Genomic DNA, 134,831 nt, shown 5'->3' with positions numbered 1-134,831 from the left:
AACAGCAAGCTCGAGTACATCATCAAAATAACATATTTTTAATAGCAGCTTTTTGATATTAAACATGCTTCTCATGGACAGAGGTAATGCACATAGTACAGTAACTTATACCTGTATGAGACGGACAGCCAAGGGTGACAATGTACCAATACAGACGGGCCAGCCCATGTGGGCCCATGGCAATAATTGTACCATGATAGACGAGTGGGCCGAGGGTGGTGTGTACCTGATGCAACTGGGTGGGCCGGTGGTATATAGTATAGATGGTAGTATAGTAATGTACTATATAATAGATTATGAATGTCAGTGTGTGATGGAGATGAGTGGGCTGGTAAATGACATGCAATGTAAACGAGTGGGCCAGGGAAATGGGGTATGATGGAGATGAGTGGGCCAAGGAATGGGGTGCAATGGACAAGTGGGCCACATTATATGCAGTACATGCAGGATATACCATCCGGTAAATTGACATGCCATCCGGTAGATGCAGGACACCATCAGGTTTATGGACATATATATCTATTTACCGGATGGTATATTCAAAATCAAGGGGACTTTTACCCTTTTGTTCTACTCGAGATTTCTCTCATCGGCCGGACGATTCCTCTGTTTCAGCCGGATGGATTCCCTTTATGTCAGCCGGACTAATCCTCTTTACATCGGCCGGACAAATACTCTGATTCGGCCGGACGAACCCTCCTTACGTCAGCCGGACTAATCCTCTTTACGTCGGCCGGACTAACTCTCTGATCGGCCGGACAAATCCTCTGATTCAATCGGACGAATTCTGTTAAGGTCGTGCTCAAGGGAGAGGTTACTCAAAGGGCTTCGGCTTCAGCTTGTGCACTGCGCCCCTTACCCAAGTACGTGCCCTTTAATTTCCAGGGGACAGAGGGGAAGTCTGACGGAAGTCCGGGGAGTTCTGGAGGACTTAGTGTTGGTGGAGTTCGGTGGAACTCCGGAAGGTTTATACTGGGACAGAGTGAGGCTACTACGGAAGTCCAGAGTAGAAACTGAACAGAGGTTAGACTACCCTAAGGTAGAGCCAGAGAAGTAGTCCTAAGGTTTAACCCCTAAGACTCGGAGGTGGACAAGAGATGAGACTCAAGTCTGGAGATTTGCAGGAATGAGCAGAACTAAGATGATATTCAAACTGAGGAGTTCCGGAGTATTACAGGGGTTTATATACTGTAGGTAACATGTAAGTAAATCAGTCAGCAAAGGTAAGGGCTATGTACAAAGCATGTGGAAAGTCTATTAGTAAGTGTAGCGGATCAAAGCAGTGAAGTCGGAAATGAAGTAGGAATGGATGGATCAATAAGCATAGCAGAAAGAACATAACCGGTAACTGGAGCAATAGCTAATCTAAAAGGAGTTAGGGGTGAGTGCGGAGATGAAGGTGGAGCGCTGGGCGGAATAGTAAGATGGAGGACGGACTTCAATGAAGTAGATCCGGAATTCCGGATCCGGAGGTACGGGATATGACAGATTTGTTGAGTACAGCATCCAGTGCGATTTCAGCAAACTCAAAATCGCTGTGTGAAATGAAAGGATGCCAAGGCTCTTCGTTAATGGGAAGCTGTTCTTCAGGATGGGCAGTTAATGCCAAATTCATCGAATACTTGATGGAGAGGCTCGCGATCAGCAGAAGGGTGGTATTCTGTTCTGAATTCCAGGGGCTGTTGAGCAGATATTGCAGGCAGAGGTTTGACAGAGCCTAATCGGCTATTAACTATGCAGAAAAATAAATCAGTTAACATAAATAAATCAATACCATGCTGACCTGGGCTGCTGTCAATGGCACCCTCGAAGTTGATGTTGTCCAAAGTTTCGAAATCAAGTGGAGGGTCTGAATCGACTACGATAATTGGTGTTAGATTCAGAGATGCATGGGAACAAAAGTCAAAAGTCAGAAACACACCTGGAGGAACGATCAGTTCCTGATCTCCACTTGTGGAGGGAACATTAATATTGTTGATCGATTGAGACGGCAGGCTGGCACTGGGATGCCTGATACCCATATATGCCTGCCAGCGAGCTATTAGAACCTCTAGTTGTCAGTGAAAATCAAAATCAAGTAGGAGAGAACTCACCTCTCCTTTGATCTTGCTCGTGTTCAAGAGCGAAGGCCTCTTGTTCCTTCTCAATGTCCATGTGCTTCTTGCAGCTGGTTTTATGCTTTTTGAAGCCCTGTATCTTGAAAATTTTGTTGCAGTGTGGGCATTGATGCTGCCATGTCAGAGTTTGTACTGAGTGATTGTACTTTGACCTAGAAGTGCAAGAGGGCCCCATAATGATGTGATGGTACGATTCAAATCAATAAGATTGCGAGCAGCATTATATTATGTATATAAAGTAGAGTTTATCATTACATAGGCATTACTCATGATCACAAGACCTACTATGACAGACTATGACCCTTGAAAGGCACTTTTAAGGTACCTTACAAGTCATGTGACCAATCTTGTAAACCGGCGGCATTATAATGGCCCTTTATCTTTTTCCGACAACTGAGTAACAGAGTAACTGTGATATTGTCAAATTGAGCAAACATATAGGACAAAAACTTTTGAAAAAAAATTATGAAAGTGTGACATCGTGCAACATAGTATTGACAATAGCTTCAGCATGCTCCTTGGGAATCTTAGCAAGCTCCTGCAATTTCATAACCCATTTCTTAGTAAGGTACTGTTTCTGAATTGAAGTACAGATAGAATGAAACACATCTGGATACCCTAGCTCTTCCAGAGCTGCTTCAGTCTTCTTCCCAAATGGGACAAGTGTTGATATGCGAGAGGTTTGCGGTTCAGATATGGAGTAGGTGATGAGTGAGGGAGGAGGCACAAATGATACAGCCCTCTTCACTGAATGAGTTGATGTAGGGGTTACAGGAGGATATTGTTGTGGAGAGTTGAAAACATTGATGTCGTTGTTGTTGTCACTGTCTGAAGTCTTGTAGAATGTGACCGGGGCGTGAAGGGACTTGGCAGGTTTGTTGACATGTAACACAAGTTTTTGGGTCTCCTGCAGGTAAGTTAGATTGGTGCTCTACTTGGATATAATTGCACTCACAGTTCCTGCGCTGCTCGGTTCAACACAAAATGAACGAGAAGGACACAAAATGGAAGGAGGTAAACTGGAAGGATGCGAAATGGAAGGATGCAAGCTGGAAGGATGCGAACTAGATGGCACACTAGCACTGCCCCCACTGTTGTTGTAATCAGTGCAGGCATGCCTGATTTGTACCTGAGTCGGCTCCCATATAACATTGCCATCATACAAAGGCGCATAAGATAAGATATGGGAGGATGAGTTGAGGAGACTTTCTAAAGAACCAGCTGGACAGTCCATGAAAGACAAAGTGCGCAGAGTTTGAAGATACTGGCAAGGGAACTAGAGGCAGGATGGTATCAATCTTTTCCTTGCCCTTGGAAGGAGTTGCTTTGCCTTTTGAAGGTGTTTGTTGAGCGTTTGATTTACCCCACTTGCGACTGCAAGTCTCAGCAAAGGCATGTGCCAATGGAGCACATAGTCGGCAATGAAGGTCTGTGTAATCTGTGCAAGTACTGGGTGGAGCTCTTGATGCTCGGCAAGGACCCTGGGGTTGATGTACACCTCAGCTTTGAGGGATTCTGGTACAACATCTGCATTCGGTGATGTTGCACCTGGATGGTGCAATATGATAGTTGAGCCACCCGTTAACCTGTCGAGAATAGTGCACTATTAACCACATAGTTAGTAGATTGAATGATACAAAGACAAGGAAATGCACAAGATCAAAGATGCAGTTTAAGATGTTGTTGGTGTGAGTGATATGAGAACACCAATTATTCAATCTGTTGTCCTGAGTAGCTTTCTGGACTTTGGAAAACCCTGTACTATAATGCAAGTCAGTAAAAGTGTGAAAGCCGTTGTTGGTCTCCAGGTGCCCGCCATCATTGTGGGATCCATGTGCTTGCAAAGATAAGAGGGCAGACATCCAATGAGGTTCTGATCCAGTGATCCTGGTGAGCTCTTGAGGGCAAGCAATTAGAGTGTTGAGTTCTTTCATGCCATCCACAGTGGGAGGTCTGTTAAACTGAGAGGATTTCCAATCTGTGGGATGCGCCATGGTGAAGTGAATAATGGAGGGAGCAAGGTTGTTACGAAGTTGGCAAAGTCACACATGAGCCGAAACACATGCATCGTATTATGTACAATTGAGTCCATGCAACAAGTTCAAGTTATCAATTATCATGTGCTCAACAACATCACAATGGTGTTCATCAATATACTTCAATTTAGATATTCAGTTTGCATTACTGGTACATTGTACACTAGTTACAAGCAACTTTAAGTTATCAATTATGCACTCAACAGCATCACAACAGTGTTCATCAATATACTGCGTGCACACTGCAACTTTAACTTATCGAAACAGCATCACAACAGCAGTGCATCAACAAACTTCAATTTCGTTATTCAGTCAGCATTACCAAGTACATCATACAGTAGTCGTGAAGCTCATTTACACCAGATACTTATAGTAAACCTGCATTGGATGAGATACAAGAGATACATTCACACTACCAACAATTACACCTATTCTAAGTCTACGCGATGGTGATCAAGTCCCTTGAAGTAAGTATGCACATCTTCCAACTGCCTGAATGCTTCCTCATCTGCGTCACCTTCGCCTATGTCATCCTGATCTTGTGGTAATTGATGTGGAGGAGGCAGTGATGCTACCTCAGTCTGACCTTTGCGAGTGCCGGGTCCCACTGGCCCATTATACCCTGGTAACTCCATGATCCGCTTGATGCGCCACAGGTGACGTGTATTTACTGACCGCAGATGCATCCAGCATCATTGCAGTTCAGCTGCAAAGGGTGGGTTATCAGACTGCAGCCGTACAATTGCTTGAGGGTAATCAATGCCGTCATCCTGGACTTTTGGGGGCAAGCATCCAACTTTGACATTGAGCCTGCAGATTTCTTCATTAGTGTGGTGCTGCTCAATGAATTGGGTGGAGGCATGACAGTAAGATGGGTTTGCACAGCGCTTGGACTGCATCTCACCATTGGTTTCACATAGTAGGTCAAACTCGGCAAGAAATGAGTACTCAACTATTTGTTCCCATTGTAATGCAGGGCGAGGAGGGTTGAGCTGAGCGGCATATTTATTGTAGCAATTAAGTGCATTTAAAATGGCATTGGCATGACTTTTCAGGGCATTGGAGATCTGGGTGCAAAGTTTATAACCTGTAAGCATGAGTGTTAAAGACTACATTTCAAAAGGTATTCGAGCTCTACCTAGACCACCCATTTGTAACTTTGTCAACTCCAGCAGTCGCATGACGACAAGATGTTCGACGTCATCCACTGCCTTGTGGAAAAGACGATGAGTAATGCACAACTGTGCTTTGATGCACTCAGGGTGGTTTACGTCCCATCTCGACGATAGTGCCATTTGATGTTCGCAATCAACTACAACCTCGAGCTTCTGATCACATTTGACCATGGCATGGGTATGATGGCGTTGAATATTCCCAGCATCCATAGAAGAATAATTTGATCGTAGGTCAAGCTTCGCAAACTCCACTCACACTGATTCATATGCAAGCCTGATATAATGTAATGTCGGTACCAGCATAGCCGAAAAACAAATACTAACTGTGCCTCATCATAGTCATTCAATGCCTTGATGTAATCAACTTCGATGGTAGATTCATCCTTCTTGTGTGCGAGCCATTGTAGAAAAAGATGTTCATCACCAATATCAGCCTGAAAATTAATGTCGGTGGTAGGGTTTGATGCAGCAAAGTTCATGAGAAAAATGCTCGTGGTTGATATTGATGTCAGTGCTTGGATGTAATTGTTATAGATGAAGTCAGCTATGTCAATGGTTAACCTAGAGTCGAAGAAACAAAGAGGGACTTACATAGCGCAGCATACCTGTCCATGTCAGCGAGAGAGAAATGTTCATCCAAGGCTTGGTGGCAGTGGAAGTTAGTGGCATTTCGAATCTTGCAAGCAAGTGCATTTGACTCAGAGAAAACATGTTCACATGTCTCAAAGTCTTCTTTGCCAGCACCGACTTTGTGCTTTGAATGATGCTTGAGTTGGCAAAGATGATTGTGCGCATGCCTGTGAAAAGCGGGCACAACGTCCTGCAGGTTAAGTCTCTTCACATCATCTGCAAGCGAGCTGTGAAGGAGAATCTTCTCGAATGCACATTTGATGTCATAACCAAAAAGGATGTTGCTGCCAAAAATGTCCATCAGCTTCTTCACGCTAGCGATTGGGTATTTCATCCTGCCAACAAGTAAGTGTTATATAGAAAAAGCTCGAATTAAAATACGTACAGTTCACCACTTCAGACCATGTCACATATCATAAGCAAAAACCCGTGTTGACAGACAAAGACAAAAATTCCGGACTGCTTGAATATAGCAAACATTTTTTTGCATGACTCGGGAGCCGGATTGCGCCAATGGTCCATGCAGACACTGGGTGCACATACTACAGTGACCTAACTCCGTATTATACAAGTGAACTGACGTACACAATATCCCGTATAAGACGGGCCAGCGGACCATGGGCCGATGTTATGAATATCCTTGAAGATGATGGATGGGCTGGGAGTGATATTATTCCCGATGGAGGTGGGTGGGCCCATGTCAGGAATAAGTAAGGTAGATGAGTGGGCCAATGTACATGAGTATTATATAGACGGATGGGCCGAGGTAGTTGGATATTACAGTGGCTCAAAAAACTGTCCGCATGTTTTCACATTTTTCACTATCTATGATATTTTATGAGAATGTACAAACACATCAAGGACATGCTGGTACCATATTGGAGTACTACTTCAGGGCTTCCAATTGAGCCCTATGGCGTGGGAATCAGCCGAGATATGGTGGACATATGAGGCTTACAAAATGATGACTCATGCGGACAGTTTTTTGACTCAAATATTTTACAGTGATAATCAGGTATTCTAGTACATTGTATGACCTCCCTTGGCTTTAATTACTGCCTCTATCCTTCTAGGCATACTCTTAAAACTATATCTAACTATATAAACCAGAATGTCTTATGTGTCATAGTCATAATCACTATGAAAGCCATCTCCTCTGCTCGAAGGGATAATATCCTCTCTTTGTCCTATGCTGGCCTCTCTGCTCATCAAATTTTCTCTAGAACTGAAGTATGCAAGTCTACTGTGGCCAAGTGTATCAAAGAAAGCCATCTGGACAAGGAAAACTCTTGTGGAGGACGTCCACCTCTGCTAATAAGAGGGCTATCATCCAACATATCACTACAGGAAAGGCTAATGATGCCGTCCAAGCCACCCATTATATCAATTCCACCATCACCACCACTGTCTCTTCACAAACTGTGAGGAATGTTCTCAAGGCAGTTCATCTCAAGGCAGTAACAAAGAAGAAATGCCTCTTCTCTCTATCAAACATAGACAGAGAAGACTACCTTTGGCTTGGCCCATCAAAACTGGACTGTAGAGGACTGGAAGCATGTTATATGGTCAGATGAGACCAAAATCGATAGGATTGGGTCAGATGGGAAGGTATATGTGTGGAAAAAGAAGAGGGATTTTCTAACAGACAGAGAGGTTAGTGAGACTGTCAAATTTGGAGAAGGTTCTCTAATTGTATGGGGCTGTATGGGATGGAATGGTGTGGATATACTTGCTGAAGTTGAGGGGAGGATGGATGCTGAGCAGTATGTGGACATTCTAAATGACCACTTGCTGTCTAGCATAGCTGAATTAGGGATTGATGAAAAAGACATCATTTCCCAACAGGATAATGATCCCCAGCACACATCTAGAAGAGCCAGACAATGGTTTAAAGAACATAATATCAATGTTCTTGACTGACCAGCACAGTCCCCTGATGTCAATGTCATTGAACATCTCTGGGGAACACTCAAGAAGAAGCTTCAAGCCTATGAAACCCCCCCTAAAGTAGTATAGGAGCTATGGGAGAGAGTAGCAGTGGAATGAGCAAGGATTACAGCAGAATATTTCCAGAAATTGATTGAGAGTATGCCTAGAAGGATAGAAGCAGTAATTAAAGCCAAGGGAGGTCACACAATGTACTAGAATACCTGATTATCACTGTAAAATATTTGAGTCAAAAAACTGTCCGCATGAGTCATCATTTTGTAAGCCTCATATGTCCACCATATCTTGGCCGATTCCCACGCCATATGGCTCGATTGGAAGCCCTGAAGTAGTACTCCAATATGGTACCAGCATGTCCTTGATGTGTTTGTACATTCTCACACAATATCATAGACAGTGAAAAATGCGAAAACATGTGGACAGTTTTTTGAGCCACTGTATGTAGATGCATATACCAAGGTAGATGGGTATCACTTAGACGGGTAGGGCCAAGGGTAATTGTTATCATATACACGGGTGGGCCCAGACACATATCATGTTGATGGGTGGGCTGAGCCGAGGGTGTTGTATGATATACACGGGTGGGCCCAGATGTATATGATGTTGACAAGTGGGCTGAGGTTGTTATATGATATAGACAGGTGGGACTATCAAGTGCCGTGCCAAGCTCCGAACTACCGAAATTTGAATGAACCAAGCATCATGTACCGAGTTCCGGGACCCGGGTCTCAACACTGGAATATTTGATATCTAGCACCCTTCCAATTATCTGGTATTTCATTGACATACTAACATTGTAATGAATGATAATCCATCTTAGAAAGCTGAGTTTCAACTACCGAAATTTGACTGAACCAAGCATCATGTACCGAGTTCTGGGACCCGGGTCTCAACACTGGAATATTTGATATCTAGCACCCTTCCAATGATCTGGTATTTCATTGACATACTAACATTGCAATGAATGATAATCCATCTTTGAAAGCTGAGTTCCAACTACCGAAATTTGAATGAACCGAGCATCATGTACCGAGTTCTGGGACCTGGGTCTTGACACTCAAATATTTGATATCTAGCCCCCTTCCAATTGTCTGGTATTTCATTGACATTAGTATAGCAATGAAATGATAATCCATCTTTGAAAGCTAAAATCAAGGTTCCCTATCTGATCCACCCTATCTCCACCACCTTTAAAGTCTGTGGACATCTGGCATTGACCATCTGATTTCCCAAGATCAACACCATGAATGTGTCTTCCACCTCCGATATTGAAATAACCTTCTGGTGCACTTGGGCCTTGACTGTCACTCATGAGGCATGTGAATATACCAAACAGAAATTCATTGCCAAGAAAACAGGAGGAGACCCAGTCATACCTTCTCCTAAGCTAGACACCAATCTGGTGATGGCTTGCGATCAATTGGTGGATTGCCTCATAAAGGCATATAACAATCCCAGTGGGTCTTCCCACAGATTTGGACAATCCATTTGATCATTCAAATTGCTTCACAGTTCGGATGCAGATTGATATTGCGAGATACAGCAAAATGATCTCCCCGAAGGACACTGGACATAATGAAGAAAGAGAGGCGAAGTTGCTTGAGAGGTGTCCTCCTGGCCATGAAGGTACAAAGTTGGTTGACATACCCGCCACAGTTCTCGATGCTACCGGCGCCATCATTGTGTGGTACCTCCTGGATGCCCTGACGGAAACCACCCAGGTGGGTAATATATTTTGTTACTCAATGGATATGGAATATGAAATGGGAACTCCAGAAGGAAATTCTGGCAGCCTCCGATTTGCTCAGTCCAAGCCTTGCAAAAAGTGTAAAGGTTGATGGGAGTTGGCGAACTAATCAGTATTGGTTCAAACCAAGCTCAGAAAATGATGGCATATCTCCTGGATGCATCAATCTATCTCCGGCTTGGTTTCAACAGGGGCACAAGGTGGGATCTCATGAGATGGTGATTTCCGATAGTTACACTGACCAATCCAGTAGAATCTGTCAGACCCGGCGGTATCTGCCTCATTGAAGGGACCATTCTCTGAGAATATTCTCAAAGCCATTGCCAGGCCGGCAGCCATCGCATCAGCCGCACTCAGGGTGATGCATCCTGAGCAGTACTGGGCAGGGATACGAGCCTTTTTAAGCCTCGGACAATCAGCTAAAGCAAGAATCTTCCAAGGATGTCAGAGACCCTCCAGTACTGGGCATCCGTGTTTAATACCCTCACCGTCATTTCCAATTGGCAAACCCCCAATCATCGAGACCACATATCCATTCCTGAATGCTTTGATATTCTCACCACTGTGGGTAATTATTTGAATGCTTGCATGAGTATGCCAAGTCTTCAGCTGGAGTTCATGTACGAGCCTGGCTGTATTATCGCATTTTCAGGAAGGATTGTAAGACATGGGGTTCATGAAGTAGAAGGGGATCGAATTGCTTGGGCATGGTACATGAGGGATTCTGTTCATATTTATGCCGGGGTTCCCTCATGTGGATGGGCTAGGATGGATCGCATACATACTCCATCCTGGCAAGGATAGAACAGGCAAATAGCTTAGTACCCATGTGATAGTACCTACTGTCAAATACCCATTACCAATGTTTGAGTGCCAATAATCAAGCATCAAACAGACAAATGTTCGACATTTGATAGCCAGAACTCGGTACTCCACTCCCGGAACTCGGCACTCCATTCCTGGAACTCGGCATTCGGCACTAAACACCCGGATGTCGGTAATTGGTATACAGTGTTTGGTACTCGGCACCCTGAGCTCAGCATTCGGTACTCAGTATGGTGATTGGTCCAATTTACAAAATGTGGATTCTGGGTTTCAGTACTCGGCACTCGGTACCCGATACCCGGAGGTCAATACTCGGCATTTGGTATTCGGTGTTCAGTACTCGACACCTGGACCTTGATACCTGGAACTCAATACTCGTTACTCGGAAGTCAACACTTGATCCCCGGAAGTCGAAACTCGATACCCTGAGGTTGATACTCGGCATTCGGTATTCAGTATTTGGTATTCGGCGTTCAGTACTTGATACCCGGAACTCGGTACTCGATACCCGGAGGTCAATACTCAGCATTCAGTATTCGGTGTTCAGTACTCGACACCCAGACCTCGATACACAGAACTCAATACTCGATACCCAGAACTCAATGCTCGATACTCAATACTCAGTATTTGGTATTTGGTACTCCATGGTATTTGGTACTCCATGCTCGGTACCTGGAACTTGATACCTGGAACTAGATACCTGGAACTCGACATTGAGTCAACTTATTATTCATGCTCTCCAAAGTTAAAGATCTGTACAACATACATCTAAGGGTATAAACCTTTGATACACTAACATTTAATAAGGATCATCCCCTCTGGCTCTCTTCAACCAGGCTAGGGTGTCAGTGTACATATCAATCTCCACTATCTTATCATGGATGCCCTCCTGATGGTCCTGAATCAACGACACCAGGTGTTCCCTAATCCACTTCAGTCCCACCAGTGATGGAGCTGGGGTGCTGTCCAGCTGCTCTGGAAGGATGAGACCATTGTCCTCAACACCACTCTAGATTGGATTAGTGATCTATCAAGGAAGTTGGGTATAATGCTTACTAGCCAATGCTGGTAGTGAAAGTGACAGGAATATATTACCTGATCCCATTGCCATGGTTCGTTAAGGATTGTAGTGTCCCCCATCCACCATGGAGTATCATAGGAAGATACCATCCGGGAGGGTTGTCCATGATCTCAGACCAGACAAAACTTGGATAGGTGGGATGAAAAGATGTGGTCTGGAACCGTGTTCCATGTGAGCTGAGGAAACAAGTGAAGAATATGAGTGATCGGGGGTGGCATAACCGAAATTATGTTCCTTGCAGCTGAGTACTGCAGAATCGGTGTCACAAAAGTCTGTTTGCAATCTCAGCATATTCCCAACCACAGTCATCTGTCTGATGGCTTACAATGATCACCCATTGGATACCAGCTTTAAAGTAGATTATCCGAGCCGAAGGAACATCGTTCTCAGCAGCCTCCGTCTGATATTGACTGATACAGGCTTGAACGCGCAATGCAGCCATTGCCAATGTAACTGCAATATTTGCAAGACTCATTGTGGGGGGTTTATATTCATTGCCGGAATCCTCAGTGGCAGAAGTGGATGCAGGAGGTGAATTTAATTCAGACATGGGCAATGCAGGAGTAGGACGCTACCAAAGATAATGACAGTTTTTTCAGATGGGAGCCACTGATGGATTGATAAGGAATTCAAACTCTGACATGGGCTGACCCGGCCCCTGGCTGAGACTCAATTGTTGGGATCGAATCATATATCAGCAGAAAATATTCATAATTCATTCATCTTGGGCATCTATTAACATGCTCTGCAGGTCTTGAAACGCTGCCTGAGCATCCTGTGCCAGTGATGAATACATTTGGGATTGCCTTCCGGAGTAGCAAGCATGACCCAGAAGGCGTTTCACCAATGATTCCCTCATCTGGTCGCCCCATTGCGTTGATTTCCACAAGAAGAAATTACATGTCCAATCCATCTCCAATTCCACCAATATCAGTTCTTCCTTCCATTGATCCCGTAGTGCCTTTGCCCAAAGCCAATGAACGTGGTAAACTTCACGCGGGTCCGGTCAGATCACAGGCATTTGTCAAGCAAGCCGGAACTCACATTTCTCATTCTACGAGTGATTCGGACCCCCCAAATCTACTTCAATATCCCAGAACCAAGCGAGAGACTCATTTCACTGACCTCAGACATTAAGATCGCCGACGGCCGTGCTGACCTTGAGCTGCTCCTGAAGCAGGGGTTTATATTTTTGTAGCTGGTCTTGGCCCGGCTCAAGTTTTATCATTTGCTTCCTGGTCTTGGTATATATGCTGGCATGGAGGGACACCGCCTGGTGCACTGACGTCACCTGGGACCAAGCTCGGGTTTTCAATGCTTGAGATTTGGCTTGCCTAACTGTTGTTTGGAAGAGTATTGCCTTGTTGCACAAGTGAATTCAGAGGTTGTGAAGGGCATCATTGGCCTGTCCTTCACAAAGCAACAACTCCAGCGGAATCAGATCCTCTGCCATACAACATTTGCATCAATCTACCCCGAGGTTTGATGGCAATGGGATGACAGTGAGCTCGGGGGAGTTTGTCCATGTATCAGATGTCCCGATGAAATCCTCCAGGTCATCATCAAGATCATCGAGAATGTCTATATTCAAATCATCAGGATCATTTTCTGCATCATATCCCTCTCCCAGATGCATCAGAGCAGTCTGAGTGAATGCATCTATGTGGCCTTGTAGACGATTGCATTGCTGGGAAATGTCTAATCTCTGAGTCTTGGTAGTTCTTTTTCCTATTCTTTGGACCTCAATGAGCAATGCAATTTGAGCCTCTTCAATTGCCAGGCCCATTGATATCCATGTTGCCACAGATCTGCGAGAAGGTGCTGCATGATGGGCATTACCCTCCTGCAGCAGTCTAAGCTCTATCTCCTTTTTGCTCAGTGCTGGGTTCAAAATGAATTCAGACTTCGATCGAGACAGAGTGATCTTACCCTTCTCAATATTAATCTCATATATATCCATCACAGCTGGATCTTGGATTCTGTTGGACTGAGCGATCCTCTCACTTGCTAACCAGTCTGTCTTTAAGTTGGCTGGTGCGGCTTTGTCGAGTCTGTCAAAAGCCTTTCCACTTTTGGCAATGCCATTCTTCGCCTGCTTGTATTTCTGGCAAAGGGTCCTCTTCATGCAGATCATCTTGCAAAAGTTGGAATCGTTCATCTGGAAAGCAAGACATTCCTTCCAATGCAGGGAAGACATTCCCTGAGCAGCAGGAGAAATCAGGTTGAGACATGCCCATAGGGTCTCCATTATCTCTCCATCAATGCAACCAATGCCTTCAATGAAATTTGATACATATCTGACATACCAGCTATCCTGATGTCCATGGATATGCCACAGCCCGATTCTGGGAATGACGGTCAATTCTGGAACCATTGTCAGAAATTGGTTTTGATCCACCCGAACATGCAAGTGCTTGTTGTATTGACAGTTGATGTCATAGAAGGTGACAGCCCTTGTAATCCCATCCATGTTGTGCTGGGCAGCCTCACAAAGTGCGTAGTCCATGTTCATTTGTCTGCAAATGATGCATGGTCAACTTGGGAATGTTGAACGGCATGTCTGGCTTGCCTTTCACCTTTCTGAAAATCTATCATTGAGTGAGGAACAAAGCAACTGTGTCAGGCACAGGCTACTCCCCCGATACTGGTGGACTCCAGCTTGTGCCAAGCTGCATTTGCTTGATTAACAGCCCAATGATTGTTGCAGCTTGATTTTTCCAGTGTCAGCAGCCTCTTCAAGATGCTTTTGATACCTTTCCTTTCTCACCATAAATCCCAACCCATCGGAGAGCCAAACTTCATCATATAGCTTGATGGGATGCAGGTGTTCGGCTTTGAAATTTCCATCCATCACAAATGACCAGCTGTATTTCCAGCTTGGAGTTTTTAATATCGCTGATGTAGATTTGGTAATGAATGGGACTCACTCATCAAGTGATTCATCCCCTGACAAGGATATGTTAATCCCAGGCTGAGGACATGCCAGGCAAAATAATGCAAGATCTCTGGCATTCGGGTTGTCAGAACGATGGCCAAAGCCATGCCATTTCATAGACTTTAACTGCCTCCACTGTCGAGCGACTCTCATAAGCTCTCTGTATCGGTCCTTGCAAAGTGCTTTGTCAATATAATGTGCTTCAGATGATGTAGATATGGGATTACCAGAACAAGGTGTGGAAACACGCTTGAGGTCATTTGCTGAAGCTTGCTGTAATAGTTCATTGCTGAGGTGCTGCATTCGAGGTTGTCCAACAGAAAATCATCTAGCACTCTGAAGGTGAACACGGTCTTCAGCTTGTTAAATGATGCAGGGAAAAAGCCATGTCAAAACATTTGAATGTCTGGACTCATGGCATTGGGACAGTCACAACATCGAACCTGGAGGTGATGGACTCCTGACTTGTCAACAATGACCATTGTATTTTCCTTGGGCTGGAACTTGGGTCCCGACACAGAAGGTAGATCTTCAGGTTCAAAGTGGTCTTCTTGTTCATCTTCGTCAAACAAATCCCACCTATCCATGACTACCGGACATTGCTTGCCATCATGACCAAGGTATATGATGAGTCCAACATGAGCCAGACAACTTTTCTCGAAGAATTGACCATTCCATTGACTGATCCAGTGGAAAGGATTGCAATGATATTGACTCCAGGCAACAGCCTGTGCAATAGAGTGGCTCCCCAAGACAATCTTGACATTTATAGACCCCATCCTGATTGCAGATGATGCATCTCCTATCTTCTGGTGGAGCTTCTCGATCCAGGAGGTGATGGAGATATGATTCCTACCTTGGCAGCCATTGCCTGAGGTAGTCATTCTGACTCTGTATTTTTTAATACTTAGCTATCATTTGAACGACATTCCAACATTTTACATGAACTTGCCATTGTTTTTGGGAGTTGCAAGGGCTCAAATGCCCCTTGGTCTTGCTCATACAGTGGCTCAAAAAACTGTCCGCATGTTTGTGCTATTTTCACCATTTACATTATTGTATATGAATGGACAGGTAAACCAAGGATATGCCAGTGGGGTACTCTGTAGTACTCCTTTGGGGCATGAATGTGAGCCCTTGCCTGTGGGAATCCATGGTAATGTGGTGGCACTATAGGCCTTACAAAATGATGACTCATGTGGACAGTTTTTTGACCCTAGATTAAAATTATATAAATCATTAGTTATGACACCATAAAGTCATGCCACTATCAAATAAATTATAAAGTGGTGTCATTATGACATTATTAAACTTATCTCTAAGTATATAATGAAGTGTGTCCCACATATCATAGTCATAATCACCATGAAAACCATCTCCTCTGCTCAAAGGGATAATATCCTTTCTCTGTCTACTGCTGGCCTCTCTACTCGTCAAATAGCCTCTAGAACTGGTGTATGCAAGTCTACTGTAGCTAAGCTCATCAAAGAATGTCACCCAGACAAGGAAAACTCCAGTGGAGGTCGTCCATCCAAACTCACCTCTACTGATAGGAGGGTCATTATCCAACATATTACCACAGGAAAGGCTGATAATGCTGTCCAAGTCACTCATCATATCAATTCCATCATCCCTACTCCAGTTTCTTCACAAACAGTGAGGAATGTCCTCAAGGAAGCCAATCTTAGGGCTATAACAAAGAAGAAAAAGCCTCTTCTTTCCATCACTCATAGGAAGAGAAGACTAGCCTTTGCCCTAGCCCATCAAAACTGGACTGTAGAGGACTGGAAGCGGGTCATATGGTCAGATGAGACCAAAATCAATAGAATTGGGTCAGATGGGAAGGTATATGTGTGGAAAAAGAAGGGGGGCCCTCTTACAGATAGAGAGATCAATGGAACTCTCAAGTTTGGAGGAGGTTCTCTAATGGTATGGGGATGTATGGGGTGGAATGGTGTGGGAATGCTTGCAGAAGTTGAGGGGAGGATGGATGCTGAGCAGTATGTGGACATCCTCAACCACCACTTGCTGCCTAGCATGGCAGAATCAGGAATTGATGAAGAAGACATTATTTTCCAACAGGATAATGATCCCAAGCATACATCCAGAAGAGCCAGAGAATGGTTTGAAGAGCACAATATTCACCTCCTTGACTGGCCAGCACAATCCCCTGATGTTAATGTCATTGAACATCTCTGGGGAGTACTCAAGAAGAAGCTTTTAGCCTATGAACACCCTCCTAAAGGAGTATGGGAGTTATGGGAGAGAGTCACAGTGGAGTGGGGAAAGATTACAGCAGAGGATTGTCAGAAGTTGATTGAAAGTATGCCTAGAAGAATAGAGGCAGTAATTAAGGCCAAGGGAAGTCACACAAAATACTAGAACACCTAATTATCTGTGTAAAATACTTGGGTCAAAAAACTGTCCACATGAGTCATCATTTTGTAAGGCCTATAGCGCCACCGCATTACCATGGATTCCCACGGGCAAGGGCTCAAATTCATGCCCCAAAGGAGTACTACAGAGTACCCCACTGGCATATCCTTGGTTTACCTGTCCATTCATATACAATAATGTAAATGGTGAAAATAGCACAAACATGTGGACAGTTTTTTGAGCCACTGTAAGTATTGTCAGGAAAGTCTTCCCAAGGAGGTGGGGCCTGAACAGGTTCAAGTGTTGGTGATTCCAGGGGAGAGTTAGGCATGGACCTGTAGGCATGTTGTCTCGTGCTGGCAAGTGGGACCTTGACCCATGTCTTCCTACCTTTGCTGCCCCTTGCTTCTACCCTGTGGGATTTCTGCAATGGGGTGCAATGACCTATCTTCATTTTATTTTTCAATGTTGCAAGGAAAGCATTAGCTCAGGAAGGTCAAACGAATTGTCATTCCATCATCGTATTATGCAGTTTGGTTGGCTCATTACCAATTCATTTCCATGAATGGCATTGCATCTGTTATAGGTAGATTAACCAACTGTTAGGCTTTGCTCAAAGTTGAACTCACGACCATTATTACTTCCACTTTGCTTATCCTCAGCCCATTCTGCAATCTTATTCACCATGGAAAGATCAGGTCATTCCACTCAGTTGAATTCTGGAAGACAGAGAACACATCAACCACAGTCACAGAAGCTCACGGAAAATGAAATTTCAGAGCTGAAGAACTACCTTCCTGAGTGGACTTCTGCATAAAGGAGCGAGAAATAGGGAGTTTTCAATGCCATAGCTTGAGTGGCCAGGTTATTTGCTCCTAAGGTCAACCAAGGACGATGGAAAAAGAGGAAGCAGGTGATACATCCTTGTGGTGTTGAAAAACTCGATTTTTCATGTCTGATTCTTCCATTGCCTCTTAGATGTATAAGACTTGGTTGTTCAACAACAACAAAAAGAAGGAAAGGAAGGACATGATTAAGTATGGGAGGAAATGGGCGCCTGGGCAGGTGATCTACCAGCAGAACTGAGAGGAAGTGCTAAAGAGGATTGAGGATGAGTTTGGGGCAAAGCCAGGAGGTCAAAACATGTTCAAGCATTATTAAGCTGTGGTGAAGAAGGTCATGGCCGAATTGTCCGAGGATGAGTTGGAGAAGGTGAAAGAAACCACTGAAGAATGGTCCAACAACTTTCCTCCTCCTTAGATACAGGCGCAAGTCACCCATAAGAAGGGACCTGTATATATGCAGCACTTTTTGAACAAGATGTGGAGACAATGCGGGATGAGAGTGTTTGTGTTGTCGGCTTGGAAGAATGAACACGGAGAGGTGCTGTTTGGGATTTCAGTGAATTTTATCTGTCATTGCAGATATTTGGTCTCAACTTATTTCACATAGGCATGATGATAATGAGGCATTATGGGATGGGGACAGCTTCATGAAGATGAAGGACTGGGAGGACATAGAGCTGGTTTGGCAGGAGTACATGCAGGAACAGTTCGGTGAGTGTTCCCACTGTGGAGACGAGAATGATTTCATTGATTGTTGGGATGATAGGTGCCGAGGCATGGGATGGAGGATGACAGGTGAAGGGAGGGTGAAAAAGAATGAAGAAACCAGTGTTCAATCTGGAAATGAATGGGGATGGGATGCCGTTGCTTCTGGACATCACAGAAACAAAACTTGAGGAGAAGAAGGCCATAGTGAAGGCTTTTCTTACAAAGCACTATCGTGCCATGGAGTGCCATCATACAAAGTCAGGATGACTTTGTGGCCAGAAAGTATCTTCTGGTGGATGTAGACTTGAAGGAGCCTTCCAAGTTGCAAAATTGGGATACCACCACCTTGCTCAATTTCTGTTGGCAGGAGACAGGTGAAGGTCCAATGTTCCTGTTCAAAGCATGGAGGAACAAAGAAGGCAACATGGTAGATTCCATTGTATCTGAGAAATCACCTCCTCATTGGAAGCATAAGAGGGTGATGATCTGGAGACCTCGGGATTCATCAACCGAATGCAAGAGTGATGCCGAGGGCAATACTCATCCAGACGATGAAGCTGATGTTGATTCAGCTGATGGTAGATCCCCGCAAAGGAGATCCAGAAGAGCTGTGGGTCCCGCATCAGCACGTGAAGGAACCGTAGTCCCACGTTCAATTTCCAAGCCTTGCCTGGTCAAGCCTGCAAAATCTGGTGCCCTCCTGACATCACAAATGGGTGACCTCCTGGCTGGCTTAAATGCTGGAGACACTGGCAATGTTGAAAATGAAGTTCCACTGCCAGCCCCGAAGAGTATCCGGGGGAAGAATGATGTGAATGAGGCACCGGTGAGAACAACTCAGAGTAAGTCAGTGCAACAACCATCTGACAGAGTTACTAGAGCAAGGGGCAAAAAGTAATGTACTTGTACCATTGTCTCATATGTCCCTATCAATGTTATTCAATCGGTATTCAATTTACATGTGATGTTAATATGTTGTCAAAGATTCGGTGGTTTATAAAGTAATTTGAACAAATCACCAAGTACCAGAGTTCTGGGTATCGATTACCAAGGTCCGGGCATCGAGCACCAAAACACAAAACTAAATTACAACTTTTCATAAATTGAAACAAGTACCAAGTACCAAGTACCGAGTTCCAGGCATCGAGTACCAAGTGCCTGAGTTCCGAGTTCCAGGTAACAAATACCGAGTTCTGGGAATCAAGTACCAAGTGCCGAAACCCAGCACTTGGCAATCGGTACTTGGTGATTTGTTCAATTTATTTACATGTGATATGACTATGTTATTGAAGATTTGGTACTTTACTGAGTTGGTACTTTACATGTGATGGTATCAAAATTCAGAAGTTTAGTTTTGGTTTTGTTCTTCACACTGACAAATCATGGAATCTACCACCTTGAGCATTTCAATGCTTGCCTGTTCAGCTCTTCTCAGCCTCTGTAGCTCAGCATCTGCGCTCTGGAGCTTGTCAGATGTATCCACCCAAGACATTCAAAATGGTTGCTCAGCCTTGATGAGTAGTGGTATGGAAGGCACTGGAAGACCTCCATTCTCTTGTTTGTAGCTGCTGAGTCTATCTTGAAGGGATTGCACTGAAATGAAAATAAGAAAAATGATAGATATAGTAGTATACCAGATACTCACATCTGGAGTGTTCAAATGACCCTATTGGCCGGAAATCACGAACCATTGCATACAAATCTTCATTGGTGACCTCCGGATGTGCCAGATCATGTTCGGTGGGTCTCTCATTTGCTCGTGAGATAAATTAAGTGTCGATCGAAAAATGTGTTGAATTTACTTACATGACATGTGTCATATCCTGTACCTCCAGATCTGGAATTCCAGATCTACTTCATTAAAGTCCGATCCTCCGTCTTACTATTCCACCCGGCACTCTGCCTTCATCTCCGCACTCACCCCTAACTCCTTTTAGATTAGCTAGTACTCCGGTTACCAGTTATGTCCTATTCCGCTATGCTTACTGATCTGTCCATTCTTACTTCATTTCCAACTTGACTGCTTTGATCTGTTATACTTAGTAATAGACTTTCCACATGCTTTGTACATAGCTCTTACCTTTGCTGACTGATTTACTTACATGATACCTGCAGTATATAAACCCCTGTAATACTCCGGAACTCCTCAGTTTGAATATCATCTTAGTTCTGCTCATTCCTGCAATCTCCGGACTTGAGTCTCACCTCTTGTCCACCTCTGAGTCTTAGGGGTTAAACCTTAGGACTAATTCTCTGGCTCTACCGTAGGGTAGTCTAACCTCTGTTCTGCTTCTACTCCGGACTTCCGTAGTAGCCTTACTCCATCCCCATATAGTCTTCCGGAGTTCCACCGAACTCCACCGACTTTTGTCCTCCGGAACTCCCCGGACTTCCATCGGACTTCCCCTCTGTCCCCTGGAAATTAAAGGGCACATACTCAGGTAAGGGGCACAGTGCACGAGCTGAAGCTGAAGCCCTTTGAGTAACCTCTCCCTTGAGCACGACCTTAACAACATGGAAACTTCAGATGCAACCAGAGACTCACTACATGCATAGACAGACCCCAGCTCATCATCACAATCAATCAGATCCTCATCAGGCCCAAGGTACAAGTCTGGGTCGATGTACTGAACTGGTTGATCAGATTGAGCTGGAGGTAATTGATCTGTAAGAGTTTAGTGAACATGCATGATAATATTCAAGTGATAAATGTACCCAGGATTGCAGCCAACACATATGGACCACTGGATGACACAGAATCATCTTCTATGTCATCATTCGGCCCAAGGTATAAATCATCTAAGGCATGTAAGATAAATACATAGATAAGGCATAGTACAAATAGATCTTACCTGTTGATGTCTGGGACTGTGTTGAATCATCTACATCCATTGAATAATACTCGGTTGCCGGAGGATCGTTAAATCTGACTGTTGGATGTGAATTCATGTTGTTTGAGGGACGGATGTACTGATAATTGATTGTGTACTTGAAGTTCAACTGAAGTCCAGCAACTTCCGAAAGTTGAACCATTGCCAAACAAAGCCAAACAAATCAACTAAGTTTTACATGGTCGTTCAACTGCCTGTTTTCTCTCTGAAACTTCATCATTTTCACATCTGATTCAAATATTTACAAATATTTCTCATCATTCAACATGTCCACTGCAGCTGAAACCTCTTTTGCCAAACTTAAGGCAATCACTAGGCAGATTGTTGACATTGTCTGCGAAGCTCAGCAGCTCCCACCCTGCAACAGCCACCTTGCTCTGAAAACACAAGTCACTGAACTGGTGGTATGTGGTTTTTCCTTTTTTTCTTTTTGTTTTCTCTAATGTCCGGGCAGGCTAAGGCCGTCCAGGACCATGAGGATGCACCTTGCATTCCAGGCATAGTCTTGTCCTGCTTCAAGGAGTTACTTCACATTCGGCACATGTCCCCCCAGGTTTGGTCCAACTGGCACAGCATCAGTCATGATGATCCTCGCCTCCAGAAGCACAGCTGGCGCCACAAGGTCTTTGCTTGGGAGGCTTTAGGCGACCGGAAGTTCGATCTTTCCCTCAAGGCCCCCAAATCCCTTGACACTGTCGCCATTGACCTTCCCTCCCCACCTGTCGTCGCTGGCAGCATTGCCGGCCCATCCTCCGGCACTATCACCGAGTCCTGGGAGAAGTGTAAGGATAAGGGTAAGGGTAAGGTGTTAGATGCTGACCTGGAACCTGAGGCGGATGGGAGTAGGAAGAGGAAATCACCCCTGATTTTGGGACTCTCCTCCTAACTGCTGAAATCTGTGATGAAGAGTCACAAGAGGGCAAAGTCAGCTCACATTGTGAAGTCGTCCAAGTTTGTGGAGTTCGAGGATGAAGATGAAGACAAGGTATGTCATTCCATTTTTTTCGTTCTCACTCATTATTTTGCAGCTGGCTGCCCAAGGAGGGCCAGTTGTCTTCCTTCATCGTCTCACCTCAGTCTCGCCCCAGGTCCCCAAGAAGGCACCTTTTGGCCCTGTGAAGGTATTCTAATTTATGCCTGCATCACTCCCCGTCATCTGTACCTTCATCAGGTAATTGCCGGAAGACGTCTGAAGGTCATCGAGCACATGGACTTGACGTCCAACACCCCCGTGGTCACCCCAGTGGTGGCTCAGGTAATTGCTGGAAGACATCTGGAGGTTGTCGAGCACATGGACTTGACATCCAACACCCCCATGGTCACCCTGGTGGTGGCGCCAACTATCATCGATACAGATGACATTCTCATTCCTGGACCCATGAGTACTTTGAAAATTCATTGGGCGTCCTTCAACTAACTGAACAAACAGAACAACCCATGCTGGGCTTGCAACAACATGGAGTTGCCCTGCATGACCTGTTTCAACAAGAGGACTGGGAATGGCCTTCTCTCCTGTGTTTTCTGCAACACAAAGAAGGTAAAGTGCTTTTCTGTCACCCTCAGAAGTCCATCAAAACGGTCGTGGGGTAAGGCAACCACCTGGAAGGCCAGGTCTCAGACACCTTCCAAAGGTCCGTCCACCTCCCAACCAAAGGCCTGGACCTGCAGCCAATCTTGTGGCACAGCTGGAACTACCAGTGCCAGTGCTGCTGGATCTGCCAGTGCATCTGCTGTGACCACGCCTAAGATGTGCAGTCGCAGCAAGACAATAACTGCTGTCAAGGCACCTGCCCCACCACCTACACCCTCACCTGCACCAGCTCGTAAGTCTTTCAAATTTATCATCATCATCTTATCTTATTCTTTTGTAGCAATTGTGTCTTCGAGTGCCCATGTGCCTCATGCAGCTCTCGATGTCCCCATGCCGGACCTCCATTCCATGGCAATGACTATTTGCGATAGTGCCGGACGCATCAACGCTCTCAAGGATCATGTTGCCGAGCAGGGGAGACTTATTGATACCCTCACCAGGCTCCATGAGAGCCTTCAATGCGGAACCATGGAACACCATCCCTCATTTCCCCTTCCCATTACTCCGGCAATTGCAACGTCTTTGTTGCTTGATCAATCTGTCACTGGAACAACATCACCCTCCAAATCTGCACTCCCTCCTCTCATTGATCTTTCGATGGCAGGGATGGAGCCCACACCCTCGACAATTGAGGATCCCTCTGCCATCAAGGGTCTCATATTTGAGCTGAGCCAAGTTCAACTAGCCCTGGACCCATCACCTACTCCCCCAACTGCCGGAGACATTGTGGTGCTGGATGATCCATGCAACCTTTTCCTGGAATACAATTCTGCTGATGACATGGATGTTGAGGTCAAGGTTGAAGTTGAAGGTGGTGATGAGGGTCATCTGGGTGAGGTTGAAATGTCTACATAATTTGGTAGTGTTAGATTTCTGTAAATGTTGTTGAAATGCATTGTACCTCCGGCATACCCAAAGAATGAAATCATCGAGTTCTGGGTAACATCTATCGACATCCAGGTAACTAATATCGAGTTCCAGGTATTTCGTAAATTGAACAAATCACCAAGTACCGAGTACTGAGTTCCGGGCATTGAGCACCAAAACATGAAACTAAAATAAAACATTTCATAAATTGAACAAATCACCAAGTACTGAGTGCTGAGTGCCGGGTTTCGGCACTTGGTACTTGATGCCTGGAACTCGGTGCCTGGAACTCAGTACTTGGTCCTTGGTTATTTGTTCAATTTATGAAATACCCGGAACTCAATTGATGTTACCCGGAACTTGGTACTTGGTACTAGGTACTTGGTGATTCATCTAATTTATGAAATGTTGTATTCAGGGCTTCGTGTTTCTCATTTCAGTGGTTGATGATAGGTGTATGCACTCATACAGTGGGTATGTACTGGTGCCTACATCAGCACACTGATTAGTATGTTATCCAACTATCTCAGCCCACTGGTGTTTATAACACTCATTCTTCTGTGCCCACCTGTTAAGGTCGTGCTCAAGGGAAAGACTACTCAAAGGGCTTCGGCTTCAGCTCGTGCGCTGTGCCCCTTACCTGAGTACGTGCCCTTAATTTCCAGTGGGCAGAGGGGAAGTCTGATGGAAGTCTGGGGGAGTTTCGGAGGACAAACATCGGTAGAGTTTGGCGGAACTCCGGAAGACTATGTGGGAACGGAGTAAGGCTACTATGGAAGTCTGGAGTAGAAATAGAACAGAGGTTAGACTACCCTAAGGTAGAGGTGGAGAATTAGTCCTAAGGTTTAACCCCTAAGACTTGGAGGTGGACAAGAGATGAGACTCAAGTCTGGAGATTGTAGGAATGAGCAGAACTAAGATGATATTCAAACTGAGGAGTTCCGGAGTATTACAGGGGTTTATATACTGTAGGTATCATGTAAGTAAATAAGTCAGTAAAGGTAAAGGCTATGTATGAAGCATATGGAAAGTCTATTAGTAAGTGTAACAGATCAAAGCAGTGAAGTCAGAAATGAAGTAAGAATGGACAGATCAGTAAGCATAGCGGAAAGGACCTAACTGGTAACCAGAGCAATAGCTATTCTAAAAGGAGATAGGGGTGAGTCCAGAGATGAGAGTGGAGTGCTGGGCAAAATAACAGGACAGAGGACTGGACTTTAGTGGCGGGGTTCCGGAATTCCGGATCTGGAGGTATGGGATATGACACCACCCATGTGAATGATATCAACCATCTCGGCCCACCCGTCTATATAATATACTACTACCTCGGCCCATACGTCTATATAATATACTACCACCTTGGCCCATACATCTATATGATACGTATCTGGGCCCACCCATATATGTGATATCCAACTACCTCAGCCCACCTGTCTATATAATATCTAATAAATCGCTCTCTTGGCCTACCCGTTTATATGATAACAATTACCTCAGCCCACCCATCTACATAATATGCCCCCTAAGTTGGCCCCCTACCTCGGCCCACCCGTCTATGTAATATACCCTATGTCGGCCCACCCATCTACACAATATACTACTACCTCGGCCCACCCATCTATATGATATATAATAAACTGCTCCTCCGGCCCACCCGTCTAGATAATAATACCACTACATCAGCCCACCTGTATTCATCGGTAATAATATCCCTCCTGGCCCATCCATTAACATCGAGGATATCTTCATCATCGGCCCATGGTCCGCTCGCCCGTGTTATATGGGATATTATGCACATCAGTTGCCTCATATAATACAGAGTTTGTTACTGAAGGGGCTCCACCTGTCGTATAACAGCGGGTGGTCTCGCCAATCACTTTAAGGACAAGGTCTGTAAGATCATGTCCTGGGGACCTGACAGCACTGTAATAGCCACCATTCCCCAAGTTGAAGGGCTATACAGTGTCACCGTGCATTCTAAGCACTATGCCAACCTAGCTGTAGTCAAGCTCACCATTCATGACCTACACAAGACCCTTGGTCATATCTCGCAGGCGGCTGTCAAGCATGCCATTGACAAGGGACTTGTCCACAGCCTAGAGCTTGATGCCTCCTTGAAGGATGAATTCTGTGATGCATGTGTAAAAGCGAAGTCAGTGCATCACTCATTTCAAAAGGAATCCAAGAGACGAGCAGAGACTTATGGTGAAGTTATCCATAGTGACCTCTGGGGACCGGTGCAGACAGTCAGTCTGGCAGGGTCAAGCTACTATATGAGCTTTACCAATGATTACTTGAGGGAGATGGCCATAATTTTCTTGAAACAGAAGAGCAAAGCCCTGGATGCGTTTTGCCAATATGAAGCCAACCTCACAATGCAACATGATGGTCGCTGAATCAAGATGCTTCGGTCTGATAGGGGTGGCAAGTACTTGAGTGCAGAATTCTATGCGCACCTCAAGGATCGCGGCATAGCTCATGAGCTGACCATGCATGACTCTCCTCAGCAGAATGGAGTGGTGGAGAGGCTCAATCGCACTCTGATCAAACATGCCCGCACGATGTTGATTGCACGGGACCTACCCAAGTTTCTGTGGGTGGAGGCGATTAGCTATGCAGTATGGCTGAAAAATCGCTTACCGTCTAGCGCCATCCCATGTCATACCCCATTCAAGCTAGTCAATAACCGCATCCCAGATCTATTGCAGGCCCGAGAATTTGGCTGTCCTGTCTTTGTACACCTGGAGCATACGGGGAAGCTTGAGGTGCATGCAGAGGAAGCACTCTTTGTTGGTATAGATGCTGAAAGCAAGGGTTATCGAGTCTATTGACTGTTGAGGCGGAAGGTGTCAGTTGAGAGGAATGTGATGTTTGCACTGTCTGGGGTTATAGTAGACGAAGTTGCCCAGAACGAGGGGGAGTCATTATCTGTTAGCGCTAACCAACCCGCTCAGAATAGTACCAGTGCACCTAGCGTTCCGGTCACTCCATCACTCCAACCTCCCACTACCCCAATCAGACCGTCCCACCAACTCCAAACGCCACCTGCACCGAGAACTACTCAAGTCCAACCCCCACCAGGGTACTATGCGACGCTGAACAAAGGAGAAAGAGCAAGTCTAGCAGCCGAATCTGTATTTGACCCGTCAGAGTCAGATCTAGCAGATGAAGAGGCAATCACTCACTGGCAGCAGTATGCTCTGGCTGTCATATACCGGATCCGAGTACCCCCAGTACCACCTATAAGCATCCCTACTGCTGGTCTGACCCCCTGTTTCCCCATCCGCTCCATTCCTCCTTCTCCGACAATGCACAAAGTGCATCTCAGCAGGATTAGCCCTGCTACCTCCACCCGACCCCGTTCCGCTCTTCCAACACTACCCCTATGTCCTCCGACATCATACCCCTTCCATCCGACCCTATCTGGGGTTCTGCTCCTCTGCCCTATTGGTCTGCCTGACCCTACTCCTACTCCCTCCGCTTTTCTGACCCGCTTGGTTCCGCTTGTCTTGTCCCACCCAACTATTAGTCCGTTCGACCGCCTCACCGGTTCACTCCTAGACTAGGAACCACTCAACTGGTCCTATCCCCATTTAGTATCATAGTTCTGCTTTTTGGATCACCGGTAATCCCTATACTCTAGCGATTCTGGTCCATCGCGTACATACTGTTCCCTGAGCCTTATTCGTGTATGTCTCAGTCATCCTATTGTAATCCTGTACACTCAGCACATAGCCTTCTGCTATGCTATGCTCATCAACTTAGAGTATATAAACATATGTACATTTGTCTGTAGATACTCACTCTGAATATTACCTTTTCTAAGCCCTGCTCTTCTGTCCTTTGACTTAGGCTTAACACGAGTCAAACTCCTGTTTGCCGACCTAGGGGATTGACTCCCTAGGTCGGTCACTTCCCTGCTCCTCTGCTTTTCTGTTCCTCCACTTCTCCATCCCTCTGCTCCTCCATGCCTCCACTCCTCCATGCCTCCACTTCCCCATTCCCCCATTCCCCCATTCCCCCATTCCCCCGTTCTTCCAACTCCCTGCGCGTCAGCTGCCTTTCCTGCACATCGGAACTGATCCCTGCACTCTTGCACATCCGTCCCCTCCATTCCGCTCTGCTTCAGACTTCATCCAAGCAGTCCCTTCTACTCCGCTTCTACTGTTGGTTCCGACCACAGTAGTCTCCTGCCTCCCTCCTGTCGGGCAGAACAACCGAGAGGTCCTATACCTGCAACTACTGATCGAAGAGTTGTATGAGTCTGTTAGGTACCGTGCCGGCTCAAGAAGCGGAGGGGTCGGGGCTTGGCTTCAGCTCTTGCACTGCGCCCTTAGCCAAGTACGTGCCCCAAATTTGGAGTGGGTCTGACGATAGGACGAGTAGACTGCTTAGGTCTGCTTTGAGGGTCAGGAGGTAAGTGCTACTAGCGGTGGGCCGACTAGGAGCGGAGTGGAGAAGGCGGAGGATAGTGTGGAGGGTGGATAGGAGCAGGGGGAATACTTGATAGGGGCAGAGAAGTAAGGAGAAGACTTAGAGCATTGCTCTAAGTTGGAGTGGAGAGTCGGAGGTGACAACAAGATAAAACTTGTGTCTGGAGGAGGCAAGGTCCTACTGAGAATTCTCACAAGTAGAAACTGCAAGAAGACAAGTAATATTAAGACTGGGGAAAATATCTAAGCACAGGATATGTTATATACTTCTAAGTATGAGGCAGTGATCAGGATAACTATGTTGTAAAGCAATGTACCAAGGATATAATTTGTAAGTACTTACACAGGCGAAGACATAAGTCGGAGCGGATATCAATATGTACGCATCAGATCAGTGATTGAGTGGTAAGAGGAATTACTGGTGATCCGGAAGTAAGGGTCTATGTACTGAAGGGGAAAGTATATATCTAAAAGGGGAAAGAGGTTCCAGTTGAGTGGAGATGTTCTAGAAGGTGACCGGTCGGGCAGTCAAGCGGAAGTGTAGGGGCGGATGCGAATTGTGATTGGATGGAGCGGAGGTGGTCGGAAAGTGGAGTGGATATTAATATGGGAGCAGTCAGATCAGGTATATGACAGAGTCACCCCCTCTTCCTACCCCAGTATACTGCGACAACCAGGCCGCCATAGCGCTCACATCTAACAACAAGTTTCAATCCCATACCAAGTGTTACGTGTAACCTCTTGGATGAGATCCGGCGACGCTAAACCCGCAAGGGGTGTTCGAAGCGTGGCTTTCGGCACTAGCCCAGCAAGGAGCTTGCCTGCGCTAAGTCTGAGTAAGGGTTTGAGACCCTTACTTGCGTAGAGTCGATTGGAGTTTCTCGAGGATGCGATCCAAGAGACGGAGTTCAACTCAAGAGTATTGACTCAAGGGAAGATGGTTCTTTGTACAGAGGGGATTCTCTTTGGCAAGAGAAGTTCAGTCCCAACAACAAGATCAGATGAGAACCGAGTAGATTCAAGTTGAGAATCTATCTACTGTACAGATGAGATATATATATATGTAAGGGTAGTATACCGGGGGAACGGTAAGGGTACAGGGTAAGCGGAGGCAATACCAAGTTAGCGGTAAGGGTCATGGGTTGTGTGAGTCATAAGTTAAAAGGGGTAAGAAGTACTGGTTGAGCGGTAAGGGCAAAGGGCATGGGGAATCCCCATTAATGAGAGAACCGAAACAAGGGGAAGGGCATAGGGTGCGGTAGAAGCCGTAAGGAAGAGATGAAAGTAGAATAGTCATAACCATGGTTCAGGTCTAGACGAGTCCGAAGAATGAAATGATGCGTAACGCTCATGTTACTGTAACACCAAACATATTGATCTTCAATACCACTTCATCCGCGCTCACATCAAGAACAGCATGTTTGCACTAACCTACTGCCCCACTGATGACAATATTGCAGACACTTTTACCAAAACTCTACCACGCCCACAACTTCACAAGTTATGCAGGCTAATGAGCTTGGATTGCACTCGAGGGGGAGTGTTGGATTCAGGAATGAACGAGCAAGAGATAGTGAAGTGAGACAGTACGAGCGCAACCCGAGAATGCAGAGAACGACACATAGACGTTGGCCGAGAATACTAATATTGAACTGTCTATTCCTAAGCTACTGTATATTTATTTATTGCTAAACTACTTACTATAAACCTACGAGTTTTTGTTAGAACATCTCGGTCCTTTACTCAAGACTGAGATGTGAGTACCTAGTTTTCCTGTCTATGTAAATCGAGTTAACATACCCATAGATTATATTCTTATCAGGTACTATACTAGTTACATTGAGTCCTTTACTTGAGACTGAGATATTATATTCTTATCAGCTCCTCCTGTTTGTGTTTGCTTGGCTCAAATAACTACACTAAGAGCCTGTTCAGCAACCAACATTTGAACAAAATTTTACCAACTTGAAAATTGTCAGTGGCACGAGTGTGACTGAGATGTAAGCTGAGCTTGAAAGCCCTTGGTAAGATTGACCGTTGTAGGACGCGGATCGGCGCCGACATGGTACTTCCTCACTCTGCCATTCTATGGCAACATACGCTCGACCCCCCCGCTCTATCCGACTCCTTGCCGATCATGGTCCCACTCATATGCGTTCAAGCCGCTCGCGCAAGCAAATCGGCCGATGAAGAATCAACGCGTATCATCGGTCGGTTGCGCGCATATTTTGCCCCTCTAGCTCACAGGTACTCAGGCGAACCCCATATCCATCCATCCTTGTTCACTGGTGCGTAGTATATTCCTCTTTGGTTTATTTGACAAAATACAGTACCGTTACCTCTCAAACTCCCCTGTTACGTCACCTTAAGCGGCTCGGACCGGCTTACTCTCAAATATCCCCATACATGTCACGGATGATCGACCGCATGTCCCGCGTATATCTCTAGTGAACCGCGAGGTAGCCCGGGCATCCCAAGTGACGATTATCTCCATTACTTACCTAGTAGTCGATTTTGTACTTAAGGAGTGCCCGCCCATTGTTGCAATGCAGTTAATTCTCACTCAGAAGCCGTGTCCTTTGTGTTCCGTTCCTTTCCAATCTCATTCCCGTGTCTGTCTGCACGTTCTCTTTGGAACCTCTGTTCTTTATCAAACTACCTCGGTCGGCCGCACTCACTTGCACACCGCATAGCGGTCAGTAGCAATCATAGTTGATTGGCTTCACGGGTGACTGTTCACGCTGAACATATATTGGATCGGCCGCCCTCTGACTTGTTGTCGCACCCCTCATATTTTATACTGAGGCAGCAATTCGGTTTGCTTTGTTCTGCTTCCCCCGGGTCAAACTGAACATTACAGGCTCACTACTCGAATCGGCCGTTATCGTGCTGAGGTCGTAGTAGAATTTGCTCCTTACACCGTTATCGATAACATACTAGCCATGGATCCAGTATTCAGGCAGCTGTTGACTAACCCTCTTATTCAACAGAGACCTCTCATATCCCAGCTAACTCAACCACTAGCAGTACAGACTCACCCCAACCAGACTCGTTTACCACAAGCTGCAGTTCGCCGAGCCCCTTCAGTAACAAACTCCATATTATACAAGGCAACTGACATGCATAATATCCCATATAACACGGGCCAGCGGACCATGGGCTGATGATGAAGATATCCTTGATGTTAACGGATGGACCGGGAGGGATATTATTACCAATGAATACGGGTGGGCCCATCTAGGTAATATGTAGAGTAGGATGGACATGTATATTATAGACAGGTGGGCTGAAGAGAGATTTATATTATATAGACGGGTGGGCCAATGTAGTGACATTATTATCTAGACAGGTGGGCTGAAGGAGCAGTTTATTATATATCATATAGATGGGTGGGCCGGAGGAGCAGTTTATTATATATGATATAGACGGGTGGGCCGAGGTAGTAGTATATTATATAGACAGGTGGGCCGGAGGAGCAGTTTATTATATATCATATAGACGGGTGGGCCGATGTAGGGTATATTACATAGATGGGTAGGCCAAGGTAGTAGTATATTGTGTAGACGGGTGGGTCGACTTAGGGGTATATCATGTAGACAGGTGGGCCGAGGTAATTGTTATCATATAAACGGGTGGGCCAAGAGAGCGATTTATTAGATATTATATAGACAGGTGGGCTGAGGTAGTTGGATATCACATATACAGGTGGGCCCAGATACGTATCATATAGACGTATGGGCCGAGGTGGTAGTATATTATATAGACATATGGGCCGAGGTGGTAGTATATTATATAGACATATGGGCCGAGGTAGTAGTATATTATATAGACAGGTGGGCCGAGATGGTTGATATCATATACACAGGTGGGCCCAGAAGAATGAGTGTTATAAACATCAGTGGGCTGAGATAGTTGGATAACATACTAATCAGTGTGCTGATGTAGGCACCAGTACATACCCACTGTATGAGTGCATACACCTATCATCAACCACCGAAATGAGAAACACAAAACCCTGAATACAACATTTTGTAAATTAGACAAATCACCAAGTACCTAATACTGAGTACTGAGTTCCAGGTATTTTGTAAATTGGACAAATCACCAAGTACTGAGTACCGAGTTCTGGGTATCGAGTGCCAAGTACCGAGTTCCGAGTACCAGGCATCGAGTACCGAGTTCCAGGCATTGAGTGCCAAGTACCGAGTTCTGAGTACCGGGCATCGAGTACCGAGTTCCAGGCATTGAGTGCCAAGTACCGAGTTCTGAGGTCCGGGCATCGAGTTCTGAGTTCCAGGCATCGAGTGCCAAGTACCGAGTTCCGGGTACCAAGTTCCAGGCATCGAGCACCGAAACACAAAACTAAAATACAACATTTTGTAAATTGAACAAATCACCAAGTACCGAGTTCCGAGTTCCGAGTTCCGAGTTCCGAGTTCCGAGTTCCGAGTTCCGAGTTCTGAGTTCCGAGTTCTGGTGCTCGATGCCCAGAACTCAGAACTCGATGCCCGGAACTTGGAACTCGGTACTTGGCACTTGATGCCCGGAACTCAGAACTCGATGCCCAGAACTTGGAACTTGATGCCCGGAACTCGGAACTCGATGCCCAGAACTTGGAACTTGATGCCCGGAACTCGGAACTCAGTACTTTGGCACTCGATGCCTGGAACTCGGTACTTGATGCCCAGTACTCAGAACTCGGTACTTGGCACTCAATGCCTGGAACTCGGTACTCGGTACTTGGTGATTTGTCCAATTTATGAAATACCCGGAACTCGATATCAGTTACCCAGATGTCAATGGATGTTACCCAGACGTCAGTATTAGTTACCCGGAACTCAATGATTTCATTCTTTGGGTATGCTAGAGGTACAATGCATTTCAACAACATTTACAGAAATCTAACTACCAAATTATGTAGACATGTCAACCTCGCCCAGATGACCCTCATCACCACCTTCAACTTCAACCTTCACCTCAACATCCATCTCATCAGCAGAATTGTATTCTGGGACAAGGTTGTGTGGATCATCCAGCACCAAAATGGCTCCAGCAGTTGGGGGAGTAGGTGATGGGTCCAGGGCTGGTTGAACTTGGCTCGGCTCAAATGAAAGACCCTTGATGGCAGAGGGATCCTCAATTTTCGAGGGTGTGGGCTCCATCACTGTGTCATATACCTGATCCGACCGCCCTAATATCAATATCCGCTCCACTTTCCGACCCCCTCCACTCCATTCATCCTCCGCTCCACCCGATCATCATTTGTATCCGCTCCGCTCGACCACTCAACCGGTCCCCTTCCATAACATCTCCATTCAACTGGACCTCTTTCCCCTTTTAGATATATGCTTTCCTTTTTGGTACTTAGACCATTACTTCCGGATCACCGGTAATTCCTATTACCACTCAATCACTGATCCGACGCGTACATATTGATATCCGCCCTGACTTATGTCTTTCCTATGTAAAGTACTTACAAATGATATCCTTGGTACATAGCTTTACTACATAGTTATCCTGGTCACTGCCTCATACATAGAAGTATATAACATATCATGTACTTAGATATTTTTCCTTAGTCTTAATATTACTTGTCTTCTCGCAGTTATATCCTGTGAGAATTCTCAGTAGGACCTTGCCTCCTCTGGACACAAGTCTCAACTTGTTGTCACCTCCGACCCTCCAACCCTCCGCTCCGACTTAGAGCCGTGCTCTAAGTCTTTCCCTTATTACCTCACCCCTTCTCCTATCCTCTGCATCATTCCCCGCCTTCTCCGCTCCGCTCCTAGTGGGTCTGCCGCTAGCAGCTCTTACTCCCCGACCCCCAAAGCGGACCCAAGCAGTCCACTTGTCCTACTGTCGGACAACGTCAGACCCGCTCCAAATTCAGGGCACATACTTGGCTAAGGGCGCAGCGCAAGAGCTGAAGCCAAGCCCCGACCCCTCTGCCTCTTGAGCCAGCACAGTACCTAACACACTGCCATTGAAAGATTGATGAGAGGAGGGAGTGCGGATTGGGAGGGTGACGTTGTTCCAGCGACGGATTGATCAAGCAACAAAGACGTTGCAATTGCCGGAGTAGTGGGCAGGGGAAATGAGGGATGGGGTTCCATGGTTCCGCATTGAAGGCTCTCATGGAGCCTTGTGAGGGTATTGATACGTCTGCCCTGCTCGGCAACAAGATCCTTGAGAGCGTTGATGCGTCCGGCACTATCGCAAATAGTCATTGCCATGGAATGGAGGTCCGGCATGGGGACATCAAGAGCCCCACGAGGCACGCAGGCACTCGAAGACGCAATTGCTACAAAGCAATATGATAAGATGATGATGATAAATTTGAAAGACTTACTGAGCTGGTGCAGGTGAGGGTGTAGGTGGTGGGGCAGGTGCCTTGACAGCAGTTATTGTCTTGCTGCAACCGTGCGTCTTAGGCATGGTCGCAGCAGACCCACTGGCAGTTCTGGTAGCACCGGCACTGGTAGCTCCAGCTACACCACGAGATTGGCTGCAGGCCCGGGCCTTTGGTTGGGAGGTGGACGGACCTTTGGAAGGTGTCTGGGACCTGGCCTTCCGGGTGGTCGACTTACCCCACGACCGTTTCGGTGGACTTCTGAGGGTGACAGAATAACACTTTACCTTCTTTGTGTTGCAGAAAACACAGGAGAGAAGGCCTTTCCCAGTCCTCTTGTCGAACCGGGTCGTGCAGGGCAACTCCACATTGTTGCAAGCCCAGCATGGGTTGTTCTGTTTGTTCAGTTAGTTGAAGGATGCCCAATGAATTTTCAAAGTACTCATGGGTCCGGGAATGAGAATGTCATCTGTATTGATGACAGTTGGCGCCACATCCGGGGTGACCGCGGGGGTATTGGACACCAAGTCCGAGTGCTCAACAACCTCCAGAGGGCTTCCAGCAGGGCCATTGATGACAGTTGGTGCCACCACTGGGGTGACCATGGGGGTGTTGGACGTCGAGTCCGTCTGCCCGGCGACGTCCGCATGCCTTCTGGCAATTACCTGATGACGGTATGGATGACCAGGAGTGATGCGGGCATAAATTAGACATACATTCACAGGGCCAAAAGGTCTCTTCTTGGGGATCTGGGGTGAGACTGAGGTGAGACTATGAACTAAGATGACCGGCCCTCCTTGCGCAGCCGGCTGCAAAATAATGAGTGACAACGAAAACAACAAACGGAATGACATACCTTGTCCACATGTTCATCCTCGGACTCCACAAACTCAGCTGACTTCACAACCCGAGCTGACTTTGCCCTCTTGCGACTCTTCATCGCGGATTTTGGCGGTTGGGAGAAGGGTCCTGAAATCAGGGGTGATTTCCTCTTCCTACTCCCGTCCACCTCATGTTCCAGGTCAGCATCTAACACATTACCCTTACCCTTATCCTTATGCTTCTCCCGGGACTCGTTGATAGTACTGAACAATGGGCTGGCAATGCTGCCAGCGATGACAGGTGGGGAGGGAAGGTCGACCACGACAGTGTCAGGGGATTTGGGGGCATCAACGGGAAGATCAAATGTCTGGTCACCTAAAGCCTCCCATGCGGAGACCTTGTGGCGCCAGCTGTGCCTCTGGAGGCAACAATCATTATGGCTGATGCTGTGCCAGTCGGGCGAATCCTGGGGGGACACCTGCCGAATGCAAAGTAACTCCTTGGAGCAGGACAAGACTATGCCCAGAATGCAAGGTGCATCCTCATGGTCCCGGACGGCCTTAGCCTGCCCAGACATTAGAGGAAATGAAAAGAAAAAAAGGAAAAACCACATACCACCTGTTCAGTGACTTGTGCTTTCAGAGCCAAGTGGCTGTTGCCGGGTGGGAGCAGCTGAGCCATGCAGACAATGTCAACAATCTGCCTAGTGATTGCCTTAAGTTCGGCAAAAGAGGTTTCAGCTGCAGTGGACATGTTGAATGATGAGAAAGATGTGTAAATCTTTGAATCAGATGTGAAAATGATGAAGTTTCAGAGGGAAAACAGGCAGTTGAACGGCCATGTAAAACTTTGTTGATTTGTTTGGCTTTGTTTGGCAATGGTTCAACTTTCGGAAGTTGCTGGACTTCAGTTGAACTTTAAGTACACAATCAATTATCAGTACTTCCGTCCCTCACAAGATGAATTCACATCCAACAGTCAGATTTAATGATCCTCCGGCAACCGAGTATTATTCAATGGACGTAGATGATTCAACACAGTCCCGGACATCAACAGGTAAGATCTATTTGTACTATGCCTTATTTATGTTTTTAGCTTATATGCCTTAGATGATTTATACCTTGGGCCAGATGACGACATAGAAGATGATTCCGTGTCTTCCAGTGGTCCAGGCGTGTTGGCTGCAATCCCCGGTACATTTATCACTTGTATATTACCATGCATGCTCACTAAACTTGTACTGATCAATTACCTCCGGCTCAATACGATCAACCAGTTCAGTACATCAACCCGGACTTGTACCTTGGGCCTGATGAGGATCTGATTGATTGTGATGATGAGCCGGGGTCTATCTATGCAAGGTGTGAGTCTCTGGTCGCATCTGAAGTTTCAATGTCATGTAAGTAAATTCAACACATTTTTCAATCGAAACTGAATTTATCTTGCAAGCAAATGAGAGACCCGCCGAATGCAATCCAGCACATCTGGAGCTCACAAATGAAGATTTGTTTGCGATGGTTCTTGAGTTCTGGCCAATAGGGTCATTCAAACACTCCAGATGTGAGTATCTGGCATACTAATATATCTATCATTTTCTTATCTTCATTTCAGTGCAATCCCTTCAAGATAGACTCAGCAGCTACAAACAAGATAATGGAGGTCTTCCAGCCCCTTCCATACCACTACTCATTCGTGGCCGAGCGACCATTTTGAATTGCTTGGGCGGATACATCTGACAAGCTCCGGAGGGCTGATGCTGAGCTACAGAGGCTGAGAAGAGCTGAACAGGCAAGCATCGAAATGCTCAAGGTGGTAGATTCCATGATTCATCAGTGTGAAGAACAAAACCAAAACTAAACTTCTGAATTTTTGATACCATCACATGTAAAGTACCAACTCAGTAAAATACCAAATCTTTGATAACATAGTCACATCACATGTAAATTACTGGAACACGGAGGTGTTACATTACTGCCATGTAGAATAAGTAATCTATCAAGAGTTCTGGGTATCAAGTTCCAGGCATAGAGTACCCAACACCGAATATCGAGTTCTGGGTATCGAGGTCTGGGCATTGAGTTCCGAGTTCTGAGATCCGAGATCTGGGTAACAAATACCAAGTTCCGTGAATCAAGTACCTGCCCAGACCTCGATGCCTGGACATTGGTAATCGATACCCGGAACTCGGTATTTGGACCTGGAACTTGGTATTTGTTACCCGGAACTCAGTACATGGTGATTTGTTCAAATTACTCAGTGAACCACAGAATCTTTGACCACATTAACATCACATGTAAATTGAATACCGATTGAATAACATTGATAGTGACATATGAGACAATGGTACATGTATGTTACTTTTTGCCCCTTGCTCTAGTAACTCTGTCAGATGGTTGTTGCACTGACTTACTCCGAGTTGTTCTCGCCGGTGCCTCAATTGCATCTTTGGAACTTCATGTTCAACATTGCCAGGGCCCTCAGCCTCACTCTCAGATTCCGTTGATGAATCCCAAGGTCTCCAGATCATCACCCTCTTACGCTTCAGATGAGGAGGTGATTTCTCGGATACAACTGAATCTACCATGTCGCCTTCTTTGTTCCTCTGTGCCTTGAACAGGAATGTCAGACCTTCACCCATCTTCTGCCGAGCATACCAGAAATTGAGCAAGGCAGTGGTATCCCAATTTTGCAACTTGGAAGGCTCCTTCAAGTTTACATCCGCCGGACAGCACGACGGCCTTGTCAATCCCAGAACAGATCCCTGTACCCTCCATTAAACAGATTCTCTTAGGAAGTTGCGAAGCCAGACTCACTATAGTGCTTTGTAAGAAAAACCCTCACTATGGCCTTCTTCTCCTCAAGTTTTGTTTCTGTGATGTCCGGAAGCAATGGCATCCCATCCCCGTCCATTTCCAGATTGAACACTGGTTTCTTCATTCTTTTTTGCCCTCCCTTCACCTGTTGCCCTCCATCCCGTGCCTCACCACCTATGATCCTGATGATCAATGAAATCATTCTCATCTTCACAGTGGGAACACTCACCAAACTGTTCCTGCGCATACTCCTGCCAAACCAGCTCTATGTCCTCCCAGTCCTTCGTCTTCATGAAGCTGTCCCCATCCCCTAATGCCTTGTTGTCATCGTGCCTGTGTGAAATAAGTTGAGACCAAATATTTGCAATGACAGATAAAATTCACTGACATCCCGAACAGCACCTCTCCGTGTTCATTCTTCCAAGCCGACAACACAAACACTCTCATCCCGCATTGTCTCCACATCTCATTCGAAAAGTGCTCCATATATACAGGTCCCTTCTTATGGGCGACTTGCGCCTGTATCTAAGGAGGAGGAAAGTTGTTGGACCATTCTTCAGCGGTTTCTTTCACCTTCTCCAACTCATCCTCGGACAAATCGGCCATGACTTTCTTCACCACAGCTTGATAATGCTTGAACATGTCTCAACCTCCTGGCTTTGCCCCGAACTCGTCCTCGATCCTCTTTAGCACTTCCTCTCTGTTCTGCTGATAGATCACCTGCCCAGGCGCCCATTTCCTCCCATACTTAATCATGTCCTTCCTTTCCTTCTTTTTGTTGTTGTTGAACAACCAAGTTTTATACATCTAAGAGGCAGAGGAAGAATCAGACATGAAAAATCGAGTTTTTCAACACAACAAGGATGTATCACCTGCTTCCTCTTTTTCCATTGTCCTTGGTTGACCTTAGGAGCAAATAACCTGGCCACTCAAGCTATGGCATTGAAAACTCCCCATTTCTCGCTCCTTTATGCAGAAGTCCACTCAGGAAGGTAGTTCTTCAGCTCTGAAATTTCATTTTCCGTGAGCTTCTGTGACTGTGGTTGATGTGTTCTCTGTCTTCCAGAATTCAACTGAGTGGAATGACCTGATCTTTCCATGGTGAATAAGATTGCAGAATGGGCTGAGGATAAGCAAAGTGGAAGTAATAATGGTCGTGAGTTCAACTTTGAGCAAAGCCTAACAGTTGGTTAATCTACCTATAACGGATGCAATGCCATTCATGGAAATGAATTGGTAATGAGCCAACCAAACTGCATAATACAATGATGGAATGACAATTCGTTTGACCTTCCTGAGCTAATGCTTTCCTTGCAACATTGAAAAATAAAATGAAGATAGGTCATTGCACCCCATTGCAGAAATCCCACAGGGTAGAAGCAAGGGGCAGCAAAGGTAGGAAGACATGGGTCAAGGTCCCACTTGCCAGCACGAGACAACATGCCTACAGGTCCATACCTAACTCTCCCCTGGAATCACCAACACTTGAACCTGTTCAGGCCCCACCTCCTTGGGAAGACTTTCCTGACAATACTTATGAGCAAGACCAAGGGGCATTTGAGCCCTTGCAACTCCCAAAAACAATGGCAAGTTCATGTAAAATGTTGGAATGTCGTTCAAATGATAGCTAAGTATTAAAAAATGCAGAGTCAGAATGACTACCTCAGGCAATGGCTGCCAAGGCAGGAATCATATCTCCATCACCTCCTGGATCGAGAAGCTCCACCAGAAGATAGGAGATGCGTCATCTGCAATCAGGATGGGGTCTTCAAATGTCAAGATTGTCTTGGGGAGCCACTCTATTGCCCAGGCTGTTGCCAGAGTCAACATCATTGCAATCCTTTCCACTGGATCAGTCAATGGAATGGTCAATTCTTCGAGCAAAGTTGTCTGGCTCATGTTGGACTCATCATACACCTCAGTCATGATGGCAAGCAATGTCCGGTAGTCACGGATAGGTGGGATTTGTTTGACGAAGATGAACAAGAAGACCACTTTGAACCTGAAGATCTACCTTCTGTGTTGGGACCCGAGTTCCAGCCCAAGGAAAATACAATGGTCATTTTTGACAAGTCAGGAGTCCATTGCCTCGAGGTTCGATGCTGTGATTGTCCCGATGCCATGAGTCCAGACATTCAAATGTTTTGACATGGCTTTTTCCCTGCATCATTTAACAAGCTGAAGACCGTGTTCACCTTCAGAGTGCTAGATGATTTTCTGTTGGACAACCTCAAATGCAGCACCTCAGCGATGAACTTTTACAGCAAGCTTCAGCGAATGACCTCAAGCATGTTTCCACACCTTGTTCCAGTAATACCATATCTACATCATCTGAAGCACATCTTATTGACAAAGCACATTGCAAGGACCAATACAGAGAGCTTATGAGAGTCGCTTGACAGTGGAGGCAGTTAAAGTCTATGAAATGGCATGGCTTCGGGCATAGTTCCAAGAACCCGAATGCCGGAGATCTCGCATTATTCTGCCCAGCATGTCCTCAGCCCGGGATTAACATATCCTTGTCAGGGGATGAATCACTTGATGAGTGAGTCCCATTCATTACCGAATCTACATCAGCGATATTAAAAACTCCAAGCTGGAAATACAGCTGGTCATTTGTGATGGATGGAAATTTCAAAGCCGAACACCTGCATCCCATCAAGCCATATGATGAAGTTTGGCTCTCCGATGGGTTGGGATTTATGGTGAGAAAGGAAAGGTATCAAAAGCATCTTGAAGAGGCTGCTGACACTGGAAAAATCAAGCTGCAACAATCATTGGGCTGTTAATCAAGCAAATGCAGCTTGGCACAAGCTGGAGTCCACCAGTATCGGGGGAGTAGCCTGTGCCTGACACAGTTGCTTTGTTCCTCACTCAATGATAGATTTTCAGAAAGGTGAAAGGCAAGCCAGACATGCCGTTCAACATTCCCAAGTTGACCATGCATCATTTGCAGACAAATGAACATGGACTACGCACTTTGTGAGGCTACCCAGCACAACATGGATGGGATTACAAGGGCTGTCACCTTCTATGACATCAACTGTCAATACAACAAGCACTTGCATGTTCGGGTGGATCAAAACCAATTTCTGACAATGGTTCCAGAATTGACCGTCATTCCCGGAATCGGGCTGTGGCACATCCATGGACATCAGGATAGCTGCTATGTCAGATATGCATCAAATTTCATTGAAGGCATTGGTCGCATTGATGGAGAGATCATGGAGACCCTATGGGCACATCTCAACCTGATTTCTCCTGCTGCTCAGGGAATGTCTTCCCCACATCGGAAGGAATGTCTTGATTTCCAGATGAATGATTCCAACTTTTGCAAGATGATCTGCATGAAGAGGACCCTTTGCCAGAAATACAAGCAGGCAAAGAATGGCATTGCTGAAAGTGGAAAGGCTTTTGACAGACTCGACGAAGCCGCACTGGCCAACTTAAAGACAGACTGGTTAGCAAGTGAGAGGATCACTCAGTCTAACAGATCACAAGATCCAGCTGCGATGGATATATGAGATTAATATCAAGAAGGGTGAGATCACTCTGTCTCAATTGAGGTCTGAATTCATTTTGAACCCAGCACTGAGCAAAAAGGAGATAGAGCTGAGACTGCTGCAGGAGGGTAATGCCCATCATGCAGCACCTTCTCGCAGATCTGTGGCAACATGGATATCAATGGGCCTGGCAATTGAAGAGGCTCAAATTGCATTGCACATCGAGGTCCGAAGAATAGGAAAAAGAACTACCAAGACTCAGAGATTAGACATCGCCTGGTAATGTGATTTTCTACAAGGCCAGATAGATGCATTCACTCAGACTGCTCTGATGCATCTGGGAGAGGGATATGATGCAGATGACGACCCTGATGATTTGAATATAGACATTCTTGATGATCTCGATGATGACCCGGAGGATTTCATCAGGACATCCGATACATGGACAAACTCCCCCGAGCTCACTGTCATCCCATTGCCATCAAACCTTGGGGTAGATTGATGCAAATGTTGTATGGCAGAGGATCTGATTCTGCTGGAGTTGTTGCTTTGTGAAGGACAGGCCAATGATGCCCTTCACAACCTCCGAATTCACTTGTGCAACAAGGCAATACTCTTCCAAACAACAGTTAGGCAAGCCAAATCTCAAGCATTGAAAACCCGAGCTTGGTCCCAGGTGACATCAGTGCACCAGGTGGTGTCCCTCCATGCCAGCATATATACCAAGACAAGGAAGCAAATGATAAAACTTGAGCCGGGCCAAGACCAGCTGGAAAAATATAAACCCCTCCTTCAGGAGCAGCTCAAAGTCAGCACGGCCGTCGGTGATCCTAATGCCCGAGGTCGGCAAAATGAGTCTCTCGCTTGGTTCTGGGATATCGAAGTAGATTTGGGGGGTCCGAATCACTCGTGGAATGAGGAATGTGAGTTCCAGTGTGGGGAACGTCCCCACTGTAGGCCCATATCCCATATAATTCCCATGCCTTCCCACCATTTTCCCGTGCATTCTGCTACCATCCTGCCACCCATCTGCACCTTCCCCGAGCCGTCCGCTACATGGAACCAAGCAGAACCCAGCAGAACCCAGCGGAACAATTGTGTACCACATGCATCATATCCTTTTAGCCTTTGGAATGTCCTCCTCCGTCCTGTCCTTGTCCTTCCATCCTCACTGGTGAGTACTAGCTACGTTCCCCGTGTTACTAACATGTTCCTATCTGATTTCATATGTGTTTGTCATATACCTGATCTGACCGCTCCAATACTAATATCCGCTCCGCTTTCTGACCCCTCCACTCCATCCATCCTCCACTCCGTCCAATCACAAGTCCACATTCCACCCTATGCTTCCGCTCAACCGCTCAACTGGTCCCCTTCCATAACCTCTCCATTCAACTGGACCTCTTTCCCCTTTTAGGTATATACCTTCCCCATTGGTACATAGACCCTTACTTCCGGATCACCAGTAATTCCTATTACCGCTTGATCACTGATCCGATGCGTACATATTGATATCCGCCCCGACTTATGTCTTCACCTATGTAAAATACTTACAAACTATATCCTTGGTACATAGCTTTACTACATAGTTATCCTGATCACTGCCTCATACATAGTAGTATATAACATATCATGTACTTAGATATTTTTCCTCAGTCTTAATATTACTTGCCTTCTTGCAGTTATATCTTGTGAGGATTCTCAGTAGGACCTTGCCTCCTCTGGACACAAGTCTCAACTTGTTGTCATCTCCAACCCTCCAACCCTCCGCTCTGACTTAGAGCTGTGCTCTAAGTCCTCTCCTCATTACTCTGCCCCTATCAAATATCCTCCTTCGCCCCTCCGCATTATCCTCCACCTTCCCCACCCCTACCATCACTCCTCTGTTCCTACCCACTCTCCACATCACCCCTCGCCTTCTCTGCTCTGCTCCTAGTAGGTCCGCCGCTAGTAGCTCTTATTCCCCGACCCTCAAAGCAGACCCAAGCAGTCCATTCATCCTACCATCGGACAATGTCGGACCCGCTCCAAATTTGGGGCACGTACTCGGCTAAGGGCGCAGCACAAGAGCTGAAGCCAAGCCCTGACCCCTCTGCTTCCTGAGTTGGCACGGTACCTAACAGTGTTACGGTACTTATACGGATCCTTCCGCTACTCGGGACCGGTTCCTTATCTCACAGCCTCACCCGGTTGTAGCATAGCGCATCTTGGAACCCTTTCCTATATAAGCAGCAATAGATGGGATCTTAGTTTTTTACCTTCTGATAGACTCGACTCCACTTTCACTTACAGAGTACTTCCCAGTACTCCACTCACTGTCTAAAATATCTTCCCGAATCTATTCCTGATCACATTGCATCGTTCCCACCCCCGTGAGTTCCGCTCAAAACACCTGACATTGGATCCGACGACTTGGAGCAAGTACCAGACACAAGCCTGGTCTGACTTTGCCCAATCATCCTCCTGCAGGCTCGTAGTTTCTTTTCCCTCTGTTTGTTCCCCATTAGTTCTGTTTGTTCCCCGTTTGTTCTGTTTGTTCCCCATTAGTTCCATTAGTTCCGCTCATCATGCATTAGTTCCGCTCATCGCGCGCTGAGTTCCGCTCGTTGGGAACCCTCCGCATTTTTGTGTTCCCAGTCCTAGTAAGGACCGGAACCCTTCGGGTCGCTAGACAGAGTCTAGTCTTTGTTTCCTCGCACTTATTTGAGGACTCGCTACCCAGTAGCAATCCCCTCGGGACAAGTATAAGTCTCGCACCCTTGTTAGACTTCTGAATCACCCAGAGTCTATTTTCCTCACCCACACCGGCTTGCTTGACAAATGCCTGCGATCTGACTGGACCTGCATGAAGTTTACCAAGTTCATTGGCTTCGGGCAAAGGCACTACGGGATCGATGGAAGGAAGAACTGATATTGGTGGAATTGGAGATGGATTGGACATGTAATTTCTTCTTGTGGAAATCAATGCAATGGGGCGACCGGATGAGGGAATCATTGGTGAAACGCCTTCTGGGTCATGCTTGCTACTCTGGAAGGCAATCACAAATGTATTCATTACTGGTGCAGGATGCTCAGGCAGTGTTTCAAGACCTGCAGAGCATGTTAATAGATGCCTGAGATGAATGAATTATGAATATTTTCTGCTGATATATGATTCGATCCCAACAATTGAGTCTCAGCAAGGGGCCGGGTCAGCCCATGTCGGAGTTTGAATTATTTTATCAATCCATCAGTGGATCCCATCTGAAAAAACCGTCATTATCATTGCTAGCGTCCTACTCCTGCATTGCCCATGTCTGAATTAAATTCACCTCCTGCATCCACTTTTGCACCTCCTGCATCTACTTCTGCCACTGAGGATTCCGGCAATGAATATAAACCCCCCACAATGAGTCTTGCAGATATTGCACTAATCCAATCTAGAGCAGCGTTGAGGACAATGGTCTCATCCTTCCGGAGCAGCTGGATGGCACCCCGGCTCCATCACTGGTGGGACTGAAGTGGATTAGGGAACACCTGGTGTCGTTGATTCAGGACCATCAGGAGGGCATCCGTGATAAGATGGTGGAGATTGATATGTACACTGACACCCTAGCCTGGTTGAAGAGAGCCAGAGGGGATGATCCATATTAAATGTTAGTGTATCAAATGTTCATGCCCTCAGATGTATGTTGTACAGATCTTTGACTCAATGTTGAGTTCTGGGTACCTAGTTCCAGGTATCAAGTTCCGGGTACCGAGCATTGAGTACCAAGGTTAGGAACTAACATAACTAAGGTCCAGGTGTCGAGTACTGAACACTGAACACCAAATACCAAATGCCGAGTATCGACGTCCGGGTATCAAGTTCCGTGTATCAAGATCCAGGTACCGAGCATTGACCATTGAGTTCTGGGTATCAAGGTCTGGGTGTCGAGTACCAAACACCGAACAGTACCGAGTGCTGAGTACCAAAACCTGGCATACACATTTTGTAAATTGGACAAATCACCGTACTGAGTACCAAGTACTGAGTACCGAGCTCTGGGTTCCGGGTTCTGGGTGTTGAGTACCAATCCGGGTGCCGAATGCCGAGTGCCGGGCATTGACTACCGAGCTCCGAGTTCTGGGCCTCGAGTACCGAGTGCTGAGTACTGAAACCTGGAATACACATTTTGTAAATTGGACACATCACTGTACTGAGTACTGAGTACCGAGCTCCAGGTGCCGATGTCCGGGTGTCGAGTACTGAACACCATATACCGATTACTGGCTTCCAGGTGTTTAGTGCCGAATGCCGAGTTCCAGGAGTGGAGTACCAAGTTCCGGGTATCAAATGTCGAACATTCATCTGTTTGATGATTGATTATTGGCACTCGAACATTGGTAATTGGTATTTGACAGTAGGTACTATCACATGGGTACTAAGTTATGTGCCTGTTCTATCCTTGCCAGGATGGAGTATGTATGTGATCCATCCTAGCCCATCCACATGAGGGAATCCCGGCATAAATATGAACAGAATCCCTCATGTACCATGCCCAAGCAATTCTATCCCCTTCCACTTCATGAACCCCATGTCTTACAATCCTTCCTGAAAACGCGATAATACAGCCAGGCTCATACATGAACTCCAGCTGAAGACTTGGCATACTCATGCGAGCATTCAAATAACTACCCATGGTGGTGAGAATATCGAAGCATTCAGGAATGGATTTGTGGTCTCGATGATTGGGGGTTTGCCAATTGGAAATGATGGTGAGGGTGTTAAACACGGATGCCCAGTACTGGAGGGTCTCTGACATCCTTGGAAGATTCTTGCTTTCAGCTGATTGTCTGAGGCTTAAAAAGGCTCGTATCCCTGCCCAGTACTGCTCAGGATGCATCACCCTGAGTGCGGCTGATGCGATGGCTGCCAGCCTGGCAATGGCTTTGAGAATATTCTCAGAGAATGGTCCCTTCAATGAGGCAGATACTGCCGGGTCTGACAGATTCTACTGGATTGGTCAGTGTAACTATCGGAAATCACCATCTCATGAGATCCCACCTTGTGCCCCTGTTGAAACCAAGCCAGAGATAGATTGATGCATCCAGGAGATGTGCCATCATTTTCTGAGCTTGGTTTGAACCAATCCTGATTAGTTCGCCAACTCCCATCAACCTTTACACTTTTTGCAAGGCTTGGACTGAGCAAATCGGAGGCTGCCAGAATTTCCTTCTGGAGTTCCCATTTCATATTCCATATCCATTGAGTAACAAAATATATTACCCACCTGGGTGGTTTCCGTCAGGGCATCCAGGAGGTACCACACAATGATGGCGCCAGTAGCATCGAGAACTGTGGCGGGTATGTCAACCAACTTTGTACCTTCATGGCCAGGAGGACACCTCTCAAGCAACTTCGCCTCTCTTTCTTCATTATGTCCAGTGTCCTTCAGGGAGATCATTTTGCTGTATCTCGCAATATCAATCTGCATCTGAACTGTGAAGCAATTTGAATGATCAAATGGACTGTCCAAATCTGCGGGAAGACCCACTGGGATTGTTATATGCCTTTATGAGGCAATCCACCAATTGATCGCAAGCCATCACCAGATTGGTGTCTAGCTTAGGAGAAGGTATGACTGGGTCTCCTCCTGTTTTCTCAGCAATGAATTTCTGTTCAGTATATTCACATGCCTCATGAGTGACAGTCAAGGCCCAAGTGTGCCAGAAGGTTATTTCAATATCGGAGGTGGAAGACACATTCATGATGGTGTTAATCTTGGGAAATCAGATGGTCAATGCCAGATGTCCACAGACTTTAAAGGTGGTGGAGATAGGGTGGATCAGATAGGGAACCTTGATTTTAGCTTTCAAAGATGGATTATCATTTCATTGCTATACTAATATGTCAATTAAATACCGGATAATTGGAAGGGTGCTAGATATCAAATATTTGAGTGTCGGGACCCGGGACCCAGAACTTCCGGATCCCAGAACTCGGTACATGATGCTTGGTTCATTCAAATTTCGGTAGTTGGAACTTAGCTTTCAAAGACAGATTATCATTCATTGCAATGTTAGTATGTCAATGAAATATTTGCAAGCCTATATACTTAAAACACTAAAAAATGCGAAACACTTCTTTTCATAGTGTGTCCTTGAGGAAGACAAGGTTACAGCACTACAAGAAATGGTCCTTGTGTCCTGAGCTTCTAACATGTGGTATATACATATAAATTCATTGTAGAGAGCATATTTACTGGACCATATGTCTAATACCTGAAAAATGCGAACTGGTTTATGTTTTTTGAGAGGTATGTATCAATTTAACATATCTACTGATGTAGGACACTTTAGAGGCTCAAACAAGCGGTATAATATATTAATTAACACTCTAATATATGATATATACAGTCAGAATAGCTCCCCTGCTAAAGGGGCAAAAAAGCGAATATGTTTTAGTCCTGGGATGCACATATTGTAGTCAGCACTGTAGACTACTGTACAAGCTCTTATACAATGAAAAAAGCGGTCTATTGTATCATTTTATGTACATACATGCTAAGCTACAACTTAAATACAAGAGTGTGCAAGAGGAAAAGCTGTGGTGAAGCAAGTAGAGCCAGGGAGGTATGTGGGAATAGCGAAAATATTGGAATATCCATATTTGGTGATATTTCAGGTGGTAGTGCTGCTTTGGGGAGATCCAGATCTTTGGATTGTGCCTGGTATCATTTGGGAAGCATGCAAGAAGTGCTGTCTAGGACATTAAGCTTCATGTCAACAGCTCCGAAACAAACTTGCAAAATGTGTTGTGTCTTACCACTGTAGAAAGGACGGGTTATATAAATTCGGTGGATTATGCACTGATATTCTCTATACCAAAAATCCACTGAAAACCGTAACTTTATTCAGTGCATTGAAAAGTATACCACTGAATTTCCAGTAAATGTATGCAGGCTTAGAAATTCAGTGGATGGTGGGAAATCAGTGGATTCCAGCTGCACCCTGGTCTGGGTCCAAAATACATGATGCAAGCATTATTACTACATGGTGCACAATATAACTTATCTATAACATAATGGAGGGTATAAGTCGTGTTGCTGTGCTCAAGAAGTCCCAATCAATGTGCAGAGAGTCCACAGTAGCTAGGAGGAAGAAAGTTCGAATGTGATTTGATGTTGTGTTGGCGATCTGGGGTGGTGGCATTCAGAACAAATCCAAGGCAACTGCAAATGAAGATGACAACAACAATGAAGTCAGTACGTAGCAAGAACAATGTGGAAATGAACCAGGAAGCGTGAGGTCTTACTGGTCAGCAACATGCATGGTTCAAGTTTTCTGATCATTTTCACATCAGTTTTGCAATTCATCACGCAAACGATCACACCTTTGTGGATGCTCGAGTCCGCTTGGCAGGGGGAGGTGCAGCAGAATCGTCGTGACAACCTGAAAACTTGGAGGGTCTGGGTGCAGGCTGAACTGGGGCACGGAGGGCCTTCTATGCAAGGAAGACTTGAGTGTTCACATTCAAAGGTGATAAATAGTCACATACCTTGATTGAACAATCCACCGCTGGTTGCTTGCATGCAACTGCCATGATAATGTCATAAATATCATGATTGTGGCCTTGATCATCAATTCCTTGCAGCATGTCACCAACATCTCCACTCCCGGTCATGTACTCATAGGTGTCCATCTCATCCTCCGACTTGAGATCTTCCATGATCAACCGAAGGGCTATGAAGGGAATGAGGATAAAGTGGGTATACTGTTGAAGAGTCAATGGCTGAAACGCAGTCATAGAAGTAGTTGTCAAATCAACTAAGTGCTGAATGCACGCCTGGATCACGGTGTAACCTTTTGGCCCATAGCTAGTTGGGTAGAAAAATTCAACCTGACAAGTCCCTTCACGATTAGTGAGTACTTACTAGCCAGGTCGAGCAACATCAAGTAGTAGTTGAGGTGCAGTCATCTTGAAGTTCTTGTGCTTTGAGAATGAATCAAAGGCTTGTTTGCAATTCATTCCGAATTTCTTCTCAGCGATGAGGTTGCCAGAAAAGAGATTAAAGACATAGCAACTCTCCTTGGCATCGCTGGATATAAGAAGATGCTGGACTTCACCTTCAAGCACTTTCATGCGAGGTGGGATTAACTTGAAGTCGATAGCTGTGGGCCATCCAAACATTAGTGCTTGCTGGAGAAGCACTTCTCTGACGACACTTCGTGATTTCCAGGCAGATCTCGAGCTCTTTGCAAGCAACAGATACTGAAAATTGACCGTCAGCAGTGAGGTGAGCCTGGCGTGCATCAAGCAACTCTTGAAGCCGAGAACTAATATTAGTGGGAAGATTTTCGAAGCACCCATCTCGTGGGCATTTGAATAGTCCAGTGGCACGATCCTGTACCTTTTTATCACCATCAACCAGCAATAAGATCATGTGAGAATTCTTACACTGACGTCTACATTTCCATTGGTTTGTCCTGATGGTGAGGTCGTCTGCTGTTCGGTGATATCAAGCTCATCTTCAGATTCCTGTGTCGCGACTGTTAGTGAAAAGAATGTCTGACAATGGAGAAAATAGCTATCAGGCCACGATCATGACACGTTTGCGCTTGAATTTGGCAGGTATATTCTCTGATGCCTCAACCCCTGTGTGCTGAACCTCCGCTGATATCAACTCATTAAACTCATCATCTGAACTGTTGTCGGCATTCTGTGATACATACTGTTCAATCAGAACATATAGTCGTAATGCAAATGAACACACCTTATTGCCCTTTGGAGGCTCCTTTGCCAGTAGGCTTGAAGCAGCCTTCATATCAGAGGACTTGGGACATGCCCTGGATCCTTTTGACTTTGGATTGGTGATGGGTACCTTCATAACAGCCTTCTTTTCCTGGAACATGGCATGTGTTAGTGGTGTCCAACACGATAAACAGCCTTACTATAGCTATAATGTCAGCAGGTTTCTTCTTGGTGATTTTCTTGGGAGCCTTCTTCACTGATGCTGGTGTGTCATTGACACCCTCCTCACTCTCGGGTTCAAAGTTGAAGTCGTCCTGATCATCAGGCTTATGTCCATCAGGCAAGTCCAGCATCCTCCAAGACACGACAACAACTTACTATAGTGGTGGCCGTTTTCTTTTGGGTAGTCTTCCTAGTGATCTTCTTGGGAGCCTTCTTCACTGACACTGGTGTGTCATCAACACCCTCTTCACTCTTGGGTTCAAAGTCAAAGTCGTCCTGATCATCAGGCTTATGTCCGTCAGGCAAGTCCAGTGTCCTCCAAGGCAAGACAATGACTTACTATAGCGGAGGCCGTTTTCTTTAGGGTAGTTTTCCTAGTGATCTTCTTGGGAGCCTTCTTCACTGGCACCAGTGCATGGTTGACGTCCCCTTCACTCTCAGGTTCGATGTCAAGGTTATCCTCATCATCCGGCTCATTACCTTCCTCATTGTGGCAGTCCTATAATGTTAGTGGTATGATACTGTCGCTTATTATTATGAAAGATGATACCTTGTTCCATGAATTGTTAAGTTGGTACTTAGCATCGTGCTTCTGATTGAGAAGCATACATTTGAGGACATTGCGGATCAGCCATCCATCTGCAAACTGCTGAAAGAACGGAAATTTAATCTGGACCTTTGTATCTGAGTGAGCAAATATCTAACCAGAGACTTGTCAGAGTACTCACCTCTAATACGACTTCATTGATAAGCGATGGGGGTTGTTGTCGAAAGGTCTTCTTCCGTTCCAACGTCGAGTTCACAATAATGCGAATTTCATGCTAGAATATGTGATTAGCAAGTCAATGGTGATAGATTGAGTGCATATATCCACCATATAGCCATTGTAGTGTCCCTTGTTACCCTTCAGCCCCATTGCATCTTGGAGACTGTATCCACCAGCTGAAACCTTGCCGGCTGCACCCTTTGGTTTTGGAATAATGTGCTTTCCGGAATGTAGAGCCGGGAGTGCATGCTTGCGGTGATCCACAACTACAGTAGTGCCTGAGTATTGACACGACTCTGCAAATCACAGACAGAATCACATACCATGAGGCCTGATAGTTGCCCATTTGGAAGTTGCATCTACACGTGTAATGGGACTGGAAATATGAGTGGATTTACCCTTTGAAATCTTTTTGGACGATTTAGAGACCATGGCTGCAGTGAGCAAAAGGGGTAAACGCGTCCAAAGACGCGACACGTTGTGACCATTTCTGTAAAATTATGTAATACCTATAATTGGAAACCTCAGTGAAAGGTGATACATCTGTCGTCGATACAGCCCGTTGTTCAAGACAGAGTGGTGAGCCCATCTCAGAGATAGCCAATGCCCCTCAACAGCCGCTTGCAGATCATCAGGAACACAGCAGTTCAAGTGAACTCGCTGCATTCAACACAATAACCTCTCCTAGAGTATCGATTTCAAAGTGCCAAGCAATCACTGCCAGTGCGAACTAAATAGTACATCAAGGACTTGTCAAGGACCTGGGTACTCATGCACTGTAATTGCACAGTATACATATGGAACTGATCCATAAAGGGCACCCCTCTCCTGAGGCCTAGAATGCATAAACTGACGTGCTGTACTGTCATGTACTATGTTTGGACCAGGCTCTGAGCAGTGCTGTCGGCATCAAGACAGAGGAGTCATGATAGAGTCAATATTGAGAGACTGACCAAAACATTCGTTCATAACATCACCATTGGACTGACAGTACTATAGAAAGCTCCAGAATATGAGTGTCTTTGGATTCGTTGGAAGAGGGTTGATTTTGAAAACGGGTGAGAACATTTGCAAGGTTGTGGCAAGAAGAAAGATAGTCATGGTCTTGAGTCAACTTGGAATTATTGCACTGTGGTGCAGTTGACTCAAAACTTGCTGGGAGCCATGTCAACTACTATGGTTGGCCATGTGCAGTGAGCTCTCCTGTATTCTCCTTTTCGACGTTGTCTGCACACCAGAGTACGAAGTTGACCATCACTACTTTTACCATCACGCGGGAATCCATTTAACTCACAACTACTAACACACACACATCTTTCTCATGCACTTTCATCAGCGCAAGCGTGTGTCTGCCATCTCCCCTTAAGAATCATGGACTGCTAACACTCAACAAGACAGCCAACAGGAAGCATCATATCCTCCGCGATCTATCCTAATTGTGAACAAACTCCAGACAGAGCCTGTGGTTGGGGCAATTGATGAACTACTGGAGTGCGTGATACATCATTCAGCCAATTAACATGTTGTGCTCAACACCCAACAGCCACGTACAAAAGAATATCCAGGTGTGAAGGTGTTCTCTGAAGACCGCCCGGACATTCCTTCCGGTGCAGAAGTTCTTTACCTTTCGAGTGTACCATCAAGAAAGTAGATACATGGCACCCGGATAAAAAGCCACCTAGTCAAAACTGACATTGAGCTACGCTGGAGGAGTATCCTTGAAAGTTGCATACCTCTGGTAGACCAATGAATATCTGACAGGCGATGATGCTGGTGAAGTTGTGCGTCACCTACAGAGATAATTGAGGTCTATGAAAGAAACATGCAGTATGGATCACTGACCCCAGTCAGAGCACTTGTTAGTCCCCATAGCACTACACAAGTACCAATGTAGAAGGACAGTCTGATATGTCTCAATTGGAGGGGAAATCAGCAGATCAATTCAGGAATACGGACCTGGTTACATAATTGAGAAGCTTATTAAAATGGCAGTCATCAATCAAGTGCCGGATGCTCTGAAATTACCATCAGGCTTACCATGTTGGACGGGATCTAGAGAACATCAAAATGAGTTTTCCAGACATTCAATCACACTTGTGCATGTACCTGTGCTGGACAATAAGAGGCATATAAGATTGCAACGACTGTGTTGTACTGGATGTCTGAGGGGGAAAAGAATGAAATGTAGATTAGCTGAAAAATAAGATACACTGATACAGACCAGTCAATCCAAGGTCTGTCTCTAGACCCTTCAGTCTAGCAGATGTTATCGCGACACGCTATTCAAACTATCTGTCAGCGTCTTCCATACTAAACAAAAAATCACACTCACATCGATGTAGTTCATGATGAATATAATTATGATTGTTGGCAGCAGGCAGAAATTGAGTTTCCACACAAGCATAGTGCTTGACAAAGTAGTCAGATAGAGAGATGTCCAGAATTGCCTGAGGAACGAAAGTGAGCCAAAAAAAAAAACAGTCAAAATTTGTGGACGTGGTGGAAGGGGAAGTGGTGCTCCACTACTCAGTCTCGGGGCAGGGTCGCGCCATACCGGACTTCATAGGGAGGGGAGTTTAAGCAAACCAAAAAGGATGCTCACCAATTACAACATTCAGCGCCTTGCTCTGTCCCTCATACCCGCTGCACTTCTTCTTAAAGGCATAGATTGTACAGAGGTGTGTGTGAGGTTGAAAATTTGACGGTCCTTTTGGTGGGGTTTGCAGTCCTGGATGTACAGTCCTGAGATGGGCGAAGCGGAGTTGGGATCAGCACGTTCGGACTGGAAAATTGACGGTCCTCAGGTGAGAAATTTGCAGTCCTTTCGAATCCCACTCGGCAACACTTACCAGGACTCTGCACGTCACATTAGGTCACAGATTCAGTCATGCATAGATCTCTTATTGCATAGGTATTGGAGGGGTTCCGACGCAATGCACTATGAGCAAGTCAACCGTATATATGCGGTATCGTACAGGTAATTGTTGACCTAAATTTGAAAATTCCTCGCACATGCTAATACAACTATAGTATCTCAAAAGTCCTGACATTCATCATACCATTAACAGCAGCCACATCTTTAACTTGTGCAATGATATCGTGGTCTGACGCGATTCTCTTGTATTCTCTGCTGCGCTGCTGTGCTAGTAAAAATGCGCCAAACGGCTGTCCAAGGCGAACAATCAATTGCAACGCTCGCGAGTGAGATTCTGAATCATCTGTCCCTTTGTCTGCAGACGACATAGACGAATCATGTAAAGGAGACTCAAGCGGGGTCAAATAATCTTCCATGATCTGTGACCCATCTGGAGAATGGGATGGCTCTGCAGAGTCGGGCAGTTCCACAAAGTTGGGCAGCTTGAGGAGAGAGCGATTCCACGGAAGAACAAGCAAGAATGTCTGCGGAATGGGTCTTGCCTGCGAGAACTGAACCAGCTTGTCTTCTGTGGTGATCAGCAAGTCACGAAGCCCATCTACCTTGACTTCATACATAGTATATGTCTCCTGGCCTTGACAAGGCTGCCATCTGACTTGTTTGACAGAGAATGTGATGGAAGGGAGATGAAGCCGGCAGTTTGCAAAACGGGGAGCACTGAGGGAGTCAAGTGTGCTGTACAATTTTGAAGCCAACCCAACAGCACCTATTACTCCCACCTGTTAGGTACCATGCCGGCTCAAGAGGCAGAGGGGTCAGGGCTTGGCTTCAGCTCTTGCGCTGCGCCCTTAGCCAAGTATGTGCCCTGAATTTGGAGTGGGTCCGACGTTGTCCGACAGTAGGACAAGTGGTCCGCTTGGGTCCGCTTTGGGGGTCAGGGAGTAAGGGCTGCTAGCGGTGGACCGACTAGGAGTGGAGCGGAGAAGGCGGGGAACAATGTGGAGGGTGGATAGGAACCAGGGAGATATTTTGATAGAAGCGGAGATGGCGGAGGATAATGCAGAGGATAGGAAAAGGGGTGATAGGAGGATATTGATAGGGGCGGGGTAATAAGGGAAAGACTTAGAGCATGGCTCTAAGTCGGAGCAGAGGGTCGGAGGGTCGGAGGTGACAACAAGTTGAGACTTGTGTCCAGAGGAGGCAAGGTCCTACTGAGAATTCTCACAAGATGTAACTGCGAGAAGACAACATCAGGAAAATGTGGTAAGGCTATATAGCCACCCATAGCGCTATAGACTGCTATACAGACTCCATAGCCCTATAGCTCGTATAGCCAAGTGCCCAATTGTGCAGGCTTACTACACCAGTGTATAGTGCTATATAGCTCTATTAAAGTTGCTATAGCTGGGTGGAACATACCACAACTATTGTAGCTATTATAGCTCAAAACACAAAGCAAAAATTTCTCTTTATAGCTGTTTGTTGCCATGATAGTGTTCTCAAAATTAAAAAAAAGCGAAAATTCCAAATTATATTTCAACTACTACAATACATGTAAACTAATAACTACAAAACAGGCAAAAATGCGAAAATTACAGGAGGAAGAGGCAAGAGAACTAGAAGGAAGAATCAGAGAGGAAAGATGAATACAAAAAAAAGAAAGACTTACCAAATAGTGAAAATTGCGAAAATTCTTGAGGGAAGAGGAGGGAAGGGAGCTAGAAGGAGAGGATCAGACAGGAGGAAGTGAGAGTCAGAGAAAAGACTTGCCAAATGGTCAAAAATGCGAAAATAGTTGGGGGGAGGAGGAGCAGGAGGGAAGAGAGCTAGAAGGAGAGGGTTAGAAAAAAGATTAGTCAAATAGTCAAAAATGCGAAAATTATGGAGGGAGACTTACCAGAGTTCAAAGCACCAGCACCAGCACCAGCACCAACAACATCAACACCAAGAGAAGGATAGAGAAGCAAGAAGAAGAGAAGAGAGGCAAAAACTCGAAAATTGTAAGAAAAATATGGAAGATAATCTAATGAGGGGGCAGTGGGGGGGGGGAAGGAAAGAATGGGAAAAGACTTGTTGGTTGACCGCATTTTTGCTTACATAAGCAGTGCCAAACAAAGCCACAACACAAGACTTGGTGAATTTTCGAGTTTTTGGTTAATAGGACTAGGATTATGACAGTAAGAAAAAGACAATGAAATTGACTGTTAGCATTAGGATTTTGAATACACATAAGGTGAATTTTCGCATTTTTGCTTACATAAATAAGGTGTACCTTAACACTTTTGAACCCTTCAATTCCAAGTATTTTCCTTATAACTCACTAAGATCTTGACCTATTGAAGTCATTAGACTATGGATAGACTTCCCTTGACAAGGACTACAACTTTGATTTAATCGAAAAAAGTTCCCATGGTCAAGTTGCTTTCTTGAACCCTTCAATTTCGAGTATTTTCCTTATAACTCACTAGGATCTTAACCTATTGAAGTCATAAGACTATGGATAGACTTCCCTAGACAAGGACTACAACTTTGGTTTTCATCGAAAAAAGTTCCCACGGTCTACTGGGGTCTATAGTTGTTGAAATGTTTTACTTCTAAATACACTTACCAAACTTTATGGTAATATATAGACTTTCATGATGTCTATACTGGTCTATAGTGCTGTGATAGCTTGCCATAGACTGTACAGAGCTGTGGTGTGCTATCGGGGCTATATAGAGGATGGTCCTCTATATAGAGATATAGTTTTTCCTGATGAAGTAATATTAAGACTAAGGAAAAATATCTAAGTACAGGATATGTTATATACTTCTATGTGTGAGGCAGTGATCAGGATAACTATGTAGTAAAGCTATGTACCAAGGATATAGTTTGTAAGTACTTTACATAGGCGAAGACATAAGTCAGAGCGGATATCAATATGTACGCGTCGGATCAGCGATCGGGCGGTAATAGGATTTACTGGTGATCCGGAAGTGAGGGTCTATGTACTGAAAAGGAAAGCATATACCTAAAAGGGGAAAGATGTCCAGTTGAATGGAGAGATTATGGAAGGGGACCAGTTGAGTGGTTGAGCAGAATGTAGGGTGGAATGCGGACTTGTGATTGGGTGGAGCGGAGGATGAATGGAGTGGAGGGGGTCGGAAAGCGGAGCAGATATTGATATGGGAGTGGTCGGATCAGGTATATGACACCACCTTTCCAATATAGTAAAGTGTTACTTAAGACGTCTGCTCACCCTTATATTAAGCCAAAAAGCATTATTTGTGAAGACCAGCGGTCCAGACCAGCAAATTGAGTGACTTAGACACTAAGATATTGTAGCTCATATTACTAATGAGGTAGACCGCGTGAACGGCTACCCAAATCAGTAATACTGCGCCACACATGTTGCCGAAACCTTTGTGCTCACTGTGGGCAACAGCGAGCTCAAGTATTCTATCAATTCAATGTATTTTTACTTAATTTTTTTCACTGTACCATTGAATATATCATTAAATAATAGTTTACTTAAATTTTGAGACCAAGGGAAGGCTATAATAAGTGTACATGACATATATGAAAGGTAGGGGGCATGGTGGCTCCTACACCTCCTCCAGAGGCCCCAGTACATTGCCCTCTGGTCGAAAATATTTCAATTATATATAATAATATGTCTATATAACAAAAAAAGCGAAATGAAATCTCCTTAGAGCCAGGGAGGACATTCTGGTAAGAAAAAATGAGGAAAATGGGGGAGGGTGAGGGAGGAAGGAGGACTACATGGCCACTAGCATCACAATATCACATATGGAGGTGTTATAGACATCAGGGAGCAAGGGGAGAGTGAATAGAGGTACCAGGAGCACAAAAATGCGCCCCAAACCAGGAGGATTACTGTTGCTGGCACAGAACTTGATATAGCTACTCACCAGTGGAACAGGAGCACAAGCGGCGTTAATGGAGTGTATTTTGACCATATTAGAGTCATATGAGACGCTGTAATTGGCGAGGAATTGATTAGTAGATGTACAAGGGGAGAAACAACATAAAACATGAAAAATAGAGAGGAGACTTACCAGAGGGTCTAGAGCGAAAGTCCTGGTACTCTAGATAGTATAAGGCATCTATATAATTGACTGGAAACAGTTGAAATGGTAGGGATAAGGAGGAAGAGAAGTTAGAAACAAAAATCACCAAAAATGCGAACCATGAGGCTCACCAAGTCTGGGAGGTGCCCAGCATCTATAGTGATGGCAGGAAGGTCATAAGATAATGAAGGTGGTCCTAAATGAGTATTAGAACACATGGGAAGTGCTGTGGAGAAGGGTAGGGCGAGTTATTGAGTCAATGTTGAAGAGGGGTGAAAAGGCACTCACCTTGCCACCAGAGAGGCCCTGGGTGTGTATATGAACTAAAATACATCCTAGAAGAGTAGAAGACACTAAGAAATGTTGGTACAGCAAGTTTCAAGACCAACCAGTGAGTTGTGGTTGTGCTACAGTGAAAGTGAGTGATAATTGGTATAGTTGAACTTCGGACACATATGGTAACCCATGGCACAATTCACATATACACCTCTAACCACTGTTTTTATTGTAACTCAACCACAACTCATCAGTAGGTCCTGATGTTCGATCGGAGGCGTAGTGGGCCATCTGCTACTCCCAACATCCTGCAGAATCTCAACCTGCCACCGCAGTCACGAACCCACCTTGAGAATATCATTTGCGTTGGTATCATACCAGGCCCCACTCAACCCAAGGACATAGCTTCATTTCTCACTCCCTTGGATGACGAGCTCGCAGATCTTGCAATGGATGTCAAAACATTTGATTCCTCAGATTTGTCTAACTTCTACCTTTACGCATTTCTAATTTTCAAGAATGGTGACATCATTGCGATCGAAAAGCTGCTTGACATGAAAGGTCACAACAGCTACTGCCCATGTCAGTCATGTAAAATCAAGGGTGTTTGAAATATCACCGCTGGAGGCAAGGTCTACTATTCACCACTGATGACACCACAATGTGAACATCAAACTCGACCATCTGCAGATCCCTGCCAACTACAGATGCGTACCCATCATCATTTTATCTCTGTTGTAGAGAAAATCAACTCAGCTCGATCACAGAGGGAGAAAAACAACATCATGAAGCACTACGGCATACGAGGCCCACCTGCGCTCCGCCGTGTTGGTTCCTTGAACTATGCAATATGTGCTCCTTGGGAATGGATGCACCTTCTCCTCGAGAACGTGGTTCCTGGCCTTGTCAAGCTCTGGACAGGGCACTTCAAGGATCTAGATGAAGGGATAGGGAACTATGAGCTTGGGCCTCATATCTGGGAGGAAATTGGTCAAGAAACTGTTAATGCGATCAAAACAATTCCCGCATCCTTCATCCGCGTTCTTGGAAATATTGCTGAGAACCACTCAAGTTTTACAGCCAAATCATGGGGCTTTTGGTTCATTTACCTGGCACCCATCTTGTTGAAAGACCGCTTTCCAGATGACAAGTATTATGTACATATGTGCAAGCTTGTTAAGTGGATGAAAAGTACCATTAAGCTTGAGTTGACAACAGATGAAGTTGATGAATTAGAAGAAGGGTTTGCACAGTGGGTCCAGGAGTACAAAGAGTGAGTACATTCAACTGTCAAGTTATCACCTGCTGACCTGTACTTTTATGTCAGGTACTATTATCAATATGAAGAAGACCGTCTTTCAACATGCATGCTGCCCATTCATGGCTTGCTCCACGTGGCCAATGACATCAAGAACGCAGGTCCTGTCTGGGTTCACTGGACTTTCGTCATGGAGTGCTTTTGCCAGTTTGTGAAGTCAAACATCCGATCACGCCATCACCCTTGGAGCCAACTCTCACGACATATCTTGTATACTGCATACTTGAGTCAGCTCCAGACCAAATTTGATTTAGAGGACGAGCTTGAAACAATGAGTTATCGGAGAGCGCCTGGACTTCAAAGGAATGAAGTAATGATTGATGGATGTATGTGTTCAATTTTATTGTGGGGGTGATACTGAATGTACATCTACTAGATCCTGATCAGGTACTCCGAGCACCTCGTCGTCTCACTCATACACCAGATGCAGACACACGAAGGTGAATTGGTATATATTTCACTGCTATTTTTCAGAATAGATGTGGCTGGAGTCAAGTCATTGCCTTACTGCCAAAGAATATGCAAATCTGGGGAAAGATGCGAATCATCGGTGGTGATAATATCCGGACATCACTCACTCTCAAGAAAGCGACTCGTAACATGGAAACATACAGAAACAATAGTTACATTCGTGTGCGTGCAATCAGTACAACGTGGTTGTGACAACATATGTACTGACCTAACTCAGTATGAGGTTACTTATGATGGTGGACACACTGTCATCTCTTATGGGCATTTAGATCAAATCCTAGTTTGTGACCTCGGACCTGATGCAATCTGGGGTGAACTTCATAACACCTCTTGTATCCTTGCACTGGTTACTCCCTGCCAAACATATGAAGCCGATGCATCAAAGGATGTTGTTGAATTCAGAGCATATGCCCAACCTGTTATTACCGACATTCGTAATGTCAAAGCTACCGTGGGACATGTAGAAACAAGGAGGAGATGGGGAATCATTGATCGCAGTACTAACTTGGTAAATGTAGTCTTCGACAACCAAGATGCTACATTGGCCAGCTCAGAGGACTTTTGACTAGTTTCCCTAACTTGTAGATTGCTTTTTGCGTTATCATGGGTGTCCAATGCGACCATGTGTGATATACAGTAATATAACTATAATGCACTGAAAATCGGTTCACATGCACTGAAAAACAGTGTGTCAAAACTGTTTCAACTAAAATTCAGTGGTAGCGAAGATCCACTGAATTTCCAGGGCAACTGAAGTTCAGTGGTCAAATCCACTGAAGAAACGGCATTCAGTGGCATTATGCACTGAAGTTCAGGGCATTTACTATCCACAGTGTTACTGGGCATGGTTAAGCATCATCCTGCCATGAACAGGTGTCAGGCCATCAACACGACTGCCAAACCTGACCTCTAGCTCTCGGTTGACAGCTGCAGCCACAATAAGCTATGCGAATCTTTCAAGCATCTGAGCTGTCAGGATTGTCCAGTGCATCATATTTAAGCTTTTCAGGTGTTCTGGGTCCAGTAGACACAAATTCACCCAAATTGACACTATGTTTTCGAGGGTGTGAAATTGACATTGTCATTCACAGTAAATTTGCAGGGTAAATTTGCAGGGTAAATTTGCCGGGCAAATTTGCCTGGTGCAAATTCCCGGAACCCTAATCGCCATGAAGTTCTGCGAGAACAATATTCAGGACATAAAAGCAAGCCGTCTTCCTACCGTCCTTGTCGAACTTATTTGATCCCATATAATATCCTTACAAACAATGTGTTTCTCCTTCGTCCTCGCCGTCGTTGCTGCTTTGACAGCGTCAATATTTGCCGTCTTTCTTCATATTTTTCTTGTCTGCTACATAGAATACAGTCCTAAATATTTGCTTCCTTCGTACGTACTAATCAATCGCTTCCTCAGTCACGTTCGTCGTCTCTCCTTGCTCGTCATTTTGGTATACTCGGTCCACTTCTTTCGAAACTCTTTGCTTGTAGTGTCGAGGCCCATGGAGGAGAACGCGGTCCAGAACGCCAGTCCCAGTACATATTTGCAGCAAAGGGGCGCCGCAATCGCGGGCGCTGCAAAGTTACTACTAGTACTAGATCATCGTGTTCGACGTCCGCGGGCGCGTCACAAGGAACTGGTGGCCGGTCTGCATGAAGCCTACGCTGGACGCAGACATCTTGGGGACAGGTCTGCTCCAGGTCAACGTCTGCCAATGGATGTTCTGAAAGTGTTGGCAGGTCTGTCAAATGTTCGAACTTCGACCATAATCCCGCCCGCCGTCAGCTTCTCACTTGCTGCACTTACAGCCATCGCTGACATCATGATCTTTACTTCTAAACCTGCTTTCAGATGTCTTGTTGCCCGCCGCATCAACTGCAGCCTACTTACGGTTGGATATCCCGGATTGACATGTGACAGATCAAAGTTGACAGCTTGGAACTTTCCGACCAGTTATCTCACAGACTTCACACAGACTGGCTGTTCTCCACGTTAGGCGCTTGTCGATCCTGCATCCCATCCACCACCCTCCTTGTCCCTAAGTTTGCACGTAGTGAGCTCTTTAGACTCAGAGACTCAGCCGTGTTTTCACACTTACTCGATGAATCCTCCTCGGAAGAAGGTTTTTGGGTTGCTGCGGCGAAGTCGTTCAAATTTGCCAGTGGACAGCGGAACCAGTGAGATTGAGGTAATAAACATTACACTTAGATATTCTGGTTGTGTAAAATGATGTCGTTCCAGGCATCCTCTCTCCCGCCTTCGAGGGATGGATCTCTGAGTCGGAGAGGACTCTCGGTATTACAGGTTCCCAAGTTCTGGGGCAAGCATTCCTCTTGGAGCGCTCGACAGTCTCCAAACCCTGAACCCGCAGCCGCAAGTTCCAGCGCACCGAATCTCCTACCCGCTCAGACCACTCAGGTATGTGCAACACTTGGCACGTTCCACGTGCGCTGATTGCTACCAACTTCCGCAGGATCCTTCACCACTCACTGCTCCCACTCCCACTCCCGGACCAAATGCTGACCAGCCTTCCAATTCAGGCATTCCGAAGGTGAATTCGCAATTTGGATCATTGTTATCGTCTCTTTCGATAATGTACTAACATTCGTAATCAGGCCGAGCAACCTGACCCAAAGTTTGTGAATGACCGAATCGCCGATGCCACAAAAGGCGTTGCAGGGATGAAAAATGTCCCCGTAATGGCCCAAAATACTGCTTCCCAAACGAACAACTTGCAATTCATTCCCGATACGATCGACAGGTTCTCCGCAATACTTAAACCCCTGAAGGCATTCAACTCAATCGCTAATGTGCTTGCAGATGTACGGGCCTCTATCTGTATCTGTTACGTCACTAATCTTCGTGCATAGGCCCATCCCTATGCAAAGGTGGCATTGAGCATCTTCACTTACGCATCCCAGGTACGTTTGTTTTGTATGTTCAAGCTTGCAAGCTACTAAGAACGTCTGGTGGCAGATGATTCTCGATCAGGCAGACCGCGATGATGCTGTCTCTGGTTTGCTCTTGAAGATCTCTGAGGTCTATATTTTCATCACGGAAGAAGAGGGGCTCGCTACATCCATGCCAGCAATCTATGGGAAGATAGCGCGACAGACGCTTGTGTGCGCTGATTTTATCACCCATTACTCTCAGACGACGAGCGCCTGTGAGTCGATCTCACCACTGCGCTACCTACGACTCACTGTCACATCTTTGTACAGGGAAAAGACTTGGGATGCACGTCTTCAAAGAAACAGAGACCGTGATTCAAAGTTACAACGAGGTACTTGACAATCTCATGCAGCAATTCCGAGACAGAGCCGCTCGCGACACACTTGTGATTGTCCACCATATGGGTAAGAGTCGGCCTTCAGGTCTCGTTGAACCTTAGTTGACATTCTACTACCTGTGACATAGCCGAAACTCTGGACCTCGTCGACTTATTGGACTGTGCAGCGGGTGCTGGAGTCAATACGTCTAAATGTTGTCTGCCAAATACTCGGCAAGATCTTCTGACAGATATCAAGGATTGGATCAGCAGCACCGATGAGGGTGCCTCACGCGTCTTGTGGCTCTCCGGCACAGCAGGCAAGGGTAAATCTGCCATCGCACATACCATTGCCAACTGGTACACTGAGCAAGGTGGTCTTGGCTCATGCTTCTGCTTCGACCGCACGCAACAAGCAGATCGCGGCGAGAACAGAGTTTTGACTACCATCGCAAACGACTTAGCGGACTGCAATCCTATCATGCGGCGAGCCTTGGTGCAAGCGGTTCATGATAGCAATGGACTCAAGCGCACTTCAGACCTCACGAGACAATGGCAGGAATTAATCGTGGGACCAACAAGCAAAGTCTCGAAAGCCATCGCCGCACCAGTGCTGATCATCATCGAGGCGTTGGACGAGAGTGGCGACGCGAGTTCCCGGGAACAGATTCTTCGTCTGCTCGCTGGCGAGAACAGTTCTTCCTCCGCACCATCCGACATCCCACCAAACATCCGTATTCTTGTCACTTCCCGTCCATTGGAAGACATTAAAAACGCTCTGCACACCGCACCACATGTTCGCCATGTCTCCTTAGATGACATCTCGTCCGCGTCCACAGAACACGACATCCAGCTTTATATCACCAGTAGGCTGAAAGATCTACGCAACGTGTTCAATGATGAGCACTTCAAGACACTCGCTCTGAAATCCGACGGCATGTTTGAATGGGCTCGTCTTATATGCGAGTATATCAAGGGTACGAACAAAGTACGGCGCAATCCGATGAGCCGTTTCGACGACCTGGTTGCTGGAACATCCGCAAAAGGAACGCGTTTGTTGGATGATATATACATACGTATCTTGGGCGACAGCATGCCAGAGGACGAGCGCGAGGAAACGATCTCCATGTTTTCCTCTGTGATGGGCCAAATCCTTGCATCATCTGAACCGCTTCCCATGGCTGCGTTAACCGCGATGCGACTGCGTTTTCCACGCACAGATGACCATTACGGTGTGGATGAGGTCATTGGATCGCTGGGGTCGCTCTTGGCTGGAACCATAGACTCTCAAACTCCCATACGTCCCCTCCACGCGTCTTTCTACGACTTCCTCACAGACAGATCACGCAGCCACGACTTCTTCATTGATGTGTCATCGGTACAAAGAGACCTTGCCTTTGCCTCGCTTCGCATCATGGAGCGCGGACTTTGCTTCAACATCTGCTCTCTAGAGAGTTCTTACTTACCCAATTCTGCTGTCCCTGACTTGGAGAAACGAGTGAAAGAGTCCATTCCGACTGAACTATCATATTCATGTCGATTTTGGGGGACTCATTTGGGAACTACGTCCTTCGAACGATTACTCGCTGAAGAAATTGAAGCTTTCTTCGATGGGGAGCGCCTCCTTTGGTGGTTGGAAGCACTATGCCTGATGAAAAGCCTGGGCGGCTCGGTAGGGTGCCTCTCGTCTATCACACATTGGTTCAAGGTGCGTCGCTCGAGCTCGTTCTTAGGACTGAGAGATTCTTACAAGAAGTGGAATGGTCATAGGATCATGCCGAATATGCTCACGTCGACGACACTGCCAGGGACACCCAGCGCTTCGTTCGAACTTTCGCGACCACCATTTTACATTGCACTCCACATTTATACTTATCCGCTCTGCCGTTCGCTCCAATTCAGTCGAAGATATCTCAAAAGTTCGCTGCAAAGTTCTCTTGCACTCCCCGGATTGCCGCTGGTCATGCTGCAAATTGGCCTCTCATGCAAAAGATACTCCACGGGCATTCCTGGGTTTACTCGGTTGCGATGTCACCAGACGGAAAACTCGTTGCATGTGGTTCGGGTGACGGAATGATCCAGATGTGGGATTTGGAGACAGGCGAGGTGTTGTGTGCCCCTCTCCAAGGCCACACTGCCCCTGTTAGTTCTATCGCATTCTCGCTGGATGGAAAGCGTATCGTGTCAGGTTCAGATGACAAGACAATCCGTGTGTGGGATGCGGCGACTGGCAAAGCATTGGGTGTTCCTCTTCACGGGCACGATGGCACTGTTCAGTCTGTCGCAATCTCGTCAGATGGAAGGCACATTGTATCTGGTTCATCGGACACGACAATCGGGGTATGGGATGCAGAGACCGGCAAGGCATTGGGTCCCCGTCTCAAAGGACACACTAGTGGTGTTTTGTCTGTCACAATTTCGCCGGATGGAAAGCGCATTGTATCCGGTTCCTATGACAAAATGATCCGGGTATGGGATTTAGAGACTGGCGAAGCATTTGGTGCCCCACTCCAAGGCCACACTGGCGCTGTTTGGTCCGTCGCAATCTCGTCGAACGGACATCACATTGTGTCTGGTTCAGAGGACAAAATGATCCGAGTATGGGATTTGGAGACTGGCGAGGCATCTGGTGCCCCACTCCAAGGCCACGTTGGCGCTGTTTCGTCCGTCGCAATCTCGTCGGATGGAAATCGCATCGTGTCTAGTTCAGCGGACATGACCATCCGGGTGTGGGATATAGAGACTAGAAAGGCATTAGGATCCCCTCTCCAAGGCCACACTGATGTTGTTACGTCTGTCGTCATCTCGCCGGATGGAAATCACTTAGTTTCTGGTTCTTATGACAAGACAACTCGGGTGTGGGATGCCGACACAAGTACCAGCGAGGCACTGGGTGCCGCTCTCCGTGGTCACACTGCCACCATTAACTCTCTTGTGATCTCACCTGATGGACATCACATCATATCCGGCTCAGACGACAAAACCATCCGGGCGTGGGATATGGAGACTGGTGAGGCATTGGGTGCCCCTCTCCAAGGGCACACTGACGTCATTTGGTCGGTCGCAATTTCGCAGGATGGACATCGCATTGTGTCTGGCTCATTTGACAAGACCATTCGGATGTGGGATATGGAGACTGGCGAGGAATTGGGTTCCCCCCTCCAAGGGCACACTGACTGGGTTCGGTCTGTCGCAATCTCACAAGATGGGAGACACATTGTGTCTAGTTCAGATGATTGCACAGTCCGGGTGTGGGAGGCACAGACTGGAGTGGCAACGGGTGTCTCTCTCGAAGGCCACTCTGATCATGTTTTGTCTGTCACAATCTCGCCGGACGGAAACTGCATAGTTTCTGGCTCAAGTGACAACACAATCCGGGTGTGGGGAATGGGGTCAGGCAAGGCATTGAGCGCCCCTCTCCAAGGTCATACCAACACCGTCCGCTCTGTCGCAATATCATCGGATGGGCGTCGCATCGTGTCTAGCTCGGCTGATAAGACCATCCAGGTGTGGGATATAGGAACTGGCAAGGCATTAGGTGTTGCTCTCCGAGGCCACACAGAGCCTGTTAACTCTGTTGTAATTTCGCCAGATGGAAAATGCATTGTATCCGGTTCAGATGACAGGACCATCCGAGTGTGGGATATGGAGACTGGGGGGGCAGTGGGTGCCCCGCTCCGAGGGCACACTGGATATGTTTCTTCTATTGCAATCTCGCCTAACGGCAAATGTGTTGTGTCTGGTTCATCTGATAACACCATTCGGGTATGGGATCTAGACATTCTCAACCGGCGCCAACCCTTCGAAGCACCTGCAATATGTTTTTCGTCCAACCAGACCCATGCTCTTTGTTCCTCCTCTTCCTTTCTCCAACATTCTTACACTCCAGCCTCTCTCGCCCTCACCGAGGACGGATGGGTTGTAGGGCCCGACGGACGACTCTTCTTTTGGATCCCAATCCACGTATACCCAGCCATACATTTTCCAGGCAACACACTGGTGATACACAATCAAGCCTCCCAGCTCGATTTAAGTTGTTTCGCCCACGGCACGTCATGGCACAAGTGTCGGGAACAGAAGGATTCCTTGTCTTCGTGATCATCTCCGGTAGGTAGCGACAACATATGTGCGTGTCATGACTAATAGAAGTACAACACAGATCTACAGTCTACGCAGAACTTGTACACTACATATTTGCGATTTCTTGATCCATGGCCTTCACTTGTATTTCTTCTACTGCACCGAGTCTCACAATATCATTTTGGGCCTGCACAAGGATTTCATTCATGCCTTCGCTCCCACGAAATGTTATATACATATTTGCTATATGCCTTGCCGTACTGCAATCCAATCGTTGTTATAAGTCCTCCCTAGATTCAGGTTGTCTACCATGGTCGGTCTGTAGAAGTTAGAATGCAAAGGACGACTATCCTGAGCTCAGGCTTGTCGTTATGTTTATGATTCGATCAACGAATAGGCACTACCCGCCTCATCAAACCCAGTACGCGATGCATCCTCAGCTAGGTTGAAGAGCCCTCGGTATTCTATGTTGACTATATACGAGTGTTCTTGGCGTTTGAAGTCAGTCGCCTGCGTCTTGTCTCATAATAACCTGGTATGTGGTCTGCTACGGAAGACTTGTCTTGTGTGAAGTAAACTTTATCACATACAGATGAGGTTTGTTGGGCTTCCTGCCGTGATGAAAAGGTACTGTCAGAGATATTCAGAGTGGAATACTCGACGCAGGCAATACCGATGCTTTTATCTTCATCAGCCTCACCTAACGCTGTCGCATTGTCTCGAACTGATTCTACGAAGACCATGCTCCGTGTCACATCTACCGCAGACACCAAAACGAATATGATTTCAATATTAAGCCGAAGAGCCGCTCGTACCAAAATACCAACGAAAGTATTACATCCAAGTTCACAATAAACCACGCTCAAGATCAAGAACCTACAACCCCTCCCCATACTTCCCCATCACCCCCCTCAATGACGCCTCATCCCCAAACCTCGGCTCAAAACACGCAGCAAACGGCTTAGGATGTGCAATAACACCATCCACAAAACCCGACTCATCAATCGGGTTCTCAGGGTCCTGCGTGATCTTGAAAGACCACAAGAGGAGTGCAGCGTTGATGAAGATCGAGCGGTTGGCTATATGTTGTCCTGGGCAGATTCTGCATGTCGTACATCGTATTTTAGTATGTAGGCAACTGAGTTTAATATCAGGGACAAGTACCTGCGTCCAAAACCGAATGAAGGGAACTTGAGGTCGTCCCGGATTGTGCCGTCGGTGTTGAGCCACCTCTGAGGATCGAACTGGTCAGGGTTGGTGTAGACGCTTGGGTCACGGGAGATTGCCCTGTTAAAAGGTGATCAGTACATATATCGCATAGAATGGATGTTAGTCGTACCAGTGGTTGCCAAAGACGATAGCACCTTCTGGGATACACATGTTCTTCTGCTCAACAATACGATCAGAATCAACGAATCAGGCCAGAACACTGGAAGACGCACGTATGGGATATCAGTCAAGGCACGGTGTGCGAATCCAAGAGTTGTCACGGGTCTCCAGCGAAGACATTCCAGCATGAATGCTTCAATCTGCGGGGGGGAGTTGAAGTCGTCGAATGTGGGAGCTGCAACAAAGTTGAGATTTCACTCAGATGAATGACGATATTTCGACTTACCTCTGTCACGCCCAATGACGACGTCCAGTTCTTCTTGCACTTTCTCCTGAGCCTTGGGATAGCATGCAGAAGCCATGACGAGAACCATAATCGCAACAGCAATCGTGTCCGAACCAGCGCCAAAGAGAGATCCAGCGAGATAAGCCATTTCTTCGTCCGAGAGCTTGTGCGAAGACTGGTTCTCAAGAAGATAACGAGCAAACGGGGGGCCAGCTTTGCCAGTCGCCTACGAAGAACAGTCAGGTACTAATCAGGAAAGAAGTGGAACGAACCAACCAATTCTCTCGAAACGCGATCAAGTTGGTCATGGAAGAGCTGACTCTCTTCCCTTCTCCACTGCTCCAACTCGGTTGCATATCCCGGAACGTATTTTAATATCTGGTAGCGCTCTACCAGTAATGCACCAGGTCGCATGAGCATTTGGAAGCGCTTGAGCATTTTGTGGATGACGATGATCTGTGGCGGTGGGTGTCGACTTGCCATACGTGACACGCAAGATGACGGAGGCGGCGTAGCTTGAGTTGAATGTATAAGTCATCATAAAACAACGCATAGAGTGCGACACACCGATTCGCAGCTGTTTGGTGTCCTTGAGGGTTATTAAGGATATCGAAGATGACATCACGGGCAGCGTCCATCTGGATTGGCGCATAGGATGCTGCAGCTTTCGCTTGAAGGTGAGTGTGAGCCGCTCTGAATTACATAATTTCAGTAAAACAGGTCGTTAAGAGGAGATGTCAACCCAACCTGCGAAGTCTGCGGAACTGCTTTCCTGCGGGTACAAGGATCAAACGCAGCCCGCACGACAAGATCTCTCCTGCCGCAACTGCACGAGGACGGTCCGCTAGTAGACCACCTTCTTTCTCCATTATATCGACAGTTCCTGTGCAGGTGGGTATGTACTCGGCAACCAGTATTGGGACTATCTTACCTAGTGTCTGCCAATGATGACCATGATCTTAGGCCCGATCCGAAGCGAGATCACGGGTCCATAGGTATTGATCCATTCTGCAAACTGCTGAGATTGACTATGATGCGTTTCCCGTTAGTGTCCATATAAAGTTTCGTATTTTATGTACTCACTTGGTTCTTGGCAGAGGAGTTCCGAATAGCCAATGTCCAGGAGGACCAGGAGGAAGAGGCAGGCGTGACTTTGAGCGTATCTTAGCGTGGAGGACCTTGCCTGCCAGAGCGAGAGCGACCAAGGCTCCTAGAACCTTGAATCCAAATGTCAAGTCGAACATCTTCTACAAGGGCAAATACAGTGACTTAGTACAAGAGAGAAGACGGAGGAATGAAAGGTGCTGAACGCATAGTGCAGCAGCTGAGTTTTATGCTAGACGAGGCTGACAGTCGCTTGACGCTGGCCAGTGCTAATGGGAGACCAAGCCTGTTGGGTGATGGACTGACGGTTAGTGCGGCTTTGGGACAACTCGGTCAGTTGTCATGAGACGCAACTGGTATGACAAATTGACAAATATCGATGTCCTGATCCACCGCGGCGTTCGCAGTGGAGATATCCAACTTGCTGGAACAATCGAAACTTCTGGTCAATTGACGCGCATCCAGCTGCAGCGTGTTCTTTCAAGGTTCAACTTGACGCAAAAGAATCGATTTTTCGAAGAGAAGTCTTTAAGAGACGCGTGTTCACGAGGCCTAGGATGTGTAGCCATTTTCCAGCAAAGTGCGGTTGCTAGTATGGTAGACGGTGTCAAGGCTAACTTGATTATGATCGAGTGCAATAGCCCCTTGAAAAAAATGAAACCTCAGCCACAAGCGCGTTTTTCCATAAACGCGACGTACCGTAACATCCAGCGCGTTCAGCCTTACTATTCTCGTTCGTAAATGACTGTGATAGATAAGGCGTGCATAATGACACGATGAAGCAGGTCCGTTCATAGAATACCTAATTTGTGTCCTCCATACTAATATTCAATCGCTTCCTTAGTCACGTTCGTCGTCTCTCCTTGCTCATGATCGCAAGTCATTTTGGGTAAGCACGCTGGTACTACTGATAGATCATCGAACTTTTACTTCTCAACAGATGTGACAATGCACTATGAGTTTTCTGCATGTGTACTACTGAATCATAAAAAACCAATCGTATCCACGAAGTATTCTTGCAACTTCTGATTGGAAAATGCCCCAGCTGACAGCATCATGGCATGAATAACACGTCGTTTGATACATTGTATAGCAGGTACATGCTGCCTCCAGTTGTCTCAAAGGGTTTGGTACTTGTATGGTCTGCAGCATGCCGCAACCGCACCCGATAATCGTAGCTTAACGCAGGGACCAAGGAGGACAGGATGACATCTATGTCTGTCAGGACTCAGTTTGGTAGTACTAGTAGGAGTCACTCAAAGTTGTCCTGTCACGAACGGAGTGACGGTCTGTATAACCGTGGGTGAACCAAGTTCTCAAAATGTTAGGAAGATGTGAGGAAGGATCAATTATGTTTCCCGTAAGATAGGTTCTACATCGCCATGAAGTTCTGCCAGAACAATATTCAGGACATAAAAGCAAGCCGTCTTCCTACCGTCCTTGTCGAATTTATTTGATCCCATATAATATCCTTACAAACAATGCGTTTCCTTCGTCCTCGCCGTCGTTGCTGCTTTGGCAGCGTCAATATCTGCCAGTGATGCTGATAGCAGCATTTGTTATTGTCCCGAAATTTGCTCCGCAAAAGCGAAAAAAACAAATTGTCCAGTACAGTCCTAAATATTTGCGTCCTTCGTACGTACTAATCAATCGCTTCCTCAGTCACGTTCGTCGTCTCTCCTTGCTCGTCATTTTGGTATACTCGGTCCACTTCTTTCGAAACTCTTTGCTTGTAGTGTCGAGGCCCATGGAGGAGAACGCAGTCCAGACCGCCAGTCCCAGTGCATATTTGCAGCAAAGGGGCGCCGCAATCGCGGGCGCTGCAAAGTTACTACTAGTACTAGATCATCGTGTTCGACGTCGGCGGGCGCGTCACAAGGAACTGGCAAGCATGTACAAATAAAGGCGTAGGCACGGCACACCAGCGAAATGTTATCTACTCATATCATGATGTGCTGGTGTGCAATTGGTTGTGTGCTGGTAGCTACCAAGATTAAATAAACTTTGTCCTTCACTCGCGTGAGCAGCTCTGTGACGGTCTTGGATAAGATTCCACCTTGCCAATCGATCACCCAGTCCAGTGGTACATGATAGTCACTGCGGCAGTTGCCAGCGGTGGGCGCTTCCAAACGCACGTTCGATTCCCTGCGGACAGGCGTCTGTTTCCTTGTGTGCCATCCACCACCAAGTTTACACATAGTGACCTCTTTAGACTCAGAGACTCAGCTGTGCTTTCAAGCTTGCTCGATGAATCCTTCTCGGAAGAAGCCCTTTGGGACTGGGTGGCTAAGGCGAAACCGCTCGAATCCTCATTCCCCAGTGGGGAGCGAAGCCAGTGAAATTGAAGTATTAAACATTCCACTTATATATAAGTACTAGTTGTGTTTAACGATCTCGTTCTAGACGTCCTCTTTCCCGCCTTCACGGGATGAATCTCCCGGAAAACCTCCAGGGCTGTTTCGAAAGTTGTGGGGCAAGGCAAACAAGCGTTCAGCTCGAAGCGCTCGACAGTCATCAAACCCTGAACCCGCGGTTGCAAGTTCCAGCGCACCGGATCTCCTACCGACTCAGACCACTCAGGTATGTGCAACACTTGGCACGTTCCACGTGCGCTGATTGCTACCAACTTCCGCAGAATCCTTCACCACTCACTGCTCCCACTCACACTCCCACTCCCACTCCCGAACCGAATCTTGACCAGCCTTCCAATTCAGGCATTCCGAAGGTGAATTCGATCATTGCAATTCGGATCATTGTTATCCGTCTCCATCAATAATGTACTAACGTTCGCAATCAGGCCGAGCAACCTGACCCAAAGTCTGTGAATAAAAGAATCATTGATGCCACCAAAGGCGTTGCAGGCATGAAAAACGTCCCCGTAATGGCCCAAAATGCTGCTTCGCAAACAAACAACCTGCAGTCCGTTCCCGATACGATCGACACGTTCTCCGCGATACTTAAACCCTTGAAGGCATTTAACTCAATCGCTAATGTCCTTGCAGACGTACGGGCCTCTATCTGTATCTTTTACGTCACTGATCTTCGTGCATAGGCCCATCCCTATGCAAAGGTGGCATTGAGCATCTTCACTTACGCATCCCAGGTACGTTTGTTTTGTATGTTCAAGCTTGCAAGTTATTAAGAACGTCTGGTGGCAGATGATTCTCGATCAGGCAGACCGCGATGCTGCTGTTTCTGGTTTGCTCTCGAAGATCTCTGAGGTCTATACTTTCATCACGGAAGAGGAGGCGTTGGCCAGTGTTCCATCCATGCCAGTGATTTATGGGAAGATAGCGCGACAGACGCTAGAGTGCGCGGATTTCATCGCTCATTACTCTGAGACGACGAGCGCCTGTGAGTCGAACTCACCACTGCGCTACCTATGACTCATTGTTACATCTTTGTACAGGGAAAAGACTTGGAAAGCATGCCTTCAAAGAAACTCAGGCCGCGATCGAAAGTTACAACGAGGTTCTCGACAGTCTCATGCAGCAATTCCGAGACAGAGCCGCTCGCGACACACTTGTGATTGTCCACCATATGGGTAAGAGTCGGCCTTCAGGTCTCGTTGAGCCGTAGCTGACATTCTACTACCTGTGACATAGCCGAGACTCTGGACCTCGTCGACTTATTGGACTGTGCAGCGGGTGCCGGAGTCAATACGTCTAAATGTTGTCTGCCAAATACTCGGCAAGAACTTCTGACGGATATCAAGAGTTGGGTCAGCAGCACCGATGAGGGTGCCTCACGCGTCTTGTGGCTCTCCGGCACAGCAGGCAAGGGTAAATCTGCCATCGCACATACCATTGCCAACTGGTACACTGAGCAAGGTGGTCTTGGCTCATGCTTCTGCTTCGACCGCACGCAACAAGCAGATCGCGGCGAGAACAGAGTTTTGACTACCATCGCAAACGACTTAGCGGACTGCAATCCTATCATGCGGCGAGCCTTGGTGCAAGCGGTTCATGATAGCAATGGACTCAAGCGCACTTCAGACCTCACGAGACAATGGCAGGAATTAATCGTGGGACCAACAAGCAAAGTCTCGAAAGCCATCGCCGCACCAGTGCTGATCATCATCGAGGCGTTGGACGAGAGTGGCGACGCGAGTTCCCGGGAACAGATTCTTCGTCTGCTCGCCGGCGAGAACAGTTCTTCCTCCGCACCATCCGACATCCCACCAAACATCCGTATTCTTGTCACTTCCCGTCCATTGGAAGACATTAAAAACGCTCTGCACACCGCGCCACATGTTCGCCATGTCTCCTTAGATGACATCTCATCCGCGTCCACAGAACACGACATCCAGCTTTATATCGCCAACAGACTGGGAGGTCTACGCAACGTGTTCGATGATGAGCACTTCAAGACACTCGCTCTGAAATCCGACGGCATGTTTGAATGGGCTCGTCTTATATGCGAGTATATCAAGGGTACGAACAGGGTTGGCCTGGATCCTATGGATAAGTTCGAAGCTGTGGTTACTGGAACATCTGAAAAAGGAACACGTCTGTTGGATTTTATGTATGCACGCATCTTGGAAGAGACACTGCCTTCAGATGAGCGCGGGGAGGCTATCCCCGTGTTTCGCTCAGTGATGGGGCAAATCCTTGCATTACTGGAACCACTCCCCATGACTGCATTGACCGCCATGCGACTGCATTTTTCACCCGGTGCTTGCCGTTACAAAGTGCAGCGGGTTATTGGGCCACTAGGGTCGCTGTTGGCCGGGACCATGGACTCCCAAACTCCCATACGACCCCTCCACGCATCCTTCTACGACTTCCTCACAGACAAATCACGGAGCCAAGACTTCTTCATCGACGTGTCGTCGGTACAACGCGACCTTGCCTTTGCCTCGTTTCGGGTCATGGAGCGCGGACTTCGCTTCAACATCTGCTCTTTAGAGAATTCTTACTTACCCAATTCTGCTGTCCCTGACTTGGAGAAACGAGTGAAAGAGTCCATTCCAGCTGTGCTGTCATATTCATGTCGATTTTGGGGGACTCATTTGGGAGCTACGTCCTTCGAGTCATCGCTCGCTAAAGAAATTGAAGCTTTCTTCGACGGGGAGCGCCTCCTTTGGTGGTTGGAAGCACTATGCCTGATGAAAAGCCTGGGCAGCTCGCTGGGGTGCCTCTCGTCTATCACACGTTGGTTTAAGGTGCGTGGCTCGAGCTCGTTCTTAGGACCGATAGATTCTTACAAGAAGTGGAATGGTCGTAGGATCATGCCGAATATGCTCACGTCGACGACACTGCCAGGGACACCCAGCGCTTCGTTCGAACTTTCGCGACCACCATTTTACATTCCACTCCACATTTATACTTATCCGCTCTACCGTTCACTCCAATTCAGTCGAAGATATCTCAAAAGTTCGCTGCAAAGTTCCCTTGCACTCCCCGGATTGCCGCTGGTCATGCTGCAAATTGGCCTCTCATGCAAAAGATACTCCACGGGCATTCCAGGGTTCTCTCTGTTGCGATATCACCAGACGGAAAACGCATTGCATGTGGTTCAGAAGACGGAATGATCCAGATGTGGGATTTAGAGACAGGCGAGGCATTGGGTGCCCCTCTCCAAGGCCACACTGCCCATGTTAATTCTATCGCATTCTCGCCGGATGGAAAGCGTATCGTGTCAGGTTCAGCGGACAAGACAATCCGGGTGTGGGATGCGGCGACTGGCAAAGCATTGGGTGTCCCTCTTCAAGGGCACACTAGGGCTGTTCAGGTCTAGTCGCAATCTCGTCAGACTGGAAAGCACATTGTATCTGGTTCATCGGACATGACAATCGGGGTATGGGATGCAGAGACCGGCAAGGCATTGGGTCCCCGTCTCAAAGGACACACTGATGAGGTTTTGTCTGTCGCAATTTCGCCGGATGGAAAGCGCATTGTATCCGGTTCCTATGATAAAATGATCCGGGTATGGGATTTAGAGACTGGCGAAGCATTTGGTGCCCCACTCCAAGGCCACACTGGCGCTGTTTGGTCCATCGCAATCTCGTCGAACGGACATCACATTGTGTCTGGTTCAGACGACAAAATGATCCGGGTATGGGATTTGGAGACTGGCGAGGCATTTGGTGCCCCACTCCAAGGTCCACACTGCCCCAATTTTATCCGTCGCAATCTCGTCGGATGGAAATCAGCATCGTGTCCTAGTTCAAGCGGACACTGACCATCCAGGGTGTGGGATATGGAGACTAGAAAGGCATTAGGATCCCCTCTCCAAGGCCACACTGATAGTGTTACGTCTGTCGTCATCTCGCCGGATGGAAATCACTTAGTTTCTGGTTCAATTGACAAGACAATTCGGGTGTGGGATGCCAACACAAGTACTAGCGAGCCATTGGGCACCGCTCTCCGGGGTCACACTGCCACCATCAACTCTCTTGTGATCTCGCCTGATGGATGTCACATTGTATCTGGTTCAGACGACAACACCATCTGTGTGTGGGATATGGAGACTGGTGAGGCATTGGGTGCCCCTCTCCAAGGGCACACGGACTCTGTTCAGTCGGTCGCAATCTCACCGGATGGACACTGCATTGTGTCTGGCTCATCTGACCAGACCATCCGGATGTGGGATATAGAGACTGGCAAGGAATTGGGTTCCCCTTTCCAAGGGCACACTGACCGGGTTTGGTCTGTTGCAATCTCACAGGATGGGAGACATATTGTGTCTAGTTCAGATGACCGCACAGTCCGGGTGTGGGAGGCACAGACTGGAGTGGCAACGGGTGTCTCTCTCGAAGGCCACTCTGATCATGTTTTGTCTGTCACAATCTCGCCGGACGGAAACTGCATAGTTTCTGGCTCAAGTGACAACACAATCCGGGTGTGGGGAATGGGGTCAGGCAAGGCATTGGGTGCCCCTCTCCGAGGTCATACCAACACCATCTCCTCTGTCGCAATATCGTCGGATGGGCGTCGCATCGTGTCTGGCTCGGCTGATAAGACCATCCGGGTGTGGGATATGGGAACTAGCAAGACATTGGGTGTGGCTCTCCGAGGCCACACAGAGCCTGTTAGCTCTGTTTTAATCTCGCCAGATGGAAATTGCATTGTATCCGGTTCATATGACAGGACCATCCGAGTGTGGGATATGGAGACTGGGGAGGCAGTGGGTGCCCCTCTCCGAGGGCACACTGGACCCATTCGGTCTGTTGCAATCTCACCCAACGGCAAACACATTGTGTCTGGTTCATCCGATAACACCATCCGGGTATGGGATCTAGACATTCTCAACCGCCACCAACCCTCCGAAGCACCTGCAATATGTTTTTCGTCCAACCAGACCCACGCTCTTAGTTCCCCGTCCTCCTTTCTCCAACATTCTTACACTCCAGCCTCTCTCGCCCTCACCGAGGACGGATGGGTTGTAGGGCCCGACGGACGGCTCCTCTTTTGGATCCCGATCCACGTATACCCAGCTATACAATTTCCAGGCAACACACTGGTGATACACAATCAAGCCTCCCAGCTCGATTTAAGTTGTTTCGCCCACGGCACGTCATGGCACAAGTGTCGGGAACAGAAGGTTTCCCTGTCTTCGTGATCATCTCCGGTAGGTAGCGACAACATATGTGCGTGTCATGACTAATAGAAGTACAACATAAATCTACAGTCTCTGAAGAACTTGTACACTACATATTTGCGATTTCTTGATCCATGGCCTTCACTTGTATTTCTTCTACTGCACCGAGTCTCACAATATCATTTGGGCCTGCACAAGGATTTCATTCATGCCTTCGCTCCCACGAAACGTTATATACATATTTGCTATATGCCTTGCCGTACTGCAATCCAATCGTTGTTATAAGTCCTCCCTAGATTCAGGTTGTCTACCATGGTCGGTCTGTAGAAGTTAGAATGCAAAGGACGACTATCCTGAGCTCAGGCTTGTCGTTATGTTTATGATTCGATCAACGAATAGGCACTACCCGCCTCATCAAACCCAGTACGCGATGCATCCTCAGCTAGGTTGAAGAGCCCCCGGTATTCTATGTTGACTATATACGAGTGTTCTTGGCGTTTGAAGTCAGTCGCCTGCGTCTTGTCTCATAATAACCTGGTATGTGGTCTGCTACGGAAGACTTGTCTTGTGTGAAGTTAACTTTATCATATACAGACGAGGTTTGCTGGGCTTCCTGCCGTGATGAAAAGGTACTGTCAGAGATATTCAGAGTGGAATACTCGACGCAGGCAATACCGATGCTTTTATCTTCATCAGCCTCACCTAACGCTGTCGCATTGTCTCGAACTGATTCTACGAAGACCATGCTCCATGTCACATCTACCGCAGACACCAAAACGAATATGATTTCAATATTAAGCTGAAGAGCTGCTCGTACCAAAATACCAACGAAAGTATTACATCCCAAGTTCACAATAAACCACGCTCAAGATCAAGAACCTACAATCCCTCACCATACCTCCCCATCACCCCCCTCAATGACGCCTCATCCCCAAACCTCGGCTCAAAACACGCAGCAAATGGCTTAGGATGCGCAATAACACCATCCACAAAACCCGACTCATCAATCGGGTTCTCAGGGTCCTGCGTGATGTTGAAAGACCACAAGAGGAGCGCAGCATTGATGAAGATCGAGCGGTTTGCTATATGTTGTCCTGGGCAGATTCTGCATGTCGCACGTCGCATTTTAGTATGTAGGCAACTGGGTTTAATATCAGGGACAAGTACCTGCGTCCAAAACCGAATGAAGGGAACTTGAGGTCATCCCGAATTTTGCCGTCGGCGTTGAGCCACCTCTGAGGATCGAACTGGTCAGGGTTGGGGTAGACGCTTGGATCACGGGAGATTGCCCTGTTAAAAGGTGATCAGCACATATACCGCATAGAATGGATGTTAGTCGTACCAGTGGTTGCCAAAGACGATAGCACCTTCTGGGATACACATATTCTTCTGCTCAGGCAGTTAGAACAAAAAAAAACATGACAGAGCACCGAAAAACGTACGTATGGGATATCAGTCAGTGCACGGTGTGCGAACCCGAGAGTCGTCACGGGTCTCCAGCGAAGACATTCCAGCATGAATGCTTCAATCTGCGGGAGGGAGTTGTAGTCGTCGAATGTGGGAGCTGTAACAAAGTTGACATTTCGCTCAGATGAATAACGATATTTCGACTTACCTCTGTCACGACCAATGACGACGTCCAGTTCTTCTTGCACTTTCTCCTGAGCCTTAGGATAGCATGCAGAAGCCATGACGAGAACCATAATCGCAACAGCAGTCGTGTCTGAACCGGCGCCAAAGAGCGACCCAGCAAGATAAGCCATTTCTTCGTCCGAGAGCTTGTGCGAAGACTGGTTCTCAAGAAGATAACGAGCAAACGAGGGGCCAGCTTTGCCAGTCGCCTACGAAGAACAGTCAGGTACTGATCAGGAAAGAAGTGGAACGAACCAACCAATTCTCTCGAAACACGATCAAGCTGGTCATGGAAGAGCTGACTCTCTTCCCTTCTCCACTGCTCTAACTCGGTTCCATATCCCGGAACGTATTTTAATATCGGGTAGCGCTCTACCAGTAATGCACCAGGTCGCATCAGCATTTGGAAGCGCTTGAGCATTTTCTGGATGACGATGATCTCGGGGGCGTCTGTGGCTGTGGGGGTCGACTTGCCATACGTGACACGCAAGATGACGGAGGCGGCGTAGCTTTAGTTGAATGCATAAGTCATCATAAAACAACACATTGAGTGCAACACACCGATTCGCAGCTGCTTGGTGTCCTTTAGGGTTATTAAGGATATCGAGGATGACATTACGGGCAGCATCCATCTGGATGGGCGCATAGGATTCTGCAGCTTTCGCTTGAAGGTGAGTATGAGCCGCTCTGAATCACATGATTTCAGTAAAACTGGTCGTTAAGAGGAGATGTCAACCCAACCTGCGAAGTCTGCGGAACTGCTCTCCTGCGGGTGCAAGGATCAAACGCAGCCCGCGCGACAAGATCTCTCCTGCCGCAACTGCACGAGGACGGTCGGCTAGTAGACCACCTTCTTTCTCCATTATGTCGACAGATTCCTATGCAGGTGAGTATGTACTTGGTGACCAGTATTGGAACCATCTTACCTGGTGTCTGCCAATGATGACCATGATCTTAGGCCCGATCCGAAGCGAGATCACGGGTCCATAGGTATTGATCCATTCTGCAAACTGCTGAGATTGACTATGATGCGTTTCCCGTTAGTGTCCACATAGAGTTTCGTATTTTATGTACTCACTTAGTTCTTGGCAGAGGAGTTCCGAATAGCCAATGTCCAGGAGGACCGGGAGGAAGAGGCAGGCGTGACTTTGAGCGTATCTTAGCGCGGAGGAGCTTGCCGGCGAGAACGACAGCGACCAATGCTCCTAGGGCCTTGAACCCAAATGTCAAGTCGAACATCCTCTAATAGTTTATAAGGGCAAATACAGTAAAACTTAGTACAAGAGAGGACGGAGGAATGAAAGGTACTGACCGCGTGGTGCAGCAGCTGAGTTTTATGTCGGACGAGGCTGACAGGCGCTTGACGCTGACCAGTGCTGATGGGAGACCAAGCCTATTGGGTGATGGACTGACGGTTAGTGCGGCTTTGGGACAGCTCAGCCAGTTGTCATGAGACGCAACTGGTATGACAAATTGACAAATATCGATGTCCTGATCCACCGCGGCGTTCGCAGTGGAGATATCCAACTTGCTGGAACAATTGAAACTTCTGGTCAATTGAGGCGCATCCAGCAGCTGCAGCGGCGTGTTCTTTCGAGGTTCAATTTGGCGCAAAAGAATTGGTTTTTCGAAGAGAAGTCTTTAAGAGACGCGTGTTCACGAGGCCTAGGATGTATAGCCATTTGCCAGCAAGGTGCGGTTGCTAGTATGGTAGACGGCGTCAAGGCTAACTTGATTTAGAGAATTGATGATCTACCTTGGATATGTTCCCACTCTATATACACTGCCATCTTACGGACGTAAACTTACTGCTCTTCCGCCGCGTCACACTAGGCTATCGTCCGGCATTCCTCTTGTGGAGAAAGAGCCAAGCGTATTAGACCCATGCATGTCAGGTCACCTAGTGCGATCAGTTCAAGGCCTGGCGCCTTTGAGCGGGCGGAAGATCCCGTCCCTTCCTAGTTCGCTCCGTGTTAGCGGCTCTTTGTCCTCGATGAGCGGACAGTCCGGGACTAGTATATATATATATGACATCAAGCTCCAGACCCGCACCACTAACAGGCCTCACCACCCAGGGAAAACAACCCACATAGTAACTGGTCGTCGTCCGACCCGCTGCCCCAGTGCGCTCATCGCATCTTTCATGATGGCACTCTGTCACAGTGCCAAGATGAGATAAGTACAGATGCAACGCCTAGCTCCAAAGTACTACTAGCAACGACCAGTCCCTTTTGGTACCGGCGAGGGCCAACAAAAGGAGTGGAACAACTTGCAATCAAATGGTTTAAAGTAAATTAATCGAACTTTTTTTTTTTCGAGTTCGGGTAGACGTTTTAGAGGAAAACGGTTCGATTGATTTCCTCACACAGCGCCTGGTCCGAGACCGTAACATATCAACGATCCGTGAATTGAGCAATGCAAACTTCATCAACTCGGTGAGTCCCTTTCATACCTCTACGTCTTCTTAACTTGTTACAGGTCATCAAAAACGACCCTGACATCAGCAACCTTTTTCCAATTTTTACCTCAACGATGCAGCTCTTCGATGAATGCAGGGACGGTCTGATCTCGATACGTGTCTACTGAACAAATCAAACATATGAAAACCACTGAACGCGTTCTAGAACAACAATATTGTCATCGTATCTGCCAAGGGTATCGGATGCTCTGGTCAATATTGATTCGCCTGATATCGCGGAGGGACGAGAGCATTTGATCCTGGTGCTTATTGGCAGATAATCAGATGAGGTTTGCTCGCCCAGGTCGATATCAAATCCACCCTGAGCTGTACCGGTTGTGCGAGGATGGCGAGACTATCGACAACTTCCTACAGCTGACACCAGACCAAATTTACTCCGCTGGTTCAACTATCACTTGAAAGTGGCATGGTGAAAATAGGGGTCCGCGCTTCATTCATACTTTATTCCTTACTTGTTGAAGACTTCGACGCTACGGCTCGACTCGCCCGGCGTCGAGCCGGCAGTGTTCAACCTTTTCGAGAACTTACGATACGGCCTCATAAGTCAACCTCCCAGCTTCGACAAAATCTCACCTGGCATGTCTCGAAGCCCAAAGGCGGGGCACAAGCTATATCCCCGACGATGCTTGATGAAGAAGAGCAGCAAGATATCGGCGTCACCCCTAACCAAAGCGCTTTCTCACGCTTCAAGCAAGTGGAGAACACCAACTACGCGGTAGAGCTTGGGAAACAAACTGGATGCATCTAAGATGCTCGTTCTGGGTCTTGTCTAGCGATTAATGAGGTTCGTCATCATTCACCACACATAACGTCTCTGACATTCACTTCGATTCAATTCTTTCAGGTTAAACAAAAACTCATTAGCGACTCAGACATGCTCAAATGGACCAATGCAGCCGTACAAAAATGCAAACCTTGTGTACGACCCATCGGATCGTTCAAAGATCTAGCTATCATCCCTGAATTTTTCTTTCTCGACCTTCTTATGCGACGAGACCGGGATCGTGGACCCCGCGTGATTAATGTCACCGAGAGCGGTGCTTTTCAGGATCAGAGGCAGAGTGATAATTTTTTTTTGTGTGTGGGTTGCATCAGAAGGTGACTTTTTTTCGTTTCGCGAGAAAGATGAACGCGGTCGCCCGCAACTTGTACGTTGCTTTCCCTTTCCCTTTTTTTCTTGGTAGGTTTTATGTCATCGTGCTGATCGTTCTCGCAGATTTTGACGTTCGTCGGTAGTCTAATGAGCATTTCACGTTGATCTTTACTTCTCGTCTTCCTTTCCCTTATGAGTATTCTGTGTTCTTTGCAAACAAAATCTATCAGAATCGCTGCTTTGGATGTTCAATGTGTATTCGTAGCAATGCATCTGCTTCTCCATGCACCCTTGGCAGTACTTTGCACACGGTATGTGAGACCTTACACAGACCGTATATTTGCCAACATAACATTGACAATCCTCTTCTGTGAATACGGGCGGAGTCAGGTCACGTAGTCACGCTTTGTGCTAAGTCACATTGTGTCCGCATGACTCGAAGTTGAGGTATTGATGAAACTGGCCAGTCAACTCTATTGTAGGCTTCGTATTGGCTTCGTAGGCTCCTTATGGATTCTCCTTCTGAACTTGCGCTTATTGAGAAGTGCGTCCGAGCTCTTACGATCATTTTGCGAAACATGGGCTATCGTCCCCTGCCCCTGTCTGATCCCCAAGTTCTAACAAGTACCCTCGGGTTCCCCCCTACGCCACTTCATTAATCTTCTCACCCCCGGTGACGTTTTCAGTCCGGAAGTGAAGAAAGCTAAATATTGCGGTGACAGGCGCAATCATCTGTGATGGTGTCAACGAGAGGTTCCAGAATCCAGATATGAGTAGTCGCCCAAAATCTCTATCTCTGTTCTCCCCTAACCAAGCCAAGGTTGGAAGAAGTGACTAAATCTTAAAAATCATTTCAAGAAATCGTGAACAGGTGCGATTATTGACCAAAAGCATACCATCACTTATCATTTTTAGCATCGATGACGTCACCCTCGCAAAACACATTTCGGACATGTGGACTGCCCTCGCCTCCTACCGCGACGAGCCTTCCAAAAACAACTTTTTTGCTCTCTCCAAATTTACCGTCGCTCGGTGTCGTCGAAATTTGTTCTCGCGTATTTTCCTCGACCAGAAGGTATGGTGCGTGCATGTGGCTTAAAAATTGTGACTGGACTCCGGTGGGCGATGAGCTCTCCGAGACACGCTGGCTTGGCGCTCCCTTTTGGTTTCCATTACTCAACATACCTGCCTTAAAAAAATGCGCCTATGCGCAAACATGGTCCAGCGGATGATCAAGTTACCCAACTAGCAAGACCGTGAAATTTTTGGCTTGGCTCCTCGGTTATCTCATGCTGTCGTTAGAGTCTCATGCGGCGAAGGCCCAGAGAATGCAGATAGAGAATAATATGCTGGCATTCAAAAAGGCCATTGCAGACGTCGCAAATCATTGTGCTGCGCTGTATAGCTATGTCTATTGGAGCTCTGGCATCGTGAAGACGTTTTTGACAAAGACGACGCTCGCCTCGAAATTCGACCTGCAATCTGATGCTGAAGGTGTGTTGCTGTTCTGTTTTTTTTTTTTGTATTCTACTTTGTGGTCAAATATAATACCCCCCTCAGGTCTCCAGGATGAAAGTAAGTATTCAACTTGTCATGGTAGCGCACTAGTACTACTGATTTTTATTACATGTAGATGTATTTGATTCGGACGAGTCCGACGACTTGGAAGCTCGATCCTTGCGAGTCTGACGGACACCGTATCTTTTTTTTTTTTTTTTTGATTCCAATTTTTTGTCCATTGAGAGTGAAACTCTATGTAGGACAGTACTGTCTAGTCTTGGGACCCCATGTCTCAACCCCGATTCAAATGCATTGATGTAGGGCGTGCCCCCATCAATCCGCCGTTCCCACCGGCCGCAACACCGTATCTTACGGCACTTAAAGTCTATCCTTGCATGACGTACAGCCCTAGGGATTGCTCTCGTCATCGGAATATTCCAACATCACTGGCAGCAAACTTGTCCTCGGTTTGCTCGAAATCCTTCACCCCAGTCCCGATATTGCCAACTTAAATGACATCTGCGATGAATTCTCTAAAGAGACATGGATATCTATCTTCCACGAACCTTCCCTGACATTATTCATGCGGAGAGTACATCACTGATTATCAGGCAACCGCCGAGAATGCCATTGCAGTAGGAAGAAGATGATGTTGGTGTTGCTACCATCTTTGCGGACTCCTGCTGCTCAAAGGTGGGATGCAATTCAAATTCCCGAACTCACATGGTGCATCCGTGGAGTCCGAGGTACTTCAGATACTGGAAGATGTGTTGTGGCGAGAGCTGAGTTCAGCGATCGAAAAGAAGCAGGTGGATGACTTGGCTCGGCATCGTGAAGGTTCTGACTCTAGTTATGAAGCTGAAGTTCTTGACTCTGAGGATTATCCCCGCTTCACCCACAAACCCTAGAAGTATCCAGCTTGAGTACATTGCTTGCACCAGACTGTCATCGGAATACTGTACTTGGATTTGTGGAATACAGCGAGTGGAGCAGCATAAAAAGATCTGAAAGTCGTAAAAAATCAAAAGCGATGTCATTAGGCTAGCACATCGGAAACATGTGATCATGTTACTCGTCGTACTCCTGCTTTGAACACCATAGGTTCTGGAAAGTGAAGAGGGATCGTGCCTAGTACTAAGCTATCATCTCTGGTCAGGCTTATACTTGTGGTTGATGGGCGACGTTGGGATCGCGCCACCATTTTTCCTGTTCTACATCATTTCACACACACAGAAAGTCCTCCGAGGGCCAACCGTCCTGTGAAGCGCATTGCGGAACGGGTCCGAGCCGATTCTGCGACTGACCCTATTACTCAAACTTCGTTCGCATTAAAATTTTACTCGAACGTTACAAAATATCTGCTTCGATTTACTTTAGCTCACCTCGCAACATATGCACAATGTAGCCATGTCGGTGAATTGAAGAAGAATCAGAGTTAAGTACTAAGTCGCCAAGCTTCCTCCACACATGATGATATGATCGACACACGTAGCCGCTTCGCTCTCTGACCAGCATGATTAAGTGCTCGTTTTACAAATTTTGCTGTAGTCTATGTACTTACCTGCAGGAACATGCCGTTTTTTCTGGTGACAGCCGAATCCCGGGTTGTCTCCACCAATCAATTGAGAACGCTCCCCACTAAATGCCTTATCAACGTAAACGCAGGAGCCCATCAGTGGACTCAGACAACATGTATTGCTCAGCGCTCACTCACTCAGTGGGTGCGGCCAGTAGTGAATAATGCAGGACTCGTAACCTTTAACGGCTAGGTGGATCGATAGTCGGACAGCCTGTCGGACTAGCCCGCGACTCGGACACATTGCAGTCAGCAGTGTGAGCTCAGCATGTGCTAGCCTGTGGAGGCATGTGGGCGACTTCAATCATGAATTCAATATGAAACTTCCATTACACTTACTCGATCAAGTTACGAACTGTAATTCATTCACGCCCGGTGATCGGCGTAATTCACGACCGTCTCACTGTATTGGATGAAGCCTGATGAAGCGTGGTGGGCGAACTGATTCAAGCGAGGTTTAACGTGTGGGTGCAATTCAGGATCGACGTTGGGGGTTCCCGGTTGTTCAGCCAAATTCTTGACCCTCGGCGCCTACTTCAGGCTTGAGAACCTTGAGAAATTCGAGCAGTTTTACAGTTCCGAAGATGGTGCCGAGCTCATTGTTTGAAGTGACCAGATACGGATCTCGGCATGTGGCCATCGCCGCATCCCCCGATTTAAAGTCCCTGCCTTGATGACCATTTTTGCAAGATCATGAACACCGTGACTGGAGTTGCCCGCGCCACGCACTGGGTCTTGCCGTACTACATAGCACCCGAATAGTGACGCAACTTGACGATAAGTTGAAAGAACCTGCTCGCGAGTGCCGAAAATTCCGAGGCGATTGGCGTGATCACCAGAACTTGCTTGAAGGTGGTAGAATAAGTTTAACCTTGTCTGACATCCAGGTTCAAAAATTTACAAAAAAAAAATTAGAATATAGAACACGGGATTTTTGATTTTGAATTGGACGGCGCGTCCTCCTTGTCATACAATGTGCCTAGACGAGGCGCTCCAGGGCCCAGGCGGCGATCCTCGGTCTCTGCCAAGCTCTAATAGCAATCCGACCATGTGGTTACCTTTAGATATGATATACATTTCCATGGATTAAAGTTCAAATTATGCTCGTCGTAGGACAAGCCGTTCCTCCCAACCGCGGAGCCTATATCATTTATGCGACTTGCCGCAGGTTCAACTTGAAGTTGCACGGCGTCTTGCGTATTACATCCGAGGGTGAACCCTTGAAATATTGGCGACAAGAAGCGAGGTTGGTTTTGAGGTGGAGGACAGCTGGTCTGAAAGGACAATGTTCAGTGCAAGAATGGATGGAAAGATGGCACCGACGAGGTGAGCTGGCAGTGTTATTGAGTGTACCTGTATGTCCCAAAATACGGTGTAAAAATGGAAATGGATCTAATCTGAGGCATTATAAAGTGCTTACATACATAGATCGGTCAGCGTGAGAAACGTCAAAGAGGCAATATAGACGCTGGCTGTCCTACCTATTACTAGCTTACAACTACTTAGTTCCTTACTACCTTCATCAAGAGCGAGCCACCTTCTCCCTTTCATTCTTGTTTTTCTTTTCATTCATCTTGTCCAATTATGCGCTTTGTAGACAATCAAAAGATTGTCCGCGATATCCGTCGTCTATTGACAACGGTGTCCTCAAAGGTCCACGCGAAACGGTGAGTGTTTCACACACTGAATACTTATCAGGACATCGAGGAGGGCGTATCTTAAGCCCTCCGTAACGTCGAGCAACCGTCTGTAGATTTTTTATATTTTCCAGACTCTAATGTTTCTTGTTTACAGGCGACACAGCTTCTGTAACTCTCCCCGAATACAATTCGTACATTCACCAGCACTCGACCTTCCATATTTACCAACAGAGATATGGCTCATGATTTTACGGGAAGCGACAACCATGGATTCAGACCCCCTCGATATCTCCCTCGGCCTCTCATTTTTGGAAACCCCATGCGAAGTCGCAGAGTACAACGCCGCCATGAAAATCAAGCGGGACCTTTCGCTTGTAAGCAAAGCGTGGAATAAATACCTGCAGGAGTACCTCTACGAGTTTGTTTGGATCAGTCGAGCAAGCCAAGCAAAAGCCCTCGCGCTTACCTTGCTCACGCAATTTATAGAGGGCAAGCCCTCGAGCGGCCACTACATCCGCCGATTGCACATGGAAACACCCGTCCTCATGCGGTGCGCTACCGATGATATCCGTACCATTCTCGATTACGCCCCCCATCTCGTCATCTATTCTGATCATCACTCAGTGAGATGCACGCGGTATTCAGAGTTCATTGACGTGCGCTGTTCGCCGGAACAGATGGTTTCTGTTCTTGGCTCGAATAGCAAGCTTCGCAGGCTTTCTCTTACCAACTACAGCGATGATCCCTTCCCGAAACACGTGTCTCCCCTCCTCCGGCGGACTGCTGCTCATCTAGAATATCTAGAATTGTCATCATCCAGCATACCCCTCGTCTCTGGCCACCTCTTCGCGTCGAAATCTCCCATTGTTTCCCTTCCTGTACTTCAGTCCCTTAAGCTGACCCTCGATAACACAACATTCGCGGTACTTGCGGCATGGGACATGCCTAATTTGCGAAATGTATCCGTAGTCTCTTCAGATTTTGGCTACGCAGGCCCAGGGTTCGCTTATTTCTTTGCCGCGCATGGCAAAAAACTACACCAGCTGGAGCTGGGACACTCTTCTTCGCTCGTCGTCGAGCACTATCTCTCACTTCGTCCTCGCCCTGTGCAACAAATTCCGCTAGCAGAATGGTGCCCCAACCTCAAAGAGTTCATCTGTTCTGCGGATGCAGAGTGGAACTGGCAGAGCCCAGATTGGATAGCGCCACATGTCCTCCTTCCTGGGCACAAACACCTTGAATTCATCGGCATTCGCGACATTGACAAGCGTCTCATGGATGACGCATCTGCTTTCCCTGCAGACGTGGAGGATGATGCTCCATTTTTCCCATTGGCGGAGCAAATCTCGTCGCTACTCTTCAATACTGCCTTCCCATCTTTACGGTATATCCGTGACCTGAGCCGCGCATCACACTCAATGCGCGGCGGACAGCTTCCCGAGACGCGAATCCTGAAGTTCTGGGCCAAGATTCTTGCCCGTTGTGGTGAGCGGCAAGTCTGGCTTGAGGACTTCCGGGGTGTCAATATTACGTTGCGGGACCTCAAACGGGTGGGGCTGGATCGCGTGGGAGGTACTGGCAGCCTCGTCTAGTTCTTCCCCTTTCTCTATTTCGTTTGCTTCTGACACCTCAACATGCATACCCTCCTTACCTTCTGCTCTCTCACTGTATATCTGCGCCAATCACTGTATCAACCTCACGTATATGCATATTCCACATCCAACTTCATTCACACCACCCCACATACTACACTTACAATAGAGCTCGTTTCTCAGCTCAGTCCTTCGTTATTCCATTCACTGCGCGTCCCTCTCGTTTCGTTTCTGCGCCTCCAGCATCCGTGCGCGCGCACTTCATCTCATCCGCTATCCTTGCTTTCGAGTTCCTGGAGTTGGACACCTTACGATCGGACAATTTCTCATCTTCATTTTCTTGGTCGAGGGTCCTCGACGATTATAGCATAACATAACATACCACATCATCACATCATACGTTCATTTCCTTGTCGTTCGTTGGTTCTCTACTCTTTTACTTATTGGTTCTTGGAGACGTGTTTTGTGGCATACCGTAGCAGGCTGGGAATGACAACTGTTTTTTGAGATTATTTCAAGATACGCTATTATGAGATGCCAAGTCATCAAATCAGATAACCCTAGCTATAGAAATCAACTCACAGCACTGGTACTTGCGAGTTGTCAGGCACTCGTACTACAGTGTTGTATTTCGTCCTATACCTTATAAGAATTACAACGCTAGTGACCGAACTAACTAAATAATGGTACGTGTACTCTGCCCATATCCGCCAGCCGCTCATCGCCCCCCAGGACGCTGACATCGAGCATTTGGTGCTCTCAGGCAAGCTATTCGGGACAAACTCACGCTCCTCCTCTCCCGAGCGCAGCCCCTCTCCAACACTTTCCTTCGCCTCTGCCTCCTCAGATTCCTCCTACCGCCGCACCAAGCAGCAGCCTGATGTGGCGCAACAAGAGTCGATCGGGATGGGTCCTGGGCGTACAGGTGTAAAAGGCGTCATCCGCGATCAACACGAAGCGGCTACGCTACAAGCCGAACGGCGCGCAAGAGAGATGGAGGAAGTGCGTAAGCGAATGGAGAGGGCTAATTTAGGTGGTAAAACCTTTTTGGAGGAGGAAGCGGAGAAGGAGGCGCTGGACGCTGAGAGGGCTGAAAGGCGGACGGATATGTTAGGTCTTCCAAAAACTGGGCGGTTTGGGCATTTGAGAGAGGTCGGTCGTGGGGGGTTTGTGAGTGCTGTGGAGAGGGAGGATCGAGGTGTTTGGGTGGTTGTGCATTTGTATGAGTCGGTGAGCGCTGTGTTGTTTTGCCTAAGCGTGTGTGGGTGCTGATGGATTTGTAGTCCCTGGATCGGTGTTATGCTCTTGATGATGTGCTGGCGCGACTTGCGCGGACGTATCCTGAGACGAAGTTCGTTCGTGCAAGGGCTGCTGCGCTGGGGTTTGCAGTCAGCTGGCTCATCGTCGTCTCGAGTGAGTCGGTCAAAGTCGGATGGCATGCCTGGGAAATTTGTCGGTGACGATGAAGAGGATCCTTATGCTGACGGGGCTGATGAGAAGCCTTATTATGACGAGGAGGACTGAGGATGCAGAAGAGGAAGAGGACGTTGATACCGACGTGCTACCAACTCTACTGGTATATCGCGACGGTGAGCTCGTGCATAATTGGGTACGTGTAGACTGGGAAGCAGGGCAGGCAGGGTGTTGAGGATTTGCTCGCAAGGTAATTGCTCTTATTTCTGATTCTCATGTTTAGACCTCACGCACAATTGTCTACAGACGAAACGTTATTTCATCATTCAGGTCGACTGGCAATTGCGGCCTGCCAGAAGATGATGGGGATGATCTGATATGGAGCGATGAAGAGGATAGAGAACGATGACCCGAGATTGGGTGCTTACTGTCCAGGTTCAACTTCCGTGCCATCCCAAAATTCATCCCCGTCCCCCTGCGTCTCCCAATTTCGGGGAACCCATTCTCTGATACTGAGTGTATGTTATCTAATAGCACGTAAACTTGTTGTATACCCGCGGCCGGTACTGTTCCTCAGGACTCCACAATAGGACCTCATCGCTGTCTGATTTCCATGGAGTCGCTACGTTGGATGTACATGATTATATTGCTAGGATCCGTAGTAGCAGGAGATATATATGTGACATCGTACAGTCTGCTGAGTGCAATCGTATTTACCGATTACTATTAGTTCCTTGGTTGAAATCAAGCTTCCAACTCGTTCTGGAAGAGAAGCAACCGAGAAGGCATGATTCTCGTCAGATCTCGAGACCTTTCTACATAATCGGTCGCCCATGATCATGAGAACCGCTTATCAGATAAAATTTCTGCTTATCAGATAACTTTCACAGGGCTTTTGATCAAGAGCCTTCAAGTTGGTCAACATATTCCAATTTCAATTTCAAACCACGACCCATGGCTGCAGGCTATATGCCTCTCCCTCAAACGGAGCCCCAAGGTACAAATCGCATTCATTATCAAACACGATTCCGTTCCCACTCACAATGCTCCAAAAACTAGATCACGACGAGCCGCTCGTCCCACGGTGACGACGCGTCAGTCTGTGGGGCTGTCAGTCGACAGCGAGGTTCGTTCTGTCCTTGCTCAAGAGGGGGACGCACATGCAGGCGTTAAGAAAGTCGAAGCCGCACAGCGCATTTACGGGCGGCGTTCCCGCTGGTGCCTTTTTATTGGGTGTGTGTCGTCCGATGTGCTCGGAAGCGCCTTAGTCGTACAACACGAACATCATCGACTGATTGGCTGCTATTCACAGCCTTGGACTTGCATCATATATATATTCCCTTGATGCGTCGACAACATCTGTATACCTTACATTTGCTACTTCAAGTTTCGGCGAGCACAGCCTCATCAGTTCGATCACTGTTGCACAGTCACTCATTGGTGATTTCCGCTTATCATCATCCAAAGGATGATTAATTACTGAGAATGCGCAGTTGCTGTTGGTAAACCCGTAATTGCTAAAGTCGCAGATGTCTCATCGCGAGGCACTGCCTATGTTGGCGTTTGTGAGTGCGCAGTATGTTTGTGAGCGCCTGTTTGACGTTTGGCGTCTAGTGATTTTTTATGTTCTCGGTATGTTATTTGTATGAATTAAGTGCAGTTTAATAATAACATCGTCTTCCACTGCTAGGTTATATTGTAATAGCTTCTGCTCCCAATGTCAGTACTATTGCCGGGGGCATTGTACTGTACGCTGTGTATGTGTCATGCTTTCTCACTCTATTTTCACTCACTCTTCCACAGTGGCTACACGTAAGCATCGCCTCTGATGTCGTTATCATTCAGGGGATTAATCTACTTGGTTCAGTGGGTTGCAACTACTTACACAGATTATCATCGCTGATATTACCACACTCGCATGGCGAGGGCTTGTAGTCTCCCTCGTCTCTGCACCGTTCCTTATCAACGCATTCATTGGCTCGAACATAGCCTCGGCAGTTCTCGAGCATGCCGGTTGGCGATGGGGTTGTAAGTCTTGCATTATGTCACTTTGCCATCTTCTCAACTGGATGATGTGATGCATAGATGGCATGTTTGCTATCCTTGTCCCCGCCGCCCTTGCACCACTCATTATCACTCTTCTGTGGGCGGAGCGTAAGGCTAAAAAGCTTGCCCTCCTCGACGCCCCCGTACCACGCAGTCGCAGCGGCTCGCGGCAGCCTGGCCTCACATATGGGTCCACGAAGGCTCGATTCCTTCGGACCGCTGAGCAGCTTGACCTAGTCGGACTCGTCCTCCTCGGGTTTGCGGTTTCGCTGACCTTGCTTCCATTGACAATTAGTCAAACTGTTAAGGGGAACTGGAAGAACGGTTTGTCGTCGACATTTATGATATCAGTGGGTAATTGACCCAGTAAATGTAGGCTCGATCATTGCAATGCTTGCTGTAGGAGTCGTAATTCTTGTCATGTTCACAATCTGGGATCTATATTTCGCCAGAGTGCCTGTGATCGCTCCGCGGTTTGTCAGGAATAAAAGCGTAGTGTGTGCTGCGTTGATCGGATTTTTCGACTTTGTAAGTTTCTGTTCACTGGCGTCATCGTCTATTGCTGAAAGGGTCGTAGATGTCGTACTACCTCACGTTCACGTATCTGTTTTCGTTTGTCCTGGTGGTGAAACCTTGGTAATTTCCACGTTCGCCTTGCAAGAATTTGCGTTGACATGGTCTGTGAAGGTCACTCGTGAATGCGGCGTACTTCATTCAGACGCAGTCTGTTGCACTAACATTCTTTGGCATCCTTGCGGGTCTCAGCATGCGATTCCTACATCGTTACAAGGTATGTGACTCCTCTATCAAATACCGTCGTCCAACTCTCAACCTTGCATGGTAGTACGTACTCGTCATCGGACTCATAATTCGTCTAGCGTAAGTCCTCCAATTATTCCCACCAAGATTCCCGACCTACATATCCTTTTCAGAGGTGTCGCCATGATGATCCATTCTCGCGGTGCCAATGCCTCGGATGCTGAGCTCGTGTGGACTCAGATCCTTCAAGGTTTCGGCGGAGGTTTTGCCGCTGTTTCTTCGCAGGTAGGTGCGCAAGCATCCGTGCCTCACGCAGACGTGGCGATCATCACGGCGGTCGTGCTCCTGGTAACCGAAATCGGGGGTGCGGTCGGGAACGCATGCGGTACGTTCAATCTCAAGCATATTCAGGTTCGGCAATCTAATAAAATACAGCCGGTGCGATTTGGTCAAACACCATGCCAGCCAACCTAGAGAAGTATCTGCCCTGGTTGAGCGACGAGCAGCGCGCGGAGCTGTACGGGAGCATAACGTTAGCAGCGGGTTATCCACGTGGTGATCCCGTGCGCGAGGGCGTCATCAGTGGTGCGTTTGTTTCGGATTAACATATAGATGCAAGTGCTCATCAGTTGTGTTGCAGCATACGACGATACGATGAAGATCATGGTCATCGCAGCCACTGCACTCAGCGTAATACCTATTTTGCTTGCCCTCGCGATGCCGAACTGGTACTTGGGGGACAAACAGAATGCGATTGATGCTGTTGATCTTACTGGGAGGACGGTGCTCGAAGATGGCGAGGAGGATGACGAAGAGGAGGAGCCGTAGTCTTTTGGGGCAACTTCTAGGATGCGTTCAAACAGCATTGCTTCCGATGCCCTGCTTATATAGATCATGATTGGAGCTCTTGAGAAGTTCAACATGATTTTCATTAGAGTCTGGATGTGCATATAGTACATATAGCGAACCCGTATCTGGGTCGACGAGTATTTATTTGAGTTGACGTCGGACGAATTAGCACTCAGCGTGGTGCCTGTTTTGCTTGCCCTTGCGATGCCGAACTGGTATTTAGGAGACAAACATAATGCGATTGATATTGTTGAACTCACTGGGAGGCGGGTGCTCGAAGATGACGAGGATGAGGATGAGGAGCCGTAGTCTTGTTGGGCAAGTTCTAGGACGCCCTACTTCATATAATATATGTCATGATTCTTGGTCACAGCTCTTTCACTAAAGTCTGGATGCGTATACACTTATAGCGAACCCGTAGAGTCAATAGGTATTACAAGCGAAATCGTGTTTACGTGGTACGTCCAACGTGACTGGGTATGGTAAGGAATCATGGTGTCTCATTGACACTATACTTTTTTGTGTAATCGGCTCGAGACGATGGGTCGATAACAGCGATTGCTTTTATCAGTTGAGGTCTCGATGGAAGTTTTTAGTACTAGTGCCTCCCCAAGAGCCCTGTGGCGTGCGTTGAGCTCCACGAAGAAATAAAAATCAGGTTCAGCTCACCCAACCAGGAAGCGTTGTATCAACTTCTCGTGGTGCGTCTGCTTTGATTTCTTTCTGCTTCTCGAACGCCTAGGACACATCAATCACCTGCGCGAACCCAATTGAAAGACAGCTCACGTACCTGGAGTCCTGGACGACATGATCGCCAGAAAAAGCGGGGGAGACCAATTCTCGTTGCTTGAATGCTGTAACACCTTTTCCTTCAAGTTTGCCTCCCTGGCACTTCAGAATCATCAGCATCAGCAGGCGGTAACTGCGCAGCGACACTGCCATTCTTCGTTTTCTCGTGTCCCTTTCCCTTTCGCTCACGCTTGATATTTGTGACAGCGGGTATAGAGGCTGGCTCAATAACGATGAGAACCATTCTGACGTCGATCTCCAGCATTGGGTCATCTCGAATACATTCTTGCTCTCCTTTGGCCACTCGTTTCTTGAGCTTGTTGGTGGCCTTCACGAGAGCGTCGGAACCCTTTATGACGTGACGAGGCAAGAACTGCCTCTGCGCCGTGGAAGAGAGTCTTGGGCTAGAAATGGCGTTCGAAGTTTTGGGACTGTTTTGCACCAAGTCAGCGCATTGAAGTGCAACCGATGCGCTCGAACCGACTGGTTTTGCAAAGACTCCATGGGCGCTCGTGCCAGGACGATACGTCCCGCGCCCGCTGACGCATTAGATCATCGGGCCCTGTCATTGTTCCGTCACCAGAAGCGTTGTCATCAGAATGTACCTTGCATGATGGTCTCTACGTCTTTTCTTCGCCGTCGCTTTCGCTTTCGCTTTCGCTTTCGCTTTCGCTTTCGCTTTCGCTTTCGCTTTCGCTTTCGCTTTCCTCAGACTCGTCACCGTCCAGTATCTCCGCCTCAACCGTCAACCGCGGCCCTGCATCTTCAACATCATCCTCCTCATTTCCTGAGTAAGATTCAAGGTTAACTCACTCGTACAAGCCAGTTCACCTTGAATTCAAGGTCAGCTCACTCGTACAAGCTAGTTCACCTTGAAATCTTCCTGCAAGCTCAGATTTCTGTCTAAAGGTAAATCGCGAGTTAATGGTGAAATAGATTGATAGACTGGATCAATCAGTACCTTCATGATGTGTTTCATCGTTGCACTTCACTTCCTTTGACCTGCTCGTAAGCGATCGAGATCCGAGACGTTACTGAGCTCGCTGAGGAAGTGGTGCTGGCAGGGTTTGTTTTGTTGGAGGTGGAAGTGAGGGCCCTTGTAGATTTTTGGGCGCTGAAGACACGAGCGGAATGAGGAGGTCATCCAGTTTAAGTGTTTTAGAGCTTGCAGATGTCCGTGTTTAACACGCAGCTGCAGTGAAACGTTAATCTCCCGTAGTCAGACCTTGATCGAATGAAGATAGTTCCCTCTCTCAAGGTGAAACGTGGGCACTGGGTTGGGACTCACCGCCGACTAAAACGCCAAACTCTCCTGCTGCCCCAGCCTCAGTGCGCTCTTCCATCCAAGCGACGTTTTTTCTTCGCAATGAAGTGATTGTTCAAGGCATCGTATTAGCGTGTTAAAGTATGACTTCTGCTGGATCCAGTGTCGAGATCAAGCGTTCTAGTTCTGCGAGAGCTTCGATTAGTCTCCCCTAGCCATCCCTATATATACGAAGGAAAATAGTCGTCCCTTCTAGAGAGCTTCAGCCTGAGGGAAGGCTTTATCCTCTGGACGGTGAGAATCAGAATCTCATTGTCAGATCGCGTCTTCTGCTTCGTCCCGGGGGCTCATCCTGCTCATCTTCTGACATCCCGTCGTCCTCCAACTCACTGACCTCGTCAGATAGATTCGACACGGGAGCCTTGATCTTCTCCGTAGCCTGCTTTGCCGGTACCTTGGCGTTGTTCAAGGGCAGCCTGAGGGAGGCCGAGATGGCCGCCCTTGTCAAGTGAGGCATGTTTGAATTCTAACTCCCACTGTAAACAGTCTAGGGCGAAATTGAGTTACAGCATGGCAATGACGCATAGCGAAATATAATGTGTCATGAGAGCGGAGTCGTAAATGAAATCCTTGTGCACACCTAAAAGGATCAGGGTCGGTTGCTGCAGTGGAAGAAGTAAAAGTGAAGGCCGTGGATCAAGAAATGGCAAACATATATTGTACAACCTGTGCGAAGGCTATGTAGATCTGCGTTGTAATTCTATTAGTTATGACATACACATATGTTAGCGCTACCTAAGGGATTTTACTATCACGCAACCTTCTGTTCCCGACACTTGTGCCATGACATACCGTGGGCGAAACAACTTAAATCGAGCTGCGAAGCTTGATTGTGTATCACCAGCGTGTTGCCTGGAAAATGCATAGCTGGGTACAAGTGGACTGGGATCCAAAAGAGGAGCCGTCCATCGGGCCCTATGACCCATCCTTCCTCGGTCAGAGCGAGAGAGGCTGGAGTGTAAGAATGCTGGAGAAAGGAGGAGGGGGAATGAAGAGCGTGGGTCTGGTTGGACGAAAAACATATTGCAGGTGCTTCGAAGGGTTGGTCCCGGTTGAGAATATCTAGATCCCATACCCGGATGGTGGCATCGGATGAACCAGACACAACATGTTTGCCGTTGGGTGAGATTGCGACACACAAAACGGGTCCAGAGTGCCCTCGGAGAGGGGCGCCCACTGCCTTGCCAGTCTCCATATCCCACACCCGGATCGTCCTGTCGTCTGAACCGGATACAATGTGATTTCGATCTGACGAGATTACAACAGAGAAAATGGAGTCACTGTGACCTTGGAGAGCAGCGCCTAATGTCTCGCCAGTTCCCATATCCCATACCCAGATAGTCTTATCACATGAGCCAGACACGATGCGATGCCCATCCGACGAGATTGCGACAGAGCAGACGACGTTGGTGTGGCCTCGGAGAGGGGCGCTCAATGCACTGCCCGAACCCATGTCCCACACCTGAATTGTGTCATCCCTTGAACCAGATAGTATGCGGTTTCCGTCAGGCGAGATTGTGACAGATAGAACACAGCCAGAGTGGCCTTGGAGAGGGGCACCCGACGCTACTCCAGTCTGCGCCTCCCACACCCGGACTGTGCGGTCATCTGAACCAGAAACGATGGATCTCCCATCCTGCGAGATTGCAACAGAACGAACCCAATCAGTGTGCCCTTGGAGAGGGGAACCCAATGCTTTGCCAGTCTCCATATCCCACATCCGGACGGTCTTGTCAGATGAGCCAGACACAATGCAATGTCCATCCGGCGAGATTGCGACCGACTGAACGGAGTCAGTGTGCCCTCGGAGAGGTGCACCCAAAGCCTCGCCAGTCTCGATATCCCACACCCGGATGGTCTTGTCGTCTGAACCAGATACAATGTGATGTCCATTAGGTGAGATCACAAGAGAGTTAATGGTGGCAGTATGACCATGGAGAGCGGTGCGCAATGCCTCGCTAGTACTTGCGTCGGCATTCCACACCCGAATTGTCTTGTCATACGAACCAGAAACTAAGCGATTTCCATCTGGTGAGATTATGACAGACATAACATAGTTGGCGTGGCCTTGGAGAGGGGATCCTAATGCTTTTCTACTCTCCATATCCCACACCCGGATGGTCATGTCAGATGAGCCAGACACGATGCGATTTCCATCCGACGAGATTGCGACAGACAGAACCCAGTTAGTGTGCCCTTGGAGAGGGGAACCCAATGCCTCGCCAGTCTCGATAGCCCACACCCGGATTGTCATGTCATCTGCACCAGACACGATGCGATTTCCATCCGGCGAAATTGCGACGGACAAAATAGCACCAGTGTGGCCTTGGAATGGGGCACCGAATGCCTGGCCAGTCTCCAAATCCCATACCTGGATTGTTTTGTCATAAGAACCGGACACAATGCGCTTTCCATCCGGCAAGATTACGACAGACGAAACACCACTAGTGTGCCCCCTGAGAGGGAAACCTAATTCCATGCGGGTCTCTGCATCCCATACCCGGATTGTCTTGTCCCAAGAACCAGATACAATGTGATTTCCATCTGACGAGATTGCAACAGACATTACAGCACCCGTGTGCCCTTGGAGAGGGGCACCCAATGCCCTGCCAGTCGCCGCATCCCACACCCGGACTGTTGCGTCCCATGAACCTGACACAATACGCTTTCCATCCGGCGAGAATGCAATAGACACAACACGCTCAGTGTGGCCGTGGAGAGGGACCCCCAATGGCTCGCCTGTCTCTATATCCCACATCTGGATCGTTCCGTTGAATGAACCACACACGATGCGTTTTCCGTCTGGTGACATCGCAACCGAAGTAACGAGGGTATGGCCATGGAGTATCTTTTCCAAGAGAGGCCAATTTGCGACATGACCAGCGGCAATGCGGGGGGTGGAAGGGAACTTTGCAGCGAATTTTTTGAATATCTTCGACTGCGTTGGAGCGAACGGGAGAGCGGATAAGTATAGATGTGGAGTGCTGTGTAACATGGCGGCCCCAAAATTTCGAACGAAACGCTGGGCGTCCCTGGAAATATCATCGACGTGAGCATATTCGGCGTGATCCTACGACCAATCCACTGCCCGTAAGAATCTGTCGGTCCGAAGAATGAGCTCGAGCCACGCACCTTAAACCAATGTGTGATAGACGAAAGGCACCCCACCGAGTCGCCGAGGCTTTTCAACAGGCACAGGGCTTCTAACCACCACAGGAGGCGCTCCCCGTCGAAGAAAGCTGCGATTTCTTTAGCGAGTGACGGCTCGAAGGACGTAGCTCCCAAATGAGTCCCCCAAAATCGACATGAATATGACAGCACAGTCGGAATGGACTGTTCCACTCGCTTCTCTAAGTCAGGGACAGCAGAATTGGGTAGGTAAGAACTCTCTAAAGAGCAGATGTTGAAGCGAAGTCCGCGCTCCATGATCCGAAGCGAGGCAAAGGCAAGGTCTCGTTGTACCGATGACGCATCGATGAAGAAGTCGTGGCTGCGTGATCTGTCTGTGAGGAAGTCGTAGAAAGACGCGTGGAGGGGACGTATGGGGGTTTGGGAGTCTATGGTTCCGGCCAAAAGCGACCCCAGTGGCCCAATGACCCGCTCCACTTTGTAACGGCAAGCGGGTGAAAAATGCAGTCGCATGGCGGTCAATGCGGTCATGGCAAGTGGTTCCAGCGACGCAACGATTTGTCCCATCACTGAGCGAAACACGGGGATCGCCTCACCGCGCTCGTCTTCTGGCAGTGTCTCTTCCAAGATGCGTGCATACATATCATCCAACAGACGTGTTCCTTTTTTAGATGTTCCAGCAACCACAGCTTTGAACTTTTCCTGAGGATCCAGGCCGACCCTGTTCGTACCCTTGATATACTCGCATATAAGACGAGCCCACTCAAACATGCCATCGGATTTCAGAGCAAGTCTCTTGAAGTGCTCGTCATTGAACACGTTGCGTAGATCCTCCAGCCTGTTGGTGATATAAAGCTGGATGTCGTGTTCTGCGGATGCGGACGAGACGTCATCTAAGGAGATATGACGAACATGTGGCGCGGCGTGCAGGGCTTTGCTGATGTCTTCTAATGGACGAGAAGTGACAAGAATACGGAAGTTTGCTGGGAGTTCGGTGAGTTGTGAGGGAGATGCGTTCAGCTTGCCGCCAAGCAGACGAAGAATCTGCTCCCGGGAACTAGCTTCACCACTCTCGTCCAACGCCTCGATGACGATCAGGACGGGTGCAGCGATGGCTTCCGATGCTTTACTTGTTGGTCCTACGACTAATTCCTGCCATTGTCTTGTGAGATCTGAGGTGCGCTTGAGTCCATTGTTATCATGAAGCGCTTGCGTCAAGGCCCGCCGCACGATAGGGTTGCAGTCCGCTAAGTCATTTGCGATGGTCGTGAAAATTTTGACCCGGCGATCCGTTTGCTGTGTGCGATCGAAGCAGAAGCATGAGCAAAGGCCACCACTTTCGGTGTACCAGTTGGCTATCGTGTGTGCAATGGCAGATTTACCCTTGCCTGCTGTGCCGGAGAGCCAAAAGATGCGTGGAGTACCCTCATCGGTGCTGCTGATCCAACTCTTGATCTCCATCAGAACCTCTTGCCGAGTGTTTGGCAGACAACATTTGGACGTATTGACTCCGGCACCCTCTGCACAATTCATGCTAATGAGGTCCAGAGTCTCGGCTATGTCACGGGTCGTGGAATGTCAGATAAAGCTAAAGAAGACCTGAAAGCCAAACTCTTACCCATACGGTGGACAATTACAACTGTGTCTCGAGCCGCTCGGTCTCTGAATTGCTGCATGAGACTGTCGAGAGCATTACTGTAGTTCTGAACCGTGCCGTTCGTCTCGTCAAAAACGTGCTTGCCAAGTCTCTGCCCTGTACAAGGAGGTAACAGTGAGTCGCGGATAGTACAATGTTGAGATCGACTCACAGGCGCTCGTCGTCTCCGAGTAGTGAGTGATAAAATCGGCGCACTCTAGCGTCTGTCGCGCTATCTTCCCGTAAATTGCTGGCATGGATGGAATCGTGGCCAGCACCTCATCTTCCGTGATAAAGTTATACACTTCAGATATCTTCAGGAGCAAAGCAGAAACAGCAGCATCGCGGTCTGCCTGATCGAGAATTATCTGTCACCAGACGTTCTTAGTAACCTGCAAGCTTGAAAATATGAAACAAGCGTACCTGGGATGCGTAAGTGAAGATGCTCAATGCCACTTTCGCATAAGGATGGACCTATGCACGAAGATCAGTCACGTAAAAGATACAGATAGAGGCCCGTACATCTGCAAGCACATTAGCGATTGAGTTGAATGCCTTCAAGGGTTTAAGTATCGCGGAGAACGTATCGATCGTATCGGGAATGGACTGCAGGTTGTTTGTTTGCGAAGCAGCATTTTGGGCCATTACGGGGACGTTTTTCATGCCTGCAACGCCTTTGGTGGCATCAATGATTCTTTCATTCACAGACTTTGGGTCAGGTTGCTCGGCCTGATTGCGAACGTTAGTACATTATCGAAAGAGACAGATAAGAATGATTAGAACTACGATGATCGAATTCACCTTCGGAATGCCTGAATTGTACGGCTGGTCAGGATTTGGTTCGGGAGTGGGAGTGGGAGTGAGAGTGAGAGTGGGAGAAGTAAGTAGTGAAGGATCCTGCGGAAGTTGGTAACAATCAGGGGATGTAGAACGTGCCAAGCGTTGCACATACCTGACTTGTCTGAGCGGGTAGGAGATCCGGTGCGCTGGAACTTGCAGCAGCGGGTTCAGGGTTCGGAGACTGTCGAGCGCTCCGAGAGGAACGCTTGCCCCAGAACTTGGGAACCCGTAACACCGAGAATCCTCTCCGACTCAGAGATCCATCCCTCGAAGGCAGGAGAGAGGACGCCTAGAATGACATCATTTTACACAACCAGCATATCCAAGTGCAATGTTCATTACCTCAATCTCACTGGTTCCGCTGTCCACTGGCAAATTTGAACGGCTTCGCCGCAGCAACCCAAAAAACTTCTTCCGAGGAGGATTCATCGAGTAAGTGTGAAAGCACGGCTGAGTCTCTGAGTCTAAAGGGGTCACTACGTGCAAACTTAGGGACAAGGAGGGTGGTGGATGGGATGCAAGATCGACAAGCGCCTGACGTGGAGGACAGCCAGTCTGTGTGAAGTCTGTGGGATAACTGGTCGGGAAGTTCCAAGCTGTCAACTTTGATATGTCACATGTCAATCCGGAATACAACCGTAAGTAGGCTGCAGTCGATGACATGGCGTTGGCGGGCAGGATACGGGCAAAGATGGAGGCGGCGGGCAACAAGACACCTGAAGGCAGGTTTAGAAGTAGAGATCATGATGTCAGTGACGGCTGTATGTGCAGCAGGTGAGAGGCTGACGGCGGGCGGGATTATGGTCGAAGTTCGACCATTTGACAAACCTGCCGGCACTTTCAGAACATCCATTGGCAGACGTTGACCTGGAGCAAACCTGTCCCCAAGATGTCTGCGTCCAGTCGGGCCGCTGCGTAGACTTCATGCAGACCAGCCACTGCTAAATCCCGCGCCTTCTGCTAACGTATATCTGCACGGAACTTCGAACCGTGCGTTTGGAAGCGCCCATTATCGCAATCGACTGAATCATCGATTGGCCCATCACGAATAGTCCTGGTAGTACGTTTTACCACTGACCGACCGCGCCTTTATTTGTTCATGCTTGGTTCATCATGACCTTTGCAGGCGCCCACAACTACGGCGTCCCGACAATTGACTTTTGCCGCAAGTAGTGTCCTGCCAGGTAAGCATCACCCATGCCGCTACCCATGAGCATTGTACAAAGTCTTACCGCCACGACTGGAACGCCGTCATGATGTGATACTCAAATGACGGCTACGACGTGAGTCATGTTTTTCCTGTCACATAGAATGTCAGTTCAACAAACCAAACACTCTAGGCACCCACTTACTCTTGCCCCCTCCAACACCAATCTCACCCACCACCGGCCGCCATCGTCTGAGGTATTGCCACAATTGCGCTCCTCGGGATGCTCCTCTTCTGCATACGCACTAGCCCAAGTCAGGCGGTAACTTCGACTCATCTGGTGCGACGGCATAATCCCTAGGTCAATCTCAGAGAACAATGTCCATATTGACAATGGCTGTAACACTGAAAATAGCAACCATTTTTGTTTGAGGGTTGGGTTGCGCTGGCATTCTTTGGTATCGTCGCGGGTGTCGACATGCGATTCCTACATCATTACAAAGTATGTGACTCTGTTATTAAATATCGCAGTCCATCTCTCAACCTTACATGGTAGTACGTACTCCTCATCGGACTCGTGATCCGTCTAGCGTAAATCCAATCATTCCCACCAAGATTCTTGACCTACATATTTTGTTCAGCGGCGTCGCAATGATGATCCATTCGCGCGGTGCCAACACCTCGGATGTTGAGCTTGTGTGGACTCAAATCCTTCAAGGTCTCGGCGGAGGGTAGGGCGCCGTTTCTCTGCAGGTAGGAGCGCAAGCATCCGTGTCTCGCGCAGACGTTGCGATCACCACGGCGGTCGTGCACCTGGGGATTGAAATCGGGGGCGCGGTTGGAAATGCTTGCGGTACGCTCACTCTTAAATATTTTCAGGTTCTGCAAACTGACGAAACACAGCTGTCGAACACCATGCCAGCTAACGTAGAAATCTGCCCTGGTTGAGCGACGAGCAGCGCATGGAGCTCTACGGGAGTATAGCGTTACCAGCGTCTTACACACGTGACGATCCTATCCGCGAGGGCGTCATCAATGGTGCGTTTGTTTTGGTTTGGCATATAGTAGATGCAAGTGCTCACTGTTTGTGTTACAGCGTACGACGACACGATGAAGATCATGGTCGTCGCAGTCACTGCACTCAGCATGATACCCGTTTTGCTTGCCCTCGCGATGCCGAATTGGCACCTGTGGGACAAACAGAATGCGATTGATGCTGTTGATCTTACTGAGAGATCAGTGCTCAAAGATGAGGAGGAGTCGTAATGTTGTTGGGCAATACGTCTGGGACGCATTCTGGAAATAGTCCGTTGCTTCCGATGCCATTTGTATATTTATATCGTGATTGGATCTTCATTCTTGTTCACAGCTCTTCAACATGATTTAGTCTGGATGCACGGATACTTGTGGTGAACCCGTATTCGAGTCGACGAGCATTGCAAGCAAAATCGTGACTATGTGGTACGTCCAACGTGGACCGGGCATGGTATGGAATCACGGGGTCATGACATCCAGAGTTGACATTATTATGTGTAGCCCCAGCGACAATTATCACGCAAGGCCAAGTCTAGATCACATTGACCACATCACTTGGGGTCGATCACACACTCCCAAGACCTGGAGCCTTCAAGCCACGCGCGAGGATACGACAACACAGGGGATGCATTAGCTACAACATTAGATGATACAAGTATGGCGTATAATTACACACAAACCGGTTACCATAGAATGAAAGAACAAAAAATGTATATGAACAACATCATCATGATCCAGAAGAGTCGGGGTAACGTAGAAACACATCGGGGTCACACTTCCACAACCAAGCCACGGTGCTCAAGAGGAAGAGGTGGCGGCAGGCACGATCGAGAAGCTGTATGCGTTAATCAGCATGTGCCTTAGTGACCAGGGCAAACTTACGCTTCACTCCTCCATTCCTTACCCTCCTTCGCCTTCTCCTCGCGTTCGGTCGTTCTATTGACCCATCCGGATGGATGTCCTTCGTGGATCATCGAAGCGCGCTTGTTATGAACGACTTTGAAATGAGACTTGCTATCCGATGTCTTAATCGACGCAGATTCATCCTTCTTGTGTTTGAAGAGCTGGATTCCATGGTAAGCACGATAACTTGAACAGTCAATCGACACTCACGTCTTGCAATACCTGTACACGGCTCGTATCCTCGCTTGTCTTTGTCTCCTCCATGCGATCCCTCACGGTGACGAGCTGTCCGTCGAGATACTCTAGACCAGTCCTGATCGCCTGTGCAACCGCCTTCTGGATATGCTTCTTCACTACCCCGGTCGCAATAGGTTTCAGCACCTTGTAAAACAAATCATGCCTCGAATCGCGAATGCTAAACCTCAGCGAATCCACCTTGACGTGCACGTCCTTGACTTTGAAGACGGAACTGTGATCTTTGTCGGCAGATACAAGATCGATGGTAACCGTCAAGCCCTGTCCGCCAAGGACAATGTCTGCCAATCCAGAGTCCCTGACCCTGGGGAACCCAGTCTTTTTGTGGAAATAGAGGGCAACGTCCCGCATATCCGCCTGAATCTGCGAGAGTGTGACCGTGAACTCGTGATGCCGTTCGTCTTTAATGGCATTGTATGGACTGAACTTGACCAAGTTATACACCTCCATGGCTATGACGTTTGGGAATAGGTTACGTCCTTGAAGAGTGAGGTTCTCAATGACGAGGTCAAGCGCCTCGTCGGTGTACTCGACACGTGGAATAGGCAAATATCCGACCTAGGGGCCGACTTCGTTAGCTTTTCGTACTAGCCACTGACCAGTGACGTACCTCTTGCACCATGGTAGGCAAGATGACATTTCTGATGTCGCTCCACAGATCGGCCTTGAACTTCAAGCTACCTTCACTATCGAACAACAGGTCATGGGTTAGTCGAGCCCAGTCTTCGCCGAAGCGTTTGTTCAGCGGATCTTCTCCCATCGCGGAGAACCAATTGCCAATTGCATCGAAGAGGTTGTCGAAGTGCTCTTTATACTTGTGGTCCCAGAACTTGCGACCTGCCTCGAGAATTTGGTTACCCTCACGGTTGCAGTCATCTTCCAGCACATAACCCGCTTCAAGTAAAACCTACACTGCCGTAAGTAAGTTACTTGTGTTCATCGATGACACTCACCTTGCGAATGTACGTATCCAAACGATGGAACCAACTCCTAAACTCCTCATCGCGACGTGCATCATCAATGAGAGCATTAGTGGCGTCAAAAATAGAACGCATGCTGCGATCGTTTGCGAAACGCTCGAGCAGTTCACGAAGCTGAGACATCGCAGTCTTAAGGGCTGAATCCTTCACGAATATTAGGTCGGTTCGAAATACTCACACCAGAACAAAACACACCTGCGTGATAGCACTGCCGCGTTCCTTTCCATGACCGGCGATAATTTGCCCGTGGGCGGCATACTCCCCAACAAAGCCAAGGAGCCATCTGATAGCGTCTTGATAATCGTCGTGCTTTTGGCACTCGATGATAACCTTCTTTCCGCGATAGATGAATTGATCACGGCGCTCCTCAGGGAAATATTCCTCTTTCAAGAACTTGCGACCTCGCCCGTACTGCTCAGAGGCTCGGTCCCGGTGCTGCTGTGGGATGCGATCAGTAAAACCGCCCTATAATAAAGTCATCAGAAATAGCGACTTGAAAACTAGGGAAATCAACATACTGCATAACCGCGAAATCGTTCTTTTATCCCTTGCTTCTTCCCCTCAGTGTCTGAAGATGAATAATCAGGTGAAACACCTTCCAAGTTTCTTGAATAGCGGATTAGTACACGACCTGGATCAGAAAAAACCACACACCCTTGCTGGAGAGCCTCGTCTACTTTGCCTTGAGTAGTATCCTTAGCCTGGGATGATTTGTCTTTCGCAACACCCTTGACGCCCTCAACGGCACTACGAGTCTCGCCAACTAATTGCTTCCCAGATTCCTGCTCGCCATCCCCTGTGGTTACCTCGGCATCATCGGCGCGTGGGTGCTGCTCAACGACCGTGCTCGTTCCGGGAACTTTCGCCTCCAGCACTGGCGTTTCGCCAGAGCCCACCTTGCGACCACCCTTGGTAACGAACTCATCTTGGGGAGCAGCCTCGTTGACATGGGCAAGTTCTTCCTCACCGGGACGCAACTTCTCAGCAGCTTTCGAAGCACCCATGGCGAGTAAGTCGCGCCCGATGACCGAGAAGTCGGAAAGTAGCTTCCGAACTTCAGAATTGGTGAGAATAAGAGAAAGAATAGTGCGAAGATGGCGGACGGCTAGCAAAACAAATTACATTGAATACTTTCGTCATCAGCTAATGAGCATAAACGCACCAGTCTGACGGTCTTCATCAATTTTGGCGCGATCGACGGGTCCGGCTGCGCTGGGGTCTGTCTTTGCGCTGTCGAAAGAAACATCGCGAGTGTTCCAAACGAAGTTTTGAAAAAGTTCGTCGTGATTCTTATCCTTAACTATGAGACGCGCAGTTTCAATAATTTCGCGGGCATCTTGAATGAGTTTTCTGCCGTCCGGAGAGAGCTTTTTCTCATCAACCGGTGACGTCTTCAGCAAATACTGCAGAGTTTCGTCCATTTGATGGTTGTCTGGCATCCGCCCTTGACGGAACGCTTCAATCACGCCGTAGAAATTGATCTGATACGCCAACTAGTTGAATACAGTACGATTGTTTCTGAAAGTAAATGCGCACCTTTCTGGAGACATCGGCTTCCTTGGCAGCCTTGTCGGTTGGTGCAGCGACAGAGCCTGCCTGGGGGTGCTCTGATATATCTTTGGTTGCTGGCGGGAGAGACATGGTAGGGTGAAGAGGGTTTGTGGTGTCTTCGATCTGTGTTTGTGGTTTTTATCCAGCGCGTTGAATGAATTATGACCGCATGCGACGTCATTGTAGTTCAAGTCAGCTGATGATGTCACTTCCCCAACAGAATCGCCTATTTCGGACATACATCTTCCATTTTTCAAAGTCTGGGTTGAACCTAGGTTGGCGGAAACGTACTGCGCCTTGGCAATCTTCTTCCAACTTTCCAATCCAACAATACAAAGCTGATCCCATACGGCTCATCGGCCCTTCATACGTCTGTTTCGGTATGAGGGTGCAGTCTTTACACACACTGATTTTCTCCCAATCTGTGAATAGCTCGAGGCTGACGGCGTAGTCCTGGCGCTGCAAATATTGCAATGGGGGCCTATTATTTCCTCCACACCTCTTGTCGCATAACTCATTAAGCGGAATCGTGTATAAAAATGAGTGGGTCATTTGGCGTTGCATATCCAGAAGCTGATCTTTTTCGCGAATGCAACCGGTTATGTTTGGTGAAGCTAGAACGACTTCATCCCTACCCTCAAAAATTGTACTGGGGGAAAGGCGGGAGTAGTAGTAATAGACACAAGGAAGCAGTTCCAAGCAATTGATCTCCCGAGCGAGGTTAATGATCGCAAGAACGTTTTGTTGCGCGTTTACGCGTCTTTCTGATGTTCAAGATGCGAGTGTTGACGGAACGCCAGATCTCAGTCGCTCAAGCTCAATCGTTTCACCTGATATTTCGTCCCCAGGACGGATGAGGGCACGTAAATAGATGAAATATCGTGCATTGTCCTGATAGCTCAGGCAGATCAGCTCGAACAACCACACTTTGAGCAACGCGTACGACATCTTATATATCGTGAGGAGGATCTGCTAGAGTTCTTCAGCGTCGTCGTCCAGTGTGAAAACTAGGTAAGCATTATGAGTTTCATGCTTGGAAGTACGCTTGCAAAAACAGAAAAATCTGGTTGAGAATAGATCGATGGTTCCAGAAGTGCTTATCTCCGGTTTTCAAGACAAGGATTCAATCATCGTACCAGTGATCATTCGAGTTCGGGGGCGGAGAGTGGGAATCTTTGATGTCAAAAGGCCCCCTTTCTCGGGAGCTAAGGATTTGGAAACACCAATTCTGATTCTGGCGGAGGAGGTCGACCGCCAAGCTGGTAATCTTTGACCCGGAGTTCCTCAACGTCAAGGACGTACGACGTGTAAGACACAAAGCTTGCTACACAATGAGTGGTACTAATTACTCACCTCCAGCGAGACACCAGGATCCACGTACATAGATTGATACTGCAGGTATGCTCCATCGTAGAATTGGAATTGGTGCGAAAGGGCGACCGATACGGTGCTATGATTTGTGAGCAAGGTCCCATTTGACTGGGTCGTAGCTGCACACGAGTGTGTAGTATTGAGGACATCCGGTTCCGGTTGGAGATTGGTTTATTACATAATATTGCAGTACTGGTGTATTACTAATTTTATACTATAATAACTTACGCAAATCGCGACACGGCAAGTCTAATCAGCATGCTCTCCCATAGTCAAAGCATATGAACATTGGAAGAAAGATGACAGTCGTTCTTTCTGATCGGATAGCTTGCCGATCATTCAAAGAATTCTCGGCTTGCGATCACTCAATGTGCTCATTTCTACTTGCATCTCATATGTTTTCAACATTAATCAGGCGCCTGTCCCGACTTGCTCACAACTGTGTTCTCATGCCATGATAATCGTTTTGCCAAAGATCAACCTAGTTTTCACTTCTGTTCACACCAATGACGCTATCTTCGCCCACACCTGGTCATATTTCAATACTGGCACAATTTTTTGCCAACATCTAGTACCCAGCTGCGCCGAGATACACTTTGAATTTTACCGGAATGCCGATTCCACACAGCCCGGATTGCCCCATAGATAGAGTCATGGTAACATTTCCATTTTGCTTCTCCCTCCCTTTATCTGTTCTGGAACCAGCTGCCCTTTCTGCGCTCAAAACGACGGACAAGTGGCTGGTGGCGATTCATAGAAGGCCTGCGGTTTCAGACTCAGTAGATTAGACGACCCGCATACAGCAAGTGAATGGTGAACTGGACGGATCCCGATGTCATCTCGGAGTGCGGCAGCATGATAGCACGCCTTAATTTTCTATTCCTCGGTTTGTACATGTGGGGATTGTTACTACTTTGCGCTCAAGAGCTCCCTCATGACCATGACTCGTAGGTGGGAGTACGCACGATCATGGCAAGTCGAACTTGCTTTGATTCGCAGACGCATACCGCCTCGATGGCCTCTAGTGAGCAGTCACTATATGTTTGTGTATTGTCATAGAAGTGCCGATCTTATCATCAGCTACCGTATATCACCGGTCGCATTCTTCTTCTGACGTCCATGGTTATGATGTATGTGCCTTAATACATCTCTTGTCGCACCAGACTCTCATAAACATTAGCTGCTGGCTCAGCAGCCCGACCTCCCAGAACGTGGATTGCCACAGTAAATCCTTCGTTGAATTTTAACTTGCTTTCCCTTGCTCAGATCATCATGACAGGCGCTTTTTTGGTGTTTTCTGTGAGTGTTCCATATTATATTGCCAATTGTCATCTCAATTTGCGTGGCAGTTCGCAGGGAATGCAGCCATTGGTTGTTCGTCTTTGAACTTGATGGTACGACCGTACGTTTCAGTGGTAATTTCAAATTTCGAAGCGCTTCCTCAAAAGATGCACAGATTCATGATTTGGAGAACATTCAGCTATGTCCGTATATTTGTGGTATTAGCCACGATTGGCCACTGGGTCTTCCTGTTACGGGGTCAGTTATCTGAGCAATTCTATAATTCAATCCTCATTAATTATCACCACCACAGTAATGTTTGCCTTCTCCGTCATGAACGTGAACGGTAGCTGTGGCTTCATGATCATTGACCATACTGTCATGACCGCTTTATTCATCTACAGTATGTCCCAATCATAGTGCGCTATTCCATCCCTGACCTCTCTCAGCAATGTGTTATGATATGCTGGCGCTTGCTCTGACTATCATCGGCCTTCGGAATACACCATCATCTAATGCAATATGGAAAACGTTGCATAAACAAGGGATAATATATGTCTCAGTCACCTGCTTGGCAAATATTTTTCCGATCGTGCGTGCTCCTGAATATTAGAACTCTAGGATTCAGCTGATTTCGCGTCTTTGCAAAGGTTATATCTTCGTTGAACCTGAATGGTAAATCATCTCTCTTTTTCATGTCATTTTGGACTTCATATCACGCTAGTCGTCATGAACGTTGTATTTGCGATGCCTGGTACGTAGTTGCAAAAGCCTTCTAACCACCACCTGCTCACTGTTATGGCAGCATCTGTTATCAGGTCTGGATCCACATATGTTATTATGCCGGCCGTTTATTGAACCTACTTCACAGCACTATCGCTTCAAGTCGAATAGTTGGTTCTTTTCTGAACTTACGGTCGAGGTACGAGTGACAAGAAATTATTTATTGGTTGTATTCTCAACATTTCCAGCAACTCCGCAGAAGAGCTGGAAAGTCTAGGCGTGCCACTTACCACTGTGCTGATAATGCCTACGTGAGTTACTGCTTCGACCTTTGCATTCATTAAATGATGGATATGGCACACAGTACATCCTCCGTGGATACCCAATCCTTCGTATGATGTTTAGGGATTCATCGATCTGTCAGTTTAGGTTGATAACTTGGGAAGCACACAGGCCTTTACAGAACTAGCTACACCCGGTTTTTGGATATTAGAGATGAGGCATTAGTATGGACTCTACCTCTTTCTGATGCGCTAGACTATTCTTACTTTGCGACATTCTATTTCTAATGTCAGGATAGAGAACTCCCAATCAGGGTATATTCTTACCTGGCTTGGAAATGGCCCTCTCACGAAATACTCACACCTGTGAGTATATCGTCCGTCAACAAGATGTGTGTGTGGGTACATTGAATGTTAACGCCTCTTACGCATCAGCGATTCCATCTGAAATTCCATGCGGCTCTTCTGTTGCCGACTGGTGCATGATCCGTCTGCTGCACAATTCGTGGCATCCGCGCTTCTATATATACATATACATCATCATACATCCCGCCAGAACATCAATGTGATCGGCGATACGTCAGTTCTAAGTTCTTGAAGTGCGTCAGCAACCAAATGGTAAAGTAAGTATTTACTATCAGGCCCCAAACTACTCACAGCAGGTCAATTTGAACACCGATCAGTTATGGTGCGTCTTGCGATTGAAAGGTACGTAATCTGTCTCGTTGATTGAACCCCCAAGCGAAGTAGCACGTTCGTCGTGATTCCGTACACGAACAGTCGATCTCAAACCCCCTTTACCACGCTGCCTCTGACAGATGAATAATTCTGTCTTGAAATGAACACTAACTGTATGAACATCTTGAGAATCAATTCGGTACTGGGACAAAGAATCTGTGTCAATAAATATATGGTGGGTGCGTCTAGCTGGCAGAACTAATTTTTACTACGAGTACATGCAACACAGTCAAAATACAGCTCAAATATAACACATCTTTAACTGCGCGCACCATCCCAAATATTCGCTAGGGTTGTCTGCCAAGAACGGCACACATAAATCCAAAACAGATATAAGAGTTTCTACAACTGCAACGGATCGGCGAAACACTAGTAAAACATAGATATGCGGAAAAGAAAATAAAGATGTTTCTATCATGAAATCACGACCTGGATATGAACTCCACTTCCCGAGCCATCTCATTCAGAAGGAATGGAATATCTTCTTCTGCCATATCGCATTGCTGCAGGACCGATGGCCAGTTATATTGTTCGTAGCCACGATCTTGCTGGAGGCACTTGGTCACCTCTTGGCGAACAACTAGAGAAGCAGCACAGAGCCTCAGAGCGTTGTCTAGCGGAAAACTGATATCCCGACTTGCAGACCGTTCGCGGAGTATAGGTGAATCGCGATACGCAACGGGAAAGTCACCTCCTGGACTCTCGGATGCGTTAAAAGAGCTTTGTCGGCTGCGAGAAAACATGCTGGGAATGTCCATCTCCGAAGGGTAATGCTCCATGACAACGAGTGGCCGCTGGGGCGACTTTTCTGGCTTTTGTGATGGATAAGTTTCATCGCCTCGAACAATTGCTGTGGATTGTGAAGAGAATCCAGGACACGGTGTTGGAATAATCTCGGGTGTACGAGGACTTGGAAAACTAGAATGCGTGCTAGAAGAGCTCTGAGAGCTAAACGAAAGATGGCGAGAATTGACCGGTGGCGGCAAGTACAGTTGCGAGATACGTGAGTCGTGGTTGTCAATTAGATCCGTTGGAAGATCGGGGAGAGGAATAGTTGGGGGTGGAGAATTGAATGAAGTTCGGAGTTTTTTTGGAGAACGTGGATGGGTAAATGATGATGGTATCGATGATGGGAGGGTAGAGGAGCGAGAGCGACCAGAGGTGGTTTGATAGGCATACGGGGAAAGCACGGGTGACTTTCCTGGATAGTTAGTGGGTGGCTGTGAATGTCGCGTCAACGAAGCCTGTTCTGGTTGTGTCCGATGCTCCTCTACTATGTAAGAGTCTTCAGGTTCAACGGGCGAAGAAGGCGATTGTATCCAGCTTCTGGGGGTAGAGGGACCGGGACTTGCAGTTGCAGTCGTGGTAATGTCTCGCAACGCCGGCAGGCTCTGACGACTGTCCCTTCTGATTTTACGGAGCACAAAGTCAGGTAAGGGTAGATCAGGAGATCGCGGAAGACAGGTATTTGCTCTAGCATCTCGAAAAGCGGCATGCAAGGTGGTGTCGTTGATGAACTACGTGTAAGAGGTTGTGTAAACAGATGGAGGTGACGGTGAAAGCTCAAGGACACCAACTTTCGATTCCAGTTGTCGCAGTTTTGTCAAAATGTGTTCTGTCGACCGTCCTTTCTCTTGCTTTCGTGCTATGTACCTCGTGAGAGCTTGCCTAGCCCTAGCGATGTCGGTCCCGCAGTTAGCAAGCACAGTGATGACCTGACATATGCATACATATGAATTCATTTACACGGGGACCAAATAACACACCTCCATCTGGGAATCACCGTTGAAGATGGTGCTCATGTTTGTACCTCCTACTTGTATCAGTCAGTTGTGATGGAATTGGGTGGTATGTAGTAGTGGAGGAAAACTATAAGCAGTGCTGGAGCCGCCGATCAACGTTTATGAGTGATTTGGAACAGTGCAGCTTGGCAGTGACATAGATGACCGTTCCTGTTCTGCATCGGACCATCGGTGTACCCACCAAAAGTCTTCGGACCTACCAATGCTAAATCACGTTGACGCACGTTTGCTTGTTGCAGCCGCCGACACAGTGAATATTGGCGCCGCGGACCTCAACTTTATTTGCAAGGATCTCAAAAGAGTAGAATGAGTACAAGGACCAGCTACTGCAGAGTCAGAGGGCCTACTTACATGTCTGAACTTGAAATACATCAAGTCTGTTTGCATAGTTCAAACGGATGCTCCCGTAACCTTCCCAAGTACTCATAACACGTTCGTCTGTATTCTGCTGCGCCAGCGCCAACTACTGTAATCGGACATGAGTCAGCGGTGCACTACGGAGAGGAATTGAAAATTCACAGGACTGTAGCGCCCTAGGACAAGGACTACGTTCTCCTCGTGGAACCTCGGAAAGAAAATGACTACAAATCAAGACGCCTGTTGATGGGCCACCGGTCATGCACTGCACGATCCCGAGGATTCTAGTCGCTCACCTTGATACACCTGACCACACAAATCCGGTCTGCGGAAATGCCGACGACTGCTAGTGTGTGCTCCCTCTACATCTCTGGCGGGTAAATGATCTTCCACTCGTAGAAAGTTCCGGCAACAGCACTGTTTCCGGACCTCCAGCTTGACAGAACTTGAACGTGACAACTCATGTGAGTTAAGTAATGATGATGGTCATACCTAACGTGACGCAGCGACCCTGATTATAGAGTCTAGCTAGTACACGCCTGTCAGACATACATAGTTCAATCCAGAGCTATTCTGTACTCGACAAGAGACGGGTGACCGGCCTAAAGTTGTTGGGTGATACTAAGAATGGCAGAGGGATTAATTCGCAACCTCTGCCGGTCTCTTAATTTGTCCATCAGAAAACCTTACCTCATCCTGTCAGTTACAACTTACAAGTAACAAGTTAAACGACCTGGTAGGAATGATTATCACTGTTAAGGAACACACTCCTTTCCGTTGTCGTCCGAATCCTCCGTTCGGGCGTTGCCCTACCCAAAATATATTGACCTTAATTTATCGGTTCAAATCAACTTTAGGTGGGTGCCTCATTCGATAATCAGATGATCATGTTGCGGAAGGGTCATCACTAACTGTGCTATATAGATGCTAGTGTGTACATTCAAAATTTCCAAAGAATGAATGGCGTCGAAGCCATGGAAATATATAGTATACGCAGATACAGGTAAGCTCCCCTGACAACCTCGAACTTACGATAGTTCAGATCTAGCAGACCAAATTGTCCCTCTATTCACTGGCATCCAATTTACGCTTCTTGCTCTGACGGGTTTCGACGTGAGAACCCGACGCCAACGTAGTATGGACTCCACCGCCATTTGCCGCTGCGACACTTCCTGATGCCTCCGCTCTAAAGCCAGGCAACTTGTCTGTAGATAACGCTTGTTCTGCCCAAAGCTCTGGGTCAGAAAAATCGTTCGCCCTTCCCCGCAAGAGTCTGGTAGCAGTGTTCGCAGTGGTATTCTTCGCGGCGGCGGTGTTAGAAGAATGATAATCAGGAGTAGAGACCATTGGCCCAGGAATGTATGTGCCGTACGGGCCGGAGGTGTTTACCATATTGTTTGCAGTATTGTTCGTAGCTATGTTCGCAGCTGCATTTATATCAGTGTCCACAGTGCTTCTCGCGGCGGTGGTCTGGGGGTAGTGATTTTGAGGGCAGTACGTGCTTGGGGAACCAGGGACCATGACCGCGTGACCAGCGCCACCACCGGTCGTGCTGACAGGCTCGGTTCGCACAGTCTCAGTGCACACAGGCCTTTCTGCCGACGCAGTAGTTGGGACAGGATTCGCCGTGTGTGTGAACGTAGTACCAGGGCCTCCACCAGATCCGCCCGAAGGATAAGACCTTACAGCATCACTGGGGGCTATGGCTTGTGTTGACGCATTCGCAGTTGCATTCGCCGTAGACACAGGGGCGACAGGGCGCGGACGGGCGGGTATAATGATAGTAAGGGGAGCCGACGCCTTACCACCTCGGCCACGCGCTCCACTACCCCTAACACGTATAATGCGACGACCCCCTCTTACAGTGGTTTCTGTGGCTTGTGCTAGGTTCTGGTATCTGGAAGTGACGATCGTTGCCACCGACGCTGGTGCAGACCGTGCGGTACCAGCGAGGACATCCGGGGCAACTGGCATCGCTTGGGAGGAGGAATTCGTGTGTGCGGCAGGGTCGGAAGTTGGCTGTGTCGATGGTACGTGGAGTGCGGAGGCGGGAAGTCCGGTGGGCAGCGGCACAGCCGGGGGAGGCACCTGCGCGGTAATGGGCGCTACCCTCAAATTCGAACTAACAGCAGGGAGAGTGGTCGCCCATTGCGAACTCGAAGTGTTTGGGCTAGCTGTGGACAGAGACTGAGATGCCGAATCAGGGTCAGAGGGATCAGTGCGACGAGGCATGACTCTGCCACACGTGGGACACTTTGCGCCAGAAAACACGTATACATTCGGCCCCATCTCCATCGAGCTCGCAGGGTTAGGCGTTCGATAGTTAGGCGTATGATAAACAGTGGCGGTGGGAGTGCGCACCTGCCGCACTTGTTGTAGCAGGGTCGGGCGTCGTTTCCTTCTTCGCTTCAGAAACGAGCTTGGGTGTTTCGAGTGACGAAGTTGATCCCTGCTGCTGTTTCTTCGCCTTTTCTTTCTTGCGCTGGCGAGATTTGGTCTGCTTCTCACGTTCTACTTGCGCTGCTGCTTGCGCTTGCTTAGAAAGCTTGATTTGTCTGCCAGATCTCGTTGTCACCGTAAGGTTTATCGGAATTTCCACTGGTGACCGAGCTGTAATCCAAGGAAATAAATCGCCGACCCAAAATCGTTATCTCAGAGAAAACTCACGCCGGTGTCGCTCAAGGGTATCGTGAATACGAAAGCAGGACTCCAGCAGCAAAAGGCAAGTCGTGGCTCATTTTGAAGTCTGACGGAAAGAAGGTCAGAAGGACATTTAGAGTGCTGAACGAGCCACGCAACCATATCCAAAAGCAAAATCCTCAATATCAAGGTTGGCAGCTCCACGATCGCGCATGTTATCAATTGCCGCACTTGCTATACTATCCATAAGCTGGGTGTGGGCTTCATAGAAAGTGTTCGTAATGATCGTCAAAAGCTAGAGGGAGCAGTCACGTCCGAAGCTCTCGATACTCTTTATCATGGTTCTTACCACAGGTATATCGCTTCCCGCAGTTGACATGCCAAAACGCGCACGAAAGTATTCCGTAGCCCACCTGTGCACATCCGTGAAATTGTCGAGCAGCTGGGGACCAAGTTGACGAGATGGTTCAATAGGGGGTTCTTGGGGGTGATCGCGATTGGCAAGCAACTCCATGGCCCCCTGTATGAATTGAGAGGGCTCATTAAGCTGGAGAACCGTCAGATGCGTGTTTATGTGACATGAACAGAAAGAACTTACCGATATATTAACCCTCCGACCAAGCGGCAGAGCAATTTGCCTGTTGGCATAATCCTGGAGAATAGACCGAGTGTGTGCAACCCATTGCTCGGTCGACTGGAAGCTGGAAGTCATGACATGCAATGATTGGACGGAGCACCACGACTCACGGAAAACTCGGGGGATGGATATAATAGATCTTCATCATTCAGCTCTTCCAGTGGACCTAGCGAACTGAGGTTCAGCTGAACCTTTTCCAGAGGAAGGTTGCTCTTCTGGCAGAGCTTTCCCCTTGCCCTTTGCAGCAGCAGAGTACCTCCCATTGGTATTCTCTTAAGCGGAGATAAATCCTGAAGTGCAGGCTGTAACAACGCTGGGGTAATAATTGACGGTAAACTCTGAGTGGATGAGTTTTTGCTACCAGGCGAGACCTCGAGCAGTTGGTCAGGAAGAATAGTGGAGGATACGCTTATCGTTGGTGCCACAATCATCAATTAGGGCTGGCGTTGTGACGTCTGAGGGATTGTAGAAGAGATGTGAATCCGTGCTTGTGATAGGCGGTGCTGATGCAGGATTGACGATGGGCTGGTGTCCCTCATCCTTATCATTGAGAGAAGGAGTTGATCGTGATGAGACAGCTGATGCAATATCTACCTGTGAGGCAGCGTGGCCAACCCCAGGAAGTCTTACACGCATATGGTGATATTATCGATACCGGAAGTGAGTGGTTCTGCCTGATGAATGGAAACTGGCACGTAAGAGAGACGGAAGAGCGCTGTTGATGTTTATCCTCATCCTTCGGTCAAAATACCTGTGGAGATTGTTCTCAGATGTCAAAGCAAGCAAATAGGTGGTTGCTGCTTTAAAACAAAGATGCGAGACCTTGATTCGGCGTGAAAGGGAGTGTCAGACAAAGGGAGGATAGGTTACAGAAAGACTGTCACCATTAATGCCAGTTTCATTGTATCTGCATCGCATGGTTGCGATAGTTTAAACTATAGTTGACTACACCTGAAGTTCGTAAATTTGAACATGAGTAACTTTTTAAAAGTCGTCGTACACTGTAAGACTAGATTACAAACAAGTTGCCGTAAGCAGTCAATAAGCGCCCACTGTAAAGTCGGAGTTACTAATTCGAATGGCATCAACCTCTAACCTGTTAATATGTCCCAACACCTTGTCCGACTGCTACATATCGAAGCTAAAACTCACCCCCTCATGGGAGGAGTCCTTGCCGTTTGCTTGTCTTTGTGATACTTGATCTGGATTCAATGGTTCAATGCAGGTCAACTTGTCAAGTGCCAGCGAAGCAAGCGCATTTCAATCGTCACGATGATCTGTATCCATAGAACTTGAACGTCCACGACTATATGCTTCATTAGCGTATGGTGTGTGGTCATTAATAGGTGAGTAGGCCTGTTTATTCTGGAACCGAATGGGCTATCGTTTTCACTACCTGCTATATCATATATTACCCTTCTTTCTTTCTTTATTTGAACAGCTTAGGCGAACCAAGTGCTATTCACCTTGTAGCGGTCGTTGGCGTTGGTTTACCCGCCTCATCAGCGTGTTTTGATATGGTCTGGCCACTGGTGTCTTCTTGCGGTCCAGAGCTCCTTCCCGCAGACCGAGACTCGGCCCTTGAACGCTCAGAACGTCCGTCCCCCTGCGCCTGATATCCTTCGTATTCCACCCCAGAGAACTGTATCCAGACCAAGCATAGAAACGTAGCTGTGATCTCTCGTCAGCATTACTCAAACCTCCGTACCGCCCCGTAGCTCAGCACACCCACTTCCAATCACTCCCTCTTCTATCTCGCTTCCAGTCGGTCGTTCACACAAAGACGCGCAAGCCTATGTGTCAATTAAAGCGTTTCATCTTGATTGGAATTGCTATGAGAATGCAATTTAAGTAAGGTTTGTCTAAGGTACTACTTCAACTACTATACCTTCCGAATTAGGCGGCTCTGTTGATAATCGCGGATCTTGAATTTGGCACAACAATCTCACAGTGATCCATGAAAGGACCTGCCTTTGGACTACTCTGGATAGTCTAGCGACGGCTGACCACGTCAAAGGACACCGAACCTGGGGTAGTTCTAGAGTCTAGGAGCTGTCATCATCCTGACTTGTATTTTTCCCAGTGAAATATCGTACCACTGCCAGATAGTCTCCCAAATTCTCACATGCTCTTTCATGCCCACTGACGCAACGTGGTTGTCAAGAAGTTCATCCATTTATTTTTAGCTTTAAACGAGTAGATTCGCACTGGTACCGGTACCGCGACATAGCCTCACGACTTAGCGGATGTCAACTCGGATCTCCTCCTACCGTCCTGTACTAGCCTGTACCTTGAGTAAGTTACCGGTAGCCCAATCAATTACCAGGTAATACTATCAGCCCAGATGGTTGTTCCCAACGTTCACAGCCAATGCCCGATCAACAACCCCATCATGATGGTATCCTCATGTCAGTGACCGGAACGTATAGCACAGGTTAGCTGAAAAGTGGAGAATGCTACATAAGTCGTGTTTTCTGCGCCTGCGTTTGCTGTCGTGGTTCTCCCGTTTCCTCGTCCTAATACACTTTTCGGTTCTTCCGTCTTGTGATTCTTTCTTTAAACTTATAGGTGCAGGCCATCTTCCTTTAGGACATCATCTATAGACTGTATACCAGTCACGGTCATGATCTTCTGGATTTCGTTCTCCAATGTTCTTCATTTCACTCGTCATGAGAGAAGAGGGCATCTCATTCCAGAGGGTTTCGTCCTCGAAACCCCTCCAGAGCGCAAACCTACGCCACTCCAGTTTACGCCGGAGTCTCCAACATTCTACTCAATACCTCCCATCATCCCCCAATCACCAATGCTCCCGCCCGCGTCTCTCGGCCTGGATACAACCTTGGGGCCTGTCATTCTGATAGGAAATGATAGCACGGAAACCCTCGTCAACGTTATTACACAGCCCGTGTTTCCAACGCCTATTCTACAACACCACCCGCGCACTCACGAGACTTTGCCAACACGACGCATCTCGTTCGCAGTTTGTGCCACACCAGAGCGTTCTGTGAAGCCCCCCAGTGTAATTGATGTGGATCAGGTACCGTGCAAGCCCTGCGCGGCTGCGGGGGAAACATCTGAGCAAGGAGAATATTTCAAGGAGAACGTACCTGAGGTGGAAAAAATATCAAGGAGGAAGAGCATCGCGCGAGCTTTGTCCTTGCGTGGGTCGCGTACATCTCGCACAAAGGCACACCGCTTCTCGGTCCCTGTCTTTACCTCGCTGACGGATGCCCTGAGTAAACGGGCAAGCAAGAGGCTATAGACCGCCCAATCCAGGGGGTCGGAAGGGCAAAAGGACGCGGATGCCACGATAACTCTGGAAATGAATCTATGCAAACCCGAGAGTGAGGCGCTGAGGGACATCGAATGAGGGCATGGCACTGATGTTTATATGTTGTTTGGCATTACACATGCATTCAATCACCGCTATCCTATGGTATCTGTAATTCTGGCTTAGCCTTAATTAATACTTAGACCTATGCATGTTTTGTGGCGGCGAAGGATACACAGGAATATATTCATATGATATTGCGAATACCTTGATTAGATACATTATCTACACAATCGTTTGGTGTATACAATGTAAAATCTATGCCAAGACACTAATCCTATGCTATGGCGTAGTCGTTGGAATGGCACAGAGGAAATATGATATACATGATGGGCAAGCGAAACGTTGATGATACGAGGTGCATTTATGTTTGCATCACGGATGCGCATATCGACTGCTGTTCCGTATTCGCTCCCCATAACGCCACAATATCCAGGGTCTGCAGGCACGATCAGCGAGGATGACAATGGAAGGAAGAAGAACGGAGTCATACGCGGGACAGCCTAACACGAATGCTGCGACTGCAAGGATGGTATCGCCCTTCCCGAATCCGAGTGCGCTGTACATCGCTGGAGCAAATAACGGAAATCCAAAGCCTGCCAGTGCCCGCAGACAGCAGGCGGCGGCCAGCGCTAAACACAAGGCATGAGATAGGTGCGACGGTACAGGAGAAAAAATGTACCGGAAGCTGCGTGAAGCGTGAAGCAATCAACAATGTAAGTGTGTACAGACTGGATATTCAGAGTAATGCCTGCTCCCGCAAGTACTATGCCCTGTCAAAGCGTCAGCGGAGAAACGATTTTAAAAGCGAAACTAACTATATCTGGAACTATCCAATGTGCTTGTGCTTGTGCAGCCCAGCCTAAAATCAAGCACCCTATCATAAATAGCAGAGTGCCGGGAAACATAGGAGCTGACGACGCGTTGGATGATTAAGGAAGAAGAGAAAGTAATCATAACGAACGCAATCTGAATTCTGGCTTTCCAACTCCACCTTTCTTGCTCTTCAAATAAAGATAGACCTTGTCTAGTATACTCGCGTTTGAACAAGACGCCCCCACCAACCCTATGCCCAGCGCGATGTAATGAAGGCCGGCGATCCCTACCGACTGCTGGTATACACCCTGAAAGATCGATGGTATGGTCGTCAAAATGACTGAGATGTTTTCAGATCACATCCCCGAAAAAAACAGGTGACTTACTATAAAGTGACCCGTATAAGTACGCCATGTAAACGCCGAGTACCTGGACGATTGGTTCGCAGAAAAAGAGTGCGAAAGGGCGAATGAGTGCTTTGGCCATGATGGTATGCCAGCTGTATGGAACATCTTCGTCAAATATCATTTCACTAGAATTGTAAAAAGACTTTCGAGCGATCTTGGCCGTCAAACACTGTGCGGATTTCTCCGTAAGGCACTTTTTCGGCATCCATCGATCTGCGGATGCGCTCTGCTTTCCTTTCCAACAAGATAGGCGCGTAAGCTAGATAAAAATCAACAAGGATGAATAAATTGCGGCTAGTCATCACTCACTCTCTCGAAGGCAAAACACTCCAAGGATTTGAATGACTGCATCAGCAATGGACGTAGACCAAAACTATCGAAGAAAAGGTAGCGGTTCGCGATTGGTGGAAGGACCACCTACCACCCATCTCCAGCTAGAGCGTTCGGCAATCCTGGGGAAAATTTAGATAAGATCATTTGGCTCGGAACAGTCACCAACCAAGCGCCTGTGATCGGTCCCACGGAAGCCCCCAACAGCGGAGCCAAGGAGTAAAACGCGAAGGCTTTTCCTCTCTCTTCTGGTCGCCAGCAATCACCAAGAAGACCGCCGCCGACCTGAGGGGAGAAGCTATTCAGATCGAATATTTTGTAGTTGACGAATTTAAACCTTACAGACGTGGGCGCCCCGCCTCCCATTCCAGCGAGGAATCGGAAAACAAGGAGCTGGGATTCTGTCTGTGCAAACCCACATCCAAAATTCCATGCTACCAATTCATTTCAAGAATCGAGATAAAAACATAGATCAGCTGGTATAGACCACATACCAAGATACCATAGATTTGCCACTTGCAAAACGCGTGACCGGCCGTAAAGCTCACTCATTGGGCCCACAAACAAGGGCCCGAACGCTGGTATGTGATTTGGTAGATCAGTAGAGTATTTAGCATATGTGAAATTCGCCTACCAAACGCAAGCACAAAAATGGAGGTTGTGAGTGCATTTATGACGTCGTTGTCAATCCCGAATGTAGAAGCCACTTGGCCAGTCGCGGGAGCGATCATGGAGGAAGAAACTGGACCCATAAAAGAAAACGATGCTACGATTGCGGTCGCAGCCCATTTGCGTTTTAAGCTCCAACTGTGCGGAACTGTAAGAAACATGCTACGCTGTCCGCGCGACGCACTTTTTAGGATTCTGGGAGTCATTTGGACCGTCCCAGTCAACGATCAAGACAGTGTCATTGCTATACGGCTTCTCAAAATTGAACTGGACTGGAACATCAATGAGTTGTGGCGCGTGACCACGTTGTAAGGTTGGCAGTGTCAGAGACACTAGACTATCGTCAGTCATTGACGTAGGGGACTGTTTTGTGCCGGACATGTCGAGGTCACGGAGTGCAAGTGATGTCCTCACATCTTCCTAACCTCTTACTTATAGGCAAAAATAAGAGCCGTGTAATTACGGGGACAAGTAGCCCCATCCCAGCGTTTTCTATCGACCCTGTCGTCCACGGGCATTCCAGTATTCCTATTAAGTAGTATCTGAGTATCGGGACTCGGAATCATGATTATATGTTCCGCGAAGAAGCATATCATGATAACCAAAACCAATGACAAACCGCTGATACATGACCGACACTCACCGACGTGGACACCGCTGAAAAAGGCTTGCAGCAAGGATCTGACCCGAAACCCTTTGAGTATCAGCTGGTGTGTGAATTGAGGTAAGCCTGTCCCTTGGGACTAATATCCCGTCAACTGTATTTTCCGCAGCCCAGCAGTAATTTCGTCCGTTGTCCCCAGTTTTGCGTGACATGGTTCATTCACCGCTATGGCCGCATGCCGCTGCTGTCAGCTGAGAATTCGAACAGAATCAAAGAGAATCAACTACTGGCAAGTAATTTTAAGCAAATACAGGCCGGCGTTAATGCCTAATTAGAATAGCCAACAAGGTACAGGCGAAGAATAAACGAAGAGCGCTCCGGGCGGAAGCTCCGAAGGGGCAATCCGGCCCCGATAGCGCCCCTGATCTGTGCAAGAGTGAGCCTGAGTAAGCCGAGCTGCGAGGGCAGGTGGGCCACCTCGCAGCCCCAGACCCAGCAGGTTCGGGTACCGACTACCCGGACCCCAGTAGTAGTAGTAGTAGGAAGGTGATTAGGTAGCTAAGTACCAAGAGTATCAGGTGGGAAGTTATAATGTAGGCTGCAAGGATCCAAGCGACAGCGAAGGAATTTCAAAGGGAGTGGTGGGTGGGGAAAAGAAATAACTGAAGGCGGCAGGCAGCAGGTAGGCTGAAGCTTGCTACTGACATGCAGAGGACTACGACCAGGACTCCAGCCACTGTACCAGGACCCCGGCACCCTGCTCCAGACCCCATCGCTTCGGGGTAGAATTCCCAACTTCTTTCGCGAGTGCAACCCCGAATCAACCCCCAAATTGTACAACAGACGGCACTGCAGGTAATAGCCTAGGAATGGGATGATGTGTTGTTTAGTATGTCACTATAGGCTCACCATAGCCTGGGGTGTGCGAATAAAGGCGAATTTGAACGTGTCTACATTTTATTGTCTACACAATCGTTTGGTATATACAACATCAAAGTTATGTCAAAACAAGACAATAAATAATCTTATGGCAGGTATGGAACAGGGAAAATATGATACACACGATGGGCATGCGAAACGTCTATCATACAACGCGCACCTAGGTTTACTAATCACGATTGCGCATATCGACTGCCGTTGCGTATTCGCTCCCCATAATACCAAAATATCCAGGGTCTGCAGGCACAATCAGTAAGGATGATGATGGAAAGTTTAAGAACGGAGACGTACGCGGGACAGCCAATCACGATTGCTACGGCTGCAAGAATGGTATCTCCCTTGCCGAAACCGAGTGCGCCATACATTGCTGGAGCGAATAAGGGAAATCCGAAGCCTGCTAGTGACCGCAGGCAGCAGACGGCGGCCAGCGCTGAACACAGAAGGCGTGAGATAGATGCGATGGAACGCAAGAAAAAGTGTACCGGAAGCGGCATGAAGCGTAAAGCAATCAACAACGTAGGCCTGTATACACTGGAAACTGATAAAGGAGCCTGCTCCTACAAGCAAGATGCCCTGTCGAAGTGTCAGTAGATAAACGGCTTAACAGAGTAAAACTAACTATATCTGGAAATATCCAATGAGTACGAGCTTGAGCAGTCCAGCCTGCAATCAAACACCCTATTGGAAGTAGCAGAGTTCCGGGAAACATGGCAACTAATGACGCATTTAACGCTCAAGGAAGAAGAGAAAATATTCATGACGAACGCAATCTGAATTCCGGCTTTCCAACTCCACCATTCTTGTTCTTGAAATAAACATAAACCTTGTCCAGCGTTCTCGCGTTTACTTGTGCCGCCACCATCAACCCTGCGCCAAGTGCGATGTAATGAAGGCCGGCAATTCCTACTGGCTGCTGGTATACACCCTGAAATATCGATGGTATGGTCGTCAGAAAGACTGAGGTGGACTTTGTTAGAGCACATCCACGGAAAACAAAAATGACTTGCGATAATGTGTCCCGTATAAGTACGCCATGTAAACACCGAGTATCTGCACGATCGGTTCGCGGAAAAAGAGCGCGAAAGGGCGAACGAGTGCTTTGCCCATGATTGTCTGCCAGCTATAGAATATATCTTCATTAAATGTTATCTCGGTGGAATTATATATGACTTACGAGCGATCTTGACCATCGAAAACCGTGCGGATTTCTCTGTACGGCGCTTTTTCGGCATCCATCGATCTGCGAATGCGCTCTGCTTTCCTTTCCAACAAAAGGGGCGCGTAAGCTAGACAAAGTCAATAAAAATGAATAAGTCGCGACCGGTCAATGGCTCACTCTCTTGGAGTAAGAAAACTCCGAGAATTTGAACAGCTGCATCAATAATCGATGTAGACCAAAACTATCGGAGAAATAGTAGCGATCCACGATTGGTGGAGGAATCACATACCACCCATCGCCAGGTAGAGCGTTCGGCAATCCTGCAGAGGATTCAGATAGGGTCATTGGACTTGGAACAGCCACCAACCAGGCACCTGTGAGAGGCCCTATGCCAGCTCCCAACATCGGCGCTAGAGAGTAAAGAGCGAGCGCTCTTCCTCTTTCTTCTGGTCGCCAGCAATCACCAAGAACACCGCCGCCAATCTGAAGAGGAAAACCAGTCAGATCAAATACTTGTAGTCAACGATGTTTAACCTTACAGATAATGGCGCGCTGCCTCCAAGGCCAGCAAGGAATCGGAAGGCAAGAAGCTGGGATTCTGTCTGTGCAAATCCACAAGCAAGATTCCATGCTATCATTTCGATTCAAGAATGGTATAGAGCAGCTTTTAAAGATCACATACCAAGATACCATAAATTTGACAATTGCAACACGCGTGAGCGACCGTAAATCTCACTCATTGGGCCCACAAACAAGGGCCCGAACGCTGGTATGTGATTCTGTAGATCAGTTAGGTCTCTAGCATCCGTCAAATTTGCCTACCGTACGCAAGCACAAAGATTGATGTTGTGAGTGCATTTATGGCGTCGTTGTCAATCCCGAATGTAGAAGCCACTTGGCCAGTCGCGGGAGCGATCATGGAGGAAGAAACTGGACTCATAAAAGAAAACGATGCTACAATCAGGGTCGCAGCCCATTTGCGGTTCGCGCTCCAGCTGTGCAGAACTATAAGAAACATCCTGCTCTGCCCATGCAACGCACTTTTTAGGATTCTGGGAGTCATTTGGACCGTCCCAGTCAACGATCAAGACAGTGTCATTGCTATACGGCTGCTCAAAATTGCACTGGACTGGAACATCGACGAGTTTTAGGGTGTGTTCGCCTTGTAATGTCGGTGTCAGAGACGCGGAGTCTTCTAGACTGTCGTTAGTCGCGGATGCAGGAGACTGGCTTGTGTCGGACATGCCAAGAGCACTGGAGTGCGAGTGATATCCTCATGGTTACCCCTTGCAGTCCTCTTACTTATAAGTAAGCAGGAGCGGTGTAATTACGAGGACGAGTAACCCAAACCGAATAAGTTCGAACCCTGTGGCACCAAGCTTCCTATAGACCATTTCGTCCGCGTACATTCCAGTCGAGACTGGACAACTGTGGGACCAATCAATTAAACAACCCTAAAATAAACGTGGAGAAGGATGTCAGGATGACCGGTATAGCTGATGCTCACTAACGGAAAAGGTAGCGAAGATGTTCATTGTTTCATATGGCTTCCACGTCAATCTTCCACGTCAATCAACGCTACACGTTCTCGGCGACCACACCTATGGTTCAGCCTGTTGCAGCAAGGTTCTGACCCGAAACTCTTTAAACACAGGTGTGTGAATGTTGAAGCAATGCCCGGCTCTTGAAAATATTCCATCAAGTATTTTCTGCCACACGAAGAGTCTCGTCCGTGGTCACCAGCCGCCTGTTTCGCGTGACGTGGGATCAAAGTTCATTGATCGGCGCAATACAATGTTGTGATACCCATTGTTAAGGCAGCTGGTCATGAGGTAGGGCCAAGGAGTTGCACGCCAAGACTCCTTCCCACCACTAGGCTGGAGAGGTTGAGGGCACTCTCCGTTGTCCGATGGCAACTTAGAGATAACAAGCACTGGCAGTAGTAGAAGTAGTGTTATTATTAGAATGGCGCGGCAAGTCTCACGTATGAATTCAAACTTTATCGATATATCTTTATGCATGCCGCTTGTTCGACGAGAAGCGAGACTCTTCCGCTGCACCAGACCTCAATAATTGACGACGTGAACGAGGCGCAGAACAATAAGCTGAATGCATGCCATTTTCGTGACAGAAGGTGGATGACGTACCCTAGATGCGACCATCCGGATGTTCTATGTATGTTGAACTAGCATCCCAACGCGAACAGGACATAATCCATCCAGCCTACAGACCGAAGGCGATTGCGGCACTAATGCCATTAGTTAGAAGTCGGCGGTGAACTATGAGGTGGCGAACACTTACACTCTCTCAGATGTGGCCCGCAGCGTGCGTCAAAAACTGCTGCGGCACAAGTTAGACCCTTTACAATGGCCACGGGAGTTATATTGTCGATTAAGACGTATCAGTAACCTGGCTACAGACTTGCAACGATGGAGGTTTGGAACGAACAACCTTGTGGCCAGGGCGTTCAATGAGGTAATTGAGCGCTGAGAGCTCCACTGCGCAGTTTAGAGAAATACCCACAGTCCCCAATCATGCTCGGTACCATCAAATCCAAATGGCGGAAGCAACGCAGACGACCATTCCGACCACCTCGCCCATTAAATGTTTTGAGCATTCGAAGATCGTGAAAACACTGTACTCGGAGTTGCAGTCTTCCCTGGTAGACGGTGTATGGCATGGTCACAGGTTCGTATAAAAAAGACGGTGATTTCGCCTGTGGGACTTTAGCACTGTCCTGGCGGCTGGTTCATGGGGAAAACGACCAAGTTGTACTGAACACAGACACGTGGCAGCTGCAAGGACAACCGAGCAATTGTCCCGGTGGCCCGGGTGCACCAAGAGTCTAAATTACTGGCGTCGTGGCAAGTCTCAGGCAGCAAACGAATCCAACCAAGCAGCAGGCTCCTCCCCACCACTGCTGGAGAGGTAAGGGCGGTCTACTAGGCAGTAGTACAACGCTTAGTAAACCGGAAACATGCGCAAATCTTTCAAACCCAGCCCAACCTTATCCACCCAACCTCTCCACCAGCGGCTGGAACAAAATGTTTGTACTATCTGTTCCCATACACTCGGCACCCCCAGAAGTCGGCAGTCATGCAAATGTCACTGTAAGTCACGACATGTCACATAGGCTGGTTTCAAAGTCAGCTCGGCGGTCAAGCAAGAGCGCAAGGTCAGTTAGTATTTGGTGTACTAAGCAAGCAAGTACAATATTTACTAGTAGAGTCTAAGTGCAAGGGTGACTGTGATTAGTGCTGTAGTTGTAAAATTGCGGGGGATGTGTAGGGAGACCATGTACATTATGTGGATGCTGAGGTTGTCTATCTAAGTTCGATGATGATGCAATTGGACTGCCGGATGGATTAAAGTTATGCTGTGTTGTAGAGTAAGATGGTGCATAGAGAGCTGGATTAGCATAGAATTGAGGAAAATATGGCTGATTGGTAAAATGTGGAGGATAAGCTGAATTGAAAGAATGTGTGGGCACAGTGAAAAAATGATTACCAGAGGTGTTGGATGAGGTGGCGACGCCATTGACCTGTGACTTGGAGGTGCTACTACTGGCCTGTCCGGTTGATGATGCAGTGGCCAAATTCTTCGAACATGTTTTTCCCGTCTGGAAGAGTGCAGCAAAACGTGGATTGTCAGCAAAGTGCTGATTTGTGGCGTCAGCAAGAAACTCTTTGATTCTAGTCCTGAGTTCCTCAACTGTTCCATCTCTCAAAATCTTGAGAGCGCCAGTGAGTGTGATAAAATCATCCTTGCGCCGGAGTGTTGAGAGTGCGTCAAATGTCTTCGACTCAATATCATGTTCAATCTGAGCATGGTGGACTTCATCTTCCGTCTTCTTTTTGGCTTGTTTCTCCACGTCAGCCTTGTCTTTTTCACGCCGTTCTTCCTCTGCTTTGTTGAAGTCCTCCTCGAGCTCTGGGTGTGTCGAAACAGGCCCGTAACTTGACAGATTTCCTCGGCTGCTTCTTTTTCTTGACATTCTCTAGCTCCAGTCAAGACTGAGCCAATGCCCGCTGCGCCATTGTACAGTGTGCATTTGTAGCATCGAGCTGGGCGGTCAGGATCTGGGTTGTCTGGACTAATGCCCCATTTTGCTCATACATGTGCTGGAGCTCGTACCACAGTTCCTCCTTCGTCAACATCATCGCCTGATTATACGTGGGGATAACTGGATGTGGGATGGAGCCTGATACTAGTGATGTTGAGCGGGTGATGCGGGTGTCGTTACGAGAGGGCTGCGCATCTTCTTCCTCTTCCTCTGACTCTGAGTCGGAGCTCTCAGAGTCCAAGTCATGTTCATCATCAGCCATGGGAAAAAAATCGGTGTCATCCTCTGAATCCTCTTCTTCACTGTCGTCCAGTCTCATCAACTTGTCAACTTCATCAACATCAGAGGGAGCTGCCATTGGAGAAGAAGGGATGTCAGCAGGATATGATGGAGGAAGATGTGTGGTAGTTTGATAAACCAAGCTTGGTGCGAAATCCTTGTCTGTGAAGACTGACAGATTGAGAGGATAGATACCAGTTTTTTTAAATGCTTTCTGGACAAGTTCTGGAGTGATGACATGGTGAATGGCCATGTATTCATGAATAAAATTATAGCGATCAATTTCAACCCCGTCAGCAAGGCACTTGTCACAATGTTTGGTCCAAGGACGCTGGACAGATGAAAACATGCCCACATCCAATGGTTGAATTTTGTGCGTGGTTTTTGATGGAAAGGCGTGGATTATGACACCATTATCATAAGCTGCCCTTTGGATAGCTCTTTGTTCATGCGAACTATGACCATCAACAGTCAGAACAATTGGCTTCTCAGGATCCACACAGTGTTTCTCCGCTGTAGGAACAAAGTGGTTCCTGAACCAATAATCTGCAATCTCGTGATCTGTCCATCCTGTCGGAGAGAAAGAAACACTGTCCAAGGAGATCACAGGATTAGTAGAGCATAATGCTATGCTTTGATAAGTACTTACCCGCCCACTTTATCTTTCAGATCTCGAATATCTGGGGCTGGACCTTCTGAAAGGACAAACCATGGTGGCATCTTAGCACCAGCAGTGGAGACACACTCAATAATAGTTACGAGCTCTAGATTATCACTATGGACCCGATAACAATCTGAATCTTCTGCAGAAAAAATGAATTTCATCCCAGTATTTTTCCTTCCCCCGCCCATCTGATTCCCTTTCTCATCCATATTCCAATGATGCTCTGGTGGAATTTTATTATAGTTGTCATCAAGTTTCTTCTGCATCTCAAAAAACTCCCCAATGGTATCCTTGTTGAAATTTCAAGCACATTTTGGATCCAGTCCACTTGCTTGAGATATACGGAGGGATGGATGACGACGAATGAAGCAATAATGCCATTTTTGTGATGGGAGTTGACCAGTTATTTCCTTAACAGATGCACGCAACTTCGCTGGGTGGATAGGAGTCGCGGATGTGGATGCCAGGTTGCACCAGTCAACAACAGTTTCCTCCTGTGCAGCGGATAACAATTGCCGACTCTCCTGGGCAAGCCGACGAGGCTTATGCACTCCCAAGCATCTATCACTTAGTGTCTGATGTGATACCTAGACCAGTTGAGTGAATAATCACATGATGAATCACGACTCACATTTTGCTCCTTTGCTGCAGCTGCAATGGATTTGTATAGCCCATTTGCAATTCCCTGAATTGCAGCTTGAATCCGCGACTCATATGTAGGGTCTGATGAAGCTCGCAGCTTTCCTCGTCTACCGCTGATAGACTTGCGAATGCGGACCAGCCCCATGACCAGCAGCACAGCACCAGTTGGCACTGGTGTGTGCAGTATTGAAACTCCGTCACGACACATATCGGCAAGTGACATTTCTGCGTGACTTCAGCACTTTCAACCATCTCACTCAATTCTGCTTCAATTGTATTTGTTCAACCTCGTAATGAATTGTATTAGAGAGAGAATGATATCTATGTTAAGAGTTTTGTGAAAGTGCCGACTTCTGGGGGGTGCCGAGTGTATGGGAACAGATAGTAAACAAGGTCAGCCACAGTCGCGAAACCCAGAAAGAGACAGCGGAGTCGCAAATAGTTCGATTAGATATTGTATCACTAACGAATATATATATATCAATATGTCATCAACTGACCCGGTGGACGACATTCTTGAAACCCTGCAGTGCGTCGGCATTTCAACTTCAGAATTTATACTGGTGCTTCTCTCGAGTGAAAAATATAGTGTTCATCTGGCTGTAAAAGATATCCTCTTGAATGGACGTGAAATTGTTAATGCTCTTACAAAACAAACTTCAAGTACTGCATCAAAATGGGCTACTGATATTACAAAGGACATCTGTGCACGGGAAATTTGTAACCTTGCTGCTAAGGGTAGTGGAACTCATTTTGATGTGACACACACTACGGTGAAGCAACTGGAGGATTTTAGGGTGGCCGAGTTAGCCAGAATCATGGAGAAATCTGTGCTGGTACTAACATGGAACTTACTCGAGAGCATGCTGTCTGGGGGAACACAATCTAAAGTAACTGTCAGGGGAGATCATGATGGTGATGTCATTGTGGAAAATAGCAACAGTGATGAAGAGGCTTACTGAGAGGAGATTGGGGAACGGGATCTCGAGGGATCATTGATATCAAGGCTTGCCAACATGGAAATTGAGAGAACCAAACTGCAAAAACATTGGGCAGCAAAGACCTTGCTCGTGTGTCATTTCTTCTTGCAACATATGCCTATGACAACTTTGATGTAGACCTGAAAACTCATGAGCACAAAATTGAAAGTTCAACAGAATCTCTCAAGCATCTAACATCAGGTCTGATGTTCCCACTGCAGCACAACATCTCCAAGGAAGACCTTAGGTGTTCCAAAGAGTTGTGGAAGATGTTGCTGTTTAATACCCAAGCAGAACTACCACCAAGGGAGGGATGGGCAGATCTGTTCGTTCTTCAAGTGGACACACCTGATGACTCAGCCATGATAGATTTAATTCAATACATTGGGAACAATTATACAATCTATATATTTTACGATGTATTTTTTTTTACATATTTGCGACTCCACTGTCTCTTTCTGGGTTTTGCAACTGTGGCTGACCTTGTTTACAAACATTTTTTACAGCCACTGGTGGAGAGGTTGGGTGGATAAGGTTGGGCTGGGTTTGAAAGATTTGCGCATGTTTCCGGTTTACTAAGTGCTGTACTGCCACCCTAGTAGACCGCCGCCCTTACCTCTCCAGCAGTGGTGGGGAGGAGCCTGACCAAGCAGTGATATTTAAATTGAAATTCAAGATACATTGCCACCAGAGTCTCTAAAGAGTCTAAAGGTCACAATTTTGAATCAGTTGTCAAACTAATCACTAGTAAGTATCTTGTTGGTAGACAAGGCTTGCATGTGCTAATATTATACTACTAATCAGTCATTTATAGTGTGTATATGTCTTGCATACACTTCACAGTTCTTGTGGTCTGTGGCCCAGAAGAAACAGAACACAGACAGTGAGCGCTGACATCACCAAAATTACCGAATCCAGACATCACATGTTGTGTTGAATTTTCTGATGCCACCAACTACAGTAGACTATCTCATAATGCATATGCTCACAATGCATATTTCTCATAATGCATCACATTTTGAATGGTCCCACTGGGGGGCAGTGAGAAATTGTCCCATAATGCAAATCAGATAATGCATAGACTTGCATGGTCATTATGCATTATGGGATAGTACTTTTGGCTGGTTGGGTCTTCAAGGGTTGTGTTTGGTTCAATATTTTTTAGTGTACTGGCTATGTACATTGTGAAGGAACTCATTCCACCTCATTCCACATACATAGTATCTACAATGGTTGCAGACAAACGAAAACCACAAGACAAGCCACCACCCATGACCCTATCAAAGACAGCCAAAAAAATTGAATGTCAATGACACCCCAGCAACCTCTGCATAACCGGCAGCTCACACAGCCACATGCCAAAATCTCACTCTCAATGACTGGTTGACAGTCTTTGCATACATTGATGCACACCTAGTGAGTTGCAAAGCCCAGCCTCAGGCGTGGGTCAAGCCTGACCGGGCCTCCTTAGGCCAAGCCCAGCTGGGCTTTGAGGGTGGCCTAGTAGGGCTCAGGCCTGGCCTCAGGTATGTGCAGGCACCAGAGCCAGGCCCTTAGGCCATGGATTTCATAGCTATTTTGCATATCTTTACAGTGGTATTGCCAGATACGAACTGCCCACGATTTCATCCGCCGCCTCTGTCCTGGGTACCATAGCCCGAAAGAATGAATGCTACACTACCCTTAGCCCCACATGGCTCGCGCATCAACTCTGATGGTGAGGCAAGTAGCGCCTGCAAGACGACCCAAAAGCGGGTTGCTGTGCCCATCAGCAAAGGTAATCCAGTGTGGATAACACTGCTGAACCTCAAATTGCATTCCCACAGAAGGGCTCATGGTGCCACCAATACTGTATTCTCATGCATCCAAACTCCCACCATTGTCAATGACATGATGAGGATGATGTTGATGCTGACATTCACAGTAAACCAAATAAATGGC

The 134,831-nt window shown here is 47.4% G+C and overlaps 35 protein-coding genes across 35 annotated transcripts; 16 read left to right on the top strand and 19 right to left on the bottom strand.

Moving 5' to 3' along the window:
• Positions 1-2,580: 2,580 nt before the first annotated feature.
• Positions 2,581-4,111, bottom strand: EDB91DRAFT_1253844 (uncharacterized protein; the record flags this gene model as incomplete). The annotated part of the gene is made up of 4 exons (XM_041323714.1): positions 2,581-3,024; positions 3,073-3,393; positions 3,481-3,720; positions 3,773-4,111. 4 exons carry the CDS (start codon positions 4,109-4,111, stop codon positions 2,581-2,583), a joined length of 1,344 nt encoding a protein of 447 aa, XP_041171873.1.
• A 470-nt stretch (positions 4,112-4,581) lies between these two features.
• EDB91DRAFT_1086383 (uncharacterized protein) lies at positions 4,582-6,259 on the bottom strand (the record flags this gene model as incomplete). The annotated part of the gene is made up of 6 exons (XM_041316039.1): positions 4,582-4,794; positions 4,894-5,240; positions 5,292-5,431; positions 5,585-5,602; positions 5,653-5,889; positions 5,934-6,259. The coding sequence occupies 6 exons, from the start codon at positions 6,257-6,259 to the stop codon at positions 4,582-4,584; spliced, it is 1,281 nt and encodes a 426-aa protein (XP_041171872.1).
• A 2,889-nt stretch (positions 6,260-9,148) lies between these two features.
• Positions 9,149-11,160, top strand: EDB91DRAFT_1086382 (uncharacterized protein; the record flags this gene model as incomplete). Its single annotated transcript, XM_041316038.1, has 7 exons — positions 9,149-9,362; positions 9,418-9,626; positions 9,682-9,852; positions 9,906-10,216; positions 10,255-10,362; positions 10,570-10,710; positions 10,752-11,160. The coding sequence occupies 7 exons, from the start codon at positions 9,149-9,151 to the stop codon at positions 11,158-11,160; spliced, it is 1,563 nt and encodes a 520-aa protein (XP_041171871.1).
• Positions 11,161-11,276: 116 nt separating this feature from the next.
• On the bottom strand, positions 11,277-12,000 carry EDB91DRAFT_1086381 (uncharacterized protein; the record flags this gene model as incomplete). The annotated part of the gene is made up of 2 exons (XM_041316037.1): positions 11,277-11,486; positions 11,884-12,000. The coding sequence occupies 2 exons, from the start codon at positions 11,998-12,000 to the stop codon at positions 11,277-11,279; spliced, it is 327 nt and encodes a 108-aa protein (XP_041171870.1).
• A 273-nt stretch (positions 12,001-12,273) lies between these two features.
• EDB91DRAFT_1086380 (uncharacterized protein) lies at positions 12,274-15,377 on the bottom strand (the record flags this gene model as incomplete). The annotated part of the gene is made up of 7 exons (XM_041316036.1): positions 12,274-12,548; positions 12,603-12,612; positions 12,718-12,849; positions 13,033-14,074; positions 14,312-14,422; positions 14,486-14,790; positions 14,937-15,377. 7 exons carry the CDS (start codon positions 15,375-15,377, stop codon positions 12,274-12,276), a joined length of 2,316 nt encoding a protein of 771 aa, XP_041171869.1.
• Positions 15,378-18,048: 2,671 nt separating this feature from the next.
• Positions 18,049-19,320, top strand: EDB91DRAFT_1086379 (uncharacterized protein; the record flags this gene model as incomplete). The annotated part of the gene is made up of 4 exons (XM_041316035.1): positions 18,049-18,081; positions 18,130-18,215; positions 18,322-18,425; positions 18,725-19,320. 4 exons carry the CDS (start codon positions 18,049-18,051, stop codon positions 19,318-19,320), a joined length of 819 nt encoding a protein of 272 aa, XP_041171868.1.
• A 1,327-nt stretch (positions 19,321-20,647) lies between these two features.
• On the bottom strand, positions 20,648-21,455 carry EDB91DRAFT_1253839 (uncharacterized protein; the record flags this gene model as incomplete). The annotated part of the gene is made up of 5 exons (XM_041323713.1): positions 20,648-20,681; positions 20,743-20,927; positions 20,981-21,087; positions 21,138-21,221; positions 21,275-21,455. 5 exons carry the CDS (start codon positions 21,453-21,455, stop codon positions 20,648-20,650), a joined length of 591 nt encoding a protein of 196 aa, XP_041171867.1.
• A 124-nt stretch (positions 21,456-21,579) lies between these two features.
• Positions 21,580-23,759, top strand: EDB91DRAFT_1253838 (uncharacterized protein; the record flags this gene model as incomplete). Its single annotated transcript, XM_041323712.1, has 9 exons — positions 21,580-21,717; positions 21,768-22,118; positions 22,221-22,298; positions 22,342-22,434; positions 22,485-22,695; positions 22,743-22,827; positions 22,877-22,944; positions 22,999-23,136; positions 23,185-23,759. The coding sequence occupies 9 exons, from the start codon at positions 21,580-21,582 to the stop codon at positions 23,757-23,759; spliced, it is 1,737 nt and encodes a 578-aa protein (XP_041171866.1).
• Positions 23,760-33,117: 9,358 nt separating this feature from the next.
• EDB91DRAFT_1253836 (uncharacterized protein) lies at positions 33,118-38,830 on the bottom strand (the record flags this gene model as incomplete). The annotated part of the gene is made up of 14 exons (XM_041323711.1): positions 33,118-33,381; positions 34,183-34,489; positions 34,554-34,814; positions 34,864-34,948; positions 34,996-35,218; positions 35,270-35,362; positions 35,410-35,940; positions 35,991-36,155; positions 37,786-37,983; positions 38,030-38,136; positions 38,189-38,362; positions 38,418-38,521; positions 38,577-38,707; positions 38,762-38,830. The coding sequence occupies 14 exons, from the start codon at positions 38,828-38,830 to the stop codon at positions 33,118-33,120; spliced, it is 2,712 nt and encodes a 903-aa protein (XP_041171865.1).
• Positions 38,831-39,955: 1,125 nt separating this feature from the next.
• Positions 39,956-40,132, top strand: EDB91DRAFT_1035263 (uncharacterized protein; the record flags this gene model as incomplete). Its single annotated transcript, XM_041312791.1, has 1 exon — positions 39,956-40,132. A coding segment is annotated over one exon (177 nt), but the record flags the coding sequence as incomplete, so codon positions are not given.
• A 1,022-nt stretch (positions 40,133-41,154) lies between these two features.
• EDB91DRAFT_1253835 (uncharacterized protein) lies at positions 41,155-43,794 on the top strand (the record flags this gene model as incomplete). Its single annotated transcript, XM_041323710.1, has 5 exons — positions 41,155-41,656; positions 41,682-41,917; positions 41,996-42,184; positions 42,254-42,614; positions 43,487-43,794. 5 exons carry the CDS (start codon positions 41,155-41,157, stop codon positions 43,792-43,794), a joined length of 1,596 nt encoding a protein of 531 aa, XP_041171863.1.
• Positions 43,795-44,263: 469 nt separating this feature from the next.
• Positions 44,264-47,421, bottom strand: EDB91DRAFT_1253834 (uncharacterized protein; the record flags this gene model as incomplete). Its single annotated transcript, XM_041323709.1, has 5 exons — positions 44,264-44,781; positions 46,325-46,664; positions 46,718-46,888; positions 46,944-47,152; positions 47,208-47,421. 5 exons carry the CDS (start codon positions 47,419-47,421, stop codon positions 44,264-44,266), a joined length of 1,452 nt encoding a protein of 483 aa, XP_041171862.1.
• A 1,357-nt stretch (positions 47,422-48,778) lies between these two features.
• EDB91DRAFT_1086372 (uncharacterized protein) lies at positions 48,779-51,824 on the bottom strand (the record flags this gene model as incomplete). Its single annotated transcript, XM_041316034.1, has 15 exons — positions 48,779-48,884; positions 49,046-49,170; positions 49,211-49,529; positions 49,587-49,824; positions 49,937-50,063; positions 50,111-50,202; positions 50,264-50,384; positions 50,427-50,555; positions 50,605-50,730; positions 50,783-50,914; positions 50,967-51,125; positions 51,177-51,326; positions 51,355-51,447; positions 51,501-51,670; positions 51,716-51,824. The coding sequence occupies 15 exons, from the start codon at positions 51,822-51,824 to the stop codon at positions 48,779-48,781; spliced, it is 2,196 nt and encodes a 731-aa protein (XP_041171861.1).
• A 1,189-nt stretch (positions 51,825-53,013) lies between these two features.
• On the bottom strand, positions 53,014-53,764 carry EDB91DRAFT_890805 (uncharacterized protein). The gene is made up of 8 exons (XM_041328740.1): positions 53,725-53,764; positions 53,614-53,671; positions 53,499-53,554; positions 53,430-53,444; positions 53,349-53,368; positions 53,235-53,295; positions 53,126-53,182; positions 53,014-53,070 (listed from the first exon to the last, which is right to left on the bottom strand). The coding sequence occupies exons 1-8, from the start codon at positions 53,737-53,739 to the stop codon at positions 53,032-53,034; spliced, it is 321 nt and encodes a 106-aa protein (XP_041171860.1). The 5' UTR covers positions 53,740-53,764; the 3' UTR covers positions 53,014-53,031.
• Positions 53,765-54,410: 646 nt separating this feature from the next.
• On the bottom strand, positions 54,411-54,986 carry EDB91DRAFT_1315931 (uncharacterized protein; the record flags this gene model as incomplete). The annotated part of the gene is made up of 1 exon (XM_041325171.1): positions 54,411-54,986. A coding segment is annotated over one exon (570 nt), but the record flags the coding sequence as incomplete, so codon positions are not given.
• A 793-nt stretch (positions 54,987-55,779) lies between these two features.
• On the bottom strand, positions 55,780-56,613 carry EDB91DRAFT_1339436 (uncharacterized protein; the record flags this gene model as incomplete). The annotated part of the gene is made up of 5 exons (XM_041325667.1): positions 55,780-55,833; positions 55,864-55,883; positions 55,937-56,093; positions 56,165-56,257; positions 56,589-56,613. 5 exons carry the CDS (start codon positions 56,611-56,613, stop codon positions 55,811-55,813), a joined length of 318 nt encoding a protein of 105 aa, XP_041171858.1. The 3' UTR covers positions 55,780-55,810.
• A 4,033-nt stretch (positions 56,614-60,646) lies between these two features.
• On the top strand, positions 60,647-60,958 carry EDB91DRAFT_1037992 (uncharacterized protein; the record flags this gene model as incomplete). Its single annotated transcript, XM_041312842.1, has 1 exon — positions 60,647-60,958. A coding segment is annotated over one exon (312 nt), but the record flags the coding sequence as incomplete, so codon positions are not given.
• Positions 60,959-61,565: 607 nt separating this feature from the next.
• Positions 61,566-62,320, top strand: EDB91DRAFT_1163786 (uncharacterized protein). Its single transcript, XM_041319907.1, has 3 exons — positions 61,566-62,089; positions 62,140-62,180; positions 62,252-62,320. The coding sequence occupies exons 1-3, from the start codon at positions 61,671-61,673 to the stop codon at positions 62,308-62,310; spliced, it is 519 nt and encodes a 172-aa protein (XP_041171856.1). The 5' UTR covers positions 61,566-61,670; the 3' UTR covers positions 62,311-62,320.
• Positions 62,321-68,624: 6,304 nt separating this feature from the next.
• On the bottom strand, positions 68,625-70,607 carry EDB91DRAFT_1086367 (cytochrome P450; the record flags this gene model as incomplete). The annotated part of the gene is made up of 10 exons (XM_041316033.1): positions 68,625-68,850; positions 68,913-69,035; positions 69,088-69,134; positions 69,191-69,312; positions 69,364-69,589; positions 69,640-69,838; positions 69,931-70,056; positions 70,111-70,289; positions 70,316-70,391; positions 70,447-70,607. 10 exons carry the CDS (start codon positions 70,605-70,607, stop codon positions 68,625-68,627), a joined length of 1,485 nt encoding a protein of 494 aa, XP_041171855.1.
• A 2,006-nt stretch (positions 70,608-72,613) lies between these two features.
• Positions 72,614-74,225, top strand: EDB91DRAFT_890641 (uncharacterized protein). Its single transcript, XM_041328739.1, has 7 exons — positions 72,614-72,813; positions 72,871-73,047; positions 73,103-73,192; positions 73,265-73,471; positions 73,520-73,570; positions 73,626-73,821; positions 73,877-74,225. Exons 1-7 carry the CDS (start codon positions 72,715-72,717, stop codon positions 74,044-74,046), a joined length of 990 nt encoding a protein of 329 aa, XP_041171854.1. The 5' UTR covers positions 72,614-72,714; the 3' UTR covers positions 74,047-74,225.
• A 4,663-nt stretch (positions 74,226-78,888) lies between these two features.
• EDB91DRAFT_1061069 (cytochrome P450) lies at positions 78,889-80,591 on the bottom strand (the record flags this gene model as incomplete). Its single annotated transcript, XM_041314402.1, has 9 exons — positions 78,889-79,114; positions 79,177-79,299; positions 79,352-79,398; positions 79,452-79,573; positions 79,625-79,850; positions 79,901-80,150; positions 80,203-80,328; positions 80,383-80,519; positions 80,568-80,591. The coding sequence occupies 9 exons, from the start codon at positions 80,589-80,591 to the stop codon at positions 78,889-78,891; spliced, it is 1,281 nt and encodes a 426-aa protein (XP_041171853.1).
• A 2,238-nt stretch (positions 80,592-82,829) lies between these two features.
• On the top strand, positions 82,830-83,448 carry EDB91DRAFT_1163678 (uncharacterized protein). The gene has a single exon (XM_041319906.1). It carries the CDS (start codon positions 82,995-82,997, stop codon positions 83,220-83,222), a length of 228 nt encoding a protein of 75 aa, XP_041171852.1. The 5' UTR covers positions 82,830-82,994; the 3' UTR covers positions 83,223-83,448.
• Positions 83,449-87,262: 3,814 nt separating this feature from the next.
• On the top strand, positions 87,263-89,521 carry EDB91DRAFT_1086363 (uncharacterized protein; the record flags this gene model as incomplete). The annotated part of the gene is made up of 4 exons (XM_041316032.1): positions 87,263-87,342; positions 87,458-87,615; positions 87,887-87,956; positions 88,084-89,521. The coding sequence occupies 4 exons, from the start codon at positions 87,263-87,265 to the stop codon at positions 89,519-89,521; spliced, it is 1,746 nt and encodes a 581-aa protein (XP_041171851.1).
• Positions 89,522-90,087: 566 nt separating this feature from the next.
• Positions 90,088-91,682, top strand: EDB91DRAFT_1163671 (thioredoxin-like protein). The gene is made up of 6 exons (XM_041319905.1): positions 90,088-90,207; positions 90,254-90,751; positions 90,805-90,876; positions 90,911-90,973; positions 91,047-91,162; positions 91,241-91,682. The coding sequence occupies exons 1-6, from the start codon at positions 90,205-90,207 to the stop codon at positions 91,341-91,343; spliced, it is 855 nt and encodes a 284-aa protein (XP_041171850.1). The 5' UTR covers positions 90,088-90,204; the 3' UTR covers positions 91,344-91,682.
• Positions 91,683-91,782: 100 nt separating this feature from the next.
• EDB91DRAFT_1163666 (major facilitator superfamily domain-containing protein) lies at positions 91,783-94,828 on the top strand. Its single transcript, XM_041319904.1, has 15 exons — positions 91,783-91,931; positions 92,050-92,167; positions 92,247-92,374; positions 92,428-92,499; positions 92,549-92,566; positions 92,625-92,691; positions 92,802-92,962; positions 93,020-93,304; positions 93,357-93,508; positions 93,558-93,616; positions 93,668-93,770; positions 93,825-93,859; positions 93,913-94,124; positions 94,175-94,324; positions 94,380-94,828. The coding sequence occupies exons 1-15, from the start codon at positions 91,889-91,891 to the stop codon at positions 94,565-94,567; spliced, it is 1,791 nt and encodes a 596-aa protein (XP_041171849.1). The 5' UTR covers positions 91,783-91,888; the 3' UTR covers positions 94,568-94,828.
• A 9,587-nt stretch (positions 94,829-104,415) lies between these two features.
• EDB91DRAFT_1253821 (uncharacterized protein) lies at positions 104,416-104,719 on the top strand (the record flags this gene model as incomplete). Its single annotated transcript, XM_041323708.1, has 2 exons — positions 104,416-104,491; positions 104,550-104,719. The coding sequence occupies 2 exons, from the start codon at positions 104,416-104,418 to the stop codon at positions 104,717-104,719; spliced, it is 246 nt and encodes an 81-aa protein (XP_041171848.1).
• A 361-nt stretch (positions 104,720-105,080) lies between these two features.
• On the bottom strand, positions 105,081-108,267 carry EDB91DRAFT_1315896 (uncharacterized protein; the record flags this gene model as incomplete). Its single annotated transcript, XM_041325170.1, has 9 exons — positions 105,081-105,552; positions 105,602-106,204; positions 106,257-106,553; positions 106,600-106,770; positions 106,822-107,091; positions 107,145-107,232; positions 107,281-107,731; positions 107,789-108,107; positions 108,163-108,267. 9 exons carry the CDS (start codon positions 108,265-108,267, stop codon positions 105,367-105,369), a joined length of 2,490 nt encoding a protein of 829 aa, XP_041171847.1. The 3' UTR covers positions 105,081-105,366.
• Positions 108,268-110,340: 2,073 nt separating this feature from the next.
• On the top strand, positions 110,341-111,966 carry EDB91DRAFT_889950 (uncharacterized protein). Its single transcript, XM_041328738.1, has 12 exons — positions 110,341-110,572; positions 110,629-110,678; positions 110,729-110,772; positions 110,828-110,847; positions 110,898-110,950; positions 111,005-111,087; positions 111,143-111,232; positions 111,279-111,421; positions 111,480-111,504; positions 111,554-111,583; positions 111,635-111,647; positions 111,701-111,966. Exons 1-12 carry the CDS (start codon positions 110,483-110,485, stop codon positions 111,759-111,761), a joined length of 702 nt encoding a protein of 233 aa, XP_041171846.1. The 5' UTR covers positions 110,341-110,482; the 3' UTR covers positions 111,762-111,966.
• A 717-nt stretch (positions 111,967-112,683) lies between these two features.
• EDB91DRAFT_889924 (uncharacterized protein) lies at positions 112,684-114,792 on the bottom strand. Its single transcript, XM_041328737.1, has 5 exons — positions 114,725-114,792; positions 114,574-114,665; positions 114,338-114,523; positions 114,149-114,286; positions 112,684-114,088 (listed from the first exon to the last, which is right to left on the bottom strand). The coding sequence occupies exons 3-5, from the start codon at positions 114,371-114,373 to the stop codon at positions 112,994-112,996; spliced, it is 1,269 nt and encodes a 422-aa protein (XP_041171845.1). The 5' UTR covers positions 114,374-114,523; positions 114,574-114,665; positions 114,725-114,792; the 3' UTR covers positions 112,684-112,993.
• A 2,616-nt stretch (positions 114,793-117,408) lies between these two features.
• Positions 117,409-118,082, bottom strand: EDB91DRAFT_1061064 (uncharacterized protein; the record flags this gene model as incomplete). Its single annotated transcript, XM_041314401.1, has 4 exons — positions 117,409-117,476; positions 117,530-117,665; positions 117,720-117,917; positions 117,969-118,082. 4 exons carry the CDS (start codon positions 118,080-118,082, stop codon positions 117,409-117,411), a joined length of 516 nt encoding a protein of 171 aa, XP_041171844.1.
• A 2,279-nt stretch (positions 118,083-120,361) lies between these two features.
• On the top strand, positions 120,362-121,491 carry EDB91DRAFT_889588 (uncharacterized protein). Its single transcript, XM_041328736.1, has one exon. The coding sequence runs from the start codon at positions 120,631-120,633 to the stop codon at positions 121,267-121,269; it is 639 nt and encodes a 212-aa protein (XP_041171843.1). The 5' UTR covers positions 120,362-120,630; the 3' UTR covers positions 121,270-121,491.
• Positions 121,492-121,713: 222 nt separating this feature from the next.
• On the bottom strand, positions 121,714-123,721 carry EDB91DRAFT_1239516 (major facilitator superfamily domain-containing protein; the record flags this gene model as incomplete). Its single annotated transcript, XM_041321864.1, has 13 exons — positions 121,714-121,777; positions 121,832-121,970; positions 122,021-122,111; positions 122,157-122,215; positions 122,303-122,494; positions 122,541-122,653; positions 122,730-122,820; positions 122,871-122,934; positions 122,983-123,013; positions 123,061-123,176; positions 123,234-123,325; positions 123,386-123,469; positions 123,526-123,721. The coding sequence occupies 13 exons, from the start codon at positions 123,719-123,721 to the stop codon at positions 121,714-121,716; spliced, it is 1,332 nt and encodes a 443-aa protein (XP_041171842.1).
• A 1,555-nt stretch (positions 123,722-125,276) lies between these two features.
• On the bottom strand, positions 125,277-127,506 carry EDB91DRAFT_1061061 (MFS polyamine transporter; the record flags this gene model as incomplete). Its single annotated transcript, XM_041314400.1, has 14 exons — positions 125,277-125,340; positions 125,395-125,533; positions 125,586-125,676; positions 125,723-125,817; positions 125,869-126,070; positions 126,091-126,223; positions 126,278-126,389; positions 126,440-126,503; positions 126,552-126,582; positions 126,630-126,745; positions 126,802-126,893; positions 126,945-127,028; positions 127,085-127,257; positions 127,304-127,506. The coding sequence occupies 14 exons, from the start codon at positions 127,504-127,506 to the stop codon at positions 125,277-125,279; spliced, it is 1,599 nt and encodes a 532-aa protein (XP_041171841.1).
• A 2,763-nt stretch (positions 127,507-130,269) lies between these two features.
• On the bottom strand, positions 130,270-132,133 carry EDB91DRAFT_1086352 (DDE superfamily endonuclease-domain-containing protein; the record flags this gene model as incomplete). Its single annotated transcript, XM_041316031.1, has 4 exons — positions 130,270-131,194; positions 131,254-131,558; positions 131,685-131,855; positions 131,900-132,133. 4 exons carry the CDS (start codon positions 132,131-132,133, stop codon positions 130,270-130,272), a joined length of 1,635 nt encoding a protein of 544 aa, XP_041171840.1.
• Positions 132,134-132,991: 858 nt separating this feature from the next.
• Positions 132,992-133,159, top strand: EDB91DRAFT_1033642 (uncharacterized protein; the record flags this gene model as incomplete). The annotated part of the gene is made up of 1 exon (XM_041312762.1): positions 132,992-133,159. A coding segment is annotated over one exon (168 nt), but the record flags the coding sequence as incomplete, so codon positions are not given.
• Between the last annotated feature and the right edge of the window lie 1,672 nt (positions 133,160-134,831).

The sequence above is a fragment of the Suillus paluster genome (genome assembly GCF_016628075.1).
Source record: "Suillus paluster strain FC165 chromosome Unknown EDB91scaffold_93, whole genome shotgun sequence".
Lineage (NCBI taxonomy): Eukaryota > Fungi > Basidiomycota > Agaricomycetes > Boletales > Suillaceae > Suillus > Suillus paluster.
Note: the sequence above shows the minus strand (reverse complement) of the source record. Positions and strands in the feature narration are given on the sequence as shown.

Bases quoted from the DNA above. Each gene is read 5' to 3' on its own strand.
- EDB91DRAFT_890805 (XM_041328740.1), bottom strand. The intron at 53,296-53,348 runs GTCCGTATTCCT...GAGACATATCAG, and splicing joins CTTCTCAATTATGTAACCAG to ACTGTCCTTCTACATTGGTA. The intron at 53,183-53,234 runs GTCAGTGATCCA...TTATCTCTGTAG, and splicing joins TAACAAGTGCTCTGACTGGG to GTGACGCACAACTTCACCAG.
- EDB91DRAFT_1163786 (XM_041319907.1), top strand. From the start codon at position 61,671: ATGTGTTTCTCCTTCGTCCTCGCCGTCGTTGCTGCTTTGACAGCGTCA. The intron at 62,090-62,139 runs GTCTGCTCCAGG...AAGTGTTGGCAG, and splicing joins CGCAGACATCTTGGGGACAG to GTCTGTCAAATGTTCGAACT. The intron at 62,181-62,251 runs GTCAGCTTCTCA...ACCTGCTTTCAG, and splicing joins CGACCATAATCCCGCCCGCC to ATGTCTTGTTGCCCGCCGCA.
- EDB91DRAFT_890641 (XM_041328739.1), top strand. From the start codon at position 72,715: ATGAATCCTTCTCGGAAGAAGCCCTTTGGGACTGGGTGGCTAAGGCGA. The intron at 73,193-73,264 runs GTGAATTCGATC...GTTCGCAATCAG, and splicing joins CCAATTCAGGCATTCCGAAG to GCCGAGCAACCTGACCCAAA. The intron at 73,822-73,876 runs GTGAGTCGAACT...ATCTTTGTACAG, and splicing joins CTCTGAGACGACGAGCGCCT to GGAAAAGACTTGGAAAGCAT.
- EDB91DRAFT_1163678 (XM_041319906.1), top strand. From the start codon at position 82,995: ATGCTCAAATGGACCAATGCAGCCGTACAAAAATGCAAACCTTGTGTA.
- EDB91DRAFT_1163671 (XM_041319905.1), top strand. The intron at 90,974-91,046 runs GTCGGTGACGAT...AGGAGGACTGAG, and splicing joins ATGGCATGCCTGGGAAATTT to GATGCAGAAGAGGAAGAGGA. The intron at 91,163-91,240 runs GTGTTGAGGATT...AATTGTCTACAG, and splicing joins TGGGAAGCAGGGCAGGCAGG to ACGAAACGTTATTTCATCAT.
- EDB91DRAFT_1163666 (XM_041319904.1), top strand. From the start codon at position 91,889: ATGGCTGCAGGCTATATGCCTCTCCCTCAAACGGAGCCCCAAG. The intron at 91,932-92,049 runs GTACAAATCGCA...TGGGGCTGTCAG, and splicing joins CCCTCAAACGGAGCCCCAAG to TCGACAGCGAGGTTCGTTCT. The intron at 92,963-93,019 runs GTAAGTCTTGCA...TGTGATGCATAG, and splicing joins TGCCGGTTGGCGATGGGGTT to ATGGCATGTTTGCTATCCTT.
- EDB91DRAFT_889950 (XM_041328738.1), top strand. From the start codon at position 110,483: ATGACCATGACTCGTAGGTGGGAGTACGCACGATCATGGCAAGTCGAA. The intron at 110,679-110,728 runs GTATGTGCCTTA...CATAAACATTAG, and splicing joins CTGACGTCCATGGTTATGAT to CTGCTGGCTCAGCAGCCCGA. The intron at 110,773-110,827 runs GTAAATCCTTCG...TCATCATGACAG, and splicing joins CCAGAACGTGGATTGCCACA to GCGCTTTTTTGGTGTTTTCT.
- EDB91DRAFT_889924 (XM_041328737.1), bottom strand. From the start codon at position 114,373: ATGAGCACCATCTTCAACGGTGATTCCCAGATGGAG. The intron at 114,287-114,337 runs GTGTGTTATTTG...TGCATATGTCAG, and splicing joins ACGGTGATTCCCAGATGGAG to GTCATCACTGTGCTTGCTAA. The intron at 114,089-114,148 runs GTTGGTGTCCTT...TCTTACACGTAG, and splicing joins TGCGACAACTGGAATCGAAA to TTCATCAACGACACCACCTT.
- EDB91DRAFT_889588 (XM_041328736.1), top strand. From the start codon at position 120,631: ATGATCTTCTGGATTTCGTTCTCCAATGTTCTTCATTTCACTCGTCAT.